Source organism: Anomalospiza imberbis, chromosome 1, assembly GCF_031753505.1.
Source record: "Anomalospiza imberbis isolate Cuckoo-Finch-1a 21T00152 chromosome 1, ASM3175350v1, whole genome shotgun sequence".
NCBI classification, from domain to species: domain Eukaryota; kingdom Metazoa; phylum Chordata; class Aves; order Passeriformes; family Viduidae; genus Anomalospiza; species Anomalospiza imberbis.
In genome coordinates this window covers 102,909,697-103,022,235 of record NC_089681.1, presented here as the reverse complement: position 1 = coordinate 103,022,235, position 112,539 = coordinate 102,909,697, and the positions used below count along the sequence as shown (strand labels likewise).

The 112,539-nt window shown below is 38.7% G+C and overlaps 2 protein-coding genes and 2 long non-coding RNA genes across 9 annotated transcripts; 2 read left to right on the top strand and 2 right to left on the bottom strand.

Annotated features, from left to right (window-relative positions):
- The first annotated feature begins 2,046 nt into the window (after nucleotides 1–2,046).
- On the top strand, nucleotides 2,047–42,060 carry UBP1 (upstream binding protein 1). Of its 4 annotated transcripts, none has more exons than XM_068203153.1 (16): nucleotides 2,047–2,135; nucleotides 16,079–16,230; nucleotides 22,361–22,437; nucleotides 24,599–24,704; nucleotides 25,312–25,418; nucleotides 26,611–26,763; nucleotides 26,920–27,030; nucleotides 27,573–27,680; nucleotides 34,209–34,312; nucleotides 34,973–35,027; nucleotides 35,206–35,299; nucleotides 36,573–36,663; nucleotides 37,305–37,411; nucleotides 38,694–38,836; nucleotides 39,407–39,458; nucleotides 40,173–42,060. In XM_068203153.1, exons 1-16 carry the CDS (start codon nucleotides 2,062–2,064, stop codon nucleotides 40,208–40,210), a joined length of 1,572 nt encoding a protein of 523 aa, XP_068059254.1. In that variant the 5' UTR covers nucleotides 2,047–2,061; the 3' UTR covers nucleotides 40,211–42,060. The 4 variants fall into 4 exon arrangements, with proteins under 4 accessions (XP_068059254.1, XP_068059249.1, XP_068059243.1 ...); XM_068203148.1 differs by lacking the exon at nucleotides 2,047–2,135 and adding an exon at nucleotides 6,225–6,873 and having other exon boundaries at nucleotides 35,209–35,299; XM_068203142.1 differs by lacking the exon at nucleotides 2,047–2,135 and adding an exon at nucleotides 6,228–6,873.
- Nucleotides 3,151–5,866, bottom strand: LOC137481455 (uncharacterized). Its single transcript, XR_011003502.1, has 2 exons — nucleotides 4,598–5,866; nucleotides 3,151–4,115 (listed from the first exon to the last, which is right to left on the bottom strand). It is a non-coding gene; the product is annotated as an uncharacterized lncRNA (long non-coding RNA).
- Nucleotides 41,704–93,887, bottom strand: FBXL2 (F-box and leucine rich repeat protein 2). 3 transcript variants are annotated; one of them, XM_068203173.1, is made up of 15 exons: nucleotides 93,537–93,887; nucleotides 79,784–79,845; nucleotides 65,917–65,971; nucleotides 64,375–64,449; nucleotides 61,430–61,524; nucleotides 59,134–59,202; nucleotides 58,952–59,047; nucleotides 58,518–58,644; nucleotides 58,249–58,323; nucleotides 54,942–55,072; nucleotides 50,933–50,993; nucleotides 49,434–49,478; nucleotides 49,085–49,141; nucleotides 45,136–45,348; nucleotides 41,704–44,186 (listed from the first exon to the last, which is right to left on the bottom strand). In XM_068203173.1, the coding sequence occupies exons 1-15, from the start codon at nucleotides 93,858–93,860 to the stop codon at nucleotides 44,079–44,081; spliced, it is 1,593 nt and encodes a 530-aa protein (XP_068059274.1). In that variant the 5' UTR covers nucleotides 93,861–93,887; the 3' UTR covers nucleotides 41,704–44,078. The 3 variants fall into 3 exon arrangements, with proteins under 3 accessions (XP_068059274.1, XP_068059284.1, XP_068059293.1); XM_068203183.1 differs by lacking the exon at nucleotides 93,537–93,887 and adding an exon at nucleotides 93,099–93,149; XM_068203192.1 differs by lacking the exons at nucleotides 64,375–64,449; nucleotides 65,917–65,971; nucleotides 79,784–79,845; nucleotides 93,537–93,887 and having other exon boundaries at nucleotides 58,952–59,066.
- Nucleotides 93,843–97,617, top strand: LOC137481449 (uncharacterized). The gene is made up of 2 exons (XR_011003501.1): nucleotides 93,843–94,568; nucleotides 95,671–97,617. It is a non-coding gene; the product is annotated as an uncharacterized lncRNA (long non-coding RNA).
- The last annotated feature ends 14,922 nt before the right edge of the window (nucleotides 97,618–112,539 follow it).

Below are 112,539 nucleotides of genomic sequence, written 5' to 3'. Positions count from 1 at the left end.
CTGCACCAAAGATCAATCTGTGTACACAAGCAGATCTGTGTCATAACAGCCCTCCTCGAGGTACTTATGTGGCACTTGGAGGAGAATAATCTCTCAGAATCACAAAGGCAGTAATCCCAATTCTTGTCTGCTTTCCTGGGCAGCATCGCCTGTGGATGTTTGTTTCTCATCCTACACAGGCAGTTCCTTTACTATTATTCTGTATTATTATATGTTTGGGAGATGATGCTGCCTCTTTACTCCACTCTGGTGAGACCCAACCTGGAGAGCTGCATCCAGCTCTGTGTTCCCCAGCACAGGAAGGACATGGACCTGGTAGAGTGAGTCCAGAGGAGACAAGAACATGATTAGAGGGATGGAACAGCTCTCCTGCAAGGAAAGGCTGAGAGAATTGGGTTTGTTCAATCTGGAAAAAAGATGGCTTAAGGGTTACCTTATTGCAGCCTTCCAGTACCTGAAGGGAGCCCGCAAGAGAGAGACATTTGAATATGTAGTGACAGGACAAGGGAGAATGGATTTAAACTGAGAGTAAGTTTAGATTAGATATTAGAGAGATATTCTTTGCTATGAGAGTAGTGAGACGCTGGAACAGGTTGCTTAGAGAAATTGTGGCTGCCTCATTCCTGGAGGTTTTCAAGATCAGGTTGTATGGGACTTTGAACAACCTGGTCCAGTGAAAGGTGTCCCTGCCCATGGCAGGGGGGTTGGAACTACATGATCTCTGAGATCCCTTCCAACCCAAGCCATTCTATGATTCGGGTCTTTGTTTTTTTTTTTTTTTTTTTTTTTTTGCATTGTTTGATGTTAAGTGAATAGAGTAAATTAAGGGAGAATAGTCTGAGATGCTATTAAAAAATCCCCAACCAATTATGTTTATTTGAAGCTTTTTTGGCTGCCACATATTATTATAATTTTAATATTAAATAAATTCCTTTTTGTTTCCCAGAATCTTGCTCTCTGATATTCTGATTTTTGTAGCTTGTGTGTTGCCACAATATTATAATACCTTTTGAAAGTATCTTTTTATAGAATGAGCTAGTATTAAAAAAAAACACCAAACAAAAATAACAAAGCCACCAATGAACTACTACTTTTTGTCAGTAATCCTTCCTATTTCAAGCAGAATGGATGCCCTCTGCAGGTAACTATTTTCAGATGAGGATTTTGGATGTGTGCCTCCTATTATTTCTGAGTGTCAAGGTCTTTGCAGGCTCAACCTGTACTATTTTATGTGTTTTAAAATTGATACTGCAATCCTGGCTGCAAATTCCAGCAAACAAATGGTACTGAGTGCATCAAGCAGCTGGTTTGCATCTGAATATGATTTTTCCCTAAAGTGTGTGTGTGAGGAGTGGTGTTGGGTTGGTGTTGGAGTAAATATTTTTCCTGCAATTTGACAGTGTTTTCATTGTTGGGTTGGGGTTTTTCTTTAATCTTGTTTCACGGCAAGAAAGTAACTATAAAGTTGCAGTCTGCCTGCCACCAGAATGAAATGAACAGCAAAAAGGCTGCAGTCTAAACACTGCTGAGAAGGCAGCTTTCTCCCTTAGAGAGGTCTTTGTGTATTCCACCTTTTCTCATTTTCTCTGCATTCAGTCATGCCGATGCAGGGTACCGTGTTCAAGGTGTCTCTGGACTGTGTGAAGAGGGAGCTGGGTGCCTCTCTGAGGCCAAGTGCAATGAAACAGCTCTTTCTTTGGCTCTGTAACAAAGGGCTTGCTTGGTGACACTCTAGGACAGTGTTGGGGGACAGAAGGAGAGAAACAGGGATGCTGAGCTGCACTTATGTCACACTGGTAATGGAAAAGCCCTGCAGCTGGGCAGCAGCAGGAGCACAGCGAGTCTGGGAAGCAGAAAATCATGTGGGGAGCAGCCAAAGCCATCAGCTGCCTGCCTCTTCTGGAGGGAGGGACAACTTGTTGGCAGCAGCTGAATGTAAAGGTCTGAGAGCAACCCAACTGCAAGTGTAATCTGAATTTACATATTTGTTTTCTCTTTCCTATCTCCCATCACTGCAGCGACCATCTCTTAGCTGAACACAATGCTTCACCTCACCCCAAAATGCTTTTTTGGCACAGCCAGCCTGAACATTATCACCACCACCAGTATGCTGCCAGTAACAACAGCTACCTGCGGTAAGTGAGGAATGGGGGTGACTTTTAATCATAATAATAATAGTAATTATTATTATTATGCTATAACACACAAAAATGCAGACTGTATGTGCAATCTTTGCTAATCCATGAGTTGAAGCCTTCAAATAGAGTTGGTGATTTGAAAGTAATTGGAGCAGTAGAGTCAAGGTTTACTTTGCTGTAGCCCTACAAGTTTCACAAGCCATGTCACTGTACGTGCATGCCGCTAATAGTGTTAGGAATGTTTTGCTACTTAATATGATATTCACAGATGTGTTTGGTTTGGTTGGTTGGATTTTTTTAATTACATTTGCAGTCTGTAAATAAAACTACTTATATGAAATAATACAGACCTAGAAATACCTTGATGTTTCCTATCTACTTTGATTATTTGCTGGAGCTCAGTTGATCTGCAGAACCAGGGTTTTGGGCTGCTTGTCTTATCAGTGCAGGCTAAATGCTTTGCATTGAAATTCTCATGCAATGTACAGCTTATTGCATCAGCATAATCCTGTGAGCTACAAACCTACTTCACCTCTGCATGATTGAAATATTATTTGTGTACAGTATTCAAATTTTCTTATAATTAAAAATGATTGTGCTTTGACAAGACCTAGGCTCATAGATTCCAGATAATCTTGATGTTAATTAAGTTTCAATTTCTAATGTGGTTCACTCTTTGTATTAAACTTTAGCTTATTACTTTTTGGCTAAATACAATGTACATAAACATGACAGTGTTTAATAATTTATCTTGATGTGGCTCTTTCTATATTGGTAGCCTTACAACCATTGCTGCACCACAGCATTACTCGTTCTCCTGCAGAATTGTTGAGTAGCATGTTTTTATTAGAAATGTGTTAAGTTTTGGATTTAAAAAAAAAACCAACCAAAAATAAACCCAAATGAATTGAGGCTGTATTTGGGTTCCAAAGTATGAAACTAATGAAACTGCAGTGGAGTTTCTCAGTACAAAGGTGAGAGTGATTGGAATTTAGATTGGCTAACACAAATAGACAGCAAACACAGCAATGCTTCTATTGACTCAAGCAATAAAGCAGAAATGAAGGACGGGTGCTCGAGTTCCCCGACGCAACCTTGTTTACAAGTGACATGCACGGCTCCAGCACAAACGGAAGCAAGCCACAAGGGAAAGTGAGGGTGTCCACTCCCTCCTCCAGTCTTCCCTTCTTCAGCCTCTGTTCAGCCATGAGGATGCTGGTCCCCTCTCAGGGTCTGTTTTCACCATGTCCTTGCCTTTCCTTTCCTCGCCTTTGCTCCCTATATTTGCTTCTATTTTCCTACCCTTATCTAAAAATCTGCCATTTGAGTCCCTCTGAAGTTGCTCTTCCCACACACTTTTGAGCAGCTGCCTTTAGGTTTGGATGGCAGCCTGCATTTGTGTTTTGGTATTGAAATACAGCGTAGGGGGGACCCTTCCATCAATTATGGGCTGTATATAGGAGCTGATCTCTAATGAAATTGCCCCTCAAGGCCGACTACCTTGAGGAGAAAGAACACAAACCAGTTCAGGCACGAGGCTTCAGTCTGGTCTTAATCATTGAGTAGCTTGGCTCTAGCCTCAGTTCATCTTTAGTGAAACACCACACCTCAGTCCCACATCTGGACATCAGTAAGATTGATAAAGAAGCAATTAACCTTGGGGGAGGATGCCAGCCAGGAATAGTGATAAGCAGATGGAGAAAGGAATGTCCCAGGATCCCCACATCCCAGCAGAACTGTACTTGGAATGCTTTTTTTGCAGATACATTAGCAAAATCAGACTTCCACTGCCTGCACTTTCTCTCCATCATATCATGTCTCCAATTCCAGTCACTGGGTCTGCAGAAGTAGAATGACAGGGCCACAGGCAGTGTCATCTCTGACAGGTTAGACTTGTGGATCTGGCCTGCTCAGAAGCAATTTGTGTGCACTGCTGATCCTCAGCTGAGGATCTGAGAATGGCACTGATCAAGGAACCTGCCCCAAAGAAACACATCACAAGCCTGTACTTTAAAAACAGCAAAAACCAAACAACGCACACCTCTACAGAAAACTTGTTGTGAATGAACCAGGGATACAAATAATGCTAAAGAAAAAATACCTTCCCTTTAATATTCACATTTTAACAGAAAAGGGTCATTTTGTGTCCTAAAATAGGTAAAGAAAACATCTTCAGAAATACTAGCTGTCACTTTGTTTATCACAGACAAGCTACACCCAGCTTTTAAAGACTGAAATGCAAGAGGATGGGTTTCACTGCATACCCTCAGAAGTGCTTGGAATTTATGTCACAAGAAAACAATTCCCAATATAAAAATCACCAATTTATGATCTCGTAACTGCTATGTAGCTATGTTAGCATAGGTCTAGTAAGCAGAGAAACCAGTTTTGCTATGCATAAATCATACTGTATGTGGCCTCTCTGGTCTTTCCCACAAATGTTCTTTTGTAAAACTTACAAAAATGGGGTTTCAGGTTATTTCTGCTGCTTGGGTATTGTTGCCATCTTGTCAGGCTTAAAAGAGAAACCTTGCCAGTGGTATTTTCAATTCTTCTCACTAAAAGCTGTAACATGGTAGCTAGTGCCTATATTAGTGGCTTGTCTATGAGCCCTTGCCTTCTTAATAAATTTCACTTTTTCTAAGCTTCCCCTCATATACAGATGAACTGTTCATCTCTGCCCAGACAGGCAGAGAACTCTTAGAGCAATTACAGCAAGAAAAACACCAGGATTTTTTTTTTGAGAAGATGGCAGTCATTTTAACTTACAAACTGCCTTTAAAGATCATAAATCATGGTCTGTGTACCTCTCTTTATCTTTGAGGATGCTATATGCACATTTTGAACAACAGCTAGTATTCTGTTAACCATTAATTAACTTAGGGCCTTCCTGCCTTTATCTTTTGCAAAACTTGTGCAATTGTACTAAAAGCATGTTACTATAGGATCAAAATACATTTTACAGTCTTAATACTGTTCTATAGTTTGTTCTCCAGACCTAACACTTTAATTAAATGTCTCATAAAATTTTATAAGTATTCTCTGAATTGTTAAATATTAAGGGAATTTTTTTGAGAGTAGAGAGGGGCCCTCATCAGTATCCATCACTATCTGAAGGGAGAGTGTCAAGAGGACAGAGCCAGGCTCTTGGTGGAGCCAAGCAATAGGGTGAGAGAGGCAGTGGGCAGGAACTGATGCACAGCAAATTCCACCTGAATATGAGGAAGAACTTCTTCACTGTGTGGGTGACCAAGCACTGGAACAGATTGCCCAGAGAGTCTGTGCAGTCTCCCTCATTGCAGATATTCAGGAACCATCTGGATGCAATCCTGTGCCGTGTGCTCCAGGGCGACCCTGCCTAAGCAGTGAAGTTGGATGGACGACCCAGCATGGCCCCTTCCACCCTGACCCTTGTGTTCCTCGAGGATCCCTTCCAACTCAGAATATTCAGTGATTCTGTGGGGTTTGGGTGTTTTTCTGGGAAGGCTCCTCGGTATTCTCCGGGAAAAGCGACCATGCAACCGTTTGGGTTGGGAACGGGCCTTAAAGCTTATGTCGTTCCAGGCTCCCCAGCCATGGGAAGGGACACCTTACACCGAACCCGGCTGCTCAGGGCAGCCACCGCGCGGGAGGTCACTGTGGAGCGAACGGGGCCTGCGCGGCCCGGCGTGGGCGCAGGCAGCCGCCATTCCCGGCGGCCCGCGGGACCCGCCGCCGCTGCCCGCTGCCCTCCTCCGCCTCCGGCCGCCGCCGCTGCCCGCTCCCCCCTCCGCCTCCGGCCGCCGCCGCTGCCCGCTCCCCCCTCCGCCTCCGGCCGCCGCCGCTGCCCGCTCCCCCCTCCGCCTCCGGCCGCCGCCGCTTCCGGGGCGCGCTCCCGCCATGCCGCGGGCCTGGGGAGGAGCGCAGGAATCGCTCGCGCCCGTCACGCTGACGTCACCTGGCGTGAGGAAGTGCCTCCTCATTGGCCGGTGTTCCCCCCTCACCCCTCCGCGCCTGCCCCTGATTGGCCCAACCGGCGGAGCCCAGCCAATCGGCGGCGGCGGTCGCGGGCAGGCACCGCCCCGGCAGGGGCTCGGGGGTGGAAGCCGCCGCCATGTTGTCGTGAGCGGTGGCAGCGGCGCTGCGGGACGCGGCGGGCGCGGGCCCCCGGGGCGGCCGTGACCTCCGGCGGCGGTGGCGGCTCCTCCCCGGCGGGCGCTCGTGGTGCTGCTGCTGCTGCCGCCGCAGCCTCCTCCCGGCGAATGATGCGGCGGGAGGCGCCGCTGGGCTGGGTTGGAGCTCGGGCGGCGGCAGAAGCGGCGGCGGCGGCGCTGGGCAGTGTCCGGTCGGTGGAGGAGGAGGCGGCGGCCGCCCGGTCCCCAGCGCCCCGCGGCGGCCGGGCGGGCGCAGGATGCTGAGAGCGACCCCGCGCCCTGGTCGCGCCGCGAGGAAAGGACCCCCCCGGGGCTGAGCGCGGAGTCGCCCCTGTCCCCCCGCCCCGCACGTGCTTTTTTCCCCCCTCTCCCCCTGTCTCCTCCAGCCCCCTCTCCTGCCCGGCACCGCCTCCCCGGCGGCCCCGGTGCCGAGCGGCTCCGCCCCGTCCGGCTCCTCCCGCGGCGGGAGCGCGGCGGGGCCGGCGGAACATGGCGTGGGTGCTGAAGATGGATGAAGTGATCGAGTCCGGGCTGGTGCACGACTTCGACGCCAGCCTCTCGGGCATCGGGCAGGAGCTGGGAGCCGGTGCCTATAGCATGAGGTAACTCGCCCCGCAGCTCTTCCCCGGCGCTGGGCGCCGCGTCCCCGCCGGCCTCCTCGGGCCGCGCAGCCCTGCCCGTGCCGCTGGGCAGGCTGAGGCTGCGCGGGAAGGAGCCGGAGTTTCTCCCTTTTCCCCCTCTTTTTTTTTTTTTTTTTTTTTTTTTTTTTTTTTTTTTTTTCCCTCTCCTTTTTTCTAATTCCGAAATCTTTTCCCGAGGCGTGGGCACGTGCCGGAGGGGATTCCGCCCTGCCCTCCCGTGCTGCTGGCAGGTGGCCGCTCGGGAAGGGCGGGCAGCTGCCTGCGCTGGGGTGCTGTTCCCTTTATATGCGAAATCCCTGTCCTAAAGCTGACATTTCGCTGTCCCTTCGGGGTGTAACTGGACCCCACATTCCAAACTGCGGTCATCTTACACTCGACGAATGTAGTTCTTGTTCGTGATAAACAATAGGTGTTTCCTGCCAGGTTTAAAAATGTTCTTTCTCGACCAGGTAAACGTTGTAGTTAACAGAGCGGTAGTATGGCTGTACTTTATTCAGTACTTATTCTGTATTTGTGTAGTGATGGGTTTTTTTCTATGTAGTGTGTCTTTAATGATGGGTTTTTTTTTTTTCTTGCTGTGTAGCTAGCTCTTTGTTCGTAGGAAACTTGGCGGTTTCCTTACCTTTTGATTGTTTTCCAGGTTTTACAAAGTTAGTGTTTAAGTAGCGTTTGGATGTGCCTTTTCGGAACTAAGTTAAATCTGTACTTGTTTGAGTAAATTTTAGCTTGCTCATGGGCAGAATGTGTGGATTCCTGAGTGACGACTTAGTGTGAAAAAGAGAAACTGTTTTGGAGACAACGACAGACATTTTAAGTCCAAGGTTTTCGACATGGTTTGTCAGTGTTTGTGTTTTGTCTGGAGAAGTAAAACACTTGAGTTTGATAATTTTGATGGCCTAGCCTTTATAAAAGGCACGTTCTCTCAGGGAAAACTGAAACTTGCAGGCGACCACAAGCTTTATCTATTATGTATACTTTAAGGCAGTACTTCCCAGGGAAAATGTTAGGAAGTGCAGTGTCTTTGCTGGAAGTTACAGAAAAGGGCTTCTGCTGGGCAGCATTGAGGACCGTTCTGATAGTATTTGGTATTGTGAGTTCAGTGGGTTTATGGTGGGACATGTATTTGATGGGGGTTTTGTTCTGTGTGGGGTTTGGTTGATTGGTTTGTTTTTTGTTGTTTTGGTTTTGTTGTTTTTTTTTTTTTTAATTAAAATAGCCTTGAGAACTTGCCAGGTCAGAGAACAAAGTGATTAATTTGTCTTGATGAGAATATTCTTGATTTTATATTCAGCTTGTCTGGATTTTATCTCACTTCTGTCCCGTTTCTGTCTTCACAAACCTTCAGATATTCGTCCAGTGAAGTGGTGTGCCAGTTTTTGTGGGCAGCTGTGTGGTTGTTGCCTAGATGGGTTCTAAGTGCAGGCACCAATAGAAAATGCATGTGCTCATGTTCAAGAACTGCTCTTCTCTATTTTGATTCAGTTCTTTCTAGGATCTCTTATGATTAGAAGTTCTGCATTTTGACTGTTAAGTTTTTTTATATTTTCCTGTATTTTCATAACTTCGTTTCTCATCCCAGTAATGCACACACTTCAGTTTCTAGAAAGAATTACCATCCTTACTGTTGTGGGATAGATTGTTTTTTCTGGTCTTGGTGGGTGGCTTTTTGTTACATATTAGGACATTACATACATATTTTGTTACATATTAGGACATTTTGAACTACCACAGAAGGAGTTGTAGCCATTAAAAACAGCACCAAAAAAGTAATATTGTATAAGCAAAGCTGTATATTAGCCTTGAATCTTGTTACACACTTCATCTGTAGAGTAATTTTGGAAAACATCCAAAGTAGAAGTAGTATCTGTAACTTAAGTCATGGACCCCATAGTTAAAGGGATCACCTAATTGCCATTAGTGTTTGTTGGATTCAGAGTGATTCTCAGCATGTATTTAAATTATTCTGTGTATTGGTTAAATGATGATTTCATAATTTCAGAGAAATTATGGCCCGCTAAGTGATGTGAGAGGGGAAAACCAAGAGAAGTGGCCAAGCATGAACAGGAGAGATACTGCTCTGTCACTGTTCACTGTGCCAGTATAAGTTAATTACTTGTCACTTTATTACAGAAAAAAAGAAGAAAATTAAATATTGCTTGGAGGAGAGTCCTGGGACAACTCCTCAAGGTATATGCCCCCTTGATTTTGTTACAAAGATCTGCATGTAATTCTTTTAACTGTCTGGGTTGTATATAAAGGAGTTGATACTTCCTGGAGTTGATAACTCAGTGCTCTTAGACAGAATATATAGCATTACTCCTGTGTTTATTCTTCCTGAGAAAGTCGCACATGTTCATTGATCATCAATCCATTGTGGGATTTTTGTTAGAAGGCAGCTAAGTGCCTCCTAAATTCCCCTGCAGATTGACACAGTTTAAAATAGTTTTTGAAATTTCCTCAAAACCCTGTTTTTTTGTGGTTGCTGTTCTAGCACCTTCTCATGCAATAAGAAACTGCCTATAATCACAAAATCAAATTCGATCGATAATAACAGTTGTCAGATGTGTCAAATAACACCTGTACCAAAACCTATATAAAAACATTGTACCCTTCAGTAAGGGGTCAGTGAGTTTTGAGTTAATTTAAGGGAGTTAATGTTAATTTCTGTTGATAATGGCACCCATCATGTTTTTTTATGAAACCCTCATAATATCCGTTGTAACACAACAGTAGTTGAGTACATTTGAGGACCACTTATGGTTGCTATGAACTGCAAAAAAATGGAGGCTATTTAAAGGCAAGTTTCAAAGAACTGCCTGTCATATTTCTAGCAGAATTCCATTTTTCATCAATGAATTATTTGATTATTGAATCAATATTCATTGGGTTAATTGAGCATTAATACACAATTATCTTAGTGACTATATTTTTATGCGTAATTTGAAAGCTTCGTACATGGATTTATTTAAATGCTTGCAGTTCCAGTGGCGTTTGTAGTGGTACAATTCAAGCCTGTCATAGGGAACCTGATAATTATTTTCAGAAATAGCTGTTTTGGTATATATTTGTAGGTTAAAACCTGAAGTTCATCAAACTAAATTAAAAAATGACACTTGGTTCTGAAATGGAGAAGTCTCTACAAAAGACTGTATGAAAATACATCCATACAGTCCTTAATTTTTGGAGAATTAAGTCACTTTGACTCTGCTGCATCTCCCAAACACATAAGTGTCTTTGGAGAACGCAGCTGTCTGCTGCCTTGGTTGAAAAGAGGGAAGCCTAATGCAGTCTTCAGTCTTGTCTCCTTACTGTGGTGTGGAGAGCCTTGGCTGTCAGGGGACTTGGTGTACCACCTCTCGAGCACAGTTCAGGCTGAAGTAACCCTGAGATGGTCAGGCAGGAATTGAGGGAACACTGTCTTACAACTTAGAGCTCTCTTTTCAGGAGGAGAAGGGGAGAGCGTTCTCTTCTAATAGCTTTTGGGTCCCTGACAGCCTTTTTTGGCTTCTGATGAACATTATTGGGTTGTGACAGTTACTGTCTTAATTTCATAGTTGCTGTGCAAAATCAAAAAAGAGTTATCTCATTCAGGCCTTGGTTTTTGCTGCTGTTACATTATGACAGACAAACTGCTGTTTATGTTTCCCCTAATGTCTCCCACTCTTTTGAGACTCTACTGGTGGTTATATTGTATTTTTGAAAGAGGAATGTTTGCTGATGGTATCCTGATTTTTTTTTCTTTCCTTCTTTTTTAGATGTACAAAGTGCTTTCTGTAGAATACATTTTAAAGCTTCTGTTTTAGTGGTCTGTTCTATTTTTTATGCATTGCACTGTAGAAAAAATTAATTTTCACTCACATATGGACTCTAAAATAAAATGTCAGGTACTGATTAGAATTGGAGCTGGATTCTTCATGCAAGCACAGAAATAAGTAAATACCTGTGAGGAAATAAGCATTTGAAGGAAAAGTGTATCCATAAACCTAAGCCTCCTTGCTTTGTTATCACAGATAAAACATGTTGAAAGATAAACCTCATGTTCTAGATCGTTGACATTGCCTTGGGTTTGAGTTGTTTTCTTCCAAGTTGATTATGTGAATACATTACAAAAAGTCAGGGGCCAGTTTAATTTTTAAGGAAAAGACTTCAAAGTGCAGAACTATCTTCTCAGTTCCCCTGTCGCCTCTCATGTTGGATGGACATAGCAGATTGAGAGCAGGGTAGCAGGTCTGTCTTCATGTGCTCTTCAGGCATTCTCCTATGTAGGAGCCATCTGTACCAGAGCCTGCTGCCAGTGAGAGTGTCTGCCTGACCTCCCTGTGTCAGAGGAGTGGATTTGTCATGGTGAACTTTCTTACTTCTTTTCCTTGGTAGGAATGACAAAGGTTTTGTTGTTGGCATTTTCTTCTTTCTTTGGTGGTTTCTTGTATTTTGTGCCAGCCTCCCCTTAAATTGAAGCCTTTCTCCATCTGAGTTTCTGTGGGATTCCCAGGAACAGAATTACATTTGCACCTGTTTCTTCTATGTTGGATTTCTTGGACAGCTGCTGCAGAGAAGGTTGTTTCCCAGAAATTAATTCCAGGAGTCTTTCCCCCCGTCAAACTTGCTTTTGTGGACATAGGGGAAGTGTTAGGAAGTACCAGGTCTCCCATTGCCTTACATTTTCCTATGGCTTGCTCATACCTCTGAACAGTTCAGAGCTTGACCTTGAGATCTTAACTCTTAATTCAAAGACTGCTTGAGAAAAATTTTTATTAAAGGTATTTGTCCTCATAAAAACCATGCTTTAAAGTTTCAAAAGGCCTTTTCAAAAGGCCTGTTCAAAAGGCCTTGGGATGCTTTAGTACTCACACCCAAAAGTATACAATCCAGAAGATAGATAAGGCAGATGATTGATGGAACATCAGTTTGAATTTTGTTGACATAGTAGTTCCTGTTCTTGTAAGGACAGGAAATTCTTCATTATTTTTTGGACCCTATTATTTTGACCCTATTATTATTAGGGAGGGGTTTTTTGTATGTGTGTGTTAGGTTTTTTTTAAAACACTTTGGACAATGTGTGGAAAGAAGGTTTTAAATTTTTAAGGAAGGTGATTTTGAAGGCTTACAAACACAATTCACAAGCATGAGGGGATAAATCACATTTTTCTTGGTCTTTTTGTACTATCTCATCTAGGGTACATGACATAGGACAGCTTCTCACATGTGGTGCATCCCACTGGATGCTTTAGTTCAAGTGGTAACATTCACCTTGCTTCCTCTTCTAAGCCTTCCTGCTTTTGTATGGTGATATTTCATGTATGCATCTCTGTAGCATAAGTAGCTAAGACTTGTGTTGGAGGATAGGTTTCCTGCCTGTATTTGGGGTGTAATGAAGACTGTTTCTGTTGGGTTTTTTCTCGGTAAATTTTCCTCCTCCCTATAGGAAAAAATGCCTTTCATTTGAATGCTTTAGATAACACATGCTGAGGAGCTGAGATAAGACTTTTCTTACTAGAGGTAAGTTTCAAAAACTTGATCTCAGAGTTCCTTCCATCAGGAGGGTAAACCCTGCTAGATGGACTTTCTCAAATGAGATCAGAAAATATAACAAAAGATGCTACTTCCAAAGGTTACTACTTGCCCATACATCAGCTTGCTTGTGGTTCTAAAGTTCACTTAAATGAGACAAGTGAAATGAGTCTTTACTTCACAAGATCAAAAGTTAATAATGGCAAAAAAGGAACTGAATCAGTCTCTTCAAGCTCTCTGTTCCCCTGTAGTCTGAATTAATTTCAACAGTAGCTATTTTGGAACACTTGGCTTTTCCTCCATGTAGGCTGCTCTGCCAGTGGCCACTTCAGTTTAGGTAAGAAGTTCTTTGCTGTGTGAAATAACTTAAGCAAAGCTGGCACTACAAGTCCCTGTCTCTAATCTGTACTGGTCTAGCAAAAACAAGATTTCACCAGGTGAGTAGGAAAATGACTAAAGGATGCCTACATGGGTATATGTAAGCATGGAGGCTGCCGGGGATTGACTGTGGCAGATGATTTGTTCTGCTGGGACATTGGCTCATTATAAATGCAGAAATTGTAATGGGGGTCTGAGAGGAAAAAGGCTGGAACTGACAAGGCTGATCTGTTCTCTGTATTGTGTTTGTTTGTGTGTGGGATTTTTTTGGGGTTTTGTTTGTTTGTTCGTTGTTGGGTGTTAAAATCAGTATAAGATTAGAGGTGGTAAAAAGATGTATTATAGCACCTCCATAGTTTCTGGTAATGTGATTGATGCAATAGTATATATTATATGCAGTTTATCATCTTTAGCTTAAGTAAAGAACACTGTTAAAAATATTAAATTTCTGTTTCCCATTCTGTTTCCCATTGTGAGCAGTCTTTGTATCTTTTCTTCACCTGTGCTGCAATGAATTTTATTTTGTAGAAAATGCTTGTCACTGTGAAATTTAGCTAGTCCCTATTTAAACTGATCCTTCAGGTCTTAATTTGAAATATTTTATTCATACCTTATTGACTGTTGTAATTGCAGCTTTAATCTTGTTTTTAGATGGGGAAAGAGTGTATGTTGAAATGCAAAAAACAGCAGTATTTCATTCTTTGCAAGTGAATGAATCAAAATATTATTTAATTGGTATTTATTTAAAGATGGTCTAGGAAGGAGTTTACATTGCATTGGCTTGTCTTTTCCTTTGGAATGTACTAGTACCCAGAAGAGTTTTTATAGGAAAAATTTGCCTTGTGGTGTCTTCTGGAGTATTTTTTGGAATGGTGGCATTTAAGAATGAACATTGTGCTCTCTTTACAGCTACATTGTAGGGTTGTAGAGCTGGATGTCTTAATTTTTCCTTCTCCTTCTGCAGTGGCAGTTAGTCATTATGTTTTGTAAGTATTAGCAAAAGCTGCCTAAATTGGTGTATTTGTAGGCTTCCAATGCCATGTCTGCTAGCTAATTCATTAACCACGTCACACTTTATTAAGCCAGACCAGCTACATTTTAAACTTCAAATTGTGAGTAGAAAATGAAGGCTTTAAAGACATTTTTCATGAATACACAAAAGACTTCTCTTTAATCTCGTGTGTTATGTGAAGGCAAGTGCTGCAGAACTTAGTCGAGAATTACAGGTAATTTATTTGGTGAGATACTTCTCATGCCTTGGTTGTTGCACTTTGACTCATGTGGGTATTTTAAACATTGCCATTGTTTCCTTGTTCTTGCCATTTGAAAGTTCTCCTCATAATGGCACTTGTGTTTTGGGTGCTGAAGTGTGTGGCGAGGCGAGCGTGGGTTCCTGGTGTAGCAGTCCTGTCTTGGGACCGCACTTCTCTCTGCTTGTCGCTGTCACAGGGCTCCCTCTTGTGTTGGGCTGCTCGTGCCGCCCTCCTGATGACATCAGGGCTTGAAGCAGCTCCTTGTTTCTTTGAGTCATCCTCAAGGAGCGCTCACCCAAATCTGGATTTTGCTATCCTACTCACTGATCCCTGCCTCTGTATGAGAAAACTCTTTTAAGGGTGTCCACTTCTCTTAAGTGGTTATTTCATATCTTCCTTTGTAACTTACTTAATTCTTCTCTGGGCTGCAGTTTGAGGAGGTGGTGTCAGAAGTAGCTAGGACACAGTTCAGTAGGCTTGTAATGCTTTTTCGGACAGTGTACTGCCTTGTCCTGCTTACATCAGTCTTTGTAGCATCTCCTGTGCTACTTCCTAGTGAAAGGAAACCTGTATGGGTGTCTTTTTTTGTTCTCTTTTTGGGGAGACACTGTGCAGTCTCTCCAGGGTATAGACAAATTTCTTAGACTTTTTCACCCTTCATAAATATTTACTTGTCAATATAAAATCTTCCAGGTAGCCCGGAGAGTAGCATCTCTAACGAAATGTAGCACTTGCTGTGAAAAATAGTTGGGGTGCTCCACCTGCACTCTGCATATCTAAGACTTAAGCAGACCAAGTCTTACATTCTAAGCCTGTGTGACACAAAAATATTGGCTGTCATTTCATTTTTTGAATTTATTATGATACACTTTTTTGATTCTTCAGATATGAGCTGGAATTCAAGAACATTTGATAGAGTTTTCTTTAAATAAAGCAGACTCTTGCAGAAATGAGGAACAGTAAAACAGTTTTGCTTCAAACATTTTAGTGTACAACCTACAAATAGTGGTGCAATACAGGCATTTATAACTTTTACAAAATAGATTAAACATGTTTGTGATCAGTGTGAGAGATACAAACAAGATAGATTTTGGTTAAAAACTAAATAGGTGAGGCGGTATGGAATCTTAATTCACATTAGAAACATTTTTAAAGAAAGTTGCATGGATATGCAGATGATGTCATAATGAACAAAAATTCAGTGCAAGAAAAACTCCTAAAAATTTAATTTATGAAGGATTCCTGTATACAAGGAAGATTATTATTAATACAGATTACTAATTTCTGTAGAAAGCAGAAGATGTGTTTGCTGGTTGTGGTGAAGCTGTCTCTCTTACCACAGCTTGTGGACAACATGGATTTTTATTTAATCTCTAGAAACATAGCATTTCCAAAGTTTTTCTGGTGGTTGGTTATGCATTGTAGATAAGTGAAGTGTATCGTGGCATAAACTTTATAGTTTATGTTGTGTGAATCTGCTGCTTAATCATTTTTCAGCTAATCAATGTGCCAAAGCCTAAGAAAAGATTGAGACTATCAACAGAATTAATAGGTTAGATATAATGGTACTAAATGAGGAGAGAGATACTAGATACTTTCATAGTGTAGGTAACTTACTTTGGGGAATACATTATTTCAAAGAAGAAAATGAAAGCTTTGCTTTCATTTGCATGTTTGTTAGGCAAGCTTGGCTCTGTTGACAGGTGAAAAGTTAAGAGACAACTGAATTTTTTAAGTGGAAACAGGAACCAAAGATTAGATTTTCAAAGGATCCGTGCAACTGTTTGTCTGCTTAAGTCCCATGGTATGGTTTATGTATCCTAGCCTAAAGTTCTGGTGGAAAATGTTTTTGATACTGCTTGTATAGATTTTACTAATAAAATGAGTAACAAAATTCTGTATGTGTTTCACTGTGGGGTTTTTTAAGTCACAAATAATTTTTTTTTCTTCTTTAACTTCAATCAAAACAGTCTCAAAGGCCAACAGTCTCAAAGTTGTCTTTTTTTTTTTTTTTTTCTTTTCAGTGATGTTTTGGCGCTGCCTATTTTCAAACAGGAAGATTCCAGCCTTCCACAAGAAAATGAGACCAAACATCCACCTTTCCAATATGTTATGTGTGCTGCAACATCTCCAGCAGTAAAATTATATGATGAAACTCTCACATACTTGAATCAAGGTTGGTATACATATGTGAATGCAGCTTGTGGTGCAAGTCTGAAACTTAAGTGGTATTTCATGTTTTCATACATGTGTGTATATATCCAAAATTGTGGACATTGAGGTTGTAAGGATGCCTTACTAGTAGTCTTTTGTTATTCAATTTGTAGGCTCACAGCTGTAGTATGGTGTTACTTTCCCTTTGGATTCTGGTGGGGGTGGGGTCTTTCTTCCTTTGTTGGTTTTTTTTTTTTTTTTTCTTTTTTTTTTTTTTTTTTTTTCTTCCCTGTTGTGTGTTGCCCCTCTCCATCCCCCAGTACAATCAAGCAAACAGAGCTTTTAGGAGACAAATTTCAGGTAGTAATAGCTGAAAATTCTGGACTAATTTGGCATTTCTACTTAAACTTGATTGATAAGAACAAGTTAATTGGATATATGCATGAGGTACACACAAACAGCCCTCAAAAGTCATAATAAATGTTAAAATGTCAGTCCCTGAGGTGTTGCACCAAAGGGACCTCTGTAATTGCTCTCAAATTAGCCAGACATGTCTGTCCAGAACTGTATTATGTTTAAACACAATCACAAGTGCAATTACCTTTGGAGTTTGTATACATTTATCAGAAATTAACTTGATAAATGCTTAATGTGAATCAAGCTGGGGTTTTTTTCCCTTTGTTCCTGGGTTTTAATTTGCATGAAAATTGATTTTTTTTTTCTAGAGAGAGCACTGAATAATCTGAATGTAGTCATTGCCATATGATGAAACATTCTTCACCTCTGAGAATTACATTGGTGTCCTAAGTTTACTCAGCTGGTATTCTGAACTCAAAATCTTTTATCATTTGTTTTGGACCATATCAATGGCTTCATACCCTCTGACCTCTTCCTCCTCCTCCTCTGGCTCTAATGCCCTAGGATCTCCAATCCTGTATCTAGTTCAGCTTTCTTTGTCTTGTGGGTTTTGACTCTAAATCTCAATGGAATGTGCTATAGTTTGAAGACAGAGCACAAGGCATCAGGCTGAAGGAGGAAAGTGCTTGCTGTCTTGCTTGTGAGAAGAGCTTACCGTTTAAAGTGGCAGTGTCTAAAATTACTGTAACTGTTTCATCTGTCCTTGAAAATATCTTTCAATGTAAAAACTTCATTGGCAAAGAAGTTTTGGTGACTGAAAAATGAGGGCATTGGTATACCCTTTCCTTAAAAAATATGGGAAGAAAAAAACAGTTTGCCAGTCTCCTTTCTGTGCTAGTACTTCATACAGAAAGACAGTAAATTTACTGCCTAGGTTAAGATGTTTTCATTAAAATTTCTCTACTGGTTCTTAGCGTGTTTATATGTGTATACCCAAAGGGTGACTGGGTGCTGCAACAGGCTCCCCAGGGAAGTGGTCACAGCACCAAGCCTGTCAGAGCTCAAGAAGCATTTGGACAATGCTCTCAGGGCACATGGTATGACTTTTGGGGTGTCCTGTGCAGGGAGTTAGTGTTGGAAGTTGGGACTCGATGATCCTTATGAGTCCCTTCCAACTCATCAAATTCTGTGATAAGTAAAAAAAAAAGTTGTGAGATATGTTTCCTTTCATACTGAAAGCAGCTTAAAATTAGGATCAGTCTGCAACACTGAATTATGATGATAGGTATATTTGTGTAATGAGTTAGATTGAGTCCTCTAGCAAAAGAGTAATTTATTTCCTGGTTATTCAGATATCTGGTTTCAGGATTGGCCCCATTTTCAGGCAGTGTCTTGCCTTAAATAATTTTCAAGAGGAAGTAGCCTCTTTAATTTTGTCAGCAGTTGTTTTAGTTTCCTGGCTTGGGAATATCAGAAGCAGTGGGAACATTTGCCCTGTCTGTTAAGCTGTGGTGACATTCCCTAAGGCAATACTTAAACAAGCCCTGATTTTATCCTCTGTCAGTAAGTATTTTAATTAGTATTGCTAAGAGTGTCACTCAGAATTCAGGGAGCACCTGGCTAATGTTTTTCATCATGTGATTGAGGTTTTGGTAATCCTATGACGAGCAGGGTGTTGTATTCAATTCCTGTGTTGTCCTTCCAACTTGAGATATTGTATTAGCTAATGGACTATTTAACGTGATTAGATGTTCATCTGAAGCTGATTCTAGAAATTCAGATCTTGAAGCGATGGTGGTTGGTCTTTCAGGAGTTTGCAGGGTTCTTACTGCATAATCCATTAAATGGGTCCATTGAAAACATTGGAGTTTTGAGTGTTTTGAGTTGGCTGCTGTTCAGCTAGATGTATATGGAATAGCAGAAGTGGTATGGAAGAGAATTGCTTTTAAAAGGGAAGCATTCTTTGGGTTGGCTTACACAGTGCAGCAAAGCTTGGAGTTCTTTGAATGCACAGAACTGCTTGGGAGAGATGAGATCCAGCTCGGAAAGGGCAGTGGAGGTACCTTAGCCAGCTTGTGGCTGACCTGGTAAAGAGGGCTTTGAAGTAGGAACAGTGAGGGAGGGAGTGACTGACAGCAGCACTGTGAAGGAGTGATGGCCATGGTTGATAAGCAAAGAGTGTGAAAGGGAGCACAACATCATCAAAAGGAGGCTTAAACAGGGTCATCTCCAGCATTTGGATATGAGCAAGTAAGTGCTTGTAGAGATCATTCCAAGGAAACACCAAAGCCCTTTGTGATAAGTCAGCATGGTGAGGTGCCTCTGAAGTGCACACACATCAGTAGCGCAAGCGGCATAGGAAGCAAGCATGAGGATTTAAGACATCTGTGTGATCTTGGGATCATGATGACATGATGGGATGGCTTGCAAAGTGCCATATTACAGTGTGGGGATATTAGCTTTTAAGGAAAGGCAGAGCAAGAGGATAAGGGAGGGAAGATTAAGCATTATGTGGGAGAACAGCTGGAATGTTGGGGCTCTGCCTAGGGATAGGTGATGTTCCAGTTGAGAGTTTATGGTAAGGATTATAGATGGATTATGTCATACGGATGACATTGTAGTGGGTGTCTGCTGTAGGCCACCTGACCAGGATGAACAAGTAGATGAGATGTTTTTTGAAGAGCTGGAAGTAGCCTCACATTCACAGGCCATGGTCCTTGTAGGAGGACCTCAAGCACCCTGATGTCTCCTGCAGAGACAGCGCAGCAGGGCATGACTGGAAAGTGCTGATTGACAGTTTCCTGGTCCAAGTGGTAGAAGATGGCTGCTATACCTCATGAAACAGGGAAAGGCTCTTTGGGGTTGCAAGTACTAAGGTCAGTCAGGCTTGCCTGCCTTCAAGACGGTGGACTTCATGATCCTGAGAGGAAGAAGCAAGGCAGAAAACCAAGATCACATCTTTGAACTTCAGGAGAGTAGAGTCCCATAGGATAAAGCCCTGGAGGTAGGAGGGGCACGAGATAGCTAGTTAACATTCAAGGATTAACTTGACTCCATCCTTCAAACTCAAGTGCAGCAAATCCCAAAGAACAGTAAGTCAGGCAAAAGTGGCAGGAGGCTTGCATGGGTGATAAGCAAGGGAATTCAAATACAAAAGATAGGCACACAGAATGTGGAAGTGGGGACAGGTAACCTGAAAGGAGTACAGAGATACTGTCCAGGCCTGCAGCAGGGGTGCAATCAGAAAAGCCAAAGCCCAGCTGCAACTGAATCTGGTGAGGAATGTCAAAAGCAGGATGGTCTTGTGTAAGTACTTACATAGAAAGAGGAAGACAATTGAAGTGGGCCCCCTGCTGAACAGGACATTAGCCATGGTGACATGAGCCACTGAAAAGGCTGAAGTACTGAATGCCTTCTTGGGCTCAGTCTTTTCTGGTATCACTGGTCTTGAGGAATCCCAGGCCTTAGAGATGAGGGGAAAATCTGAAGCAAGGAATATGTACTCTTGGTGAAAGAAGAACAGGTCAGGAAGTACTTCAGCAAACTGAACATACATAAATCCACAGGTCCTGATGGAATGCACCCACAAGTGCTGAGGGCAATGGCCTGTGTCACTGTGAGGCCACCATAACAGTCTTTGAATGATCTTGGTGACCAGGAGAGGTGCTAGAGACTACATCAAAGCTAATGTTGCTCTGATCTTCAAAAAGGAGGACCCAGGGAACTACAGGCTTCCTTGGAAGGTGATGGAGCAGTGTTTCCTGGTAACCATTTCCTGGTACATAAAGGACAAGATCACCAGGAGGAGTCAGCACAGATTTCCCAAGGGGGTATCATGCTTGACCAGCTTGATAAACATCTGTGATGAACTGGGTGGCTTGGTGGACAAGGAGAGGGTAGTAGATATTGATTACAAGTGATTTCCTTCAGTAAGGCTTTTGCTGGTTTCTCCCATGAGATCTTTACCAAGAAGCTTATGAAGTATGGTCTCAATGAGCATCCTTTCAGATACTCAGAACCAGCCAGGCTTAGTGCTGGGCAGTTGGCTGTAGGTGGCCTTGCCTTGAGCAGGGGAATTGCCAAAGATGACCTCCAGAAGTCCCTTCCAAACTTGAACATTCTGGGATTTTTGTGAATGAAGCTGCCACAGGTTCAGTGTGAATTTAGTTCACACTGGATTCACTTACGGTCCATAGCCTATGTCACCTTGCTCCTCTGGCTGTTCTCCAAGAAAGAACAGAGAAAGTAGTGTATATAGGTCTTATGTAGGGATGACAAAAATCAGTGCTGTGGTGCTTTTCACACTTTCAGAGCAGCTACATGTCCAAAACTCCAAAATGGAATGTATCTATTCCTCTGTCTTGAAAATTTCCAGAGCTGTTTTTACATTTTCAAGTCTTGTATTCTTTGATTTTTTCCTTTATCAAATCTACTGTCTTAATACTATTTTGTGCCTATGAAAGGCTAGCCATACTTCTTGAGGAAACAATCAGAATTTTTTTTCTTCACCCACCTCCCTATGCCCCTGCCAAAAAAAAACCATTGAGAGAGAACAGAGAAATATTTGAGAAAGTTTATTAATATTGCCAGATCCAAGAAATGCTGACTTTAAATATAGTTGAACTTGTGTGTTATAGCTGTGTGAGTAGAATAACACTGGTAATTGAACGAATCACACTAACAGGAAAAGTTTCCTCCTATTAAATATAGGAGGAGGAATTACATATTATTTACTCAGCTGCGCTAGGTGAACATCTATTTAATATGGATATATGTCATCAATGACTGTATCAGTGTTCACATGCTGCTTGGGTAAGGAAAGCCTGTACATGTGTAGAGTATATACATAAATATGCTTATTGTGTTTTAGCAAAAAAAAACCCCAGAAACGGTCCATAAGTTGGAAGTAACATCAGTCTGTGAAAAGTGAAAAGAGATGAAGAAGTTATTTGCTCATTCACAGGGTTATTGCCTTGTAGGGCATGTCAGAATGTCTTAAATATGTTATACATTGGACCAATAAAGGTAGCCTGAAGGGCAGTGTAGGTGATGATTTTACTGCATTTCATCTTAGTGAAGATGTTGAAATTTATTTTGTCCCATGTTTTAGTTAGGGAAATATGATTTTGCAAATGAATATGTGCTGCTCACTCTGGAAGGAAAAAAACATCCTTGTAATTAAATAAATGGCTACAAGCTTTGCTTTTGAAGCACAACAGTTTATCATATTCACTGGAAAGATAGGTTTGCTTACAGTGTTGATATAAACAGTAACTGTCTCTTTTAAAGGTCTATTTCTGAAATCATACAGACCATAAAATCATACATAGGCAACAGGCATATGGACAAAATTAAACATGAGAGAATAGTACTTATATTTTGGAAAAAGTAAGAAAACTCTACAGGAATTTGTTTTGGAAGACTAGTTATGGTTCTCGGTATGTTGCCATTCAGCAGTTTCAAAAAAAAAAAGGAATTCAGCCTTGAAATGTTTTTTTTTTCAGGAAAAAAAATAGAGAAGCAAGTAGTTACACTTGACACAAAATTAAATAATTAAACTTTGAAAATATCTCTGGTTTTAAGGAGTCCAAAAAGTGTCACTTTGTTTTGTTAATTTGCGTGTTTTGTTAATTTGCATGGTGTGAAGTGCACGTTTCTATCTGGATCTCTCAAAACCAAGTTTCAGGTACTGGTATTCTTGTGTACTGTGAACCAAAAGGTAATCTAAATGCATTAAACACAAAATAACCTTGTGCTCTTGCTCTTTTACCCATGCAGTTTTTTTCTCTTTAAAGGTCAGTCCTATGAGATCCGGATGCTAGATAATCGGAAAGCTGGAGACATACCAGAGATCAATGGAAAACTGGTGAAGGTGAATTTAAGTTCACTAGCTAGTGTTACTAACAAACCAGAGACTATATATTTTATGGAATTCTTTTTTTTTCTGCTGTCACTAGGTATTGGTCAGAATATGTGGACCAGTGATGTTTACAAATAAAAATGTATGGATATAAGTGCCCAATGTGCACTTGTGTGCACTGTAGACCTAAGTATTTATGCAAAGCTTAAGATAGTTGTCTGTAGATTTTGTATCCAGTGTCTATATTTTGTACCCAGTGTCTTCTGAGCCATCACATTGTCCATTTCAAGTGATTAGGAGAGGTGAGAGGAAGGTAGAGGATCATTTAGATAAAAGTGGAGGTATTGTGATCATGTTTCTTAAGTGTTACAGAAAACACATGGAGCCAAACTGTGGGTTTTGCAGCAGTGGGATATTGGAGATACATCCATAGGAGAATGGATCTCTAATTTTGCTGCTTGTTGAGCAGTTTGTTCCACAGCTGAGACCCTTTCCTCAGTTCGATTTGTCTCCTTGTGCTTCAGTATTAGTAGAAGGCACTGTTGATCTGAGGTATTTTATGAAATATGAATATGAGACAAACTGAAAAATTAACAAATTTGGAGTACATATGATTAAAAGAACTGATGGAGGGGTTTGGATTTTTCTTCTGAGCACCTGATGATGATTGATTTTATTGAATTCTCAAAAAAATCTTATTCGGGTATTAGGAAAGAAGGGAAAAACTTCAATTCAGGTCACTTTGAAAGTGGTGCTGATAAATGCACCAGAACAGTGTGCCTGTGGGAGGCGATATCTTTACCTGCCAGCTTTGGGCTGTGTAATTTGTGAACTTTGGCTTGCTTGTATGGTTCTAGGCCTTGTTCTTATTTGTCTGCAGGATGCTTGTTTAGAGATCATTTCAAGAAGAGTTAAGCACAAGCATAAAAGTGGAATTTGAGAGTTCTGTGATTAAACTTTTGACAACCTGGCATGGTGACTTGCTGTTATAAGCATGTGGACTGTTTTGCCCCCTTAGGTGCTATTTCCTTGTCGCCTTGAGTGTCTCTCTTCTGTAATTTTCTAGGTTTGTATGTGGGTGATGAGTCATTTGGTAGATACAATAGGGCAAAGCAGTGTAAAAGTTTAGAAAAGTCAATTTTACCATAGCAAGGTATTGTAATGCTGCATCAATGCCCAGTATTTTACCAAAGAAATAATTTCATGGGGGTGAAGGTGGCTACAGATAATTCCGAGTTCCAAACGTGCTAGTTTGCAGTGCAGAAGGAATGGTGCATTTGTGTTTGTGTACATGCACACACACACACACACATTTGCTCTCCATTATCTTTGAAATAAACACAAGGAAGTGCAATCTATCTTGATGAGGCACTCCATATAAAAGTTCTTGGATTTTGTGGACGCTTTCAGCTGCCATTGATACAAGGAAGACTGTAGAATAATGGAAAAAATAGGCAAATCTGTCTACTTTCTCTTTGTTGTGTAATAGTCAATGTGTACAGTATTTTTCCAGCCTGTCTGTAACAAATGGCTTTATATGTGCATTCATTTAACAGTAGCAAAACTGCCCACAAAAATAGGTATTGTTAGATAATTGCTTCTAGCTGAACAAAATTAATCATGTTGTAGTTGTTCTGGATGACTATTTAATCTAGAGAAGTTGAGAAAGTTTGGAACTTTTTAATTCTATTAAGTAGAATCATAGATTTTTTGTAAATATCTTACAAGTACTAGGAAGAGAATTTTCCGTTTTATTTCTTAAAATGTCCTACACAAGTTCACAAAATTCCCAGTGAAAAAATAATCAAGTAATATTCACCACTTTTTTTAATAAATGAAATCTTTGGTGTTTGCTTTCTAAAATAATTTGATGTTGCCTACACACCGTTGGTACTGTGCTGCCAGCATTGCTCAGCTCACTGTATGTAATTCATAGTGACCTTTTGAGTATCCAATCAGATGTAATTCTCTCTTTCATTTTTACAACATTTTCAAGTATCTCCGGCTGCTCAGTTCTATTTCTGTGTTCTGGAGTATTTTGGGGTACTGATGCTTGCCAAATTTTTGCTGTAAATAATGTATTTATTAGCACTGTGGCTATTTTGGGATGGTTTAGTACTTTTATCTGTAGTAACTCTGTGGCTCATCACAGGCTTGTTTTCTTCTTTGTTAGAGCATTATAAGAGTTGTGTTCCATGACAGAAGGTTGCAGTACACAGAGCACCAGCAGCTAGAGGGTTGGAAGTGGAATCGCCCTGGGGACAGGCTACTCGACTTAGGTATAATTGTTTCTGTTTGTTGCCACTGTATGGAATTCAATTTCCAAATATAAATTGATCACGTTTGCATTTATGCTCAGGCTGATGAAAAAGGACAGACCAGATTTCTGGATGCTGCTTTGTCATAGTGTGTGTTTTGAATATAAATGTTCTTACCACTTCTATGTTCTTTTCAAATTTTAAGTGCTATAAAAGTAAGATAGTAGCTCTGCAGCCTTAGACATTTAATATTCTTTCTGACTTTGATTGCTAAGTGTTGCAGTGATTGTGAGAGCACAGACAGAAGTAACTTTCTTTATTAGATTGTGAAAACGGTGCCAACGTGGTTTCTGTACTTTGTGTAACTTGATCATTTTTGGTGCATAACCTCAGGGGTGGCAGCAGGGGAAGAGAATGAAAAAGTGCCCAAAACCTTGAGCACTTTGTATGTCGAATCTACTAAGATTCTTTGTATCAGTCCTATAGGAGAAACTGGTCAAGCCACCAAAGCCCACATTCTTCCATCCTACCTTGGTGGTGACGGTGATGGTAACCTTATATTACGATTTATTTATAGTGTTTACTTGCTGTATGAGTGTTCTGAAATATATGCTATTTATTTTAATAGATATTCCAATGTCTGTTGGAGTCATTGATATCAAGACAAATCCAAGCCAGCTCAACGCAGTTGAATTTTTATGGGATCCAACAAAATGTACATCTGCTTTTATTCAGGTTTGAAACTTTATTTGACTGGATGTCTGTGTTTGGTGCCTTTCAGGTCACAAACAGCATAGTATACTTGAATTGCAAAGCTTCTTGGTTTATTATTTGTGGGATGGCCATGAAATACCAAAAAAACACAGGTTCATAGGTTTATTGGAGTCCCTAGTAAGGTTTTTCTATTAAATTTGGGTTTATAGAAAACTTAAATAAAAAGCTTTCAAAAAACTCTTTGAAGAAAGCTGTCATAGTTAAAATATTTAGTTGTATGAAGTATAAGAATTAACTTACATTCCTCTCAGTAACTCTTAATACTACTTTCAGCAGAAGCTTGGGCTTAAGGATTCAAAATTAAAAGTATTGTCCTACAAAAAAAGGGTTTTAAATCAGACACTCAAAAGATGTTTCTTACTATGTCAGTATGTTGCCTTGTAGGAATTCTTTATCTGTGTATTTGATATTCAGGGCAACTGAGCGTGCTTTCTTTGGAAATTATTTAGATGGAATGTTCATATTCACATTGCTTACTTTTGTCTCAGATCAGATTTCATTATAAAAAGGTATGGCTGTGAAGTTTCAGGTCGCAACTTTTCTCACTCTGGCTGTCAAAATAGGTTAAATTCTATATTGTCAGTAAATTAACTTTGATCTAGATAAAGATACTTTTTTTAGTAAGAGTTACATAATTGCTAAAATGCAGTTGCCTTGAAGAAATGTGAGATAAATTAGGGAATAGTTTTTTTTTTTATATTTCCTTAGAAGAAATTATAACAGACTGAAAATGGAACTCATATTATGCCACTATAGTTGGGTTATACAGGCTCGCTTAAAATTCCATAAGGAAGCAAAATAAATTGGGAGCACTGTCCAGTGAGATTGTTCATAACAATCTTCTATTGCACTGATTTTCTCCCTAGATACCCTTAAGGGGTCTTTATAGCTTATAAACACAGTGTTCATTCTGGTGTAGCAGCTGAAGCAATTACACACTGATTAAAAAGTCTCTGAAGTTTCAAAGGAGTTGGGCATGTTTGAAAATACTCTGAGATGAGGATGCATGAGATGAAAAACTCTTCTAGTCAGTGACCTATAGCTTTGCTATATTTTTTACAAGAAACTTCATATGATGTAGGTAACATATAAAAAAGTTCATGCCTGAAATGCTTCTGAGGGTCCTTTTTGTTTGGTCCTTGTTTCTTTTCAGGTACATTGTATCAGCACTGAATTTACCCCTCGTAAACACGGAGGAGAGAAAGGAGTTCCTTTTAGGATTCAGGTTGACACCTTTAAACAGACTGAAAATGGAGAATATACAGATCATCTGCATTCAGCCAGTTGTCAAATCAAAGTTTTTAAGGTAACATTAGAAAACAGATCCTTTAGTCTCTAAGTTTTCATAAAGATATGGGATATCATTATATTATTGCTTGTAATGGTTCATGTCTGAGATCATATTTCAGTTCTAAAACAATTTCCCACTTGTGTTCATGTTCAAATAACTGTTCATTTTTAGCCCAAAGGAGCAGACAGAAAACAGAAAACAGACAGGGAAAAGATGGAAAAGCGAACTGCACATGAGAAAGAGAAGTATCAGCCTTCATATGACACCACAGTTCTTACAGAGGTAACAAAATAAAATTACATTTGCTGTCTGAGGAGAATATACATAGATACAGCACATTACTTAGCTGCAGTCTTGGAAGGGTTGGGGAAGAATTATTTCTGCCTAGAGATAAACTTTTTATTTGACACACTTGTCCAGCAAGCATCAACGTTCATTTTTAAGATTTTGTTTAGTAAACTTGAATTTAGATAATCAATAGATGCTGTAGTAAAACACACTTTAGATTGAACACTGTTTGACTGACTGTACTGAACCCTTGTGCAAGACTTTTGACACAGATTTCAAAATCTTGCAGCTGAAAAGCAAAAAAAAAAAAAAAAAAAGGGGGGGGATTCTTAAAGTTTATTTACCAGATTTGAGCTTCAAAGTCTGTTTTTCAGAGATTACTGAATTTAGGGCCAGAGCCTCATTAGGTTTTTTATTTAAACATCAGTGAGTTTTATGCAGTTTTCTAAATATTTCAGAAGTTTTTAAAAGGCTTTTAGATTTTTCCTCACTGTATAATGAAAAGAAATTGATCCACATCTTTGGTGTTTGTCCAGATGAGGCTTGAGCCTATAATTGAAGATGCAGTTGAACATGAGCAGAAAAAGTCCAGCAAGCGGACTTTGCCAGCAGACTACGGTGATTCTCTGGCAAAGCGAGGCAGTGTAAGGGACTTCTGCTTACCTTTTGATTATGCAAGATAACCTTGTGCAGTGTTAGATATAGGAGAAACTTCCATTATGTAAAGTAAAAATGCTTTGATTGCTGTGTCTTAATTTTATTCACTTCTTTGTATCTCAATTACTCCATGTTTGTTTTCAGCAAAGGAATCCTTCCTAAATCTAACACTTAAACTGTTGCAGAGGGACTGGGTAACTTGAGTCAAGAGCTTTCAGTTTATATGACTTGAAATGAAATAGCAATTTGCTTTGCTATACATGTGTAATTAGTGGAAGTAAGAACAGTTAAATTTAGTGGTTTGTTCCTATTTGTACTTATATTCAGTAGAAGTTTTCATGTACATGAGTATTTTTAAAAAGCCATGTCATGTTGCAGATGGTTGTTAGTGATTTTTCCTTTGGCCATCTACATACTATGCTCCAAGCAGATTTGATGCAGTTCAGAAGAGTCAGCTCATCTTCATGATCTGTTATGTTAACCCTATCTGTGCACTTCAGAGGGAATCTGACATATATCCTGTGCCCTCCCTGACATATGTCCTGTGCAGTCATCCTGCCAAGGGTTAGCATTTTAGATTTCTTAAATGCTGTTCCTTAAGGAGGAACAATTCCACATCTTTCATATGGCAAGTTTAAATGTCAATCAGTAACATGACTGTGGAAAGCCATTATTTGTCTGTTCTTTGAACAGCCATACTGTGCTGAAGCTCTTTACTAATAGTGCTTAGGCATGATTTGGTTCGTATTTATGATCTGTGAAAGTGACATGTAAAGTTTTATATTTAGGTTATAAAATACTTCAGTGAATACCCATGTAACTGGGTGGGAAGGAACAAGCAATATTAGCCAGGTGGGTTCTTTGGAGGATATTTGGATTTTTTGTTTTGTGCACCCAAAACTATTGTACGCCCTGAGCTATCTGAATTTACCTTCTACTGTTCTTGGCTGTTGTTTCTTTTTCTGGATTTTGTTCTTTCTTTTAAGGTGCACCTTTGTGATTCTTTGGCAGTGCGTTCTTTTACGTGTTCCAGCTAGCCCTGGGGGAGAGGCAGGAGAAAACAGACTTTTATCACTTTTGCTTATAAAGCATCTTTTCAAGCTTGTCCTTGGAGGGATTTCTCTGTTTTTCTCCTGCTATTACAAGTATTTCATTGAATGATTGTTGCTTATAGGAAGAATAACAGAGAAAGGTATTTTTAAACAGATAAGACAAGTCCATTGTCCGGAGTAGGACAAACTGTAGCTAATCATAACTAAAAGTTGTCTAACTTTTCCTTAACAATCTCTTGGAATACTAAGCTTCTATGAATTACCTTAATTCTACGTTACCTTAATTGTAGTGAAGAAGAGCTTAGATAGGACGGTACTGGACTTCTGATGTCTTTCCCAAAGCACACAAAGGATAATGACCCACAGGCTATTTTGAATAGGAGCTATGTACAGCTTTCCAGTTCACTTAATTCCTGTTTCTCATTTGCCTGTAATAAAATGCTGTCTTGAGATAATTTGGTCAGTTTGTTGAGACCATTTTGAATTTTATTCACACTAGATGAAATATTTTCAGCATTGCTAACTTGGTGTTGTTTGCAGATTTCAACACATGCGATTTCCATCATTACAATGTTTTTTATCATTAGCAAAATCATCAAGCCCATAAAAAATACCAAGAAACGCTATTTTTTCTGTATTCATAGTAAAGCCTTGGTTATTTCTATGCAGTCAGTACTGGTTTTAGCTATAGAAGGTGAAACTTGTTTGCTTGGTGTAGAAAAGGGGTATCTGATCTACTTCTTGAAGGCCAATTCATTGACCTTTTGTCACAAGACAGGCTTATTTTTGTGGGCCCTGTAAATATGGACAAGGATAATAAATGTTTCTGCTTAAAGCAGTTCTGTCCTTGCAAATCTGTCTTCGTAAATGTGGTCATCAGAAGCTTTGACTGTTTCCAGACTTCCCTCAGAGATGCAGATCAAGTGTTCCATATGTGCAGTACTATTGTCATAGAGGTGCTGAGACACAAAAAGTGAAGACCTATTTCCCTATGTTTAAGTACGGAATGGACACTATTTCACATTTTATGGGTTTCTATATGATGGATCCTACAAGTCCTGTAGGAACTGTAGCTCTATTACAGAAAAAAAAACAAACCAGAATTGTTTGGAATGTATTTTTACTCGATGCAGTCAAAAATGCTGACTTAATCAGTGCTGCTTACTAGTTGCCAGAAATAGTACTCTGTTACCTTTTTTGAATTTTGAAATTATTGTTGATCCTGTCTACAATTCTCTTTGATTTTAAAGCTGTGAATTCTTATCTTCCTGCTACACCTAACCTAACCTTTCATTACTTGCTTTTTGCATTTCATTTTGTATGTTGGCTTTTTTATTTTACCCCTCCAAGATTCTGCTGTTCTATTTGTTAGATATTACAATTTTTGTGTCTTTTTTTTTTTTTCTCCTATGTGATCATTTCCAGCTCAGTCACAATTGGGTTTGGACAGATTGGTTTCTTACTATGCTTCCTTCAGAAAACATTGAATCAAATATGTTTTCTTTCCAATTTAATTCTTATGGCTTTCTCACATAATGTAAGGAATTTGGTGAAGCTTCCTTTCTGAGTGGTTGTTCGGCTCTTCTGTCCTTCCAAAGAACCAGAGGGGTTTTTTTCTAACTACCATCACCCATCTTTCACTTATCACTTATTTTCATAAGAATGCCGTCTAGATAAGCTTTTCCATTACTTCTGTGAATTCAGTGGATGAATCAAAATTCAGTGCATTCACTGCAGTTCTGCAGTGTTTATCTCAGTGTTGTCCAAACAGACAGGACACAGTTAAACTGCTCCTTAGACTCTTCATACTGTGGACCATTAACTTTTTCTGGAGGTATAAAAGGCTACAAATTTAACCTTGCCTTCTGGACCTCAGAGTGGATGTTTACGTACATGTGACCTTCATTCAGGGGCCACTTTATGAAGGAGGCACTTTGTTTTCCTCTCTCTTCTTATGTAAAAGTTAGTTCTTATCTAATGAAAAAGGGAAAAAAATCCCCACTGTTTTCTATACCCTGCTTTGGATTTGTAAAAGCGGGAAAATCTGTGTTGTAGTAGTTGGGCCTTTGCACTTTTTTCTGTCTGCAGTATTTTGGTTGATTTCTATAGTATTGTGTTTTATATGTCACAAGCTTGAATATATAAACTACAAACTGATTAAACCCAGTCAAATGGTCATTTTTTGCATATAGGGTTGATTATAAAGCACACGGAAGTTAAAAGACTTCCAGGTGTAGACCTTGAAGTAAATTGGAATGTTAAATTGTAGACATGAAAGGTTGAAAAAGCTCCATACCATGTATAAGAAAATTGATGCTTTATTCTCTAAGGAGGTGCTATGTGCCCAAGTGTAAGTCTAAATTGGAGAACAAATTAGACTTACTGTATTTGGTTTTGTATTTTGTTTTCATGTTTATTTGGTCTTTGAATATAGTATGGAGTTCTTTGTCAAAGTTCAGCTTTACTCTCTGAGTAAGGCATGAATTTGGGCAGATTCCAGTATATTGGAGATAGGAAGGGATATTACATTAAACCACGGCTTACAATAATTTGAGATTTTGCAATTCCTCTGCAGTTAGGAATGTTCTGAGTTTAAATGCTATATATCTTAAATCTGGTAAGTCATAGTTAGAAAGAACTCTTACATTTCATTTTAACTCAGTAAAACTTCATTTGTGGCCTTTACAGAAGGCTGTTAAACATTTGAAACCAAAATAGTTTTCTCCTGAATTGATCCCTATTAGGAAATAAGACATTGTTTCTGGAGTATAGTGGTATCAGTAGTATTGTATCAGTGTACTAGTAATGGAGGGCATTTAGTCTTCAGACCTCAAAAACATATGATCTTGGCAAATTCATCTGCCTGTATTAATTGCTAATTACAGGTAAAGACACAGTACCAGTCTTCTTTCTGTTCTGTGATGGCGCTTTACAGAATTGAATGCTTCCTTGTGGCAGGGTGACAATTTTCTCCTAGGTTTTTGTCTACTGGTCAGGGGCTTCTGTATTAGTATCATTAACTTCCTGAATGTCCCTTGGTTAACTCAGTTTTGGCTTAGGAATGTAAGAAATATCCTGATGGATCGGTCCACAAGGATGAAGTTGTGTTCTGTCCCTGACAGTGACAATGGCAGGTGCTTTTTCAGGGAAGCAGTGCCGCTTTCTGTGATCCTTTCCCCTTGTAGCCCTCACCCCCCTCAATCCAGAATCATCATGCTGGATGTTAGAAAAGAAAACACATCCTTGCTTAGTCTTTGTAGTGTTAATGGATTTGGTCTGCCAGGCATTTGCTTAATCCAGTTTGTGAAGTGCAGGACATGTGTGCATGAGAGTGATTCCAAAAGCGTAATCGGCTCGGGTTAATTGCTTGAAGACTTTCTGGTTCCTTGAACCTTTCAGAATTAAGTATCTCAGTGCTCAAATACTCATTTTCCCCTCCCCAACCTGTAAGACAGAAACAAGGAAAACAGAGGCAATAGATGTGTTGCAGTAGTATTGCACTTACTATTTAGTTTTTCTTTTTAACCAGTCTTTAACTAACCTAAGCAGTCTCAGTGGATAGTTAGTGGTGTTTTTTTCTGGAGTAGGAGACAAAGCAGGAAAGCGTGTTTGTGGGAGAAGAAAGGCTACTTGCTTTGGATTGGGATTTTATTTTTCCGAATACTTCAAATGTGCTTCTTCCTGGATTTAAACCCAGATCTTCATTGTGAAGAACTTCAGCTTGAAGGGTTTGAAGGACAGAAACACCAGCTGCAGTACCTACCTTGGGAATGGCTCAAAAGGTGTTCTCTGGCACCAGTGCATTCTTCTCTGCCCCTGAATTGAAATATATGGTGGCTAGAATCTTGTATGGAAATGGTTGCCAAGGATGTGGAACTTGCATCTGTGTGCTCACATAAACATCTTGGATTAAAATTTTGGAAAAGAATGTCACAAAAATAAAGAATTTTAATTGCACTTTCGAAGTATTTCAGAGGAGCAAAGTTAGCGTTACTATGTTGGGCTTTTATTTTAAAATTACAGCTTTGGATCACATATTTAGGGAAAGAAGGCTACTTGTAACTACTTGATGTAACATCTTTGAGATTAATATTAAATGAGTTTGAGAAGAGAGACAACAGGTGGGAATATACTGATTTGGAGGAGGAATGTGTCACCCTACCAGGTCATAGAGGAGCATGCTCTGTGTGGGGCACTGGTTGTAGCCCAAAGGGTGGCTTTGACTACGTAATCAAAGACTGTGGACTCTGTGGCTAACAAAAATGCTGAGATTCGAGTCAAATCTCAGACAGATAAAGTTCCTCATTTGTAAGCTATTTGCATGCAAGACAAATTTATTTTAATTCCATATGCCATTCTGAGGAACTTGCCATTTTATGCTAACAAGTGAAGACTGGGGTCCAGCACATAAATGTTGCTAACTCTCTTACAGAAGGTGGCAGCTGGTGTTGCCCTTATTTACTGTTTCCCCCAAACAGAGGAAGGATTTTTCAACACAAAATTGTTGAAACAAATTTCCATTGGTATTAATGGAATAATACCCTCTACCCTGTTCTACAAGGCTGTGATATAAATCTGGAAATTTCTTACAAGGTATTTAGCTTTGTACAGGTACATGATAAGTATATCAGAAATCTTTTTTATCTTAACAGGCATGGTCTTGGCTTACCTGATCTTGGGCTGCTTGCTTGTTTTAATCATGTCTTTGAACATATCAAGACTTGTTTGGTTTTTGTTTTTCTTTAAAATACTGGATTTGTAGTACTGTTGGAAGCACTAAAAGGTAGCCTTGTTTAGAAAAGTTTTATCATGATGATTTAAAAAAATACCCAAAATAAGACTGACAGAATTTGACAGCTGGCTTATCATATACTTGTGATGACTTAAGCTTGTTTAAAAAATTCTAATTTACCAAGCAGTTCAGAAAAATCAGTCCATGTAAGTAAGCATCATTTTAGTCCTGCAGTAAATTATTAAAAATTTTGAATCCACAAGATTTCCACTGAAAATTTTGTTTGTGTTTATAGCTCTCAAGGCAGAGACATTAAATTTATCCACAAGTCGCAATCTAGCTTCATAGCTTTACTTGATATCACGGAAAACTTTTTGTCATATCATTAGCCCTGCAGTTTAAACAGCCCTTTCATCCTGTGCAGGATAAAATAACTTTTTTTCCAGCAGGTGGCTGGGGGTTGGTTGGTTTTGGTTTGAACTGAATAATCTCTATATTTTTTTAAAAGAGAAGACAGTATGAATAGAAGTCTTCATAAAAGAACAAGATAAAACAGAGCTGATTTTTACCTGGAATATCTGTATGTAATGTGTGGATAGAGGGAGTCTTTATTTGGAAGTGCAAATCAGAATAGTCTGTGGATAAACCCCTGGCTTTAAATGAGACAAGTGTGCATCAGAATAAAAAAGGTATTGTGAAGAGAAACTTAAGTTTTAATTCTTTATCTTTAGTGCTCACCATGGCCAGATACTCCTACAACATTTGTAAACAACAGTCCTACTCCTGCTCCAACTTTCACCTCTGCTCAGCATAACACCTACAGTGTCCCAGACAGGTAGGTTTCTATTCTGTATCCCCATTAAAGGTGACATTTTAATCAGGCTTATTCAGAACATTTTCTGACTAAATTCAACGGTGTTCTGTTTCTCCTGGGGGACTGGGAGATTGTTTTGACCTATATATTCACTTTAGAGTATGACATTTGTATCACATGGTTCAGTTATAAGGCAATTACTTCTGCTTCACCATCTTTCTTTCTTACTATACATTTTTAAAACAACTTCTTGTCCTTCATCATATAGCAGATACTTTACCTTTTCACTACTGTAATTTAGTCCTTGTCTATGGAATCTATTTTTAGCTTTTTTCAGTAAGAACAGTCTTCATTTCCATCATACACAGTTAGTATAATTTGCAAGAAAAAGCCCAAACAAATATCTTCAAAAACTTGCATTGGTGAAAGCATTTTGATTTAAGGTGTTAATTAAACTACTGTAACCAAACCTGCAGTTCATCCAAAAATTATTGACAGTGGTGTGGTCTGATCCATATACTGTGGAATGGTCTTTCTCTTAAGTTTAACAAGTTGCAGTCTTTTAATTCTTTCAATTATGATATTTATTGTTTTGGAAATTTCAAGTTAATTTTCAACAATGCTTAAATATTTTGGTTTATAGAATTCTACTAATACTTGGTTTTGTTTTTTAATCTGTAGCAATTCTTCCTCCCCAAATCATCAAGGAGATGGAACCTCTCAAGGGTCAGGAGATGTGAGTGTTTCCTTTCTGATATTGACCATAAGTGTATTTGTATAGCTGTTTCAGAGTCTTTGATTTACATTTGATATTACAAGAAAGTGTTGAACTGAGGGAGATTTTTTTTAATTGCTTGGGTTTTGTTTGGGTTTTTTAGTATCCAAATTATTGTATCCAATCTCGTTTCTTACAGCAGCTTCATCCTTCAGCCACAATCCAGGAAACTCAGCAATGGTTGCTCAAGAATAGGTTCTCTGCCTATACAAGGCTCTTTTCAAATTTCTCAGGTATCTATAGTTTACTTTTTTTTCTTTCTTTGTCTTACTGAGCAGGTTGTGTGTGGGAAAAGAGTTCTCTAAGAACATTATGGTATACAGATTTATGCATATTTATTTACTGATTTGCTGGTTAAAGAGCAGTGTGGTTCCCACCATATGTCTGAACACAAGACACAGCAATAGATGGACGGTGTGGGGCTGTGTTTTGAAGCCTTCCATGAAATTGTGCAAAGGGTGGCATGACACAATACTCACCATAAGTAAATTCCTTTTTTTTGGTGACATTTGAGGACAGTGTTGTGAATGATGCCAGCTCTCTGTCTGTTTGCTTAACTCATGGTTCTGTCAGAATTCCTTTGTACCAGGCTTTTTCTCTGGGAAGATTTATTCTTCTGCTGCTAGTTAGTTCTTGACCTGTGTATGAGGGTTGTTGAGCTTTCTCAATAAACTTTAATACCGAATTTCTGACAAAGACTCTTGGGAAACTTTTCTTCTTTTTCATTATTATCTTTATAAAAGTCAAGTACTAGCTAGCTGGCTTTTTTTGGTTTTGAAACAAGAGGTGTAGTATATGTGAGTTTTATTATACTACCTCAGGTGTGGGGTTTTTTTTGCTATGGTATTTAAGGGCTGTGATCAGTTATTTTTACTGGCTTTTATTTGTGCATTCCTGGATAGTCTGTGGAGTATTTTCACACATAAAGACTACTTTTTTCCTGTTTTCCCACTCAACTATTTCAGTGACTGATATTTCAGAGTGTTGTTTTCTTTGCTGACACTCATGCTGCTTCTCAAAAAATCTGTCCTCCCACTTTTTGCTTCAGCAGCACCTTCTATACACGAGTGCATTGTTGTAACTTAAGTGCCCAGAGGAAGTGATGGATGGGTAGTTGAATGTCTGGGATAATTCACTGCGTGACAAACCATGGAATATTTTTGCTCTGTATTTTGCATGTGTTCAAAATCCACTACCCTGGGGTGCCAGCAAAAACCACTGTTTCTCTAGAGCAGTCATCTCTCTCCACAGAAATCGTGTGCCTTGCAGACTTGTACTGTTTCAAAGCTGTAAACAGCATAAACTGTAACTCAACACCTTTGGAAGGCAGGTTGATTTATTTGGCACTCACTAGAGCCTGGCTGAATTTCACTTATTCCTGCATCCCAAATTCCATTTTTGTCATGGTGAAGTTTGTTACTCTTGGTTTAAATGAACGTACCATTTATTTTAGAAAGAATTGATGTGCTACAGTATTCTTCATTAAATTCTCATGTGTTTGTCCAGGTGCTGATTTATTAAAGCTGACAAGAGAGGATCTGGTACAAATCTGTGGTCCAGCCGATGGAATTCGGCTGTATAATGCACTGAAATCCAGGTGATGTGCTGACTGTGAGGCTGAGTAGATTTGGATGGGGATTCTAGAACTGGGAGATTTGGGAAGTTAGTGTGGATGGGCCTTGGTGCCTGTGGGATCTGCCTCACAAGTTGGTAGCAATATGTTTAAAACTCTTCTCCTGTGCACACCTCCAGGGCATGCCCAGGTGAGATGCAGGTGGGCTGTAAGGCTGCACCAATGCAGTTGGGCCCTGCCAGTTTTTTTGTTCGGGTGGATTTATTGCCAAGACACAAAACTGGTCATTGGGGAGCTAAGAACAACCCGAGGCCTTTGGAGGCTAGGTATTGCTAACACAGGCAGCATCCCAGGGGATGTCTGATTCTGTCTGAAATGGGTGTTTGGTACTATGGGCCCTCCTGGAAGAATTGCTGCTGTTACTTGGTAGTCCTGTTACCAGGAGTCCAACAAGCAGCGTCCCTAGGAGCTCTGAATGGATTGAAATTTTGTTTAAATTCAGCGGCAACTGAGACCACTTAGTTAGAGATTAATTTAATTTTTTGGGCTCAGTGATAAAAACCATATCAAGTGTACTGTTAGCATAACAAACCTCCAGTTGTGGCATATCAGCCTCTGCATTTGCAGTAGCTTTTTGTTTGATGTGCGGTTTCCTTGACTTGCAGGTCCGTGAGGCCCCGTTTAACAATCTACGTGTGCCAGGAGCCCTTACGGAGCATACAACTGGAACGCCAGGACGCGGGCAGCGGAGACAGCAACGGTGCAATATACGGTACGGCAGGGAAACTGCATAGGTGGGGAAGGGGCTGAGTTACTGCTCCTGGTGTACAAAGCAACCGTGGGAAGTTGTATCACAGCGATATTGCTGCTTTAACAGCACAGAGCAAACGGAACCTGAAACCTCTCAAGTTTAAACCACTGAGCATTTTCAGTCCGTTGATAAAACTAACCAGTTACGTGGTCATGTGTGCGTGTTGTTGCAGGCAAGGCATCAACCATGTAAATGTAGGTGCAGGTAAAAATTTCATGCAAATGAAACAATTCTTTCCCATTTTCTGTTAGATTTTGCTGTCATTTTCTGTGCAACTGAACTAAAACTGTAGAGACTGGACAAGGAAAAACAGCCAAGTAGTGAATGCGCTCTTGATTTTAGTTATTATTTTCCTGAGAACTGTTGATTCAGCACAGATGGAAATGTAACTGTTTATTCGTAAATCCACGTCACTCTTACAATTAAGAGAATGGAGCTATTTAAAATTAATCCTTACTTGCTCTTGGCTTTGATAGAACTCTCTCCCCAGCTAAAATCTGCACAGGCTACTTCAATATTGCTTGTGGATTTTCCATGCAGGAATTGAGGTGGAGGAGGATCTGTAAATAAAATACTGCTGCTGTCAAAGACATGTTTTCACTCAAGATATCTTCAGCCAGAAGAACGTGCAAACTTGGAGCTGCTAAAGGTTTCTTGCACTGTTAAATAAAGATATCAAACTGTAAATACAGCTTCAAACTGAACAGCTACTTTGTCTTGCTGTTCTCCTTGCTGTATTGCATTCAGCTCTGAGGTTATCTGTAGAAAGTTAATTCAGACAGTTGGAAAAGGCTTTATTTACCAAAAACCAAAAATCTACATCTGTATTTAAAGTGGCAGCATAGGCACATAAGTGGGATGTAGATATTACCTGATTCTTTTGAGGCTGCCTAAAATTGCTTTCAAAACCATCTTTAGGTGACTCTCTAAAGATCCATTTTAAAGTCTGTTTGACATGATTGTGCCTTTTTTGTGCAGGATACAGGAAAAAATGTGGAAGTTGCTTTCAGTCTCAGAGCAAATAGAAGCCTTCCCCATCAGAGTTGTGTTTATGATTTTTCCCTGAAAGAAAAGTTAGGGCAGTTCATGCTTTTAATGAGGACAGGGAGAGAGTAAATTTAAAGTTTTAGGTTTTAAAATTTTTGAAAGTATAAAGTAAACAAACAAACAAATACAGATATTTTTCATATAGCTATTGTTATCCATTAGTACCATGCTTATATAAATTATTTCTTTCTTGTAGTTTATCATGCAATCTACTTAGAGGAGATGGCAGCCTCAGAAGTCACACGCAAGCTTGCTTTGGCATTTAATATTCCTTTGCATCAGATCAACCAAGTTTACAGACAGGGTCCCACAGGCATCCACATTCTTGTTAGTGATCAGGTAATTGAATTTTTTTTTTTTAGCCTTTTATTTATGACTGGGAGTGGAGGGTTTTCTTATGCTTGCACAGTTATTACTGGTTTTTCTGTTTGAAAATGCAACCCTAGTGTTTGCTGACATTTAGAGTATTTTTTCCTTTACAATAAAATGAACAGAAGGACTCTTTAAATGTGACTTTTCCTCTGCATGACTAAACTGAGACTATGAGAAGACAGAGGCAGCTGGTTTATATAGTTCTGAGAAGCTGCAGCAGTTATTTAGTACATATTTATTTTGAGCACACCCAAAGGCAGACATTTAAACACTGTTGAACTCTGCTTGTTCAAGTGTCTGCTCCACAGAGTCCCAAAAACACAGCCAGGCTCCCAGCTGGTTGTCACAAGAGTAAAAAGCAGTATTTTAATAGTAATGGATTTTAATTTGGTATATGCCTGTCACTTGCTGAACAAAACCAAAAATACATGATTGCTCACAAAAGGCTGTGTTTAATATCAGGTCTGTTGAGGGTTGGTGTTTTTTTTTTTTTTGTGTTTTGGTCATACTCAGAAGGTTTTGAAACTTTTTTTTTAGATGGTTCAAAACTTTCAAGATGAGAGTTGTTTCTTATTCACCACAATAAAAGGTATGTTGTCTTTTCTGACAGTCTAAAACTTAATAGTTTTATTGCAGCAAGGACCCTTCTTTAAAAATTATAAAAGTTTTGCATACACAGTGGCAGAAGATAGAATTCTTCCTCTCCTAGCCAGATTTCAGCCTCTGTGTAGCATCTCAGGCTCTTCTCTGAGCTTTCAGTTCAGAACCAGTGCAGGATTTGGTAACAAACTTATGTAAAATTCAGTCAGCCATCACTGGATAGTGATGCTGCTAATAATTGTTGAGAAGTTTCAAAATTGGTTAAAAAATCAAAAATCCTGGCAGTAGTACCTCTGAAGTTCAGAAACTGAATCTTATCTGAGTTCTGAGAGTCAGCAAAACTGAGCATAACATTCTGTTCTTTCTCTGCTAGTCAATAGTCATCTTCATTCAATAGCCTGTTGTTGAATCCCACTCTTCCATAGAACTCCAATTTATTTCTGGTACAAGTACCAGCAGATGGCTGTAATCAGGGGACAAGTTGGACTCTGTGCAAACTTTACCTGCAGAAACTGTCCCTCTTTGAAGATCCAGTTACAAATCATTATTCATAACATTTTTGTTTAGCACAAGTAGGAAACCTTTAAGTTTTTGTTGCAGATGAGTTTATTATCAAAGTCCATACTAGGGTGTTTTGGTGCATTGGCTTGTATTTCTGTGATTCTGTTCAACAAAGACATTTCCTTTGGGTTTTTTTTTTCAGCTGAAAATGGAGAAGGCTTCCATATAATTCTGAAGTGACATCACACACTTGCTAGACTGATACTCCAATGCAGAATGAAGTCCTGCCTAAAGATTATGAAGATCATCCAAAACCTTAGGATCTAACTTCACTGTATAAGATGTTTCATATTGAAAACACAAAATGACCTTTCTAATGAGCTGTTTGATAGGTGAACTTTCTTATCACTGCCATAGCTAAGTGTCCTCATGAGAGGTATAATGCCATGACAGCTTATGTACAGGCATGGAAGACAATGTAAGCAAAGGTGCTTGCCCTTCACTGAAATAAGGCAAACTATGGCCAGTAGATACAGTTTATAGAAGCGAAGCACTGCTGCTTTTCTATGACCTGTATCCAGTTGGAGATGAATGTAAACTTATTTTGGGGCATTTACCTTTCTGTGCCAGTTTGTCTAATACGTGCTTGTACTTTACGCTGGTTTTATTTTTTGATGTTAGCAGAGCACATGCTAATCTGTGTGGAGATGAGTAGTTAAGGTGATAGTGATCAGGTTGTCAGGTCTTTGAGAGTAAAGCTGTCAAAACAGCTTCCTGTGTAAATTGTGTATAAGAGTGTATGTAAGAAGTGTAAATGCCAGAACAGGGCTTTTAAGAAGCCCTAGACAGATGCAATATATGCATGCAGCAAACTGCATTATCAATAGTACCTTATTGGAGGGATTAATATAAATCCTATGGGGTACCAAGTAATTGTGTTTTGCTTTAATGAATTTAATGGAAAAGAATTGCCTATGCATCCTTTATGTTTAGTTTCCTAGGTTCTCTGCAGAGCACTGCTGCAGCTTAACTCTCTGCTTGTAAAATTGTGGGTTTAAAAATACTGGCAGTGAGAAGTGGGTTTTTCAGTGGAATTGTGCAGATGAGGGAAGATGACCCACTGGCACCACAGGGCTGTCATAGCTTTCAGCAGCATTGAATAAATTGCTTGAGAAACACTAAATACACACCCTGTAAGTTTCCTTCCTATCAGGCGAATCCCCTGCTGGAGCTCCTATTCTGGACAAATCTCTTCTTACCTTTTCAGTTGACCTTCCTGCACCTCCATCTGTCCATACTGTACACCTGTTACAGTGCCTCTTCCATATGACCAAATATTTACTTTACTCTGAAACAGGCAATGTGCTTTCTTGGTATTTTGGATGTGTCTTGTAAAGTCATGGCACAGCATTTCCTAGGCTAACATTAAGTTTTAATTGGTCACGTACTTGGAGGGGGGTATTTCCAGAGGTATTAAGCAACAGTTTCAGAGCTGTTATTCTGTGCCTTTGGAAAGTTCCAACTTGATCTCTGGCTTAAAAGCTTGGGAATAGTTTGCTTTTTATGCTGCGGTGCTCCATTTAAACCAATACTACAGCATGTAAAAAAGCAACTTTGACTTTTTCCTTTCCCCTTTCATAACTGGCTCAAGTGCTTAGCAGAAAAGCTTCTGAAAGCTGTAGCATTTTGAAAAATTAAATTCATCAAACCTAGAGTTTTTTTCCTATTTTTGGTTGGTTGTTTTTTTTTTTTTTCCTGCACTGAAAGTAAATTTTATGTACTTAAACATTTCTGCCTATAAGTTGTTCATCTTTGGGTATTTTTTGGTCCTAGTATTTTCCTGAACTGACACTTGTGTCTTTTTAGCTTACACCATATTCAAATCCAAATGTTTTATAAAAGTGGAAAAATCCTTGATTGGAAAGTATCCAAATATCTAATTTTAAAGAATATTGAAAGTTGTACAGTAGTTTGTCCAGCTCACTTGAAATTGGAATTAAATTATGGCACCAGCAAATGGCTTTTGTTTTTTAATAAGATGTACACATTTCAATTTAAGTATAATAAATGTTTTTCGATAATTTTGTAAATGTGCTTTTCTTTTTGTTTACTTCTTTTTTCCCCACGCCCACATTAGAGACAGTCCATTGTTAAGATTTAGATTAATTACAAGACCTGCCCTAGCAAGAATCATTGGTCAAGGTAAGGAAGGGAAGTAAACCAGCCCTGCAGTATATCCTGCACACAGTGCATTCACATAGATCTTCTGCTTCTAGCAGAAATCTTGCTTAGGTTTGAAATAATTCCAACAAATTCAGGTTTGACATCAGCTGATTGTTTATTTAAGTGTCCTATATCAGAGTAGGTTCCATTTGTTTTTGTACATCTTCAATGCAGTAGACTTAGAAGGTTCATTATGGTCTTAGAAAAAAAAAAAAGGAGCCAACAAAAGGCAACACATCTTGACATATTGGTACCAATGACTGCCCTGGTACAGTTGAGAATAAAATCTAGTTAAAACTCTCATTAGACCAGCAGTGTCTGAATGGAACTCTTAAGTATGATTGTAACAGCTGTAACAGCACTCCATTACTGTGTAAAAGAAGCCCAAATTGGCTTACTTTGTAAAAGTAAAGAAATCCATGTACTGTAGTTTAAGGTGTAATTTAACCCCAAAGCTGAGGTCTTAATTTACCGTCCCCATCCTCTGTGAGTCCACACAACCCAGCCATTGCTGGCCTCAGAAGTTCATGTTCACACTCACTCCTTTTGAGAAGTTGTTTAAAATTTGCAGGGGGGAAATGGCAGTACTGTCCAGTAGTAGCTTTTCCAACTGCTTTTTAATTTTCAGTAAACACAGGCCTGAACTCTTAAAATACACACACGCACAAACTTACACAAAAAAAGCTTTCTGAATTGTCAAGTAGTTTCTCTCAGATAATTAAATTGCTTAATATAAAAAGTTTATCTAATCGTCTAGCACTGAAAAACTAAGGATGAAAGCATGGCCTTAAGAATTAATACATAGATTTTTATCATCATTATTATTATCATTCAGAAGCTGGCAGCTTCTTAACCAAATGTGAAGAGTTTGGCTTTCTACATTTGAAAACCACAGGTTTGGTATGGTTCAACTCCTGCCTACAGTCTGATGAGCCCATATGTTTGTCCCTAAAATGGGTGGGCCAAACTGAATTCCTTGCTCCATCCTGTCTTCTGTAGCTGAACCTGTTTTCCATTCATCTGTAGAAAAGCATGTGTGCTACACCCCTCCTCCTGGAAGTGCTGCATCCTTTCCTTCCACCCCGTGGCAGTCCCGGAGGACGCGAGGATGGCGTTAGCGAAAGCACCATGGATGGCTGTGGCAGCAGGTACAGTAGAGTGCACAGTGGATTTCTTACCCCCGTTCAAGGCCGATGGCATCGGGCAGAACGTGCGTCAGCGACGGGCAAGCTTTGTACCAGCAGAGTTCAACTGAACCAAGTCCAAAAACTTGGGAAGTGTTTCTAGTTCTATGGGTATCTTGAGGTGCTACCTTACCTTTTGACATTACCTATTATGTCCTGTTACATAATTAAATTTGAAGCTGAATCATGAAAAAGAACAAGCTGCTGTTTTACTGTAAGAGCTTATGATTACTTTGCATTTTTTGGTCAATGTCTGCTAAAGCTGATTTGTCCTTAAAACCTGATACTTGATCCGTGGTGTATATTACAGAACAGCAGGCTCAGTTCCTTGGTGTGGCAGCCTTGAGCCCCATGTTACAGCAGAACTTCACACCAAGTAGTGCTGACAAATGCAAATTAACTTCCAAGTTTTGTGAACTTCCACCAAGTAGCTGCTACGCTGCAATGCCCACATGTTTGACATGGTACTGCAGTTCTCATGCCAACAGAAGGAAGGAGTTACTAATACAAATCAAAGCATCACCAACTTAATCCACAGCTGCACATTACGTTAAGATTTTTACCTGGAAAAAAAAAAAAACGCTTTTCTTGTCACAAAACTGGATGACCAAACACCACCATTAGGACTTGTCAGGAAACTGACTCCTTCCGCTGACTTGCTTTCTTCAACAACAACATTTTCTGTGTGGCTGCATTCACTGTCAAAGGATAATACAGCATCGGCAGAGGCGCTGTCCGCTCCCTCCGACTGACGGAGGGGGAGTTACTGGAGCAAAGTAAGCATGAACTTTCACATGAGGTAGATGAGCCTGTGGGTGAAAAGGCTGCATTATAATGGGAGAGAAAGAACAGAATTTAAAAGAGAAACAGCACACCTCAACTGTTGTGCCAGCAAGGGCTAGCTCATTAAGGTTAGTTAGCTATGAAGAAAGCATCCATCCAGTGGATACCAGCCAAGCTGTCTTCTCCTCACATGTAATTCCTCATGACCATTCAGCTAAGGCACTCAACTTGCACAGGGCTCCCTCTGGTTCCCCAGCAAAGCATGATGAGCCCAGACAGCTACGCATCAGGAGAGGCACATGTTTTGCTGCAGAGGCGAGAAGGGTGGACCCTGGCTACTGAGGGACAACTTCTCTGAACCTTGTCTCCTATATTTCTGCTGCTGTTCTCATCCTGGAAGGCAGAACGAAATAAAATTGTGCTTCTGCCTTCAATTTGAGTCACTATCAGGGATCATCTTTCCAGTTGCAAAAGTGTTTGGATGCAAATTTGGGATACGAAGCCGCAGACAAGTTTAACTTCAAGGCTAAAATGCTGCCTCCACAATGCAGGTGGTCCCTGACCTAATGGGTGAGATACTCAGGGAAAAGGTTTGGGGCTGGATTCCAGGGCCTGAGGGCCCTACAGCCCATCAACTGAAATATCCATGCAGATGTTTTATTATTGGCTCTGTGTATTAACAAATATTTAGGATTTGGCATGCCACTACACCATCCTAAAAACAGAGGACTCTACTTGAAAAAAATACAGAAAGCAGAAGATAAGAGCTCATGATTCCAACAGCAAAATGTCACGAGTTAGAACTGACAATTATTGCTGTTCATAGAGGGAAGTTACACACATGGGGACCTAACAGAAGGACAGTCAGATGGTTTATCCAGCCTTCCTTGCCTGGGACACCTGTAGGACTGCTACAGTCCCAAGCATTACCAACAGCTCTTGCTTTTCCACAGGAACAAGCCAGGAAACACATACTCTGATCCGTTTGATTCCAGCTCGTGTGACTTGCTGACAGTCATACAGCTCAATTCTCTCCAGGTTGTGGCAGTTCTCCAGGTGTTCTAGAGTCACGTCCGTGATGAGGAGACAGTTATCGAGCTCCAGCACCTGCAGCCTCTCATGCCCACACGTGCTGTTGCTCAGATGAAGAATCCCATCATCAGTGATCAGTTCACAGTGAGATAAGCTCTAAAACAGAGAGGCAAACAATTAACAACATCCCTCAGTCCTAAGTTACTCGAGCCTCTGGACATCAGAAGTCCTCTTCAACCTCCTTCACTTCAGTGGTTAAATAGCTACAAATAATACACAGCTGAAATCTGTAAAAGTAAAAAAAAAAGAAACTGCTTTACTTAACAAAATGGTTGTACTTGATTTTAACTTTGCTTCAAAACGAGCTGAGTCCCAAAACACATCACTGGCAAAACTCTTCAGGCCCCTTTGCTCTCTATGAATGTGGGAATTCTTTTCCAATTGTCCCACACAGTGCAAACAGCACTGTGCCAGAAACAACTTTAGAGGATGATTGAGAACATATGGGAATAGATGAGTATCTGCTCAGGGGTTACTGTTTCACAGCTGCCATGTTCTCATACATACACCAGGACCAAGCCTGCGCAAGTCCACATAGAGAACAATCACAATACACTGATTTGCCAAATAACGATTTCAAAGAAAAACAAGCCATGAACATTTGGCACCTCAGGCTGTACAGACAAGGAGCAATAAACATCTTGTACAGCTGCAGGAGCAGTCTTTTCTGCAACAGTCAGCATAATAAACCAAAAAAATCTGCTCCTCTTCAGCATATTTTTTTACTCCCTTGAATTTGAAGAACACGGAAAATGATGTTGCATCTCGGGCAGTGGCACCACATAAAGCACTCTCCTCATTTCTTTAGGGAATTCATGACTTTTGGAGAAGCACGGATGATGACAACAACAGGAAACAGACATTCCTCAGAGGCGGCTTAAAAAACGATTCTTTGTCACCACTGAAATGAATGCTCTCAAGTTTTCTCCAGTGAAATGTGCAGGATCTGTGAACTCTACTCCTCTTGCCCTGGGCTCTGAGCTAGTGCCTTTCTTTATGCTCAGCCCTGTGTTTTGCCTGTACTTGTACCTAAGTCTAACAGTGCCTGGTTCTGAAGTAGCATTTCCTTGCCCTAAGTTGTTTTTTTCAGACAGCAACTGAAGAAACACTTGCAGCAGTCCAAAAGCACGTTTTAACTCAGAGCAAGCAAATAGCAGTGCTCAAAAGGACCTCCTGCCAAGCCCCCAACTCTAACATGTAACTTTCCCCCTCTTTGGGTACAACACATTTTCATTCCAGCCTGGCAGGGCAACCTGGGGACTTCCAACCTTACTTCACCTCAGCTACAGTCATGAGCATTTCCTTCCTGCTACCAGACACATGGGGGTCTGTCCTGCTCTTTTAAACAATTTGCCCTCAACTTTTTTTGCCTTTGCTCTACAGAATGAACAGGGAACCCAAGAAAGGCTGGGAGACAGGCCTGCATCTCCCCTGGAGTCTGATGGGAGCCACCTCGGCAGCTTCCCTTCAGCTCCAGCTGGTCCAATTTTACATGCCAAGTGTGAGCAGCCAGCAGGGACTCCAAGCAACACCACGAGGGCAAACTGTCTCCAAAAGACAGCAGAAATGAAGCTCTTGCCCCTACCAACAGTGTTTTAACTCTTGCCACCCGTTCAGGCGGTCTCTCAAGTCCTCAAAGACATCAAGTCTCTCCTTTATCTCCTTTCTCTGTGTATGTGCTCTGAGCACTTGGTTTGGCTCAGAGCCTGGGGACAATCAGCAGCTGTAGGGTTAACCAACATTCATAACAGACCTGCTGTTCCAAGGAAGGACAGGAGGTTGTGTGAAGCTGTTGGCTAATTAGGAGTGTTCAACCCCAGGAAGTAAGCAGCTTATAAAATCAGCTTTCCTGGGACACAGTATTTGGTACTGCAAGGACAATACAGGATGTACAGCTGAGTTTGTAAAACTTTGTAGAACAAATATGCCAAATTATACACACTTCATAGTAAACTACAGAATTTTTCTGACTTTCCAAGCCTGCTTAAAAGCAGTAATAAAATGGAATTTTACAAATACAATTGCTTGAAATCTTAAGAACAAAGAGAAACAGTCAAATTCTTTTTGTTCTTTTCTTGTTGTTGTTGTTGTTAATACATACTAAATGCTGTGCATAAATCAAGTATGGCATGACATACTATGAGAACTTCACATGCTGTGAAGAATTCAATTGTCTTCTCATCTTCAGGACTATCATGAGTATTTCACAGTTTCTCTCCCAATTTAAATGTGCAATTAAATGCTTTAACCAGAAATTACTTATGTACATTAGGCAATAAAGCACTCTAATGCTGAAGATTTGCCTATTTCCACCATCTACTGAGTCTCCAAACATGACAAAAGCAAATCCAAAGTCGATCTCTGCAACTCCAAAATATTTGTTCTAACTGCAAATACACTAAAGCACAGCGGCAAAGGAATTTACAGGACATTGGAAGCACCAAGATTAGCTCATGCACTGTATTTGGCACGTGCCTGCCTTGTCTTGTCTTTTCCTGTAATTCTCAGCCACTGCTGTTCACACACAATCTCTGAGTATGTATCATTCCTATCCACAGTTTAAATATAAAGATACATATATATACCAAGGAAATCAAGTTTTCTGGTTCCCTTAGAAAAGCTGTGATGTTTTACCAATGCCATACTTCCCTGTCTGTGGGCAAACACATCAAGGCCAGCAAAGAGAAGCAGGGTCAGAAAAAAAATGCTTGGGATTTATGAGGTTTTATGGTATCTCTGTTGAAGCACTGACAGAACTGGTACAGAAGACCTCTTGCAAGAACTGGCTGCAACTGGGATTACAATATAAAAATGTGTCCCATATAAATGGCTCCACAGCTCCTGACAAGCCATTTGGTTTAACATCAAGAATGATGGCTCAGAAATGAAGCTGGACAGTTGATAAGGAAAAATAAAAAAACAACAATATTAAATAGTGAACAAGCTACTTTAAAAGCCATCCTTCCTCATGTTGCTACCTTAGTAACACTGGGTAACACTAATCATAACACAATTTAATTAAGGAAGCAGAACACCTTCCTTTAATCCCATCTAAGAACAGATTATAAAGATACTTGTTCTCTCACACAGATCTAAGTAGTTATAACAAATCTACACTAAAAGGACAACTGGCCTGAAATACAGGAGCTCCTACTGTAAGAACAATCCAGCAATTTTCAATTACCTTGACTGAAGAACAAACAAATTTATGTTACCTCGAATTGGTTTTGATAATCTGAAAGATCTAAGCGACCACTCCCTAGAAAACAGTCCTTTGAAATCCAGTAAGCAAGGAACCCCACTCTCAATCCTCTCCAATCACGTTCAAAAATTATGTCCAAGGAAACCTTCTATAATTTATTATGTAAATGTAAAAAAGTGCTTGGAAAAAAGTGCTTGCATGCTTACAGAGTGATTACATTTATCTTCTCTGTGTGGTTCTGTTTATTCAATATTTGATGTGCAGTGTCATACACCCTAAGAAAACCATTACTGAACACTTGAGAATATCCATAAAGTATCTAAGTGCTTTAAGTTAAATCAAATATGTGAGGAATCAAATATGAAGGATGTCAACCATAACATAAAAGCTTTCTGGTTTTTATTCACTGATTTGGTAACATTTTTTTAATCACACAATGCATGTAAATATTTTAGGAGTAATGTGCTGCTTTTAGAATACTTATGAAACTTGCACATATTTTGCACAGTGTCACTGTACATCCAGAATTATTTCTAGACACAGAGTGAACAGCCTGGGTTTGTACTGCAGGAGTTGTCTGTGTGTGTCATGGGGGAGAACCACAGGCCACCGACCAGGAGTTACACTTACCAATGCTTGAAGCTTAGGACAGTGTATGGAAAGTTGTATCAATGTGCTGTCAGTTATCTGGGAATAAAAGAAACCAAACATCAGCCATAAGCAACAGGCAGCAGGAGATGCAACCCTCCAATAAGGTATCTCTTTCTCTACCAGATGAGGGTTCTGTTATTTCTGGAAAAAAATTCATCACCTGTTACTCTCCAAGTATTTCCCTGTGTAGAATTTCCCAATAATTATTTTTATTTCCTACCATAAACACAATACTATTTATAAAAACCAAAGAGCATCTAGACAAAGGTGTTAATGTATTGCATTCTTACACTGGAAATTCAATATTCCCTTTCATATTAAATCTCACCAAAACACACTCTTCCAAGTCCATCTTCTCCAGCTCATGGCAATTCTACAATAAACAAAAAATGAACAGATAAACAAAAAATGAAACAAAACAACTTATAGTCATAAAATCATGCACAGGGCTTATAATATGGGACAGCACAGCTTGCAAGAAGAAACTGTGATCTAAAGCCCTTCAAACATTTGATCGCTATCAAAAGACAAAAAAAAACTGTTAAAAGAAATAAACAGATGAATTAACAAGCAATACCCCACCTCCCTCTGAAACATCTAAATTTCAGCCTTTCTCCTACGAAGTGAAATGTCCCTTGTTCTGTAACATTTGAACAGGACATAGCAGTGCTCTGCAGTCCTGCTTCCCTTCCCCCCTCACTCCAAACCCATGGCATTTACAGCCCGTGCACTAAAGCCAGCTCATCTGCACACACACGAAGCCAACTTCTGCCTTTATCAGCTGCACCTAACTCATCTAGAATACACTTAAGCCCATGGCACATTTCTCTTCATTGTCATACATTAGAAAGAAGCCTTAAAACCAAATTGCATTGTCAATGAATGCTGAAAATATTAAAATAGGGTCTACTTTAAGGGTGGAAGGAAGCCGCGTGTCACACCTACACAAACTATTTTCTCAGAGCAACATGCTGAAAGACCCCCAGCAAGCTTTCAGAAGTGCTTTCAATATCTGATCATGATTAATTTCAAGAAAAGAATGTAACATTGTGACCTTGCAGCAGACCACACAGTGCCAAAGCTTGGCTCAATTCCCAATCCATTTTTTCCAGGAATAAAAAAAAAAAAGGCTTAAGAGAAGGCTTGAGGTGACTACCAAGAGCCTGAGGATGTAGTGCTGGACAATCAGAAAACCACTCTGTTTAACCACTGTGGCTATCAAAAAGCACCCCTTTTCAGTCACAATAAATATCAGCAGCATAAATCCCATTTACAGAGTATAATTTTTGTACTCAGATTTCTTAACCAGCAAACACTCAAGTCTAACATGAAGCATTTGACACCAGCAATATGCTTACTGTATGTATTTACAGCATGAACCAGGGCACTGGTGCTTATAGTTTATAATGTATAATGGAAGTGATCTGTAATTTAAAGCTATCTTCAGAACAATCTATTATATGCTACTTTTTGATGTAACTATCACAAGGACGTGTGCCATCAATACAAGGGAAATTTGGCTAGAATACATAATACAAGTTGAGAATTATGTTAAGTGTAATAAAAACTATTGAAACATTGAAAAAGAGAAGAAAAAAGTGAAAAATGAAAAAAGTGGAAAATGCAATGATAGATGGCAAATTAGATCAAGTTGCAGATCTAAGTATAATCCAGAAATAAAATAGCTTTTTAGTCCCCTCCTCCACTAGCTTCTTTCTACTTTCTTTTTCCTCTTCTCATACTGCTTCCCAGCAGGACTACATCAATTCACAGCTGCTCAGCAGCAATGCAACAGGGCGAGCTGTAACCTTCTGAAATGACCCTTACCCGTGCGAGAAGGGTAAACCCAGCATCTGTGAGATGTGAACATCTTGCAGCTTCCAAAATCCTGGAAAAGTTTTAAATGTTAAAGAAAACATTAACATAGAGAAAAGCAAATGCATTTGAGATACAAATCTGTCTTCTGCAACTTAGAAGTTCTCACTAGCAAAAGTATGTGTATATATACACAAACACAGCACACATACCCTCTCCCTATTTTTTCACTGCAGTTTCAAATTAAAAAGCAAACTTTTAATCCAGTTTATCAGAAGATCCTGACAGTCAGAGAACATTAAGTGGAAAAAATTATACACAATTAGGGTTATTTTAACCTCTTGTTTCACTAAAAGCATAGTGATCAAGTTTTCTCATATGTTATCTGAGGAAAGATAAGGGAAAATAAACCCTGAGTTAAGGAAAATGCAGATTAAGCCTGCATCTAAAACCTGTTAAGCACAGGGTGCTGGGAAACCACAAAACTGAGAAAGTGCTTACTAGAAATCCCCTCGGAGCCTCTGCATGAAGCACAGTGAAGCAAGTTACCAGAAAGCATGGAGCTAAAAATCTCCAAGTGAGAACAACAAACGATATCAACACAACCTTAAAGAAAACGACAGTGTTTTAGAAAGATAATCCTAAAACCCTTTCAAGAAGCACTGGGAAGCAGTACTGAGAAAAAAAAAAAAAACAACCCAGAAGGTGAACTGCCCCAAATAGCAAAACTAGTATGCACAACAGGCCTCCATCCCACTAATGATGTTGTCTCTGTTTTCTTTGTCCTTTTTTAATGAACACTTTCCTTTGCAGGTGAAGTGAGTACCAAGATGAATAAGGGGAAACCACAGTGCCATGGGATGAGCAGCACATACTAAGTGCAACTTACCACAACAACCACTGCTGCTATACCAGGGCTGGTGGGGAGGAGGCAGGAAAAGAAGGACAAAAGAACTTTTTGTGGCAATACTGAGAAGCCTCCAGATCCTTCCACTGGTTTGCGAGGCCATTAGAACACTCTCTCTAGAGAGAAAGTGCTAAGGGAAAAGCCACGTTGGGTGCATGAATGAATTACAACCCACCAAAGTACAGGGTGTGGGGCTCTGACTATGACTTTGCTGGGTCAGGCTCTTCCAAGCCATAAGCAAGAGGGCAACCAAGTTTAGAGCTGAGCAGCCCCCAGGCTTAAAAAGCCACTTTCAGAGTTCCAGTCTTCAGCAAGGTTCAGAAGTACGAGGGAAACTCAAGCTAAGTACAAGACGGGCATCTCTTCCCAAATGGATGGTTCTAATACCTCTGGGACTTTACAGACTTATATACAGGAATTCTGTGCCCTTCCAGCAAGGGCAGTTAGCAGCCTATCATAAAATACTCTCAGCTAGTCTAAAAATCGCCTGTGATACCAAATAGGAAGGGGAAAAACAACACCACCACAAAAAAACTCCCACAATTCAGGTCACATTTGTCACCCTTCTAATTCCTTTCATCAATTACTTGCTACAAACCCCATCTCATTACATGGCTGACTTTAAAGGGGGGTGGAGAGGCAATGACATCTGCAATGATATCCAAAATAATGAGGACGCTACTTCCTGCATAGCCAGTTGAAAAGACAACTATAGAAACAGAGGAATAAGAAACCAGAAGATAAGCAGCTCTAGCTTTCCTGAAATTGGGTGTGCAGACACTCAGGGCAGGAGAATGAGGAGTGAGCTGTATACACACATGCTGCATTAATCAGGCCCTAGAATGAAAAAAAACAGTTGGGAAGGCACTGGGTAGCATGGAAATAATGAGCAATATTCTAATTTTTCCTCTTCTTTTACTGATTGTGCTTAAATACAGAGGGCTCTTCTTTTTTCCTGTTACAGCTGACATGAATTTCCCACTCAGTGATTTGTGAAAAAGTACCTAAAATAGGAGCTGATGAGGCAAGATTATATCCAAAGGAGATTCTCCACTCTTATGAAGAAATGTTCTCCAAGACAGACTCAGAGCTGCATTCATTGCCTACAGCTGCTTTTTGGGCACACCTGGAATGTCTCTGCACTCAGCACCTCTCTACTCAAGTGGAATTAACAGCTGGTGGGGCTGAAAGGAATATGATCCTAACTTTCACAGTCCCACCCAGAAAAAGGCATTCATGGTTCACAGGTGCTTTTCTTGACAAGCCTTGCCAAAATACCTACAAGTATTTTAGCATTAAGAAGTGCTAATAAAGGAATAAAAAAAGAAAACAAAAAGAGAAGCTACCAAGCACCTGAAAGAGCAAATGTAAAGAGGGATAACAAGACATCTGTATGTTGATGTGAGATAAGAAATGTAGTTGAAGGGTCTGCTGAAAGCTTGACCTAAGTTTTTGTCCAAGGAGATATTTGTGACTAGTAACAACTGAATCAGGGAAATGTAGCAGTATCGTGGAAAGCGGCATAGTAGGACATTCAAGATCCTGAAGTGAAGTGAGAGTAGAACAGCACAGAAAATGCTCAAAAATTTCCTCAAAATACTCAAAATTGGGCCAGCAAGTCCAACAGAAGCAGAGTTTTCTTTCACACTCAACACTAAAATATTCAGAAGGTACAGAACAAGTGTGGAATTACATTTCCCATTGATTTCCAACACAATTTTTATCAAGTACTTTCCATCCATGATCCCAAAAGTCTAGCTGTAACCAGCTGTATCCTCTGTCCTTCCAATGTGCAGTAATCCTCAGCAGTAATCACTGCAAAGGGTCATTTTCTTTCCCTGTGCTGCTCCTCATTACAGGAGCAGAGCAGCGGACGCATTCCCCCTCGTGGCTGACAGTTTTCTTACTGAAGTCGAAACAATTCCTGCTGCACTCGTACTGCCCTTGGAAAGAACTGCACAACTAGCAGCAGACCTCCTTTCATTTCCCATCTGAAATGCTAATTGAGAAAATGAGAGAAATGGTGGAAAAAAACCAGCAGTAACAGCACAGCTTTCTAGGGAACTCCAGTAAGTTTGCCAAAAGGCTCCTAAGCACCTAATAAATATGAACAGGGACACCAAGGGGACTGTCAGCCTGGAATTGTCTTAAGGACAGGTTTTCTATAGTAACAAAAGCTCTTTTTCACCCATTCAGCTAAAGGAACACTGTGTGTCACCATAGGGTACACTGGCATTTGAATGCAGCATTCCCTAATTTTTACAGACTACTCATTTCTCCATGGTCTGTGATTTAAGGATAACAAGTTCTGACTCCTGTGTGTTCCTGTCATAAATGGCCATTTGTTATCCAAAAATCTTTCAATTTAATTTACATTAAAATTAGAAGTATTATCTGTCTCTACAATATAGCTCCATAACCAGGGAGATGCTGCATACCTGAGCTTTGGTTTTAAAGCCCACCATAACATATATGTTTGCACAAATTACACCAGTGTGGAAGTGTATGGAATTTGTTTTTGCACAAATTACACTAATGTGTTATTATTTTTTAACTCAGAAGCCCCTATTGTTCAAAACATCTCTCATAAATATCAGTCCATGCTGGCAAAGACATGAGCACACTTTATTTCAGAGTTTAAGGACACCAGGCTGTACTGCAGAGCACATTAAAAGCACTTTTATAATAAAATCTTTAAATATAATAATCAGATATAATTCAGCTATTTTTTTAAGACAAATGACTGCATAAAACCACACCACCGTACAGACATCAAAAGAAACAACACAACCACAGATCTTTTTCACTTTTAAAAAGTAATGGGCTTTATATCTTCTTTTTTTCTCGCTTGTAGTTAGTACCTAAAGTATTTAGCTAGAAGCACAGAATTGAACTGCTGGGTTGAGCACATCTTATTTGTTATATATTTGTTATATATTAACTCTTTTTTTTTCCTGATATACAGTGAACTACATTAATATGAAGCTACAGAGGACCAGCCCTCAAGTTTATGTACTTAATGTTTTGGTTGCAAATGCAGCTCATCTTCAGAAGTGAATTTCTTAGATCAGGCCAGTAAGAACATGACCTACAACACACTCATGACATACTCACTTCAGCCTTGGACAGTTCAGACCAAGTGCTGTGAGAGAAGCATCTGTCAGGTTGCTACAGCCTGAAACACAGAGGGACTGCAGTCTATGGCATCCTCTACAGATTTTCACAATGCCTTCATCTGAAATTTGCTGCAATACAGAAGAATGTTGAAGTTACTTCCTTATCAAGTAATCAGCCAAGAACAAAACTCAAGACACTGCCACTGAACTGCTACTGTCATACTGTATATAACCAAAGCAACCTGGATTTTCAACCAAAAAATACAGTTGTGAAACCACATACAAAGATAACACTGAAGATAATCAACATTTACTATTCCTACTTTTGTTTTTCCATAGACCTTAAGCCCTACTCCAAGGCAGTCTGAATCACAAAGTGAGAGTTGTTTGTTGCTGTCTTCCTCTTTCACTTTGCTTTTGTTTTATAATTTTTCACTTTTTTTTTCTTTTGATTGTGTTTACTTCTTATATATTGATGGGGTCTAGGTTTTTTTTTCCACTGACTGTGTAAGTTTGGGAACAGTGCAAAAGAGATTTCAAAGCCTCACAGCAGGAGAGCTAACTACCTAATTGGCCCTGGAGCGGTAGGACTCAAGAGCAAAACCCTTCACATTCTGATAATTTTTGAAGCAAGAGTCACAGGGAAAAAATTACACATAATTCATTCTTTAGAGAAGGTAAGTGTAAAAGCCAGATTTGCCCTACCCTATACAGTTGTATTTAGATGAAAGATTTAACTAAAAAGAGGACTTTTCATTTCTCAAAAACATTTTGTAGTAGATATTCTGTAAGGAGTAACTCCAAATTAAGAATATGAATAAATAAGTTTTCTCTCTGAAACAGGAACTATAATAAATAGCCCCATTGCAGCTGCATACAAAATAGCAACAGGAACTGGAGTTACTGTGTGTGTGCAAATACCATTTTGTTTACAAATCTTCTATTCTGGAAAAAGTTCTCTCCTCCTCCTCCTCCTAACACTATGAATTTAATTTTTCTGCTGTGTGAAACAGGTTGTTTTATTTCCTGGCTTAATAATACTCTTGCAATAGTAGCAAAGACCTCCACTGTATTTTTAATAGAAAATACACAACCCTTGTATAAGCCCCTCATTTGAGTATGCTCATACAACTGTAGCATGTTTCTGATGCTATTACCACAAAAATAACCTTTCCTAAATGAAAACAGGATGAGAAATAGCAGTAGCTTGGCACAAAGAGAGATTACCTTATGCTTCCCCCTCCCTAGCCCAACACTTTTTAATATCAGAAGTTTAGATTTGCAACTAATTTGGTCAAATCATTATCAGCGGAAAATTAGAAGTCTCATTTTCTTTTTGGGGATCCAGAAGGATTTGTATAATCTACAGGTAAGAAGGTAAGTTTTGGAGTTCTGTCCAAATCAGTCAGGTACTTCTGGATTTGACTCTCCAAAGCCATGCTATTTTCTGGAACTGTTCTGTTTACTTTGAGAAATACTCACGATGCTGTTACTGGCAAAAGGGACGGCTTTGAAGGCAATGACTATGTAAATTTTATGCTGCTGTAAAAAGCCCTCAAGTCATATATGAAAGTTTTCCACTCTGAAATTGCTGTGATTTCAATGCCCATATCACTGGCAGGAAAGAAAAGTGTTTGAAAAATGCCTGCAAGTCCCTGCAAGTTTCTAAAATCTTTCTCTAAAGATGGTACCTTTCAGATGTGCAGTTTCCAAAGCAAATACAATTTCATTCCACAGCTGCTGGAGCTGGCCTGGCATTTTGTAGGGCCCATAAAACAGAGTCACTAGAGTTACAGTGGGGGTCATAAAAAGCACAAGGACACCTGCTGTGTAAAAATCCCTTTGATCATATGGATCCTGGATGCTTCTGGAAGCTTGCTTCCAAGCCACAGCAAGTAGGACACACCTCCAGTGAAATACAGCTTTACAGCACATGTAATTAGGTAGGACACACAGACTAGCAACTCAGAAAACTCAAAGGAAAAAAATACTTCCCCTCGGGAGGATTTTTTGTTCGTACTACATAAAAACAGACATCCTGACCAAGGGAAAACTCTGGTGCACTTCTGTGCCAATGCCACTGTTAAGTGGGAGAGGTAAGAACTGATTATCATCAGACCTCTTGAGATATTTTCACAAAAATAGTCAGAAAAGGTTGGCCTTGATATATCTCATTAGTCTCAGGCAAAACACAACAGAAAAAGAACTTGTGAGAAGAACAGCAAAAGGAAGAGTAAAAGGGGCAGAAATCACGTACTGACTTTATTTAAGTGTGGTTCTGACCAAAAGAAGGCACTTCACTGCCGTTCTCTGCCCAGCTTCAGTGGGCACCTACATTCAGACTGAAAAATTCTCTTTCACTAAAGATCTATATCATGGAAGCTCAAGCTTTGTATTAGTATTGCTCTTCATTTCTGCAATTTTAATGTAACTTTAAATAATCCCTAACACTCAAAAAGAAACACTTCAGAGAAATCTATTAGGTTCAATCGTAACAAAAAATGTTCCCATGCCACGTTCATTCTGGAATAATCTGTAAAACAGATTTGAAGGTTTTGCAGGTTTTTATGATACTTTTTAGCAATAAAAGTGGAAAACTTTTCAAAAACAAACAAACAAAAATATAATTTCATTATTCAAATTCACATGACTGAAACACTGACATTCTAATTTATTTCAATATCTTTTAAGGTTTATTTGAAGGGAAAGAATGACTTAGATACATTTAAAATCTAAAAGAACACCTTTCCCTTTCCTGAAAAGTCACATCAGAAACAATGAAAAAGCCAATATAACCCAGAGCACAGAAAATTTGTGTTATCTAAGTCGAATTAAAAGTACATTAATGATCCCCAGTCATTTCATAACTAACAAATGTGTTCTCCATTAATACTGGAAAGGCATGCCCTTCTGCCTGAAGGTTCTGAATCATCTTCAGTTATGATGCCATTATGTTTTACTCTCTATTATGTAGCCCAGAACATGACTTCTGCTCAATTAGAAACCTTAGAATTATGAATAGACCAAAATGCTACACAGTTCATGAAATTTGAATGAATGCAGTTAATTCTTACTCTAAAGCGTACCACAGTTAAAAGATCCAATGAAGGGGAAAAAAATAACCCAACATTTCAAGTCAAAAGTCAGCTGTAGAAACAGCCAGCTCATTAAAAGCCACTATTCCACACAAAATCCTGTAAACTGCAGAAATGTACTATCTCAATTGTATAGCAGATCAATTCATTAGCATTCAAAATTACTTCTGATTTTTAGAGAATGTACCTTTGGAAGCTTCAAATACTTACTGTACATGATTGCAAATTCAGGATTACAAGCTCATGACAGTGATTTTGAATGTGTTTCAATGCTTCATCTTCTAACTGTATTTAGTAATTAAATTGGACATAGGAAGAGAAACAAGAAATTAAAAGCACAGCAAAGCAGCCCAAGAAATGTACATTTCTTGCAATATTAAAAAAATACTATAACAAAAATGACATTTTTTAATTCATGGAGATTTCAAAATCCCAAAATAAAGTTTTATTCCTAAAGGATCACCCAAGCAATTATGTACCTGTGTGCAACCTCTAAGAAATAGAGCTTTTAGTCCACTACACCCTTTCACCAGTGCTTCAATACCATCCTTCGTAATCTGATCACACCAGGAAAGATTCAAATGTTCCAGATTTCTGCAACCCTCACTGGGAGAATTAAAAAAATACATAAAGTTAAATCCAGCCTTCAAATAGTCATAACAGTGGGAAACCCAAATTAAACACACTGTTAGAAATTAATGATAGCCAGTGGATTATGCCAGGCCTCCACAGAAAAGTCATGAGAAAGGACCACACACAAGCACCACAGTCTACACCCCGGAAGTCTTAGATATAGAATACAGCCCATGCTGATTCACAGTAGAAAGGTTCAGCACCAATTTTTTAACTTTTAATAAATGCTGAACAGCTCTTTAAACACTTTTCTTTAACACAGAACACTGAATCTTCTTACCTTAAGCCTTTTAAAGAGCTGTTTGTGATGGCTACACAGGATGTCAGATCCAGATGTTTCAGCTTGGAACAGAATCTGCTAAGACTGTAACACGTGCTGCAAAACAGCAGACACACTAAAAATACCTTCAGTTACTTCTTTTTCCAAATTTTCCCATCAATCAAAAAACCTCTTTGACTTACCTGTCAGTGATTTTTGTGCACCCATTCAGATTTAAGTGTTCAATGTTTCTGCAGTTCTGTGCAAAGGTCCTAAAACACAATAAAAAGCTGCATTAAGAAAATGTCCCAAGTGCAAGGCAGTCACTAGAGTGCGCTCTGTCCCGTACCTCCTCCTACCCTGGTCAAAAGCCTGATCTTCAGAGTAATTGCAAAGTATGCTTCAAACACATTTGTCTCAGTGGTTTCTTCTTCCTTTTCCTACTCTAAGTTTCTGGTCTTGGGAATGCGCTGTTTCTCTCTCAAACACCACTTGGGCAAAGTGGTTACTTCTGTCATATATAAGCCTGAATTTGTTTCAAATACTGTAACAAAAAACTCAAAGGGCATAAACAAAAACCTTCAAGTGTTACTGTAACAAAAAACTCAAAGGGCATAAACAGAAACCTTCAAATGTTACATCAGTTAAACATTAGGCTTCTGGGAAGAGTTTTTGCACATCTCACTACTGAAGCCTTAGCAAGTCTTAATAAGGAGCTTGCTCCCACAGCAAACATAAAGGGACACACCTGGTACAATAGCAAAGGGTGACCTAAGTCTACAGAACTACCAGTGAAATGCCCTGTAGGCTGAAAATTGCTTCTTTATTATTTTAAAAATTAAAAAGCATCAGTGTGCACTACTGGCTATGAACTTTAAGGATGATTGGAGCTATTTTACTGTTGAGGGCCTGTATGTATCATTATACTAATTAGCCTGAAGAAATACATACATTTTCTTTTCATCTGTGCAGAGTAATATTTACAGCTACACTGCATTTCAGAACACTGCTTTTATGCCCATGTTTCCTTCAGCTGCATGGATTTTGTTGGCAGGAGGGAAGGAAACATACAAAACCAGTTTTGTCTGGAGGCTTGCCCTGGTTAACAGACCTGACTACATGCTCAGCTGGTAACAACTTCTGGCTCTACACCATGGATTGCAAACAATGGGAAAAAACCCCAGCAAGCAGTTATACTGGTGAGAGTTTCCACTTGAACACTCAAAACAGCTATTCCAAAATTCATGTAGTGGAGGGAGATTTACAATCAAGACACTCTTCAAATCACTTGGAAAGATGCTACACTTTGGAGGAACAGCAAACTACCTCTGAGATTCAAGCATGGGGCATGTCCTGACATACCTGCCACAAGCATTCAGTGCTTACACGGCCAATACCTACATCAGTAATTGGCTATTTTACTCAAAAGTTGACGTAGAAGAAGGATAAATGGAGAAATTAGTATTACCCACAAAACTAATAGATCTGGAAACAATGCAAATAGCTTTACAGGAAAAATAACTTTCAGAACAAGTATCTGAAAATTAATGCTGCATGAATTTACTCTAGAGACAAAAGTTAAAGAATTGACTTATAAATTTTATAAATATCTAAGTCACAGAACACTAGCTTAATGCCCACTGATAACAAAATCTTTGTGCTTATATTTTTCACCTGAGAATGGCCACAGTACTTGAGACTGAACAGCATCCAGCCCAGGGAGAGAGGAGGAAAGCGTAACTGCAAAAAGCCAGACCCCAAGACTTCCTCCAAATGTTCTTTGAGCCCTAAAGCACTTGTGGTGCTCCACCTTCAGCTGGAAATAGGAACTTAGGGTTTAACTATTCACAGAAATATCCAGAGGAACCTGGCTAAACAGTTTGCATTGGAAAAAGCTTATATGGATTCAAACATTCTTCTGGGAAGAAACTGCACAGTTCAGTTCACATCCTGTGTACAAGAAGAGTCACTGTCCCCTCTAGAGTCTCCCAAGATGTTCTTGTCACCTGCCTGTTCTTATTTAGACCAAGAAAAGAATTCCAGATCTTTCCTGATTTTGTAGGCACTCATTGTAGGTACCAGTCTTTATCCTTCCTCCTATTGCTAGGGTCACCTCTTGTCCAGACTAGAAGTTAAACAATAAAATAACCACTAATCCTGATACTCTGACTATTGAAGGAAGCCAGAGTAGAGCCTGAAAACATTTTATACACTTGAAAATGGAGCAATATCAACATAATCCTAATGAAAGAAAAAAACATGTTTCTGAAAAGCACAGTTTTCATTTCTTAGTTCATTTCTAGAACATAACAGAAGCTATATTTTGATCACAAACTGATGTCTCATTTAGTCAATACTAAGGTATTTAGTACTTACCTAAGCATCCCATTTTGGTCATCAGTCAGGATTCAGAAATACAAACAGACATAACAGTAATCTAATTGCATTTGGTGCACACAGTAGGAAACAAGTGATGTCTCCATCAAGGATTTTACTTACTTTAAGGAGGAGTCTCCAACACCAAGACATCCTCTCAGACTAAGCTGTCTCAGGAACCCACCACACCTTTTTGATATATTTTCCACAACACGACCCTTAAACCAAATAAAAGGAAGATTTAGCTGAGTTTTATTCTGGCACAATATTCTAACCATATTAAAAATTCCAAGAGTTAAGACTAGCCCCAGCTACACCCCACTATACCAAGAACTATAAGTCTTTGAATTTCTTGCTCTGCTTTAAGAAAGAACAGTTACCTGTTCAGAATCTCCACTCACACTCAGGCACTATTCAATTCAATCTTCCTTTTTTTCATTCAATTACCCATTAAGACTTCTAAAATGATCTTCAAGTTTTGTCAGATGTGTAGGGAACTACCCCAGAGGTGGAATGGGAGGCTTGGCCACTCCTCAAGGGTCCCTTATGTGCACTGTTACTGTACATAAGTTGAAATTGCCCACAGAGACCTGCTTAGGCAAGACGTCACGACAATCTCCAACCTGTTTTACAGCTCCTGCCATAGAGATGCTTGCAATTGAAAGGTGTCAGACACCTTGGTGGGAGCAGCAACAACAGGACTAATACCTAACAGCACTGTGCATTTTTTCCTCTCCCTTTATTTTTTGAAAGAAGAAATATGTATAGAATTACAGGTCAGTGGATTTTTTGTTGCCATATTGTTTCATTTTATTGTCCTTCTCTAATACTAATGTCCTGGCCATCAACTATGGGAAAATATTTTCTTATCAGAGTTTGTTTCTTGGTCCGTAAGTGACAATGCTTATCTTATCACTGCAAAGAATTTACAGCAAAACAAACAAACTGAAAATCTAATTTAAATTTTTTAAAGCTTTTCAATTAATCAGTATGATTTCTCAGCAAAGGCCAAATACTTTTACTGTAAGGATAAATTCTTCAATTAATAACATATAATGCAAGATCAATTTACATTGCAGAAAAAAGCCAAATCCTAAAGAATTATTCAAAGAAAATACAAACAAATAATGAGATAAGTTTTCCCAAACTCATTTATTTCTTTAATCATGTAAAACCTCCCAAAAACCAGTATACTAAAGAAGACAACTTTTGTGCATTCAAATGCATTTAGCTTTTTTAATAATTTGTCACTCAAAAAACCTAGTTTTTTGACCTTCCTCAGCTTACAATTGGTTCCACATACCAAGAAATTCTAAGGTACATTTAAATTCAAGATCACACATTTTGGATATAAAACAAGCACTTTTTATAGGGTTCCCTTCCAACTTTATTCTCTAACGTGAAGTCTCAAATAAAGAAAATTTCACAAAACCTAATTTTTCATAATTTGATATTCTCAGATCAAGTACTGACTGAAAAATCACCAAATAGCACAATGTCCAACTGAGTACAAAGTTGCCAAATATAGTTGGGAGCTTTTACCTGTCTTAAATTCACAGGCAAAAAAATATGATGCTAAAAGAGCAAAAAAGAGTTCTTACACACCAAATGTGAAACTATTTTGTTGAAGAACTGATTTGTGAAACAATTTCTTGCTGAAAACACTTTTATAAGTAAATTTAAGGGGTATGTATTACAAATGTACTTAAATACAATATACTGAAGTAACTGAATTGCTCCAAACCACAATAGCTTTTTACAGCAAAAGAAGATCATAACTTAGTTTCATTCCTTCTCCTGAATCCCATGCTACAAATATCTTAGCATCTCAGAGGGCAACACAACTAGGTAAAATATATTACAAACATATTGAAAACTTGAAAATATAATTCTGTGTTTCTAAATACCAAAATGATTGCAAACACAGAAAAGGCCTATCAACAGGAAGGATTGCAAATCTATGGGGTTTTACTTTTTTCCTTCGCAAATGAGGAACACAAGATTTTTAAAGGCAGCTGAAAACATGACATTAAAGCTCCAAGTCTTCTTTGACACATTTAGATTGAGGCAGATGCCAAAAATCTTTCTCCTACCTCTGCAAGATCCTCTTGTTTAAGATAGGCAGAGCAGAGGAGTTGGAAATAAAGTTTTAAAAGAGTGGTGAAAAAGATTTACCCTCTATGTTACTGTAAAGCTTTAGGAACAGTTTGTACCATGGTTAGCAAAAAATAGCAAATGAAACACATCTGGATTTTATTCATGTAACTAAGAAGCTAAAACCTAAAATACAGAAGTAAATCTATTAGTGTAGTCTACATTTAGTTTGTATCAAATCAGACTGAATCAAAAAATTGTTGTTCCCCACTAATTTTTTTTCTTCATTTTCAGATGTCATATTTTATTTTGTTATGCACATCTATGATAGCATTAATGCAGACATGTTTTTCTTACAGAAGACAAGTCTGCCCTTAAACCTTTCATTATACACTGGAAAGGACTTTACTTCACATGTGCCTGCATTTCACATAAGGTTCAAACCTTATGAAACAAATAGTCATAAAATGGTAATCAGATACACACCAAATCAAATCCAGGTAAGTCTGCAGTAAGAAAAGTTGTCCAGCATTTTAGTGCTTCAATCTTCAAATGCCAAGTGTGCAGTGAGCTTCCAGCACTAGATGGCCCCCTCATAGAGGGATTTGGGACCAGCAAAACTATCCTATAGATCGTAAAAGTGATTCCAAGAATCTCACTCCATCCAGAGGCACCGTTTACACCTTTCCTTTGTAGAAATGAGCAGACTTGAATTTCTAGAGCCCTATAGGTGTATGATATATGAAAATCATCTGATACACAGCTGGCAACCAAAACTGAAACATTCATCCAGAAAAAAAAAAAAGGCTAATACAGAGTTCTTTTTCATTTGCTTCTTCACAGTACTATTTACGTGAACTTAGACTTTAAAACATGTAAAAACATGCACAGTATGTGGGGCACTCAAAATGAGCTATGCTCTAAAACATCTCCATTGGAATAAAAAATACCCTAAAAATGAAAAAGACACTAACCTCTATATCCGTTTGGAAGTTAAAGAGGTCTATTCTTTGCCAATTGCTTCCATCCAGAGCTAAAACATTCCATGCCTACAGAAAACAAATACAGTTTATTTATTACCTCCACTGCCCACTCCCTTCATTTTCCTCTCAATAATGCAAATACTTCAAACCTGACAATTTCAGGCAGCATTTTAAAAAATTGTAGATATTAGTATTCACTCAGTACGAAGTAGCTAAAAACATAGAATTTGCAGAAATTAATCTCAAATCTCATAAATGGATTACACTTCAAAGGTTAACTTGTTGCTACAAAACATATGGCAAAGCAAGATATTAAATGTGAAGCACATACACAGAAAGATTTAACCCTCCATTCTTAAAAAAGCTTTTGTAAAGTTTTCTAATTAGTTACTTTTGCTACATCTAAATGGGGAAAAAATAGCTGCAGATGAGATTCCTTTCAATAAAACCACAGTTCCTCAACCTCACTAGTTACTATTCTGAGAAAACAGAAACCTTTCAGAAAACTGCTGACTTTCCACTATTAGGACCAGGTCTTTCCTTTCCATGCGCTAAGTTACATGTACATGTTGGAGAGCTTGTCCTTCACTGTCAAAGCAATAGTTGTTCAAAGTAAAGCAAAATTAAGAAGCCAGAGAAACAGAGATATATGCAGAAAATGAGAGAAAAAAGAATACCGCATTCAACTGACAAGTTTTCAGAGAAAGATAAAATGTATTCAATCACTTTGGTTTTCTTATGCAGTTTTGTAGGTTTTAGATGAAACCTGATGTTACCTGACTCACAAGACTTGCTGAAGTTGCAGGACAGGGTGATATGGGTAAAGAATGAAATAATTACACAATTATACATTAAAACAACCAATCAATTAAATCCCAAACCAAACCCAACTGTAAGAGAAGGAAGAAAAATATGAATTTAAGTTCATTTATGTTGTACAATAATATAGTTCATTGTACGCAGCTGATGTAGAAATAGGGTATTATTAATTTTATTTCAAGGAGAAAAAATGAAGACAAGACAAGCTAAACATAAAAACTTACTTAGCATGCCTTCACTAATATCTTGTGTGTGCCTTTTTCCTCCACTAGTAGTCCATCTACTTAACATCCATCTACTTTTGTACTTGGCAAGAAAATGATGGATCTACTTCTTAGACACATGGTGCACATTAACCAAACTACATGGAATTTTAAACAGCAATTATACCTGAAAAATAGTGTTATACAGCCACATGCTTTATAAAAAGCAAATGCCATCATGCCAAACTGGGCTTAATCCCTTCTCCAGATACAGAGCAAACAGGACTGGATATCTTTTCCACAGCCTTCAGACAGAACTCCTGTACACAGCAACTAAGCCCACATCTACATACAAAACTGGGTCCACTGCTCATTTGCTTTAATAAACTAAGAGACTGAAAAATTTTTAGATTTTTTTTAACAGGAAGCAGATTGCAATGAATCCCGTGATTTGGATGTAATTAAGAGAATAGCACAGGGAACAACAAAAAACCCCAAGAGAAATACATACCTTGGAAACTTGTGCACAGCGACACAAAGTAACTATGTCCAAGAAAGAAAATATTCTAGAAAAAAAGGAAAACAACTACAATTAAAATGCTTAATTAAAAATACCAACTACTGTATGTATTCACGTTTCTGTAGCTCTACAGAAAGACAACAGTTACAAAAGAAATAGGTTAAATTCTATATGAGTGTTTTACCAAATTATTTTTGGTTATTGAGACTTACAGAATAATATCATAGCTATCATCTATAGACATTCAACACCAACATATGAGAACCCAGCAGATGCTGCTTCTGAAAATCTATTTTCTGTTCACTCTCCCTACTATAACAGATAATTTTTTCTTCTTAATTCAGAGAAACTAGCTTATATTCCTTTAATTGTGCTACAATTAAGGAAATAACTTACACGAATACTGATGAAGATTTCAGAGGTTGGTGAAGAGTAAGAAATAGATAACACATAGATAAATCCAAGTTCAAGAATCTAAGTATTAATACAAGGGACAACGACACAAATTTCTGAAAGGGTTTCACTGTGACTACCAAGCCTAATACAGTACCTTTTTAAAAAATTTACTCTGCAAGAAACAACTACAGCTGAAAATTCAGATTTACTATTCTGATCATTGAACCAATTTTTCAGGGTTGTCAACTCTTAATAGTTTACACAAAGAAATTTTTCACTGTCAAAATGAATTTGGTAAATACCATTTACAAACACAAACTAAATTGGTTCAGAGAATGTTCTCAGTGAAAAAGAAATCATTAGCTTAAGCATAAAATATAGATCCTATTAAAAATACTTTTCTATTACAGAGAATGAAAGCTATGAAATGTAAGAAGGATGTTCCTGTAATTCATTGATAAACTGCTATCTGATTGCCAAGGAACTTTTTCAGTCATCAAAATCATGAACAGTAATAAGAACAATTTCATATTATAGTTAGATGTTAACATTGAGGAGCAAACAACCAGGAAAAGATGTTGAATTTAATCATGTAACATTCTGGTTACTGTTTTTCAAATGAATATCTGAAGCTAGAGCTCAAAATGGACGCCTACATCTTAAGCTGTTTTAGCTCTAGTAAGAACAAAATTGTAATGAAGGACTTCTTAATCATAACAACCTTCTGAACATTTATTATGATCACTTCAGATAGTAGTCATCCAATATTTCATTTGACACCTGGAAATTTTTTTCTTCTCTTTTTTTTACCGTAGAGTAATATGCTTTCTCAAAAAAACTAATAGCCAAGCAAACAGAAGGAAAGATGTTTTCAGAAGCTATGAAACAGTTTATAAAATCCTGCCAATAACATTTATTTTGATAGCATCTATTTTGACATTTGAACATCCTTTCCTAGGCCTGTCCACTTCAGGAAACTCAGTGGCATTGAATGCACAAAGTACACAATGTGATCAGAAAATCACTGGACTGTGTTCAGATAAACACCGAGAAGTGTTCCCTCTCTTTTAAGAGCATAAATATCAGCAACTCACCAGGAACCCTCTTCTGACATCACCTTTCTCCCCACCATGAGGGAAATGTCAGCAGATGAGGTTGTGGAGATTACAAGAGAGAGAGCTGCAAAAGCTTCCTGGCTTGCAGAAGATTCCTCATAGAACCACTGTGAGAGTGGAACCTGAGGGTTATCTCAGATTTACAGAAACACAAAAGACAGATTTCCACATTATTTGTACAATGAAAGAACTTGTGACACAATACTCTTGCCTAAATAAGAATGTGACATGCTTTAGAAGTGAGGTATCCAGTTCTACCGAAATAAGAAACAACGGAGGATGTTGAGGAAAGGGTATTTTATACACCCCACCACTCTTGAGTTGTCTGGCAGTCTGTCTTCATGTTTCATTGTTTATTGCTGTTAAGAGATTAACGCTGATGCAGGATTTCTGCTAAAAAAAAAAGTTAAACTAAAACCAAATGGAGAACAGATGTATTTATTTTCGCTTCATTCTGTGTGAAGTGACTTCTCAAAAAGTTAAAAACTTAAAGTGGTTATTCTATATTAAGAGAATAAATATTTTAGCAAGTGTAAACATTTGTGATGCTTTTAGGGTTTTTTTTTTTTTTGTTCTAGAGAAGACCCTTTCCTGCAAGGCAGCCCAAGCTGTCCGCATCAAAACAGGTAACAACATTAAGACACATTTTCAGCAATCAAAAGCCCAATTATTACCCTTTGATTAAACAGCACAATAGGCAAGAGATGCCAGTAAATACTTTTATAATTCCAAAGAGGTATCTTGCAGATGTGCTTGAAAACATTTTTTTCCATGCTTTTCCATTTATTTACCCTCTATAATACAGTCTTTCATGTGTACTGCTAACACACACTTTTCTCCTTGTAGTCCCACAGAATTACTCAGAATTACTAGCAAATCCTTACCAGTCAGGAAAACTGGTCAACAAGGCACAAGACTCTGAGGTTTAAAGTAATTTCAAGTCTTTAAAAGACTTCAGAGTTTTTAAGGACTTTAAATGCAACCAAAAAAATGAGATGGGAACAGATAGCGACATTGTCTGGCATTTGGGTGAAGATCATCAGCAGGCACTTGCAACTTTAAAAAGTGGAAAAACTACCAAGCAGCTGCTGGTTGTATAGCACTTCTGTCCTCTATGACCACAGCTACGTAGGTGGAAGCAGCCAGCAGCAGGATTCATTTCCACTTCACTCTTTGGCATGTATTAATACAAGGAAATGGAAATTAAGTTAATAAATTCACAGTAATATTTAGGATCATCTGTTCTGAGTTCTAGCGTCCCAGGCTATTCAATTCTTTCTAGTTAGCCTGTACTGAGCTCAAGAAGGAAAATACACTTAGCAACACTTGGAGCCCTTCAAGCCTTTTCATCCCTAGGCACACACCACTCTGGACATGTGCTTCATGAGTTTGGCCTTGGAGACCTTTCAACGTTAACAGTGCCTGCAGCATACGTGAGCTTCATGCCAAAGGCACAAAGAGTTGTACAAGCTCAGAGTTCCTCAACTCCCTCATGGCAAACTAGCATTTGGCTAAAGTCTAACTTACAGAAAAGGATCTATTCTTTATTTGAAAGCCTTCAAGACATGGAAAATCATCACCTTCTCTGGTAGTTTGTTCCACTGGTTAATCACTCTGTCAAAATGTTTCCTTTATTTCCAAGGTGAATGTCTGACTTCTAGCTCTATGCTGTTTTCTACTTTTCTTCACCAAATTAAAGAGTGCTTTAGCAGTTCATACTTTATCCTCACCAAGTTTAAAATTCACTTATCATGTCATCTTTAATTCCTATTTTAACAGTTGTTTTACTTCAGTTCTTTAAATCTCCTTTTCTCTGCACATTATTTTTTCAGCATGTTTCTTCAAATGTAGACATCAGAAGCATGTGCAGCATTAAAAAATTAATTAGTATCAACAAGGCTGTACACAGACATGAAGTATGATTTCATTACCCCCACTTTCAAAGCCATTTCAGGCCATTATAACTGCCTTTTTGTCACAGCATCAGACAAGAATCTTACAGAATTTCACACATTTCTTGCCTGCTTAAAAGCTCTGAAGTTAGGATTCATATTCTTCTACTCTGGAATTTGCTTGATACCCAAGATTCACCAAACTTCAGCATACGAGGGCTACAGCCCTTCTAGGTCACCTTTTTGAGACACTTTCACTCCAATTTATATGGTTCTGTCGACAAGAAGTGGTTGTCTACAGTCTCCATCATCTTCCCATGTATTTCCACATGTGCTTTGTTATTCTCTTGTGCTATAAATAGACTGCTCAATGTCTTTCCAAACACAGAGACAGCTGACTCCTAACATTGTTTCCTTCCCTAAGGGGCAACAGAAAGAAACAAGCTATTTCTCAAAACTCCAACAGTGTACAGTGTACCTCCTACAGAGGGAGAAATCAATTTGTGCAAGAGGCAAACTGCTTCTCTCTTGCTTTTGTAAGGCCCTTCCACATTTGATCACATGAAGAATATGCTTTTCAAGTAATACCCCAGCAATTACTCATTGTAGGTATTTTGATACAATGCTATAAGGATTGATAAAAAATGGATAATGAGATGCATGCAGTGAGTACCACACACAGACACTTTACTTCCTAGAAATTCTGACCTTATCTCCAGAATTAGGTATGACAGAAACACCTTGTAATTTCTAAAAAGCTTCACCAAAAACCTAAGATATGGGTTTGTTTATAACTGACTTGTTAATGGAATTCCACAACCAGAACTTTTGGTTTTCATGCTGTTTAAATTTATAATGGCTTTGCACACAAGGACAATAAAAAACTTTATCAAAATTAAAACCAAAGTAATATGGATGAGAAATGCCTCACTGAAGACAGCAAATCAACTAGATAACTTGCTTACAAGACCCTTTCAACTTTACCACACTGTCCAGTTGTTACAAAACATGCACACAACAAATCTGTTATGTCTTTCCCATTTTAGACTATGGATTTCTTACTGATTTGTACAATTCCTTGCATAGCAAATCTGTTCACATTCAAGTCCTTCACATGCAGTATGGAAGAGTAAAGCCTACATGCATGGAAAAGTATCAGGGAGACAAAGTACAGCTTTCACAGCTTTGATTTTCTTTTTTTAGTAGCTTTTTCTCAGCATTTTCTCCATGCATGCCCAAGCAACAGTGGAAATGGGCATCAGACACTCAATTCACTATTTGTGAACACTAATTGTGTCTGAACACACACAGTGGCAAAGTCTGATAACCACCATAGAAACTGTCTTGTATTTCTCCTAAAATGTCATACTTCATAGATACAAACTATATTTACAATTCTTTATACATGGAAAGTTTCTCTTCACCTTCTGTCCTCCATTTTACTAAACACCCTACTGAGGTATGAGGCATCTCATGGTTAAGTGTAGTCCAGCAGTAAGTACAAACACTAGAATAAAAATATGCAGGCTAGAAAACATACAGGTAAGATAAATAATTCATAGACATAATTCAGAAAAGCAGAATCTTTAATGAATATTAAATTCAATAAATAAACTTATATCTAAATTATTAAATTAGGAATGTTATTGCTGGTGTACTTCTGAACTTCACAAACTTTGCAGCTAAATCCTGTAATACCTTACTCAATAAAACCACAAAATAACACTTGTCCTGGAAAGATAAACAGTGAAGCATATATAAATTGTAAGGAATTTGACTATTTTCTATAAAAAAACCAAGTATCTTATCTGTCAGGACTATTTCAATAGCAAAAGGCTGAGGAACACCAATTGCTACATAAAGCACACATCCATTGACTCATCTAATGCTTGACCTTCCATGGCAATTATTAAAACAAACCCCTTTTCACTGCAGATGAGCTATTTTGTAAAGCAAAGCACTTAAACTAGGAATTCTGTTACATGATCCAAAACTTTCCAATAATTTAACCCTGCAGATTCTACTTGTAAAAAACTCAGATCTTTTTCGCATGATCTCCATAGAAAGTCTTTCAATAACAAATGCAGCACCAAAAAACACTTCTTTACAAGCCAAACCTCCTTTTCTGTCACCAAGGTACTTATTACTACAGAACATTGACATAAGTATTGGCAATTGCAAAATACTAGGTGAACTACAGAATGTCTGACATCTATTTTCCATTGCAACAGAAATCAGCTTTGCTGAATTCATTTTAGAAAGGATAGCATCTAACCTTTTATGGTCTATATGTTACTTACAAGACAAGTGGATCCTATTATTCAGTCTTTGAAAATGAGCTTTATTTATTTGTAAAGTATGATCATGTATAACAACACAACAGCAACCTTTTCAGATACTCTCAGTATCTGAAAAAAATGCCCAGTGATAAATTCAAAAAGGGCCAGTGTCCCTGTGACAGGCCAGTTCTGTTTAATTTTGCAGCCTCAGCTAGTCTATAATTTTTTAATATAGATTTTATTTTTATGAAGTGATTTTATGAAGTACAAATTTGGCAATGATAACTCATCTTACTAAATAAAAGCAGTTAACCTTAATTATTAATTCACAGTGGTTTAAATTACAGCCCATAATCCTAATCCAACCTGCTGGCCATTCCAACTATTTTACAGTTTCTTTTTTCTCATGAGTGAAGGGATTATAATCTGGGCACCAAACAGCCAAAAATCCACTATACCCACCCTGCACATCAGTGGCTACCAAGAGAAGTGGACAATTATCAAGATGCACTGGTGACATGCAGCCTAGGGACACTCCATAAACCAAGATCATTACTGCCACAGATGGTATGTGCTCTGGTTAGTTGCTGGAGTCAGATTCAGTAGACTTGATCCAACCTGTAGCTCTGCTACTGGACTGGAGGACAATCTTGAACAAAAAACTTCTCTTCCTGATGTCTGTGTATGCATCATGAAAACACAGATAATAATGTTCACCTCTTCTGTAAATACTTCATGAATTACAGACCAAAAAGTCTAAGTATTTTTATGTGTGGTTTTCTATTTAATCTATCTAGCAACAATATTTAAGAAATTTTTTTTAGAAAGTAAGAGTATCTTTTGACTGTCTTTTTATTCTTTGATGGCACTTTTCACATGGAAATGAGGAAGAACATTTCCCCCTCTGCCTCCATATAAAAAGCAGACTTCATTATATCACTAATACATCTGAACATTTAGTTCTGATAATGAACAAATTAAGAGACTGAGTTTAAACAAACTCCAGTTTCAAGGTAAATAAAGCCCTATATCAAATTAAGTCCTCACTAAATATGATATTCCAGAGGTTTTGTAGCAAATAAAAGAAAAACAAAATGAAACAAAACAAATGGTAAAGTACAATTCCAAAGGTTGTGTAAATCATTGCTATATTCCTTTCAGCTGTTACTTCTCCTTCAAATACTTATTTACTTTTGTTTTGTTTGTTCCAGTGTGACTAATACTTTATCACAAGTATGTTCTTACTGAGAGATAATACCTGTAACTTGAACCAAGTAAAGCTAAACCACTCCATTTATAAGGAAGCCCCAAGAAGAAACGTTAAAGAAAATACTTGCTTTTCAAAATTCACAAATTTTACTTAGCACCTTGACACAATAAAACCCCATTTCCACTTTCATATCTCCTCCTTCTCATTAATGCAGTATACAAGAGCACTAGTGTGCAATTTTCTGCATCTTTTCTTCAAGCCTCTCACTCACTTTTTTAAAGGAATTCCATCTGAAATATCGCTGCCCAAAACATTCCATTTTGAGCTTACACTGGCACTTGTTTGTGAACAAAACCAAATCACTTAAAAATACTAAATAGAGGATGGCAGCTACCTATTCCAATTTCAAACTGAATTGTTCATATAATCATTTGCAAATGTTTAGCATCTTATACAAAGAAGGCAGAAAATGCATACAAAGTGCTGACTGGTGAGGCAGAGAACTGAAAAATATAAATTTGCATCTGGAACTGATCTTGGTAAGAATTTCACAAGCACACAAACAATGCATGTAGCAGTGTAAAAAAAAAGGTCAACATGAGACCTTCTTCACATTCTGAAGGGGGTATACTGACCACCAAGCATTGATTCAGCCTTTAGTTTTCTCAGGCAGAGCCCAAGTTCTGCCCTGAATATAAGTCACTGGGAAGTCTTAAAACAACATCCCTCTTCAGAATAAAAGGAATTTTTTCTAAAAAAAGCTGATTAATGAGAAAATTGCAACTTACTGCACTGTGTGTATTTGAAATTAGATGCACTACCTTGAAGTCTGAAGACGCAGAGAAATTAAACAACTATACATTGTAACATTACATAAATCATGTTATAGCAAAAATAGCATTGATAATGTGATATTATTTTAATGGCTGCCAAAGCACATAAGTATTCCAAAAGAACCCTGTTTATCTTATAAAGTCCTAAAATAATTATAATTCTGTTTTTCTAGCTGAAGATCAAAATATTTAACTAATTTCCAAAGGCTTTATCTTGTCCATGGCCTGTACCTGTGGCTTATTCAGCTCACTTACTCAGTTTAATTTCTGATCACTTTTTGGGAGGTAAGGACCACTGGAAATGAGTATATGACTCCACAGAAGTGAGTCAGGATTTGCTATTATGTTGTCATCTGTTGCATTATTTCTGCTTGCTTCTTGTCAGTGTTAGTCTCCACATTTCTAGTTAGCAAATATTTAAAGGATACTCACACCGTATTGAATAGTGTGAATTAGCACTGCTCTGCACTAGTGCTTTGGACAGATGTATTTCAGGCATGTTAAATTAAAAGACTTAACGAAAAGTACTTGTATGAGGCAATATTAGAATTTGCTTTACAAAAACCATAGATCTGTGAAAACATACAGAAAGGAAGTCTTACTTCTTTTACTACTTACTATATTAAGAAATATAATCCCTTCAGTTTATAATTTGTGAATAGTTTATATACTTGTATCAATTTGGCTCTTTCTAATTCTAAATAGTTTAACTGTAATTGTTTGGCAGACTACTATAGAGGACTTTGAAGACTTGCAAAACACTCTAAAATCAAAATGGAAGTTTGCATATGCATTATAAAACTGGAATGTTTCCCTGAGACTGTCAAACACTAAACAGCAATCTCAGCTATTCAGGGTGAAATATTTCCCTATTTAATTATACAGATCCCTGTAGTGGGGAAAATGAATCATGTCTGAGATGACAGATTATTTTTTCCTTTCCCCTTCAAAACACATATATTGTTTTTCTCCTTACAAAATTCTTACCAAACAAGAACTGCTCCAGACAAAAGTTTTATATTTTTCAGTTCTTTGACTCACTAGTCAGTACTCTGTATACTAAGATACAGCAACCAAACTTTACAGCAATTGTGAGCCATCCAAGTACCTCCAGGACCTAGCTAAGAAATTCCCATGGCATTATGACAATGTCTTACTGTAGACTTTGCTGTATTTCTTTTCTATTTCCCCCACAGTTAAGCACACAGATGGTAAAGCATCACTTCAAATATATCAAATACTGTGTTTGACTTCACCAGTTTGAAGCTTATGGTAACGTTTTCTCTACAACAATGAACACACTAAAAACTCAGCAAAAAGCAGTATGCAGTAATAAAAACAAAGAATAGAAAGATGAAAACTTTATTATCATGAAAAGCTTTATTATATGAAAACTTCAACCTTCAAGATGCTTAATACTACCTACAAGAAGAGCTGCTGCTGGAACGCCACTACTGGGTTCCTCTCCTAATTTCAGTCCCAAAACTTTACTTATCCTCTTCTAAATGTGATTGACCACTCAAATTTTGAAACTGATAGCTAAGATTGACTCTTAAGTATATGCACTCAAAAAGTATAGTTTACAACAGAATTTACAATAGTTTCTATATCTGTAGTACAATTTATGAAGTTGGTACTTTGTAGGTGGAAAGGAACTGAAAATGGTTTAAGCATCTGAAAGGGACAAACATCTCGGTTCCTTAAGCTTACTATTTTTGTAAAAAAACTTACAGTTTTCACAGTACAGAGCATTAGCAGGCAAAATACAAATGAACAAATGTTATTTATCTTTCTACATACCAAAAGAACTGCCTGGATCTCCCTTTCCAAAAGTGCATTATTACTTTTTATCAAACCCTCTCCCAAAAAAAAATCAGGAACAGTCTAACATTAATTACATAGACTTCATTTTTTTGTTTCAGTTTATTTTCAAATGCACACTGTAACTGTAATAACCCATTGTTTTAGGGTTTTTTTCTAGCAATTTAAATTAAAAAAAAAAAAAGTTGAGCCACTTTAAGGCAGTGACATCTTACTAGAAAAGTTACCATTAAAATTGTATTAGCCTGACTTGAATTCTCCTTCTTCTGATGACAGATAAGAGTTTATGAATTTCAGACACCAACTCAATTCTACAGTTAATGTCCTGTATATCCAATTGATGTTTTATCATAAACACGTAGGCTAACAAAAGAAAAATAAAGCTACAATCATCCAAAAACTGTTTAAATTACACAATATATAATACCACCACACAATCCTTAAACATCATATAAATGAGCATTCATTCAACCTTTTACTTCTTGCAATAAGTAATAGTAGAGGGGAACGAGCATTCCTTACCAACTGGCAAACTAATAGCACTTCAACAGCTAGCAGGGGTGATAATTTATCCTTTAGCCTGAATGCTACAAAAATTTTTTTTAGAGGCAGACTATTTCTTTCACAGGTAAAAATATACTCCAATATTACAAATAAAAATGAATGTCCATAAACCAGAAAAAGTTACAAATTAAATACCTCCCTTTCTCCACTCCAGCTATACCATCAACCTCAAAGTATAACTGGCCCCTCCAAACAAGGGTCTTTTTCAAAAGCATCACTGTCCATATTAATCAGATATCCTCTTCCTCCTCTGCCCAGTTGGCTGGGTCTGCTTGAGAAAGAACAAATAATCTTTCATTTCTTATCCTTTCAAATGAATATTGTGCCTGAGAAGCTGGGGGTCTCAACCATTTACTTACAAGCATAGTAGACACTCCACAGAAAATGTGGAACAGACATGACACTGCCTTGAAAACCTTCCAATATAATTCTGGTTGTTACATTAGTAATAGTAATAACTGCAATCTTAATATTAAAAGTGATGATAATGATGAACTGCAGTAAAAGATTACTGCAAGGGATTACTTTGTTCAACTTTAGAGTATGCAAGTATAGCAACAATATTTGACAAATAAATTTCAAAGTGGTTTTATTCTGTAAGTCTACCATCAGGAAAAAGTTCTCCAATTTTAAAGGAAAAAATTGGACTGACTACTTGTATAGCCAGATTACATAAATTTAAATACTTCATGCAAATGAGAACAAGACCAATTCTGGAAACTGTGTTTACATCTAATTTCCAGGTATTTGTAACAAGATTTTAATCACTTTTTTTCCACAAGTCCAATAAGGTTTTTTTAAAAGTGGGCTGTAGTGCTAACAGTATTCATACATATCTGATACAAGCTAGAAGCAAAATAAGTACATTTGATGACACTTTCAATGGTATTTACTGTTCAATTCCAGCTCTCTGAGCAAAATGTTTCCACTGCAACTGGTTTACTCTCCTTTTAATTAAAAGGTAGACTGCATAGCTAATAAAGGAAAAATAATTAGAATATTAATTACACCCAGTGCAGCAATATTCAAGCTCTCCTGTCATAACCATAGGGCAAGACAATTTTAAAACATGCTGCAGCATGAACAGATACTGTTTCAGGAGTTGAAATGCATTCAGACTCAGGCTTACAACAGCCTTTCAATGCAGGCTCATAAAACAAATTCCCCACTGATAAACCTTTAGACAGGCAGGTCTGTGCCCTGAAACTTCCTTAGATATCTAAACCCTGCAGGGATGAGCACCCAGATGCATGTCCCTCTTTCTAACATGCTCTGCCATTGGCATTGTGAGTTTGTCCCTGCAGCACTACAATTTCAAAAGGAGATTTACAGAGCACCTCTCTCACATCTCTCCTTCCATTCCATTTCAAAACCCTGGTGATCAGCAGAGTCTTGTGGGTATAGTGAAATAAGCACTTTATTTCCCTCTGGCAGAGCAGACCCAGTCCTAGCATTCAGCATGAGATCATCATGTTCTTTATGGAGAAAGCTGACAGTCCCAGTTCAGTGTCTCAGATCATCAACTCTTCTAGCCACATCTGCAACACTACTTTACTAAATCACCATGCAATTGCAAAAAAGACATAAGTGCACAAAAAATAGATGGTTGGCTGAATCAGTTCCGCATATGCTTGGCCTGGGATATTTTACATTCTTGTTCCAGCCCCATGAAGCCTTTCAGCTGTGCAAAAGGCTTCTTTAGACACTGCTGTAACAGTGTAATGGCAGGGATTAGTTGCACCACTTCCTCAAATCCAAGATAAGCCTCAAGTTGCTTTGTACAAAGCTATCTTGAATATAAGAACAAACAGCTAAGCCACTAGTAGAGTCTAATTACTTGAACTTGTTTGTTTGGATTTTATTGCTGCTGAATTCTTTAAAATCAGAGAATCACAGAATGGGTCAGGTTGAAAGGGAACACAGAGGGTCATGCAGTCCAACCTCCCTGTTCAAGCAGGGTCATCCTGGAGCACATGGTACAGGATTGCATCCAGATGGTTCCTGAATATCTCCAGTGAGGGAGACTTCATCACCTCTCTGGGCAATCTGTTCCAGTGCACGGTCACCCACACAGTAAAGAAGCTCTTTCTCATGTTCAAGTGGAACTTCCTGTGCTCCGGTTTATGCCCGTTGCCTCTTGTCCTATCGCTAGGTGCCGCTGAGAACACCTGGCTCCATCCCCTTGGCATCCTCCTTTCAGTTACAGATAAACATTGATGAGGGCTCCTCTCAGTCATCTTTTCTTGATGCAGAACAGGCCCAACTCCCTCAGCCTCTCTCTTAGGAAAGATGCTCCAAAAGACATCCTTACTATCTCAGTGCATGATACTTTTCACTACCTAAACCATATAAACAAATTATAGTCTGTCACATAAATGAGATACTTAGCATCCATAACATTGAAAAGGACAGTCATTTCCATGAATATTGGGGAGTCTTAATGCTTGAAAAGAAGTGCTTGCAGATCATGATTTTTTGCTAAGGGCATCCTGCACTGACTTTTATCTTGCGGTTCATGTGTGCCATTGAGCTCAACAAAGCAAAAGGTATGAGAATTCCTGTTCAGGGCATCCTTCAGTGACTGTCTCTTTTAATCACATTTTCTAAACAGTTCTAAGAGTCTAATTACAGTCTGCCACCATATGGAATGTACGTCAACAAAAATGAAAAGCCTTTTAGAATTCAATTCCTTTAATACAGTCTGCTTTTTTTAATACCATTGAGAGAACATTGTGATAGTCACAATGATTTTAGGAGCATTTTCTTTCGCACAAGATGCAAAATACCATTGAGACATGCTTCCACTTCAAATCAGATTGAAGCAGAGATATACACACAAGCTGACCCAAACATCTCTTCAGTATATTAAGGAAAAAAAATCATCAGCTCAGTTTTAATAACACCACCACTAAAAACTGTAATTGCACCATCATAACCGAACATTTTTTCTTTTTTCTTTCACCTTAAAGATTAGTCTGAAACAAATCGTCTCTGTAGGTACAGAAGACATTGCTGACCTGGTTCAGTTCCAGCTTTGCAGTGGCCACATCCAACCAAGCAATAGCTCCACATTTGGCAGTTGGTTTATACTTTGCTTGAAATCAACTTTCAAGCATATGAGAGCGTGAAGGCAGCTATGCGTCTTGGCCTGAACTTACTGACCTTGGTATTCTAGGTAACTTTTGCAAAGATGATCTACTCACACACTAGCAAGCTGATAAAATTTATGAGTAACCCAATGACTACAATAAGAAAGACCCCACGCTGCTGGTTCTACCTAATACAACACAGACTGGCAGTAATAGTAATACATAGACCTTTTCACTGCAGTGACTTTTTTGGAAGCTCTGACATTGAATTTGTATTTTATTTTGTTATAATAAAGTTCATGGCACAAAGAGTGTGAACTACATTAGAGAATTAGGCTCTTCAGACACATATAAAACATTGAGAGAGTGGAAGACCTGACTACTTGGTACACCAAATTTTTTTGGACATTTTATTTCACTTCTTTTTCTGACATGCAAGTCAAAAATAACAACTAAATTACATCTTCCATGGTACAGTATAACTTGAACACATTGAAACAAATCAAGACAACAAGCTCAAGAATTCCAAGAACTAAATCAGGTGTGTTATTTATTTCAAGAGGATTTAAGAAAGAATGAATAGCACTTGATAGCCTGTAAGACACATAAGCAACGTACAATCCTCAGGTTTTTATTCCTAAAATGTTATGTAGAATTACCTTAAAAGAAGTTCTTTGGGTAGTTTTTTGTTAATAAGGGCTTCATCATTATTTGAGAAAACCTAGAAACAGAAAGAAAAAACACTAATTTTAAAAACCAACATGAAAAACATCTTTTAAAGAGGCTATTCACCTTCTACTTAGGTGCTTAATTCTCTTCAATTACTGTTACTATCAAGTTTTCAACATGTTAGTTGTCAATACTATAAAATTATTTCAATGTACAAAAACAAAGCCACACCCCCATATACACCTGCTCTTCCCTAGTGCTAATTTAACCACACAGAAATTGTGGAGCAACTTAAATAATTATGAAGCAAGCACACTTACACTGCACAAAGTATTGCAAGCAGTAGGGAAACTTCAAGCAAGACATATACAAACACACACTGGCTGCACAGTCCTAAAACTGTCCCATTACAAAAAAAATCAAAACTGGACACTTCCCAGTTATTCAGGTCCCTCCTTTCATTGTCTACAGTGCAAATACTTTGGCTCAGTGTGTGAATATGGATAAAATATAATTATCTGCATGTTTTAAGAATTTAGTGCCACACATAGGGCAGCAACTGTTATATAAGCAAAGTAAGCAGGTCAAGAAATGCTACATGAAAAACTGAAAATACCTCTCACCCAAACTTCATATTATTAATATCTATGCTAAGAGGGGAAAAAAAAGAGAGATAAAAGAAAACACCCAAGGAAAAAAGCAGACAATACTAAGGTTCCATAGTCAACAGCTAAATAAAAAGACTAAAACAAAGATGTTGACCAGATTTACAACTTAGTCTAAATATTTAGGTTTGAGAAATTTTACCACAGGAACACAGCACTAAACAAAACAGAAGGTGAAATGGAATTTAAGGAACCATGGCAAAGACTGGAAGATGTCAAAGTCCCAAGCTATCATTTCCTGTGTGAAGAGCTTTAGGGAGTTCATTTGCTGTCCATAATGCCAGAAACAAAAACTAGGAAGAAAGATCCAAAACAGATGAGTTTTCTGAACACTAAAAGGTAAACATGAAAAATCACACAAAACATTAAAACAACTGGAAGAAATTTTCTCCCTTTATTAAGCATATGCTGTTCTTGACATCAGGGTATTGTTGCTCATCCTACTATCCACACACATTGAATACTTGGAAACGATTTGCTTTGCTTCTTGTTTAAAAAAAAAAAGAAAAAAAGGTCCATAAAAGCAAAGAAAGAAAAGAAAAGCCGAATATAAGCTTGGCTCTGTCTTCATAAAGGAAGTGAGACTGCAAAAATTACATACCTGGGAATTTTGAAAATATCTCCCCAAAAAATATTGTAAAATTTGAAAATTTGAACCTCCTTCTGGCTGCTGCCAAGAACTTTTTTTCTCTTCCAGTACATCCTAGACTGATTTCAAGTTTAACTGCTGCTACTACTGTTTCAATTTTGACACAGATTTCTTCATCCGCTACCTCTGTGCACGACTATCCACACATCTAAAGACAATAAAGCTGTCAACTTTCAACAGGACTGACACGTTTAATCAAGCTTCCTTTTTCAGCAACTGGAGCAGCATATTTATTCACAGACTGGGGACTACAGGTATTCGAAGCATAAAACAACCATGAACATATATTTCAATAGGACAATTCTAGCTCCTTCAGAGGAGAGGCATTGGCTTTAAGCAGCTCCACATGGCTGACCAAAGGCTCAGCTTTGCTCTAGTTGTTTTATACCCAATATCCATTGCTGCTGGTATTTTCAGCCTTTAGGCTGAAACATACCATGTACATCGATGACATTTTTAGAACTGGTTGACTGATTCTGACTTTGACAACTCATAGGTTTATGAATTATCCACATGTGTGCCACTTTTATATTATATGCTACTCAAAATTTGCAGCTTGGGGCCTGAAAACAATAGCATATATTGGGATTTTGTTTTTTAAAGAACAGACTGTATGCCTAATTGCGTTTACAGTAGAACTCACTCAGGAAAAAGGGACATATATGCCATCATCATAGAAGTTAGGATCACTATAGGGTCAAGTAAGGAAATATTCCCGTGCATTGCACATTAGGAACAAAAATCACAAAAAAAGGATGTCACCTACAACAGAGCATTCAAAGTCTGTGGCAAAACAGACAAGTTAACTTAGATCTCATTAATTCTGGTTGACAATCTGAACATTCAGTATCACAGACGTAAAAATCCTCTTTCAATTTATAATTATTCCATAGCTGCAGATAATGCCTCAAAAGTTACATCATCTAGCAGACACATATATGCATATATTTGTAAATACAGCTACTTTGCAGACTGCTACTAGTTTACATGTGTGCTGCCACTTTGCCTATTTTAAAAAAATCTAATTATCCTTTTTTTTTACCCCACAGATTCTCAAGTATACAGAATCATGGAGATACACATATAGAGATACATATATATATATATATGCTCATTGTGGGAGGATAACACAGAATTTGAGTTAGTAAGGTATGAGGTAAGTTGCTCTAAAGACCTGAGCACGCATTATAGCTCTTTGTGTTAAACAGTATTTCCAACTATTCATCAACAGAAATGAATTCACTACAAATCACAGCACAGTAGTAAGTATTGTCCCACTGAGGCCAAGCTGAAAAGCTAAAGCTACAACCAAACCAGCAACCCTTAGGAAAAAGGCTTATAATCTTTATATTTATGTAAGAATATTTTAAAGTTGGATGGACAAACTATTTTGAATATATGACAGCTTACCTGATCAATGTGGTTCATTTAGGAATTCCAGTTAAAACTGGAAAAAGCACAGCTTTTACTACATACTACAAGAAGCGTGCGACCTGCCCAGCCACACAACGTACCACACCTGCTACACCACTCACAGATGAGGCTACAAACACATTCAAAGCTGTTTTCCCTCAAACAGTAACTTTGGTGTGTTCTTGTACATACTGGCAGCATTTCTCATATAATAACATATTATTATTATTATGGAATAAGCACATCTAGCAAAATGAAAGTGTCTCTTTATTGCACTCTTTTACTCTGTAAAAGTTTATTAGCCTCTAGAGCCATATTGCATTTGCATCTCAGAAGAAGAGAGGGGTTGCTTTAAAGGCTCCTCAAAAGTTTTCCCCCTAACAGAGAACAGACACAGGGCAACTGGAGTAGTAATTTTCTAGATAAACATTTGTAACAGGATTTCAAAGGCATGCAAGCACAGAAAGAAGACAGAAGGTGCAAATGACAATATATTAATTGTTTGAACACTTTCTGATGGTTTAAAACTTCCACTGATGAAGCAAGAATACCCTAGTACATTCACGTATTGTTCTTCTTAGTTTTTACTTATTTTTTATTACATAACCTCTAGTTTTCTGTTTTTATTTATATTAAAAAAAAACACCAAAAATTCAGTTAAGGAAGTGTCTGATCACTGTAACAATATTATAGTATTCTTGTCAAATATGATTTTTTTTTCCTTTACTTACAGATTGTGCTGACAATGACATGCCCTCAGTATACCTGTACAAAATAACAATGAAGAATACCCCGAATGTAAAAAGAATATTTCTCCTCTCTTTGCTTTTGTATTTGATAGCAAGTTTTATTGCGTAAATGATAGGGTATCTCAAACTCTACAAAAGTATGGTTTTAACTGTATAAAATCCCCAAATACAACAGACAAATCTGTGCACAAGAAAAAAGGATGCAACTGAACATATGTAATAAATGTTACTCTAAAAACAGTTTTAAATTTCCTGTAAACACAAGTAGAGTTACAGAAGATCTCTACATTCTAAAAGAATTGCAAGGACAAATAACACAAGACAAAATCCACAAGAGAAAACTGCAATTCCTTATTACTTGAATCTTGAGCCACTTCTTACATTTCTTAACTGATCTCTTTTGGTACTCTCCTGGTACTTAACTGATCTTCACTGTACTTTTGGAAGACTGGTAAAAAGGGAGTATTTTCTTTAAAAATTACCTGATAGTTTCTTACATTTAATTTCTTTAGCAGCTATGTTTTTAAAAGTATCTTTATAATATAAACAAAGCACCCATTGTGTAAATCTGTGAAACACAGAGAGGCTAATCTCCCCATTTGAATTCCCTTTCCATATTATTAAACATACTAATTGCCATGAGTCCTAGAACATAACTTCTTGGTACACCACACTTAGCATGCCACCATTGAAAGCACCACATTATTCTCCTCTGGTCTAACAGCTAGTGATAAGTGTCTCCTGTTTTCACCAGAATTAATGAGATGAAGAAATCTTTTCTGATAGAGTTATTTGAGGATCAAAATAAGGTTATACTACTAATTTTGGTGACAGTCCTCATACATTTTTTTAAGCAAGCAATTTCAGTTGTCATTCAGTCCTCTATTGAAGAGGACTATTTTCTTAACAAATGAAACAGTTTTGGTAGCAGCTCATCCATTATGGCTCAGTTCCACTGCGATATTTATATATCTAATTTCCACTGAAATCAGAGTAGATAAGGACTTTCAACCTGTCAACTTTTCAAATCAAAAGTTATTAAAAACCCAGACTCTCAAAAATAGCCTTGCTTAGTAGCATGCTAAAGGAATTATGGACAAAAGTAGGTTTGGGGAAGAAGAAGTGTGAAAGACTCTAAAGAGCATCAGCAAAAGGCATATATACTGAAAACAAGACTGAAGTATTTATCAATTCAGGAAAAAAAACAACATTGGGTCATTCTCACCAAAGGAAACAATAGGCTGGAATTAAATCCATATATTTCCTTCCCTTCTATGGTTGACAGAGCACACATCCTATTTCAATTGTAAATACAGCCATATGTATAAAGCATCAAGTCTTTCAGGTTTTCACGGGCAAGAACAATTTTTATTAAGTATTATCCATGAAGTAATAGACATGGTAAAACCAAATTTTAAAGGAAAATCCTGAGAAGATAAAATTAAAGTTTTATTCAGTACCGTGATGTGCAGATTTTTGTTGCCAAACACAAAACCCAGCAGCTTGATGCATATCTCTCCTCCTCTATTGAGACACCTAATCGTTGCCTGTGCAATTTTCTTTTTACTGTGGTATTGAAAGCAATTGGCTTTGCTACCCAGAGCAGCTCACAAGCAAACTAAAATAATGAATGCCATCCTAAAAAGCTCTCTATTTAAAAAGACCTCAAAAATGGAGGAGGAAGAAGAGGCAAAACAACCTTCCTTTACCATAAATTTCAGATTATCCCATATTACACTCTAGCACAAGTGTATAAAATTCTCTAATGCTCAGGGAATTGCTGCTAGCTAGAGCTTCCTCCAGAAATGTACAATCAATGCATCAGACAGGCAGAACCATTTAACACCATGCGAGTGGCAAAACGTATCCAGGCAACAAAAGGAGCGTTAGACAGGATATACATTGTCAACAGAATTGAAGTAAATGATATTGAAGACACAACAACTGATGACACAGGACTGCTGCTAAACTAGAACCCATGGTAAAGCTTTTTGTATAATCAATAAAAATTATAACACACTGAAATGAACTTTGAAATGTAATCCTGTCTTGAACCAAGCTTGTCTACAGCAGAGACAGACTGGCAAAATCTTTTATTTCAACACACAGACACTGTCTGTCCTTCAGGCTCTTGTTCCTATGCTCCAGCTGTTCACCCTGCTCTGGCTCAGGCTATACCTTTGTGAATTTTAAAATTCAGCCTTCCTGGCCTTTTGGACACACACTACTAGAGCCCAGGGCATGGTCTTCAGTAGCCTTACAGCTTCTTCCTGGCTGCCAGATACCCCCTGGTTCTTTTGCACTGGTCTTTCCTTGGGGTATTTTCTCTTCTAATGCTGTGATGACAAATTGACTGAACCAAAGCAACACCTCATATCAAATACTTCTGTTCTTGTTGTGCTGGTCATCTTAAAGAGTTAAGACTCACCTTCAGAGAAGATCAAATGCACCTGAGCACATCTCTCTGACTTTCCTTAATGTTTTCCAATGACCTAAGGCTCCTTATAAGGGCCATAATGCTTTTAACATTTCCCCAGAATAAGTGCTGTTTAACATAATAAAACCTTCCAAGCAGAAGCAGCTGGCCACACTGCCCACTTTGCTGCTTGATTCTTTTCCAGAAAGGCCATCATTCTTGTTTTGCCAGCACTGGTACTCATACCACATCATTCACATTTTACTGGAGGGCATCAGCCTGGCTCTCAAGGCCCTGTTCTTACTAGGTGACAGAACAAGGTCACTCATGAACTTCAGAGCTGCTGCACAACTGATGTCCGCAGCTGCACAACTCTACCTCGAGGCCTCTGGCTGCCCCAACTCAAGCACCTCCCAGTGCAGAGCAGGAAGTGCTTGGAGGTTGCCTTTCCTGCTGCCTCGAGCACACCAGCCCATTCTCAGTTGCTCAAACAGCTCTCATCACCCTTTCTGTGTGTTTTTCTGAAGGGCGGTCATCTATTGCCAGCAACATATTTGGAAATCACCACTCAAGCCTTTTAAGGAATACAGCTTCATTCCTGCAAGCAGCCAGGGTATTAAGGTCTAACAGGTTAACCTGACCTGTTAGCTGAGATGCCCATACCTTAATGCAAGACTCAGCCCCTCCTACTAAGTCACCAAAGAGACTGCAATCCTCTGACTCCTATGTGACAGTTCTTATTTTTGCTTGTTAGAAAGGGGAAATCCAATGGTTTGCAGATAAGTGATTGACCTAATTACTTGCAGGCCTAAAATTCAGTTGAAAGATAACATTTTATCAATACTTGCTATCACGTAACTGGTGTTCGGTAGCCAGCACGGCAGAAACATTATGTTCAATCCAATACCTCACTAAAAGAAAGAGGCATTACACTTTATTGGCAAAAAATGTTTGCAAGCTCTACTTTCCCTACACTACTCTGAGAAAGGAGCTACATGGAAGACTAACCCCTTGTTCAGGTGCATCCAGCTCTCATTTGCCTTTCAAGACATCTAGTTCTTACCACTACCAGAGATGGCAGAATGGACCTAAACCACATAGAAAAATAACCTACTCCTTACCTAATCTTCCATGACTAGAGACTAGTACAGATCAGGAGAGAAAAAGAAATAAAATAAAAGATCCAACAACTACCATATGAACACTAAGAAATTTGGAAAAAGCTGTTAATTGTATCCCCATATATTCTTTAAACATATGCAGAGAGACAGCTGAAAAAACAGGTTTGACGAAGTTTTATCCTCATCATCTGTTAGTCATATACTGATTGGCAAATCTTTCCTTCAATTTGCTTACTCTTAAAAAAAATAATGACTGAACATCTCCTTTTTCAGATAATTATCCATTACTTATCTTTTAAGATTATACCCTTCCGAACAGTACGTGATGATGCATTTAGACATCATTCCTAAAAAAACTAAATTAAATCACTTAATTAGCAGTCCAATGTATAAAGTACTTTGAAGCAGAATATGGGGAAACCCATATCATCATCTTTATGGGCTCGTAAAGCAACAGATCTATTAATTAATGGGAGAATGGCAGAAAATTAAAATCAGATGGACGAAGCAGTTGTTGCCTGTAACCCATCATAAGGGTACAAAGTAGCCCCTCACAATGTTGATTATACATCATACAGATTCTGTATTTCTTGCCCAGGTAAATGACAAATCCCGCTTTAAGCATCACGCAGAGTCTCAAATAGAATTTACTAAAGCATAAGTTTGAAACACTTGAGAGAGGTTCTTTTCTTTGACCACTCAAGTAACTTTGAGACCCTAAGCAAAAATACTGGAGAAGATTCTAAGGTAGTTTCCATCACATCTACAAGGACTGTGTGCTCAAATTACTAACTGTGTAATCACAAAAATAATCCAGCTGGTGTCACGCCATTTTGTAGAATCATGCTATAAATACATGTTCCCAAAGGCATTCAGAACATGATATGTTCCTGAACAAAATCAGTCCAGGAGAAAAGTTAGTATCCATTCATTTCAATGTAGCAATATTTGCCTAGGGATAGCCATGTAGTTTTAGTCATCCAAATTTAATCCACATCACAGATTCAGAACCCTTAGGAGAATACCTATCAAAACTTCTCTGAATCCCCACTTCTACATATAGCTGTTTTTACTGACATACATATGGCTAAATTTTATTCCCAGTCTTCAATATCAGCACACAAACTAATAGGTTGATGGCACAACAACAGAGACCTGAAATCCTCCTGGAGTGTTCCCATTCAGATTCTTCTGCAAGTCCATTTCCCCAGGAGTTGGCACCATTCTAATTTGAACTGACAGAGTCCTCCCTCCAGTCACGCAATCCCATATCCAGAAAGGCAATTCTTACTGCACTTAGCTCAAACTGTAAATGAAATCACAGCTTCAGTACTGACTGCATGGTTGAAGTCAGAACCCTTGTTCTAAGCACCTGTGAAACAGAAATTTTGAGTACAAATCCTCCCCCTCCATAACTGCTCTTCAAAAACACATTTGAGACATAAAAGGTATGGCTTGTTACAGGAATGGCTCTATAGTTTCTACAAAGCCATTTCAAAGCAGTGCTTGATCTGCCTCATAAACACTACACCAGAACTGAGGATTTTCCTAGTACTGAACATGAAATCTTTACTATGAAGGGCAAATCTCTGCAAGGCAAATCTCCCTAGAAAATGAACAAGAAAGAAACAAGAAAAAAAATCTGCTTTGTGGCTACATATGCCATATATGTAGTGCATAATTAATAAAAGCTGCCATACATGTAATGCATTATTAATAAAAGCTTTCAATTATAAGAGACAAAATCAGGTACCTCTTCATGGTTACAAGCAGTAATTACACCTGACTTCAAAGGAAATAGCATCATAGTGGCATTTCCAAAATATCTTTTTCAAACTGTTTCAAGAAAGGTAATAGGTTGTGATTTAGAGGAGAAACTAGACATTCAGTATTTACCAAAATGTATGTTTCTTGAATTTCTGAAGAAATAAAATTATCTTGATACTTTTGTTTCAGAAGTAGTTCTGAAAATAGTCTGCAAGCACACTTAGACATTTTGCCCTTAATATTTATATAACTACCATGTAACATCAAGCTATGATATGGAAATGCCTTTTCTCTGTGAAGCTCTGACCTCAATTTCAACCTCTGAAGACAGACAAACTTGACATACTGGTAGAGTTTCACATTTATGCAGATTTGATTATGTCCTTGTCTCCTTGATTTAAGTTTACAGAACATACCAGGTAATCAGCTGAACAGCAAAATTCAATGAAAACCAAATTTACTGTTTCCTTCTGCCTACCATGGAGAACACAGGAAAACAATGGAATAGAAAAAGAGGAGTATAACAAGAATTAAGGCAAATATTTCGAGTGCTGCAGCTTGATACCAAATATTGAGTACTTTCTTGTGGGCTACACAGCAGGAGTTCATAGCTCCAAACAGTTAAAAATGTGCAAGTCCAGAAAAGGGCAAATTTCCAGTCCTCCTCTAGCAGTGGTTTGTCCAATGCAAAGATAAAAAGCCAGGGGAAATACCTCAAGAAATTGGCTGTGGTTGATTTTGTCAGCTGAGGTGCCCTTGCGTCAACTATTGCTACATTTCCATTACCTCCCTGTACCCAACAGAAATTATTTGACTCCATTTTAAACATTTAAATTCATGCTGTAGTTTTGTTTGGATGGATTTTGTTCTGTTTTGGTTCAGGTGGGTGGGGGCGGATGCATAAGAGGGCGGTCATTTGAGACAGCAAAAATTAAGCATTTACAGATCCTGTGCTTACTTTTCCTTGAGCAGGTATGTAACAAATCTCTCCTTAAGTATCAAACACTCAAATATAAGCTGCAAAAGCCTAAGTTCAAAACACCTGAGAAAGATACTTTCCTTTGACCACTCAGGTAACTTTGAGACTCTACAGAGACATACTGAAATAGAATCTAAGGCAGCTTCCATCACAAAATGATTCACAGGGACTGCAGTTGCATTATAATTAATTTTGTCACAAAAACAATGCATTTGGTTTCATACAGCGTTGTAGAATTGCATTATATACACAGATTTTCAGACATTCATAGTACAGTATATTTTTTTGAAAAATAAGGCTGAGAAAAATGTTTGTTCTTTACAAACCATTTGTTCTTCAGTCTCAAGAACTGTTTAAGCTTAAGAGAGACATGCAAGTAATTTATTGATCCTGCAAAAAAAAGAAATGGAATTGAAAGAGTAGATAACAGTATGTAGTGAATTTTAAGCTCATCATTATACACTTTTAATGCCTCATGTATATGTTTTTCTGCACTTTTAAGAATGTAAATCTGATTTTCACCATATAGAAGATACTCTGTGTATACAGTCTTCCTTCTCAGAAGCTTTATGAAGAATGAGAAGGTCCCACTCTACATTAAAAGTTCAAGTGGGAAAGCTGTTTTGTAAAAGCTCAGGGGAACAGCTGGGCTCATGCTCTATCACAGTCACATCAAGTCACCCAAAATACACTGGTCAAGTATGATGAGAAATTTTAACAGTTCTTCCATTGTCCTAAAACACATGGAGGGGTTAAAACAAAACAAAGCAAAACCACACAAAAAAGGAAAAGCAGATGTCTTTGAAGAATATGGATCACTTTCCTAAAAAGATTACTAGAAAAAATGCAAGTGAATGTTGTGGCTATTGTCTAAACTAGCTTGAGGGAGAAGTCCTTGGTGTCACAATGTCATCTGGTTTTGTTCTACTTAGCATTTCTCACTTGTGTGCATTTCTAATTCAGTAGAAAGACTACCAGAATTACCAGCTGATGACAATTTACATTAAATTAATGCAGTATTTTGGCTTCCAAGTGATTAAACAGCTGAAATACTGTCAATGTGTAGCCTTCTGCTGGGATTCAGATCAATATTGTCACAGTGCCAAAACTAGTACTACTTTTCTACACCTACCTAAAAATATTTGCTATGCTTTACAGAAAACATGACTTTTATTAGTAACTTTCTACATCTGTTAGCCCCATGTTATCCCTCATTTTAACTAGGATGACCAAATAATCCAGTCTGTTGTAAAATAAGCAAGCAGTAAGCTAATAGTCCTTCTGATTTTTAGGAACATTGATATTCCCCCTTCTAAAAGGTCTGATGTTAATTGCTCAAAATTAATTCTATGAAGATATGAAGAATTAAGAAGGAAATAATAACTTGAACAGGACTAACCCTATAAGACAGAAAAATTCAAGTACAATCATGCATTGAATAAAATACTTGAAAAACTTTAAAATAATACCAAAAATGGTGTTTAACAGCTTAACAGCTGTCAAGTGCAACTAAGAAGCTGCCCAATATAAGAATCTGCAGAGCAGATGGTATAATGTCTGAGATTTCCCCTGTGCAATTACAGCACTAATGCTGCTTCACAGATTCTATGTCTGCTGAGTTTAGACTGTTAAAGGTATCTCATTGGGAATGTCAAAATGGACCACAAAGAAAATCTCCATGCCTGGAATTTGGTGAATGGAAAATATTTACTTACAGAATAATAGAATCATTAAGAACGAAAAACATCTCCAAGACTGAGTCCAGCCTCTGCCCAAATATCACCATATGGTCAAGTAAACCATAGCTCTAAGTGCCACAGTAGTTTCCTGAACACCTCCATGGATGGTGACTCTGCCATCTCCCTGGGAAGCCCATTCCAATGCTTAACAATCCTTTCAGTGAAGAAATTTTACCGTATGCCCAACCTGAACCTCCCCTGGTGCAGTTTATAAACATTTGGTTAGTTGTTTTTCAGTCTGTAATCTATCTTAAATTTAGAACATGAGATAGATCCATTTTATTCAATTGACTTAAGATACTGCATCTTCTCTGATGGAATATTAATGTGAAGCAGAACATGTCACTGAGTCACATCACAATCACTCCACCATGCTACACCATCCACAGCCTCATTCATGGAGGTTTATTCGTCCTTGTTGCAACAGATACATCCTAAGACCTTTGCAAAGCAAATCCAAACTGATTCTACACAGAAGCATACTGCAATCATGCACAGTCTATCCATATTTTTATTCCACCTCACATTTTAGTTTTCAAGGTTGCTTTGCTTGCCTTCAGAACATGCAGGCTAGTATGGGGAAGAAAGAGAAGGCAATATGCAGGGAAAGAAAGAGAGACTGCATGAACAAGCTTTCATGTAAAGGATGAAAAGTTGCAACACCACAGGAATATAGAGAACTATATTCTCTATATTCAGCCTCCTTTTGTGAGGCTGAGTGCTCCCTCCGCCTCCCCAGAACCCGATCCAGAAAACCTACTATCATTACACACACATAAATACACACGAAGTGATTGCCTTAAAACATTGCGTACTTCCTCATGTGGGAAAGGCCAGCAACTGTGCTTTCTTGCTGCATCTATCATTGTAACTATCACTGTGAAGCAGTAAGGCATCAGACAATTAAGTTGTAATTGAAAACACGGCTCAAACCAATCATCTTTCCAAACATGCTGTGCCTGTCCCTACACACTCCCCCTTGCGTGCCTTGTCAACTTCCTTTCACAAACATCTGATGCATCTCTGCCCTGCCACTCGTGGCATACACGTACTGTATCACATCCCCACATGCTCTCCCCACAGAGCAAACCACAGCTGCTCTTCCTCCTCCGCTGCAACCCTCCTCACACATGTACTCCTTGTGCCATCCCCACATACAGGTGAAACAAACCTTATACCCGCCACACTCACACCTCAAATCTATTATAAATGCATCCGTGCACACACATCACAACATCACAGCTATGCACGCTCACACACCCAAGCCACTGCTGCTCTGTACACACAAAATACCATACCCTGTATCTGCTACGTACGTACAGGACTACGGATAATCCTTGCCACACCCATAGCATACATGCCTTTAAAAATATCCACCGATTATGCCACACCCAATATTCACTATATTTACACACAGGAACAAGCCCGTACCAGACAGCAGTAGGCAGACACAACTACATACATACGATGCCATGTCATGGCCCTGCACACAATGTCACATCTCTGCTACAACACAAACACACCATACTCGAAGCCCAAATCACAGCAGATACACACAGAGCCATAGCATTACACTCATGCCACACCCTGAGTCACGGCACATGCATAAGGATACAGCACAGCGCCCAAACCCAGCACCCGTGCATCCACACGATGACACCCTATCCCTGCCCTGCGCACCGACACACGCCCTGGCTTTTTCTCTCGACTTTATAAGGGGGACGACACACCCTCATCATTCCCCGGCCGCCTTACACACTCATATAGACACATCGTCCCTCCTGCGTTATCCAGGCGGACAACACACCTGACTCGCGTCACACGCCAGGCAGAGCCCTGCCATGGCTGCTCCGGCGCTGCACGGGAGGAGGTGGAGGCAAGGCGCCCGTCACACCTCACCACAGACACGCAGGCATGTGCTACAGTGAGGGACAGCGCGACCCCACCTGCTCTGGGCAGGCACGCAGACAGACAGAGGGGCAGGCAGACAGACGGGCAGGCAGACAGCCACTGTCCTCTCCCTTCATCTACAGCGTGGGTGGGCGCAGCCCCGCGCCGGGCCGCACGCCCAGCCCCGCATCCGCGCCCCGCGCTCCCCCGCCCGTCCCCCTCGCCTCGGGCTGAGCCGCCCGGCCCCGGGGCCGCTCCGCACGGCCCGGCCGGCACTCGCTGCCCGCCCGGGGCCCCGGGCGGCCGGGCCAGCCCGCTGCGGCCGGGCGGCGGGGCCGTGCCGCGGGCTCCTCACCATGGCAGAGGCGCGGCGGGGGCGATCCCGGTTGTCCCGGCGACGAGGAGCCCCGAGGAGGGCGCCAGGTGCCCCCGCCGCCGCCGCTGCCGCCGGAGCCGGGGCGGGGCCGCCGCGCGCCCGCGTGACCGGCACCGCCCCTGCGCCGTGGGCCCGCCCCGCCCCGCGCCGCCTCCCGGGGGAAGGCGCTGGCGTCCAGCGGGAGCCGCGCTGCGGGCGGGAGAGGGGTCGGGGCGGCTGGCCGCGCTGCCGGGGCTGTGCGGGGTGCTGCTCGCACAGGTGTGGCTGCGCCCTGCGCCGCCCGTCTGCAGCCTGGCGTTGCATTTGTATTGGGCGCAGTGACCTCCTGGAGACACAGGATCGTGGAATCGTCAAGGCTGGCGGGGACCTTAAGGATCATCAAGTCCAACCATCAATCCAGCGCTACCACTGGAACCCCTACACCGCTAAACTACATCACCCAACGCCAGATCCAGACACCTCTTAGACGCCTCCAGGAATGGGGACTCCGCCACCTCCCTGGGCAGCCTATTCCAATGCCTGACCACACTAACAGTGAATTTTTTATTTTCTAATATCTAATCTAAATCTCCCTGGTCTCAGCTTCAGGCCTTGACAGCTGGTCATCTCACTGCAAGGAGGTAGAAGAGGTTCAGCTCCCATCTGGCTACAACTTCCCCTCGGGTAGCTGTGGAGAGCGATGAAAAGTTCAGCCCGAGATGCCTCCGTGACCACCGCGGGGGCTGCAACTTCAACCATGACTGTAGATGACCGGGGGACGATAACATCCTAAATCGCTACTGAAAAAATCCACAAGAGCCGCTCTGTCATCCAGCCAAGAGTTTTCAGGCAATGCGTGCTGTCAGTAAGAGCACGGCTTGCTTCTGCAAACACTCAGCGTAAAACCACTGTCAAAGCCAAATACAACATTGTTAGTAGTGCACTTACGGGTCACATCTGTTAGGCAGTCACAATACCCCATGCAAAAGTGAGGAGATGGGAAAAATCAGGAGGAAAAAATTGCCCCAGCAGGTATTGTTTTCTGTTGATTCAGTCCTTCAGATTTATAAGAAGTGGTCATTGCAGAGGAACAGGAGTTTGCTATTTGGAACTGGCTGCGTTCATTCCTTTAAGGAATGAAACATTCTGGTTTGATTAACAGTAAAAAATAGTTTCTTATGAAAGTGTCTTTTCTCAGAACCCACATGGAAATAGTTGGTACATGCACATACCATTGTTGGCACATCTTTGAATCTAGTGTCTTCTACTCTCCAGATTTTGGAGAATGACCTGGTTGATACAGCTGATCTGGTTTGTATAGTGGGGAAGAAAGCCTCAGAAATGTGAAATATGTATAAACAATTTAGACATGTTCAGCTGAATTGCAGAAGGTCCAGACTAGCAGTTTCTAAATTCTATTGGTTCACATTTAAAAAAAGAAAAATATTACTACCCCATGATACATTTTTTTAAAAAATTTATTTCATATGGCAAATGTCTGGACGGTATTGTAAGGATAGTGACAAATTTCGCTATGACTACAGTAAAAATAAAGAAATCTAGGGAATTAGAATCAGTTATAGTTGCAGCAAGCTGAAGGGAAAAAAAAATCTTATTTTGCAAAAAGAAGGGGCATTACAAAACATCCTCGATCTTTGATGATGAGGAATTCAGTATAATTACCCAAATTTGGATGTGTTTTTGCAAGAGATGCAAGACAGGAGGCAAATGTGTGAGTAAACTCTTCATTGCCTAATATCAGTTCTCATTTGATTGAAAACTGTCAGAAGGAACAAATTGTTGCAAAATAGATTTGAATCAATATTTTATGTATAAAAACACTATACAAGAAAAAGGTTCTTTGATTCATCCCACAAGAAGGAAAAGAGACAGAAATCCAACCTTTTGGGTCTGGATTAACTAGTGGTGTTATAGCACCACACTACTCACTTTTTGGACTCCTTTTTGTCTATATTGTGGTATCATCTGAAAATTAAAAAAATTTTAATCAAAAAACCCCTGCAAGCTGAAAAAGTCCATCAGCTGGAACAACTACAATCTCGTAGCTAGAAAGTAATTTATATAAGAGTTTTAAATTTAAGAGTAAATTTATTTCCATTACCTCGCTATCTAGGGGATCCCCAATGCAACACCTGGGCAGAGGTACCCAAGCAGAGACACAGACACCGTTAAACTCGATCCATGCTAGAGGATCACTGGGCTGCTGTTCACTCAGGCTTATCAAAGGTTATTCCCAGCTGCAACATCAATTCAGCAATTTACAGTCCTCCTCACCTGTTTTCTGCATTTGGCCCATTCCTCCCAACATTGACAAAGTGGCACGGTGCATCCTCCGCCACCTCACCCCTAGATCGTGAGAAGCGTGTCACTTGCTGCCAGGCAGGGCAACCATTCAGAGGGGCCTTTGCAAACTGCAAAAATGGTAACCTCAAATGCTGATGGGAATCTCAGGACACTAAGCAAAGGTAAATGCCAAATCCCGCATCTATGATGAGGTATCCCTCTGTAAGAGCACAGGCAGGGGCAGCTCTGTCCCTCTCTGGTGGACAATGAACTGAGCATGAGTCAGAAGTGAGCTCTGGCAGCAACAAAAAACTGCATTAGCAAGGGAGTAGCTTGTAGGCTGAGAGAAGTGATTATATCCATCTATTCAACACCTATGAGACTGCGTCTGAAGTGCTGTGAGCACTGGATCCTCATCATCAGAGAGGTGTTGACAAAATGGGAAGAAGCAAGTGTAAGAGCACTACAATGTTTGGCAGACTATGCCAAGCAAGGGGAGACCTGGTGTTTATTCAATCTAGACAATATGTCCAGGTGGGATCTAATTGCAAGCTTCTACCACCTAAAATGGGAGTTATACAGAAAATGAAGCTAGACTGTCTTTGAAGATGTCCTGTGCAAGACTAAGAGATAATGGTCATATGTTGCAAAAAGGGAAATTTCACCTGGATATAAGAAGGTTTGTGGCAATACGAGTGGCTGTGCACTAGAACAGGGATCACAGAGACAGTGATGTCTCCGATGTTGGAGATTTTCAGCACGTGGCTGGACAAGGTCATGAGTACCGTGCAGTTACTTACTTACAGGACTTACAGGAAGCCTTCTGAATGTCAACCAACAGTATTTTCAGGCACAGACAGATGATGTGTGAGAGCTTTGTGTTTAAGACATTCCCATAACAGTCATTTTTCCTAGATTTAAAAGGCCAGGGTTGGTCCTTCTTTTGTGTTCTCATTATTCTAGAAAAATTCAAAGTGGTGTTTTTAGATTCAGTTTTGTGTTAGTGAATCTTTGCAGCAGAAAATTACTTTATGCAAATAAAGAACAAAAATTCAACCAAAGTCTTTGAATTTTACCACAGTCACTCAATAATAATGATGAGTTGGCAAAGTTTGACAATTATCATCTATATGAGAGACTTTGATAAGCCATGGCATTAGTCCTGTAAGTGTCTGTGTGATTGGTTACCCTCACCTGCTGATATAGTTCAGTAAGCATAAAACCAGAGGGCTGCTATAGAGGTTCCCCCATATCCAGCTCCAGAATTTTCTCACTATATATTTCTTCTAATATGGTATATTCAAATTGCATTTCAGAGCACACTTTCAATGCTATGCAGAAGGATCTCTGCTCAGGTGTTTTTAATTTAATTTCCAGTTTAAGTAAGAGGTGTTGAAATTTCTATCGCATTTGCCCTTAGAAAATATTTGTTTGGGAGAACTAGTCTGATAAAAGTTTGGAAAGGTAACTTGGGTTCCAGAGAAGGACATAGTACATATGTTTAGCTGCTGTTGCATATGTCTGTCAACAGTACAGAGGGTACAGACATTTGGTAGCAGTTTGACCATGTATGGTGTCCCCAATAGCCTAGTATAGTTGGCCTGGAGCTATGTTAAAAAAAATGAAGCAAAATTAGAGGTATAAAAAGTCACTGTTGTAAGATTTGTGTGGTTGCAAGTAAAAATAAAACTTAGGTTCACAAGCAGAGTGGTATTTTATTGCATGTCCTAATGTTCTGTCTGTGTCATAATAAATGCCAGTAAAACTTACTGTTTAACACTCCTTTGAATTAGTTCCCATTTGTTGCAGTCATGTGAATATATTAGAGTGGCAGAAGCAGTGATGGAATAGGATACCCTTTGCAAAGTACAATAAAACCCTTTGTTTATATATTATGCTGTAGTGCTTTTTGGTTTTAATTTTAATTTAAAGACATTTATAAGCCACTCACTAAAGGATAAAAATGTGAACTCTTAAAGATGCTTTGCAAAGGCTTTCTTTCTTGAGCTTTGTATTTTGGGGGAATGTATGTATATTTATTTGCATAAAAGTACCATAAAAAATCTCAGCTTGTTGCACTCAAATTATTCATAAAATTTAGCAGACCTAACATTTGAATTTAGGTTATGTGTGTCATAACTTCAAACAATTCAGCTGTTTGAAAATTATGTTTGTCAGCTGTTTGAAAATTATGTTTGATAAACCCATTCTATGCTGTAAATTGTACCTTGGAATTTTCCAATAATGTTAGTTTGCAACTGCAAAATAAAAGCCTTTTAATATAGTTAGTTGCTGGTCACCTAAACTAAAAATCCTTGCATCTGTTTTGTCTCAGGAGGTAGAAACCTGAATGGAGTTCTATTGGATAAAAGCAAAGGAGAAGAAAACTACTAGAATTTTAAATGAAGAATGAAAATTATTGTGGTCAAATGCCTAGGCAGGATGTGTATTTTCTCTAAACTTTGAAAATATTCTGTTGCTTTAACAGAAGAGATATTTCATGCCTCTGGCATTTCCATTATTGCATATTTCTTATTTGAGATTTCTTAAATTTTAAGAATGTGCTTGTTTCTTTGAAAAAGCAAACATTGTGAAACCCTGGACTCTTTGGATTAGACTTAAATGCAGAGGAGTCCTTCTCATCTGGCTCACCAGCAAAAGGTTGGAGCACAGTAAAGAACACAGATGAAGATACAGCAAAGATACCTAATTTATATAGTCATTGCTCCATTTGGTAATGATGCTTTCCCAAATTACCAGTTTGAACTTCATGCCTGAGGTTTTTCTTTTGTTGGCATTCAGTTGCTTCAATGCACAGTTTTGGACACAGCTGAGTTTTAAGCATCTAAACTAGCTGCTTAGGTTAGAACAATATATTGGCTTTATAATGACCTGCAAAAAGTAAAGAATCCATGTGCTCCCTATTGACTGTATAGGGAGCCTGGAATTACATGCCTCAAGATGCAAACACAAATATATGTACGAAGTGAAGCATAAATATTTATGCTGTGAGGGTGTTTCGTGTAATGGACCCCTGGGTGGGACCACTGTATACAGAAACAGTGGGAGTCACAAATGGGATGTCCATTTAGATGTCCATATGGAAATGATGGATGGGGTAAATTTTTTTGAATTTTTTTCATTTAATGGATTTTTGGAAGGGTACATTTCCACTGAAAATTTCAGTGTACTTCTGTCATTGGCACTGTTAGTTCTCAAATTATCTGATGAAGCATTTTGTTCCCAAATGCCCAGGAACAGTTTTTGTTTCTGTTCTAAATCAAGATAAACCGCAGCACAGCCCGGTATGACCCCTGTTCAATGTCATACAGCTGGGTAGAGGCAGGGTTAGAACTAGAAGGAAGGCATTACTGAACATGGTATGTACACGTCTAGTGTGAAAGATGGCCTGCCTGAATGTCTTCCCAAAATTAAATGAACATTTGCAATCAGTCCTCCAGACTCCCATTACTAGGTAAAGTACTTGTACTTTGATTTTGCAGGGACTATCAATGGTAGCAAGCACTGCTTTGGATAGCAAGTGTTTGCAGATGGAGCCCTAAATTGCCTTCTGTGGAATAAAAATGAGAACAAGGGTTTTGAGGGAGGTTGAAACAACTGCTAAACCAATTACTAATGGTTGATTGGAAATTTTGTAACTTATCAAAAAAGTGTGCAATAACATAAAGAACATGCAAAATCAAGGCCAAGACTGTATTTCTAAAGAATTTCCATAATTTCTTCATTTTTATGTAGGAAATATCTATTAAATACTGGAGACATAAGAGATAAAAATAACTTTCAGTTTGGTTTACATGAAATGGTGACGAAATCCTAATGGCAACACTGCAACTATCTGTTGTAATAAGCACATTTGTGAAGAGAATAATAAATTCTGAAGGGTGAATAACACTAAATTCATATTGAATATGTTATTTAGACAATATAGGAATATATACAGAATATATTTTTGTGTGCCTTCACTGCCAGAAAAATAAAGGCACACAAAAAAATACAAAATGTATCAATTTCTTTCCTCCACAGTCACAGAATTAAATCAATCTGCATTCTAATTCTATTTGCATTCGTGAAGATAGTTCAGGAATTCATACTCTGCAATTCACTTCTTTTTTTCTTTTGATTCTACTTTATTTGGAAAATAGAAAAGTATGATGCTGTTTTAGTTTTCTGAAGGACAAGCGCTTTGCAGGAATAGAGATTTTCCATAATTACATCAAATAACAGCCACAGTGTACCCCATATAGAAAAAACATTTCAAAGATACAGAATGGAACAATTAATTACTCTAGGGGAAAGATCCCAATTTCAATAAATCCATTGGTAAAATGGCACTGATATCAGTGGGTCAAGGTTTGGCATGGTCTAGGATTTCCTTGGAAGTCCACGAACATTTTACATCCAGTGGTAAGTGGTAGAAAAGCTTTTACCTCATGTGTGGAGGGACCCTGATCACTTCAATAATTGCTGTTGGTCCCATCTGACATAGGTGTGATGTCCCATGACTCCATGGGAAGAAGCAAACAGATGTTCCCCGAGTTGTTCCTTGTAGAGCCTAAACATCACCTACCTCTACGGAAAATATAAGTGACATCTACGGACAACACAGATGTTGGGTGCCAGGTCTCACATTCCAGTGCAATGTCCCCTTTCTTATGCCAATTAATGTGTTATTTAAGGTCACTTGCTGGAGCATGCCTTACCTCCTGTGTTGTTCATCTATAGGATTATTACAAAGCCTGTGCATTTGTTCCATCTGTTGCGTGTATTTTCTGTAGCAGACTGATCGACCTTACATGCTTTCACTTCCTGCCAGTCACAGTTTGGCTAACAAGGAAGGCAGGAAGCAGCCAAAAAATGAGCAAGCTTGGGATCTTTGAAACTGTGGGGAGAAGAGTCAGAATTTGGAGGAGTGTGAGGATGGATGAAAAGCAGATGTTTTACAGAGGAGTGGTGGCAGCGGGGTGAAGCAATAGCAGATTTCAGGCAGAAAGAGTTATCATTGTTAAAATGTGAGTTTGATGCTAAGCTATTAATAGCAATAATGTATAGTGTGACTTTATGTAGTGCAATCTTCTGTTCTGAGAAAAAGTATCAATCCTAAAGTGGTGGTGAACAAGGTCATCTTATGCAAGGAAGGAAGAAGAAAAGCTTTTTACATACCAATTAAATTACTTGGCTTGAAAATACTTATTTTATAACATTCTGCAGCATTATTATTTCTTCCTGATGTTTTCCCTCTGATTTTATGTGGTTGCATTGGAATTATCCATGGTCATCCTTCTGTTGTATTCCTGGCATTTACAGACTATAGCAGCAGAACAGGGTTGAGGTGTCGATTTGGGAGATAGGGAAGAGAAAAAATCAAACGGAAACACCAGAAATCTCTACATTTCCCAGGAGTCAGCTCTATTGAGGTTATTAATTGGGAAGAAAGGCATGGTTTTGGACTAGCCTTAAAAATTTTTCAGAGTGCAACCCAGCATTCTTCTGAGTGCAGAATGTCAGACAGGGCAAAATCAACACATAAGAGGTAACTAAAGTGTCCTTTTCTAGCAGCTGTTTTTCTGAACAGCACACATAATGATTTAGTATTACAGAATCACAGAGTAATTCAGCTTGGAGGGGATCTCAGGCAGTCATCCTGTCTGACTTGCTGCTCAGAGTAGGATCGGCTCTAAGATCAGAGCAGGTGGCTTGAGACTTTAGCCAATTTGGTCTTTAAAACCTCCAATGACAGAGATGACACAGTCTTTCTAGGTAACATGTTCCACTCCCCGATTACCCTAATAGAGAGAAAGGGTTTCCAAATATCTGGTAAAAGCCTGCTTTTTATCTTGTAACTGTTGTCTCTTGTGCTTCCATCTTGTACCACTCTGTGAAGAGCCTGTCTCTATCTTCTCAACAGCCTCCCAAGAGGTATTTGCAGTCTTCTATTAGGTCCAAATTCTCCTATCCTACCGGCTTAACAAGCTGTGGTCCCTCAGCCTTTTCCCACAGGACAAGCACTCCAACTCTCTCTAACCATTTTGGTGGCTTTTTGTTGAGCTCACTCCAATTTATCTTGTACTGGGGATCGAAAACTTTATGCAGTAGTCCAGATCTGGTCTAACATGTGCTGAGCAGAGGGAGATAATAACTTCTCTGAAATTACTGGATGTGTTCCTGTTAATACAGCCCATGATGCAGTTGGCCTTCTTTGTTGCTGGCCAATGCTTTGCCTTGCTGACCCTCAGGACAAGAGAGCTGTGACCCAGATGAGGGGATGCTACTTTGTTCTGGCTTTACCTCTTCCATCTACCTCTCTTGTTGGCATGGTCCTGGAGCCTGAAGGTTCCAGCTGTCCTGCAGATGGATAAATCAAAAGGTGTTTCTTCTCAGAAAAGGTAAGGATAGTCTAGGCTGCAGATATTGCCAGATGAGCTGCAGCCTTTGTGTAATGGACATCATAGAAGTACATGTGTTACATGTGCTGGTTCAATAGTCACAGTGTCTGTGTTCCCTTTGTAATGAATGGAGACAGACAGGTTCCTTGTTCAGTGAGGCAGGAGTGAGGCACTGACTGTCTTAATTTTTCTTAGAAACCCTTTTGCTCCCACCATTTGATTTTCCTCAGCTGATCAGAAGTCTGAGAATCTTAATTTCACACCCTTGTTGCATGCAAATCTGAGATCACTGACAAACAAACATCAGTTCCACTTGCCTTATCAATTTTTTAATTTTGCAGACATATTTGTTTTTCTTTGCTTGTCTTTTTACCCTTTCCAGATGAAAATGACACTGGGCAGCAAGAATGGCCAAGCTACAGAAATGAACAAGGAAATGATACTGAGAAGCAAGGCATTTGCGTAAGCATATTTGTAGAGAACTAGGCTTTGGGTGGGTGGAATGTGCCTATTGCAAAGCTTCTGTGGTAAAATTTACTGGAGCGTAACATGGAGGATTTGAAAGACACGGATAAGCCAAACCAATGTATGTGTTTGTGTTTGCACTGTTTAGAGTGACATTTACAACACAGGGTGGTAAACCAACCTCATTTCAAAAGGAACCAATTCTACAGGCACCATGTAGATCAGCGGGCATTGAAGCCTGTGCTCAGAAGAAGGCCAGAAGAAAAACTAGTACATTTTGATGGACTACCCAGCACTGCACTGGAGTCATGACAGGAGTGAGCAGTGAAGGAAAAGCTGAAAATCAATGTACTTAAAGATCAGAGAAAGAAGAGCAGTGCAATTGCCTTTAGATCCCATGGTAAAATTTTCACCTACCAAAAATTTATTTCTCAGTAATATTACATTGAAAACAGTGAGGCAATGTGGTGACAATATCCTTTATTAAAGTTATTTCCTGTCAAAACCAAGGTGTTTTCTGGCAATTTTATAGTAACCAAAGAATAATTCAGCTCTTGTGTAGCACTTAGCCTAGTCAGATACCAGAATATATCATACTTCAGCTCACACCAGGTGTGGTCATAGGTAGCTGTAGCTGTAATATATTTTCATTGAGTTTCACCAATTTAAGAGCACATGATTTGGCATTCATAGTAGCTGTTTAATTAAAATGTTACTAAAACAACTCTCATTCGGTTTGCCACAGCTTTATACCATGCATTCATACTCTCAGAGATGTTATTAAATTTAAGTTGTTATTTTACCTGTAGTTAGGAGTAATACAGACAGTCCAAACATTTGCTACAAACTATTCATCAAATTACCTAAACCTGTCATTCAAATAGTTCTTTCAACTTCTACAAACCAAAGAGTTGTATCCAGTCTGTGTCCAGTTTGGGGACAGGTGTACTTGCCCATAAGATTGCATGTACAGCATCTGTGCATGGACATTTAGGCTGAAAGTTTTAAAGCAGGAAAAATTAGAAAAGATATTGAGACCTCTGAAGTTTGGAAATCAGTAGCAGGTGACTGAGTAGGTGCTGACTTAATGAGTCAACCTTCTGACTCCTCCTGCTCATTGTTAGAAAATGGTTTGTTGCTGGTGTTTCCATAGACATGATGTGTAGTCAGTTCCAAAGTGCAGCAGAACCTACATGCACACAAAGAGAGTTTATTTTACAATGATAAACAAAGTGAAGAGCTACTTCAGGCTGGTGATTATATTGCACTGCAAGTCTAGCAAGAGAAAACATTGACTTCCTAGCACCACTATTTTCTTTCAGATCCACCAATTTCTTTCTTGCTTTCACACTTTCTAATCTCCAAATAGTTTTTTGTTTTTTTAAATGACACAGCTTACGTGTGTGTAATGCTTTTCAACCAGAACAATGCCAAAGTGCCATACCAAAGACCCAGCATTGTATTAGGAAAGCTTCACAACACATGCATGTTTCTGTATTAGCACTCTCTAGAAAAAGGACCCTGCATACATGATCGAAAGTATGTCAAGAAGAGGAGAGCATGTATATTCATGTATGATATAAATTGTTATGTCAAGAGTGAAGATTAATGTACAACCTTCAATGCTGTCTGTATTCACTTTCCTTTTAATAGTTCAAGCGTGTTAAAGACATGTTAGTTAAGGTTTCATGATTTGTAGGATAATCAGTAGATATTCCTGGCTTCTCTAAGTTAAGGGAGAAAATGAAATAAAAACCAGAAAATGTACTATTAAAAAAAAAAGAGAAAATTGTCATTCTGAATTTAATCTCACCGTATAAATTGGGTTTTCATTTGCATTTTGCTTCTTTTGGGTTTTTTGACCATAGATGTCTACAACTCTCCTTTTTCTGTAAAGGGCAAAAAAGCACAGATTTTATGATGATTGTTTTGTAAATGAAATTAGAATTGAATACTTTTTGTTTTGCATTTAGTATCCATAACATTGTGGTAAGGTATACAGCAATATTAAAAGCATATGATATTACAAACCATATATTACATATAGCTGAGGCTTGCATTTTTTATATATTACCTATATTTCCCCATAATTAGTTATAAACCTTGCCCTTGATAAGTCCTCTGGGATATAAACCAGCTGAATTTTGCAGCTATTTATTGTCTCTACAGGGGAGTTAATAAAAATCTTACATAAATGCCTCACAATTTCAGGGAATTTCACTTCTAACTTTGACCCTAGAGCTTCAACAAGGTCTAAACCAGGCTGAATATCTATCTCCATAATTACAGTATTACAAATGCAGCTCTATGCCCTTGTAATGACGTGAGACTCTTTCACCTTTGCTTGTATCTCAGATCACGAAACTTTTTATAGAAAATCTACTTTGGAAGGAACCATTGAACAGACCAACCTTGCCAAAACTGTGTACCTAAACATGTAGCACCTCTGCAACTTCGATTTCACCACACAACAAGAAATGGCACATACTGTATCTTGGTATACTCTCTGAAAGTACTTCTGAGTCCTGGATCTGTTTGTACATCCCACCTAATAGATCTTGCACACCTCTTGTATCTCCCCTGTGCCATTGTGTGCCTATGAGAACTTGTCATTGCATGAATAACACATTTCCACGCACTCCCTTATTAAGACACATCAAAAATTTAAAATAGGTTCTTAACAGCAGCCCTATCATGCTGGAATGAATTTTCCCAGCAATGCCCATTGCCAGGCAAAACTCTGAACTCCTTATCCATAGCGATAACCCTATTGACACAAATACAAGGCCAGGCATTCAGCATTGTTTCCTCATCCTCATATGCAGAAATGCTCAGTGGTATAAAATTAAATTCCCCAACACAAGTGTGACAAAACTGAACCTACTGTACCATTCTCTGCCTTGTGGTTTCGATTAGTTGCTCAAAACTCTGGTGACCTTTGCATGGGTAGGAAGTTGCTGTGCCATGACACAATGGCAGCTATCACCACCATCCTGCTTAGTGGTTTGCCTGGAAATTGCTTGCAGTTTAGGAAAGCTTTCCTTTTAATTTAGTGCATATGTGAAATAAATTATACTATGGAATGGTGCTGTCAAATATTTATTTAGTATCTCAGTACTTTAACTCAGTTGCCAATCAGATAAAATTAGTTTTGAATTCTTTTGTACTGACATCATTTTCCTAACTTACAAATTCCCTCTCAGACAGAGAAGTAATAAATGTTTGCATTGGCCTGTTGTGAATAGCAGCGATGTTTAGGAATTTTAATGTACAGTTCAGTGTTTTCATAATGTCACTGTGAATCAGTGCTTAATTTTAGCCGGAGACAACTTTGTCCTTAAACAACTTTCTTCGTGTATTTTTCTATTTTCTAATTCAGCCTGAGTGTTAATGTTGGCTCCTTTTAGATGATTTGCATGGAGTTTCAAAGGCATAGGATTTCCCAAGACATTACTAAGCAGCAACAGGGGCTGCAAAGCCAAGTGTATATTGCTGGATCAACAAGATTGGCTTCTAACAATCAAATAGAAAACATAATTGAAAATAATGACTAGTATTTTGAGAATTCTTTTACTGTATGTGTTACAGTGCCAACATATTTCCGCATAATCCTGCTGATTATCTCTCATATAAATAGCATATTAACTTGTGAAGTTTATGAAAATAAGGTCTGCTCTAGAATGTGTTGAAGTCCATGCAACCAGTTTAGCTTTTCTTCTCTGATATTTTCTTCATACAGGATGATAAATTGTTGCCTTATACTTTAAGCCTTTATTTGAAAAATTTGTACAGAATTAAGTTAATGATGTACTGTACAGAAGTTGCATCTTATTTGGATTCACTTTGTATTGCTAAAGGTTGTTCAAAATTCAAAAACTAAACACAGATAAAAAATAATCCACATGGTTTTGCTGCATTTGCTTGCTAAAATGTAGTAAATCTTGAGCACATAAGTGCTCTAATAACACTACATTCCTACTGTGCATTTACCTTGTTTCTTTGTGTTTTGCATAACTGAGAATTTTATCACTGTCAACTTTAAGTCAGAGGATAAAACATATTTGAGTAAGTTTTGCATGGCCTACATTGAAAAAAAAAAAAAAAGAAACCGTGCATGAAATTATGGGAAATGATTCATTATGAAACTCCAGGTTTTCAGGTTTCTGGTTGGATTTTGTATCCTAAAGTTTTGCCTCTGTGGCTGCCTTACTTACACCTATGTCACTAGTGAGGGATCACCAGAGCAGATGGGTTCTAGGGACCACTGGTGGGAAGGTTCCTGAAGTCAATAATGGTGAACAGTAGAAACACAGGAAGGTAAAAACACCTCTGCCCCTTGTCTACCTGGAAAGAAAGTGAATCTCTCAGTATGTATGCTGGCTGACAAAAGGTAAAACTTGAAAGATTAGGTTAATTGGGTAGCTAGAAAAAAGTTACTTTCTTAAGTGTGTAATTTTTTAGAAAGAGGCATCACACCAACTCTGTAGTTCTAGTAATTATTTTACTCTTTATTGATCAAAAGTCCTAATTGTGCTTTTATAAGGACTGCTTCTGTTTAACTGAGCCATATCAGCTGTGTACTAGAAGTTATAATGGAAAGAGAAATTAGATATAACTTGGCTATGCAGCGTAACCTAGTAATAAAGTCCAGCTTCTGTGGGGCCATTTACATCCGCGGTCATATGGAACAGTCTGTTACACGATTATCCAAGAACACAGTGAGCTCAGAAATTCTGTACTTAGAATTTCTCAGTCATAACCAAGCATGTAGCTTTTTTTCCACAATATGTTCTGCACAACCAGACCATAGAAAATATTGCTTCCACCATTTACAGTGAAGAAGGCCAAGAAAAAAAGGGGCTGAGGAATTGAGGAGCTGAAACTGTGGTGAGTAGATGGACTGTGGAGCTTTTCCTTTTTTTGTGGTTCATTGAAAAAAACATTTAAGAACTGCAACATTGTAGGTTAAGCTACCAGCACTGGAAGGGAACTGGGTCTGCAAGAAGATATTTTCCTTACAAAGTGGTCTACTGACTGAAAATCTGGAGCACCATCTGAGTTCAACTAATTGAGCCAGACAGCTTGTTAGACTGTCTTATAAAAGCTGGATGTCTGGCTAGATAACTTTTGGCACTTTGAAGAATAGGGAGGCAAATTTATGAACTGGACAGATGAGTGTTACAGTCAGGAATTTTTCTAACAGGTTGGCTCTATCTCTGAGAGACCCTTTGACTCTCGAAAAGGTGCTGTTTCAAAGGCCACTTTCTGCCACCTTTAAAATGCACCATTCAGCCTTGGATATTACTGCAGATTTTAAGCACCTTATCTTCCTGTGCAGCTCAGGAAACGGGCAGGGTAAATTTAGAGCTGGTTTTATTCCCATTTACTCAGTAACATGAAAACATAGAAATGGCAAGAATGTTTAGGAAGGAGACAGGTGTGCCTTGCACAGAAGAGGAACACGGTGACATTAACATGCAGAAACAGCTTGATGCACTTCAGGAAAGGTGAACCTGAATCTGTGATCTCCTAGCATTGCTGAGGCTTTAGAGACATTCGTCTTCCTCATGCCATGTATGCAGTCATGGCAGGCATGCACCTCTGCAGTGCACCCACAAAATCCTCATGCTCAGTTCTGCTTGGACAGGAAGTGCTGAACCCCTTCCATGGCTTGCTCTCAGCAGTCGAGCGCTAACTCGCCGTGTCCTGAGCTACAGCGCCCATTGGCCTCCATATGCTCGACCCCAGCAGGCAGCCAACAGCAGCGCTGCCAAGCTTTCTGCATTTGTTTCTGCCCTGATGGTGTTGCACGTCATTCCAATTCAGATCCATCAAACTGTCCACCACAGAAACTGAAACACTGTGGGCAGAGGAATACACAAAATTAGAATTTCTTGGAAAAACCCCAGTCACTATAATTGTAAATAGCTGTTTTTCTTCTTTGTATGCTATTTCCCTTATGGATTCCACAATTTCTGATTTCTGAGCTTTAGATCAGCTCAGAGTGGAAGAGATAAATTCATGCCTGGAAGGGATTGAAAAATAAGATAGCAGCTGCACAGAGAGGCGCATGTCATGGGGTATTTTCAGTATGACCAGGGTGCCAGACACTTTGGCTACACAAACAGAAGGTAACAACTGAGAACTGGGAACATTGTCACAGGTTTGTAACTTTTCTGCTCCTTTTCATAACAAAACAAAATAGAAAATACAAAGGTTGATGGGATTTAAACACCCATCACAAAGATCTGGTCAAGTCTGGAGAAGATTTTTATGTAAGCCAAGCTGTTACTGAGACATCTTTGAGGTTGTTAAAAACAAAGCTAAGCAATACCCCTCACAGCCAAGGTGAAGATAGATGATGCTGTGGCTTAGCATACTCCCTTTTCATTCCTGAGCACAAATCATGTTCACCACTTGCCAGTGTTGTCACACTGCCACTCTTTTTTGCCATTATTTGGTCTTTGTGATCACAAGACGACAGGTGGCCTGGGGGACCAGCCACAGAAATGAGGCAGTACATTGTTTTCAGAGCCAGACTCAGAGCCCATCTACACTTGGAAACTGAGAAAGGAGGAAGCATGACAGTCACAAAATTCCTCTATTCCTTATTTCAATCACCACTTCTTTTCACTGATTTTCAGGGTACACACTGCTGTTTTCCAGGCAACAGATTTTAACAGTCAGCCCTAAAAAATCCTATGCTGAGATTTAAGGTAAGAGTAGAAGAGGAACCAAAGGTATGGAGAAAGCCCAGACTGATTTTTGGCAGATCCTCTGCTTGATATGTGCTGCACTGTTGCCAGCTCTAAGTGTTCCAAAATCACACGTGATTTTAAGGGTGGCTTAAAAATAATCAATTTGGAGTTCCTTTTTATTTGCCTTCTGGCTTAAAAATAATCAATTTGAGGTTCCTTTTATTTGCCTTTGGTTTCTTAGCCTTCAGGGTATGCTCAGATAATGTTTTCTCAGAAACCATGTGTGCTAGAAAGCTGCTTTCTCTTTTCCAAATAAAAATTACTATTTCTCAAGTCCAGCCCTAGCCCTATGCTAAGGTTTCATGTACCAAATAGCATAAGATGTGCAGTAAGCTTACTGCAGGTGAAATAATTAATCTTGTTCACCTCATGTTTTGTTTTGCTTGCTGTAGTCTAGGGCAGGACAGAAGAAGAAGAAAGTGGGCAAGTTAGTATGAATAAATACATGAGAACAGAGAGCTAGGGATGGAGAGGCAGCAACTTAAGGCAAAAAAAAAAAGAGAAAGGAAGGCAAGGAAGGTGAAGCAGGAGGATTGAAATATTTGCCATGGGAAAGATTTAGGAGGAGAAAGCAAAGCCAACAAAGAGCAAAGACAATTCTGCCTATACCTGTCCTTTAGTAGGATGGCAGCTTTGGAGCTGTGGAATATATTAGGGCTATAAATAGCTATGTATCTGCAATTAATTATTTGAAATTGTGCCAATATTCAACCAAGAATTAGTGCTGCCAAAGCAAATGGGCAGCAGCAGGTGGACCTTTGGAAACCAGGTATTTTCAAACTTCTGAATGCAACACATTCATGTAGCTCTGCATTTATGTGTCTTCTACAGGGCCAAGTTAACCTGAAATTCAGAGATCTTTAAAGAGTTGGGTTGGAGGGACACTCTAAAATTCTTAGGTCTGAAATTAAATCTGCAAAATTTGCTTTCTTTAGTGGGTAGCTCTGGTGAGGGCTATCACAGCCTGATTTTTGATAGCCTGAGTATATGTGATACATGACTTGCAGAAGATTTGAAGGAACAATTCAGCAAAACACAGAATTCTGGATATTTCTTCAAAGGAAAAGCTTCTTCTCTATTTTAGAAGAAGCTTCCCCATTTACTCTTCTGTATGTTTTTGCTACTGTGTCTCCTGTATCATTCCTTTCATATGATGTCCAATTGTCTTTCCGTTGCTCTAACTCTTATGTTTCTCTCTCTGCCCCAAAAATCAGAGACGTCCTGCTTAATGTACATTGAACTGCCTCCCATCTCCTTTTAAATATGTCAGTGAGTTTGGAAGATTTCTGTAACATGAGCCATAACATGTTCTCTTTGCAACCATCTACTCTCAGGGCTTGTGAAATAGATATGTCACGTTTAGTACCTGCTTAGCCACTCCATGTATCCCATGTCCCTATGGAATGAAGAGTAATTAATGTGTTATCTAGTTAGGGAGGTTGGATTTAGCTTTGTTGGTAGTTGGTGAGCCATATGTAATCTTGGTAAATGTCAGGACTTTCCCTCCCCCTCCAGATTTCAAATGCTAAGCCAAAATTAGAATAAGGCTTCTTGTATACAATCTACCTGGAAGGAGGTGTTCTCACTGAGCGACGAATACATAACCAGAGAAACACTGATTCTGTGACTTAGATGAGAAGCTAAGATGGTTATTGTGATGCAACTCTGACCAGTAAAAGGTCGAAACACAGAAAAGAATTTTCATTAACTTCTCTTTTTTGCACACAAAGGCATGGAATATTTGCACTTGGCATTCACATGCAAAGCTTTCTCTCATCTCTCCTCCCTTAAGACTGCTTGGCTTAGTAGCAAGGACTGGTTGTAGTAAGTACTGCCTCTGCAAAGGCAACAAGAGGACTGAAAGAGACCAAAAAAGATCAGGCAAATAAAAAGAAAAGATGGATTGATAAATATGCTATGACTAAAGACCAAACAAGATTGAGACAGGACTTATTTCAGGCATTATGTGTTGGTCAATAATTCTTTGCTAGTTTAAAATTGACTTTTATTAAAGTAACTTGGTCAGCAATACCTCAGCTACTGAAATTAGGTCATATTTATTGTAAATTAAATACTGGTTTAGTTATCAAAATTATTTTTTAATTTTTTTTTTATTAAATAGCTTGCTATTTAACCTTTCTATCCCATAGACTTTTTTTCTTTTGCAAATATTGAACTTTAAATCTAACTTAATTTGATCCTTTAGTGCATCTTTTTCGTACACCTAATGAAACATATCACATGCTCATGAGGCACACAGAAACAATACAAAAGTTCTCTGAGTTCTCTGGGAAGCCTTAGCCACACATGTAATTTAGGCGTTATCAGCATATGATGAAGTCTGCACCATTAGATCCATGTCTGGAAATCACCTAGTGCCAGGTCCTGAGCTTCAAAAATAAAGAACCAAGGAAAATATTTCTCTTTTTTTCTCTCCCTCCCTCCTTCTCCTACACCCTCCTACACCCACATTGGGCCAGTGTATAAATCGACCCACCCACACGTGTGGGTGTGCGTGCATGCATGCACGTACACACAAAAAGCTTCTGTTTTGATTCCCTTCTCCCAGCTTCTTTGTACAATTACAAATTGCAGATGTTCCAAACTTCAGGGCAGAGCTCAGTTTTGTTTGCAAATGAAATATATGATTCATATGTTAAAAAAATTACTCATCTTCTCAATAGACATATTCAACCCTTGAACTGGCCTAGGAATACAGAGTTATTACGAATTTCCTTCTACTTATGGAGTTAAAATTACCAATTCTTTGAGGACACACAGTGTTGATTTTTCTTCTTTTTTTTTTTTTTAACCAATGAGGAATAATAGGTCTTTTTTTTTTTTTTTTTCTAAATAAATATTTTAATATCAAAAATATCCTGGCTACTTCCACTGCTAAAAAAGCATGTTTTGGTGTCCATTTAAATTTAATGTAACAACGTATTTATATTTTCAGGGTTTATTTAACTTATAATAATCCACTACTATTTTTGTAGTGGGTAATAAAAATCAGTGGTTGCAATGTTAGTAGCCTGGCATTTGTGGGCACGCCAATTGCAGTTCCTTATATTA

Excerpts from the sequence above, each read along its gene's own strand:
- UBP1 (XM_068203142.1), top strand. The coding sequence starts at position 6,761 with ATGGCGTGGGTGCTGAAGATGGATGAAGTGATCGAGTCCGGGCTGGTG. Across the intron at positions 6,874-16,078 it reads GCCGGTGCCTATAGCATGAG|TGATGTTTTGGCGCTGCCTA; the intron begins GTAACTCGCCCC and ends TTTTCTTTTCAG. Across the intron at positions 35,300-36,572 it reads GCTCTTTTCAAATTTCTCAG|GTGCTGATTTATTAAAGCTG; the intron begins GTATCTATAGTT and ends GTGTTTGTCCAG.
- FBXL2 (XM_068203173.1), bottom strand. The coding sequence starts at position 93,860 with ATGCAACGCCAGGCTGCAGACGGGCGGCGCAGGGCGCAGCCACACCTG. Across the intron at positions 65,972-79,783 it reads CCCAAAGAACTTCTTTTAAG|AATATTTTCTTTCTTGGACA; the intron begins GTAATTCTACAT and ends CTTTTTTTCTAG. Across the intron at positions 50,994-54,941 it reads CTGAACTGTCCAAGGCTGAA|GATTTTGGAAGCTGCAAGAT; the intron begins GTGAGTATGTCA and ends AAACTTTTCCAG.